This window comes from Pezoporus occidentalis, unplaced genomic scaffold (genome assembly GCF_034315485.1).
Source record: "Pezoporus occidentalis ecotype Australia unplaced genomic scaffold, CSIRO_AGI_Poc_V1 ctg152, whole genome shotgun sequence".
Classification (NCBI taxonomy): domain Eukaryota; kingdom Metazoa; phylum Chordata; class Aves; order Psittaciformes; family Psittacidae; genus Pezoporus; species Pezoporus occidentalis.
In genome coordinates, this window is record NW_026913339.1 from 1085738 (window position 1) to 1229916 (window position 144179).

General features: G+C 38.0%; 3 long non-coding RNA genes across 6 annotated transcripts in view; all 3 read left to right on the top strand.

Annotated features, from left to right (window-relative positions):
* The window catches only part of LOC134159861 (uncharacterized), a 6287-nt gene extending 5272 nt beyond the window's left edge, over nt 1-1015 (top strand). The window contains exon 4 of the long non-coding RNA XR_009963331.1: nt 142-1015. This is a non-coding gene — a long non-coding RNA (uncharacterized LOC134159861). The remainder of the gene's footprint in view (nt 1-141) is intronic.
* Nucleotides 1016-1756: 741 nt separating this feature from the next.
* On the top strand, nt 1757-9431 carry LOC134159883 (uncharacterized). Of its 3 annotated transcripts, none has more exons than XR_009963341.1 (4): nt 1757-1913; nt 4211-4347; nt 5603-5732; nt 5853-9431. It is a non-coding gene; the product is annotated as an uncharacterized LOC134159883 (long non-coding RNA). The 3 variants fall into 3 exon arrangements; XR_009963343.1 differs by having other exon boundaries at nt 4211-4304; XR_009963342.1 differs by having other exon boundaries at nt 4211-4295.
* Nucleotides 9432-36554: 27123 nt separating this feature from the next.
* LOC134159862 (uncharacterized) lies at nt 36555-103584 on the top strand. 2 transcript variants are annotated; one of them, XR_009963332.1, is made up of 8 exons: nt 36555-37010; nt 54413-54549; nt 80575-80778; nt 83052-83237; nt 98836-98932; nt 99388-99479; nt 102210-102369; nt 102460-103584. It is a non-coding gene; the product is annotated as an uncharacterized LOC134159862 (long non-coding RNA). The 2 variants fall into 2 exon arrangements; XR_009963333.1 differs by lacking the exons at nt 36555-37010; nt 54413-54549; nt 80575-80778 and adding an exon at nt 81575-81685.
* Nucleotides 103585-144179: the final 40595 nt, after the last annotated feature.

Sequence of the window (144179 nt, forward strand, 5' to 3'; positions counted from 1 at the left end):
CACACAGAAATCCATTTAAAATTGTAACCTTCCTTCTACAAATTGAGTCATATGAAACTGTAGTTGATCATAATATTGCTTCATTATTGATAAATTTATTTTCTCTGAGGAGACAAAATATGTTGTTTTTTTTTTTTGCAGGTGAAGTATATTCATCTGCTAGAAGCTGCAAAATGGGTCAGCCCAACTGGAAAGAAGTAATGTACTGCTTTGTATCTTAAATTCATTTTAATTATTAGGTTAAAAAAATGAAGTAACAGACATCGACCTTGAGCATACAGTGGCCAGTTAAAACCTATTGAAGAAACAACCCCCCGCTCCCCAAAACCTTGTAATATAATCCAATTAATCAGTGAAGAAAATCCCGACCATGCAAATTGCTTCATTCCCCCTTGGAAAGTCAAGGGCCTTGCTGTGTGACGTATTTCATAATCCATCAAGCCACTGCTTTGTCTTCAGTGTCCTGCTTTGGCTGTACTATGTTATTAATAGGAAAATAAAAGAAATATTTTATTGAATTACAATAATCTGTTGAAAGAAATTCTTCCTACCTGGCTAATGGATACCTACTTGGGTCCTCTCTTGAAAGATACTCTTGATAATCTGGGCCAAAAAGAACAGTCCCACTGAAGTTCATGGCTCCTATGATATCCTGTGACATTCAGCTCTTTAAACTAGATTTGTGTAATAAAAGTAAGTGTTTCTTTTCAGGAGGCTAAAAATTCATTACTACATTAAAAAAAAAAAAAGCTTTTTGTGTGTGTGGTGAGAAAAAATAGCCACTCGGAATTACTCTTTACTGTGTCTGTTTGTTGATTTATTTACATTATTTTTACATAAGGAAACCCTAACTTAAGAGGCTCCTTATGAGCTGTGAGGTCTTGGGTAGAAAGAGGTAAAGCTGTAATGTCCTGTGTTCTGTGCAGTTTGCTTTTTGCCATTCTATATGCCTTCTGGTCAGGGCAGGTCAGTTTTCTAATTGTAGGGTGAGAAGTCATGAATGCAGCATAAGACATAAGGAGTGGGAATAAAGAAGTCAAAACCTGTTAGTATGCCTTTCTAAATCAGTGATTTCAAATTGGATTTGAAATGCTCAGTACATTATTGTATCAACTGGTCTCACACAAAAGTGTCGGAGAGAATACAGAAAAATCTGAGCATGAAAACATTTATAGAAGGATAAATCAAAAAAGGCTGAAATTTCTTGTCTTCAAGAAAATGATTTTGATAGTTTTTGTAAGCCTTTTATTTCATAATAACAAAATACTTAATAAAACAGTAAGGTCATAAATAGAAAATACTTGAAAAAGTTCTTCCAGAGGGCTGCTGTGGTGTAGTATTGAAAAGAAATCAAATGAATAAAATGTGATGTAGTGGGGGATAGTTAACAGCTTTTCAACTTTTGAAGAGGGATACATAGTTCTAATTTACTCTGAATTTCAGACTATTTTTTTGTCAAGTTCTTTATCAAATGGTCTTAAGAAAAAAGCAGAAAGTGTACCTAGATGACTTTATATACAAGGCTGAACAGAATGAAACTTTAAAGCATAGAAGAAGTACATATGTGGGAAGTGTTGTGGTAGAGGTGAATGCAAAGATGATTGCTGCAGAGGGGATAAGCAGGGACTAGCTCTTCATCATCTTCCAAAGAACCAGGGGAATCCAGTGTAATTATGAGCCAGTAGGCTTAGATGGGGGAAGGAGAAGGGAGGAAACTTAAGTATTTTTGTTTTTTCCCCTCAACTACAGAATTTAACTTGTGAAAGGCATCTCTACCAATTTCAGAAGGTCAAAAGTGCAAACTTATTTGAGACTCGAAAATCAACAACTGGCTAATGAGTAGCTATCAGTGACAACGGTGTGGACATGGACGCAACCTGTGACTTGGGAGATATTATCATCATGTATTAACGGTCGGTATTTTGCACATTCTTCGATGCTAGCAGCTATTGAGATGGGCTACATATTAGATGCACTAATGTTCTGATCTGTGGTTGCATTTTCTCAATTTCTGATTTGTATATGGCTGTATCTACAGAAATCCTTACTTCAATCTGCTTTGCAGAGCTTAAGAAAAATCAAAATATCACTTGCTGTATCCCCAACAAGATATTCTGCATAAACTATAGGTTGATGTGTGGTTCATTGATACCTGTTTTCTACTTGATAAAGGTGCATTGCAACACCAAGACCAAAAGTTGGGTGGGTATAATAATATTAACAATCGTTCTTGCTCTGAAAAATACTTTAGGGTGATGAGGAGGAATGTTTTGAAAAGTTAGCTTTCTGTATCTTAAAGGGCACTTACATTAAAGTTTCTAGTGGTGATTACACTCCCATTACATTCTGCCTGACTAGTGTTGATTGCATTATTAAGTGATGATTGAACTTCTGGAATTGTTATAATGTATGTACTGTTGGTGCATGACGTGGTGGAAAGCAGTGTCCTTCTACCTCCCAGGTCAGGACTGAGCAAATAAATGCACTGTGCAGTTTTGAGTAAATACTTGCATTCTGTTCATGAATCTATGTCTCTGCAATTTATTTAAAGATAAACACCTCTGGTTGCTTCCAACACTTTGCCTCTTCTCTTCAAAATTATTTGGCAAAAGAATGCTTTCTCTTCTCTGGCAAGTGGTGCTCACCAACCTATACAGCCTGTCATTTTCTGAGAGCCCAGCTAGGATGGAAGCCTGTCATTTAGGGGCCTCCTGGACATTTGGGCTACAAATGAAAGAAAGGTCCAGTTTATTCGCATTGTATTTTATTTTAAACTAACAATTTGTTGCCTCATTTAAATAAAATACTTATTAAATTATTTTAAAAGGTATTTATTTAAATGTAAAATGTAAAAATGTTACTAAGGCAGTTCATACATAGATTCAAGTACAACAGTCTGAAAAAGTACATGTTATAAAGCGAAAGTATTATCTAGTGTAGAAACAGTAAATAAAAAATAATTCTTTGCATATGGATCTGACCCTTCAGTAAAATATACCCTATTGTAAAATGTTGTTGAATTTATACTTTTGAAGAATCTAAAAGCTTAAGGAGTCACCTTTTGGGTACACATAGCAAATAATACAGTTGTCTGCCACATATTACTTCAGTTTGGCAGCAAAGCCAAAGATTATGGGCTTGTCTACTTGTATCAGCAGAAACTAAAGCTAACAGTGAATTTTAAGCCCATTCTTGTATTTCATTGGCTTCTGAACTGAAAGTGAAACATATGCCTGTGTGGTTTGCTGAGTAGTGGTGAACCCAAGGATGCTTGAATGCTTTTGTGCCTTTAGGCCTAAATTGAGAAGTGTATCTGGAATGTAGGATGTTTCAAGCAGAGTCAAATATGTTGCTGGTTTGACAGATCTGAAATTCAACTTGTTTTTAGCATAGCAGTGTGGTTTTGTTGGGGCGGTCTACTTTGACTTGTAGAGTTTTATGCTTGCGTAAAGACTCTCTTTTATGCTTCTCCTTTTAAAAAGAAAAGCAAACAGATTTAAAGAAAACCCACACCCCAAAACTGAAAAAAGAAAGGACAGCTCTTGCATAACTCTTAATGGAAGCACTGTGCTTTGTTCCAAGGTTTAAAAGGAAAATTGAAACAAAAGGAAGACCAGTTAATAGAATGTAGGATGTTTAGGTAAGATGAAGTCAATTTTCATCTATGATGAAAATACGCACTGTCTAGCAAGCATAGTCTGAAGAAGACATAATAACTAATAACTTATCTGCACCTGGGTTATTAGGATAAATCTGCAGATAGATACGTGTATAATGGAAGCTTCAAAAGCTGCAAACATGATGTGATAAATGATTCAAAGTACAACACATTAGCTTAGATTTTAATGTTTCTAGAATGAATGAAACAATACATCTATATGCCACAGCCATATTATCATAAACGTATTTGCCAAAATATAAGACGTAAATTGTACGTAAATTTAGTAACTTGTGATGGTATGCTTGGATGCATCTTTGTGATTAAATGTGAGCAATTGGTCCTTTAAGGTAAAGGTCTTTGTATGTCTGATTAATCAGATTGAAATGACAGGGCGGACAGCTCATGCCATGCCTAGTTATCAGAATGATTGATTTTAGTCGATGCTGCTGGATGAAAAAATATCTGTTAATAACTACAGCTGCAAAACTCCTGATGTCACTGATAGCACAAATCACTTCTCACGTTCTGTATTATCTGGCTCATTTGCAGATACAGAGCATACAAACTGATCCATTGGAATGAAAAATTATAACATACAGATTTATGCAAGAAGGATGACTGCAAAGTGCGTTGCGTGAGTAGTGTAAGAAGCTGAAAATTGCTGCTGTTGTAGCTGTCATAGACACGTTATTCTTTGGTATGTGTGGAGTTTTTGCTGTCAGGCTTTTATCCTGTAGATTGTTTGTGCTGTACCTCTCTTCCTGCTTAAAATAGAAAATCAGTCACTGAACCTGGATGCTATTAAGTATTCTTAGAATAGTTCTTAACTAACTAACTTGGTTGATTTGCTCTTTCTGATGAGAGAACATTTAGTTGTTTACTACAGGCTCTGGACAAACATGTTGTTCCGAAATCAACAAATGAGATTATAAATTGCATTGCATCAACAGAATTGTTTACTGTAGGTATATTCCTTGCCATATAATATTTATCTGTTTAGGTGGTATATCTTTATTTTGAGAGATCTGGAGCTTATCTTCATCAAACATTGTGTCTTATCTGCATTTTGCAGTTATTAACAGGGAATGTGGGTGTCTTATGGACCTCAGAGGAGGAGGGGGACAACAGATAATCTTACGTGTCTGGTAGGATTTGCTTTTCTTGCATTCTGTCTGTTTACTACTGTGTGTAAGAGTCTGCCCTTCCCATTTGTATGGCTTCCTTTTCTCCCCCTTCCCATTTGTTCAAGGTGCTTAGCACCCAAAGGTAGAATAAGCCATTTTTTTATTATTATTAATTTTTTTCCTAGCCTCTCATATCCATAAATGGCAGAATAAACACAGGTCTGAGAGAAGTGCAAATCCTTTTACATCAGTGTTAACTGGTTCTTCCCCTTCCCCACTAATTCACCCTTTGTTGTTCTAAATCCAGCCTCTTACCCAGCCTTTCTCTACTAGCCTTTTATCTGCCATTCCCCACTGGCCTAAACCAACATATTTCATATACCTCCAAACACAAAAATGCAGGTTCTTATAGTCCCCTGCCACTGCAGAATTCACAAATGCATCCATTTTCAGGAAGCACATACAGTGGTGATCTGAAATGCTGGGGTTCTTGCTTTCTTGGAATGATAAAATTGCCCTTTCCTCTTTCAAGCTTCTCCCTTCTGCTTTGTAGGCAAGTTCTTCAACTCAAAAATGTTTATCTAAAGAACCCCAGACTTGTTGAATACATATGTTAGTTCTTCATGCTGCTGTTTAGTTATGGCTGGTATTCTGCAGAAGACCCTAGTGTGGTCACACTGTGGTCACATAAGTCTCAACATCTTATGGATATAAATGATAAGGAAAAAAACATTAACTTACAAGAAAGCAGAAATGATTCTTGCTTAGTAGGATATTAAAGCATTACTGTCATTATTATTTGTTCTTATTTCTCCAGAGGACCTCGGACTTGATTATGATTCCATTATGGTAAGCACCTCTATCAATCACAGGGAGATCAAGTCGTTGCCTAAAGATGTGCATATAAAGATACCCCATACAGCAGCATGCCCTGAAGGAGCTTAATGGTAATTTCATAGGTGCCAAATATATTGAGTTCAGGTAGACTGGTATGTTTCTGAAGTCTGATGTATTTCAAGATTAAAACTTCTATTTACTTATTTTAATTATTCCTGTTATTCTTCCAGGAATAGCTGTGATGTAGAAACGAGAGACTTGCCTGTCTTTCAGAGCTGCAACCTTCTGAACTTCAGATATTGCCCTTCTATATGTTGAGAAGGGATGTGTGAGAATTCTGTGTTAGATGCCTTCATACAAGAAACGGAAAACTGGGGATGAATCCTTGCCACTACTTTACTTTACTTAGGAATTTACAGATGAATCATCCCTTAATCTAAAAGTAATGACATAGTTAGATAATAAACTTTTGCTATTCAGAATGGACCCAGTTACCCTCTAAACGGCTAATTAGTTTGAAATGCTGCTGGCCACAGATACCTACAATTTACATTCCCTTGCTTTCCTTTCTTACAAATAATGAACATTTCACTAAACTTCAAACACGCTTTTGTCTTCTGTTCAAGCAAAAGAAAAAGAGCTGAATTTAAGCATGCTCGTGTGTGAGGGGTGCTCCTGAGTTCAGCGTTTGATTTGTTTGCAGTGAGAACTAAGAAGATATGTTTAAAATACTGCTGGTTGTACTTATGTGTGAGAAGAATCCCAGCCATGAAAGAATCTAAAGGAGGAGGAGACAGGAGTTTTTTGCTTCACTCTTTTACTAACATCAGTAAGCTATTGATTTGGCCATAAGATTGAGTGAAGATGCACCACCTAAGGAATTTTAGATAGAAGGTCACAGTTTAACACTCAGTGCAGGGCATACTTATGCATCTGTTCCATTTCACAGGGCATCCGCTCCATTTCCAGGCAGAGCTGCAGGACTCTTCATGTATAAATAAATAACCTGGTGTAAGACAGATTATGTTCCTCGGATATCAATCACTGGTAAATATTGTGTTTCTACTCATGAAGTAAGAATAGTAAATGGAAACTCATGAAGATTTCAGGTTGCCATTATATTTACAGTCCTGGGCTCACTGCTGAGAATTATTGGATGTCTTTGCCTCTGAATATGGGCTGAAAGCTTCAGTGGGATACTCATTCCTTGCTTGCCTCTCAGACTTTCAAATCAACATTAATCTTGGTTCTTATAACCCTACTTCTGAATCACTGTAAATAATGCAAAAAGCTACCAGATCTTTGCCAGTTAGGCTCAAGTAAAAAACAAACCCCCAAACACAACCTTTCCTGATTCTTTATCTGGCAAATGGTTTGGGCCAAAGTGAGTATTGTGTGAGTATTGTGAGTATTGTGTGATTACAGGGACTGATTGCACTGGGGGAAAAAGGGAGAAAATATGACAAGAAAAGCTTTGGAGTGCCTTCTAGTAGATGCATGATGGAAGGACAATCGTTTCATTCCCCTTCCTTCTAGCTGGCCATTACCTCTTTTTCTGTCAGCAGTCAGACATCCCCTATTTTCAGCCGCAAGTAACACATCTCTGTATGTGCTGATGTCAAGAGACAAGGTTGGTTCAACCCGGGAATATTGCCATCTTTCTGTGGCAGTGACTCCAGTTTCTTCACAGTCTGTGTGCTTCCCTCACCAGCCCCTCTTCTCCACTGACTGAAACAGAGGTGAGAGATTGTTTACAACATTCAGGAACTCTGTATTGGAGACTGTTGGTATTTTGAAAGAAACCACAGTTGGGTGTTCTGAGCCTAAACTCTGATATTTTCCAATATAGATACAGCTGCTGTTTCATTGCTTATGAATTTTGGCATATTAAAAAAAAATTCCAGTCATGTTTCAATCTTTTTTCTTATTATATTCCATTCTGTTTATTTTTAGAGGAGAAAAATATAGTCAGAATATATACATTCTTTGTTTTTCCTTGTTCAGTATATCAACAGCTTAGACTGTCATCGTTTTTAATAAACGGTCAGAATAAGAAGGAACTCAAAGCTTGCTAAGTGCTTGTTTTTTTTTAATCATTGTGGTAATAGGGATGCATTTAGGTAGATAGGTGTGGATATTTGTTAACCTTTTCCTTCTTGACATAACTGCTCTTATTTTAGGGTTAGATCTTTTTGTTCTGTAGCATCCTCATTTAATAATGAAAAGACGCTCACAAACAAAAGTAGCCCAGCCATGGAATGGTATCAGCAGAGCCAAAACCATCTCAGCCAAAATGGCAGCCAAGGGGTATGCAGCACTTCATTAATCTGGTTTGGTCCAGGTACCCTGGAAGTAGGCCTAAGGAAAATCATTGCAACTTGGCATAGCTAGCTTTATCCTTCATGAGCTTTAATGTGGAACAGATGTATGTTAAGCGATGATTATTTTCGACTTGAGTACAAGGAGTATGATATTTTTTAAGTCCTCCTTTTAATTCCATTTTGACTTACAGCCACCAAAAATTTGATTTCAGTTTGTCTCTTCCTGACAAGAATTTGTGTTTTCTGCAGTAATGTTCTACTCCATACAGCATCACAGTTAGCACACCACAGGCTTCATGATGGTAGGCCTCCTGAATATTCTGACAAGATTGCTTCAGGTGACACTATTAGTTCCTATTACAGAGTAAATTTCCAGATAAGGAGAGATTTGTCTTACCACAAAAATATACAGCATTTTCAAATGTAGAAATTGGAAGCTTATTTTTGCTACTTGTATGAAACAGTCACCTAGGAGAAAGCCATTTATAAACTGGGAGAGGGAGGTAGAGACTTTTTAGAGGTATTTTCAGCCAATTTTGATTCTCTTTAATTATCTTAGGTATTCTCAAGCATTTTTTTTCCAGTGGATTCATATTTCAGCCAGTATTTCTGACAATCTATTTTATGCTTCATTGACCACTAGGTTTGAAATTCTAGCCCATATTGGCACAGTAGTGCCAAGTTTGTAGTGATAAATGGATAACTTTTTTATTTTAAATAGGTATCTGTTATTTAATTTGTGGTCTCTAATTTTTTTTTTTTTTTCAGTTCATTAGTTCTGCTATTTTTCTGTCTAGGAAAAAGTGATCAAAAGAGACAGAGGGATCAAGGTGGAATATTGCTTTAGACTTGTTCATACAAAATAAAATCAGAAGAAATGGATTGTCCAAGGAAGTGTAAATGTAATCATATCATGTGCTCATTTTTCTCTAACAATGAATTTGCTGAATTTATTTATTTATTTTTTTACTGAGAAATGAAAGATCATATTTTTCATGCTGATAGTTTTTTCTCTACCAAGATTGCTACTCTTCAGAACCTATTTAAAATGTGCAACCCGTAATTCATAATTGGGTAGTATGCTTGCTAATGCCATTTTCATAAATTTCTTGAATTTCAACAGAATGTTAGTTTTGCTAAATTATAACCTCCTCTACTAAAAGCGGTAACACCTCCTATCATTGTTTAAATGTGCTGTACTATGCAATTATAAAGAGGAGGAAGCTGAAGAGGAGATTAAACACTGAGGAAATGCTTCTATTTTAGTATATTCTCTGTTGTTCTTTATCCATTTTACAGTAAACCGCATTTCCTCATAAACAGGCCTTGAATCTAAAGAGTTAGTCAGACTTCTACAGAAGTTTACTTTTTATATTGCTCGTGTAAGGTTTTCCTGTTCTTGGTTTTTAAAATCTTACAGAACCTTTTTTTTTTTTTTTTCATTTTCCTCACCCTAAACCTCTCCTCATATCCTCATTTCAAAACTGAAATATTTGAATAAATTCTAACAAACAAGCAAACAATCTTCTTACACTTTCCTGCAAAAAAAAAAAGTCTTTCAGGCAGCAACTGAGTAACGTCAATTCACTGTGTAAAATCTGTCTGGCTGATCAGTAGATACTTCAGGTGTATACTAAATCTTAGATAAGGAAATCTCTATAGTCTATGCATACAAAGTGATGTCACTTCCTTGAATAGGAGTTTGAAGTCTTCCAAGGACAATTTTTAAAGAAAAAAAAAATTAAAAAATGATGAGAAACTTGTTAGCTGACTGTCTTGTCATGTGGCTGCTTTAGCTACTACAGCCTGGATTTTTAAAATCTTCATATTACTGTAATTATATTTTATACCTAAATTATGATTCATATTATTATCTTTCTTCAGATTTTTTTGAAATATTCTTATGTTTTCCTATGCTGTAATAGCTGTGAGAGACTGCCTTCTATATAGGCTGCAATTAAATAAAGAGGACAGAATGAGATTACAGTATGTCAAGAGGGCAAAGAAGGGAATTGCCTACCTGAGGCCAATGAATAGCTTGAGAACGCCGAACAGTATTATGTTATATCTAAAGGCAATGCAGAAAATTAGCCAATCCTTAAAGTAGCAATAAAGTGCTTTCTTCTGAAACTGATAAGTGACATTTTGAAGGCATAATGTGATGAGGAATAGGATTAATTTTGCTTTCTCTTATTTACTTGGGTCTGTGACTTGTATGCACTTGTGTGTCACGTTTCCCTGTGTATATTTTGTGTTGTAAACTATTCAAGTTTTTGTGTGTATCAAGCCTACTTGTGTTTATTTTCACAAGGAAAAGCCATTTGGCTTGTGTCTTATTTTCAATTTTTCCAGGAGCCCATGGTAGTGAGTCACAGAATCATAGAATATCCTGAGTTGGAAGGGACTCAAGGATCATAGAGTCCAACTCCTCACACCTAAAACCTAAAAGTTAAAGTTTAACCATATATACATATTTAGATATAAAATATACTCTTTTATACATAAGAATATTTTAAATATAAGAATATTGTCCAAACACTTCTTGAACACTGATAGACCGGGGGCCATGACCACTTTCCTGGGGAGGTTGTTCAAGTGCTTGACCACCCTTTTAGTAAATAACATTTTCCTAATCAATCATAGAATCCCAGTTTGGAAGGGACCTCAAGGATCATGGTAGAAGCATGATCTAGATAAGATGTCACAGCATACTGTCCAGCTGAATCTTAGAAGTGTTAAGTACTGAGAATCCACCACTTACCAGGGGAGATTATTTCAGTGGGTGATTGTTCTTATTGTGAAAAACTTTCCTCTTGTGTCCAGTCTGAATCTCTCCGAGACTAAGTTAACCCCTTGTCTTTTCTGTGTGACTCCTTGAAAAAAAGTGCTCTTATTTTTTGGTTATATTTAAGATTCTTTTCACAGTGGTTTAAAAAATCTGATTGTTTCTAGAAATGCTAAACTGTTACATATTGTAGTACAAACACATCTTTTGGTTAAGGAAAGATGAAATGTTTCAACTGGCACGTATTTATGCGCATATGTGCTTGTGCATACAATATGTATATATACACATATTCATGTGTGCATGTATACAATATATGTATGCATTTAATATATAGCATGTATATATACATTCATATATGTAAAATGCAGCTTTATGCATATAATACTTACATAATGAATAAATTGTAATACTGTCATAATGACCTGTGATAATAAAAATATGCAAAAATTTGATTGAAGATTCCAGAATGCCCAGGTGAATTTTTGTCTGTAAAATTCTGGTGGGAAAGCTACCATTTTACTATTTTCTTTATTGTTACAATTTCAGTAAGGCAGTTTTCCATTAAAAGGAAAAGTAAGTGAAAAATAAAAGTAATTTAACACAAAACCTTCTCTTCAGGATTTTTTGATAGGGTTTACTGTTGGATTTCAGCAAGCCTGTGCATTTTAGGAGATGTTGGTTTGTATTGCAAGGTGGGCTCATTGTGCTTTCTAATGTAAGCTCTTGAAATCATAAAATACTTCTAATACTGTTTAGATTTATCATTATCCCACTCCTACTTTTGACTGAATTTGGCCAACAAATTAAAAATCCACTACACCTAGATAAAAAGTGTGATCTCAATAAGCCTAATTTCTTCAGAAATCAGGCCAAAGCAGTGTTAAAAGAAGACAAAAAGATAAAGTGCTCATAAATAAGGAAATGCAGAAATGTATTTAGTAATCAAATCTGGTTTTTAAAGAGAACTAAGGATTTTTCTTGGGCTGGGAGCAGGGATTGATTACTGGCTGATCTCATCTATAATTTGTCAGTCTTAATTTATTTTGATACCTGTGATTTTGTAACATAAGCAATGACACTTTGAAACAAAATTCTCCTCCTCTTTCTCTTTTTCTCGCAGATTTTGTTTAAAGTGTGTTGAAAGAAAGGAGTTGGAAGGAAGGGAGATTGGCCAAATTTGTATCTGTTGTAAGAAAAGTCAGATTTGGGAGAGGAAGGGCAAGAAAGAACTTCCAATGTTTTAGCATGCACTAGAATATTAATAGACAATTATCACAATTAAATAACCTGGTTTCTGAGTAATGTGCTAGTTTTCAAAACCAAAGTATTCCTTGTTGTTTCTTACTTGAGAGATATAAACCAAATTACTAAAACAGAGAAATGCCAAAGCACATCTTTTATTTATCATGCCATATCCATCCATTTCTCTTTTCTCTATTGAAAATGTAGTCTGGTTTGAGATTTTAAATTGTTAATTTTGTACTCTTTTTATTTGAATGTTCTTTATTTTCATGTGCAGTCAAAGAAGCAGGAGTATAAGCTTCCATGCTGTGCGTATAAATAACTCCTCTAGCAACTGGCAAGAATTAAAACATGACATTAGCTGCAATAGCTGCATTAGCTGGAATGGTTTACCCATGATACATTAGCTAATAAACTTGTATCTATTTAAGAAAGGCCTAATTATGATACTTTTGTTACATAGACTAAACCACATTGTTTGTTACAAGAATGCCTACATAAAAAATGAATAGAACATAATTTTTTATCATTTCATTCAAATGAGATGACTTAAAGGTAATTTCTACATTTTAGACATTTAGTTTCATGGCATTCCCTAGCAATTCCCTGACTATAATTGCTTGAATGTTTGCCATTATTAAGATTAGATCAGTTATAAATATTTTATTAGGAGAAAAGATATTCTTTCAGGTGCTTTTCAGTGTCTTTATGCCTGTAATTCTGTGCATCTGCATACAAATAAAAATGATGCTCAATTAGCATATTGCTCTCCTACCGCATCCTTCTGTTTTGGGTGAGTCAGTCTTCAAACACCCTGAAGATTGTTTCAATTTTGCTTCCAAAGTCAGCTAGGTAAATTTTAGAAGGACTCCCTTCCGTCTCCCTGCCACTGCCATCTCAGCAGCCTTTGAAGCCAACTTATGGCTGTTCTTAGGCATCTGAAGGTCTGTCCTCTACCATTTGTAATATGGTTTGTGTCTGGCAATGGGAGGGACAGGTCCTGCAACCCCTTTGTTTTATCAGGCAGCGACCTGGAGACCACTTTGATATACGTGCTGTGTTGGTTTCTTTTGTAATGAAAACCTGGAGTGTTATGATGTCAAAATGATACTGTGGAATTTTGAGGGGCTGTGAGTTGGAGATGCTTTTGCTCAGCACCCTGAATCACCTTTAGAACTGTATCACTGTTGATAGCTTTGGTTTTCCTTCCTAAGGAGGACAAGGTTTGTACCATCTTAGTCCCATAGGAGAAAGGCAGATGAGTCTGCCTAGATCAAGCAAGTGAAGGGGAAAGCAGACAGAAAAAACCCAACCCAATTTAATTTTTTACAGACTGGTATGGCAGGATTGCTACAAACAAAAGTATTGTAATTTTTAGACACAGTTTAAGTTAGTTTAAGAAAAAGAAAATTGAACCTCCTGAAGAAATGAGACATATTCTGTGTGGGTTTTTTCCCCCTTCATCTTCTTTGCCTTGTGTATCACCTGCTGCTGACGCATTAGACCCACATATGTGACTACTGCTATCATTTTTATGACTGGAGCAGAAGTTCCCAAAGTTTCCTTTTCAGGGGCCCATGACATGTATCTGGGCTGTGATTCACCTGCGGTTTGACTACCCAGTAGGTTAGTGACCCCATTTGTAAGTACACTCTGTCTTTCAGCACACGGACCTGAACTGAGGAACTGCTGATGTGGACCATGCACAGGAGATGGACATGAGTAGCAGCAGCCTGGTGTGAAGGTTCCTGGAGAATGGTTGCAGTTTTACAAAGAAATAGCACACCTCAAAAGTTATGCTTGGTGAGATTACTCTGCTGCGTGCTTTAGGGCTATTCTTCACTGTAGAAGTTTAATAAGCTCGAAGAAAGCATGATGTCTGCTCTGTAGCCTGCCTGCTCCATTTATTCTCTTGCTCCATATATTCTCTGTGTATAGGTTCTGTTGTGATCATACATTAAGCAAATTTCTTTCAATGACTTAAAACAGAAATAACACTAGTAGCTAAAGAGAGGAGAATAGTATTTAACAGAACCATTTAAAACTGTTTAACAAAATGGAAATAAACATTTTTTTTTAGAATACTGTTAGGTCTATCCTCTGTTTTCCACAAAGTTTTGTGAATCTATATATTCTTTCAAGTCTGTTTTTGTTGACAGGCAATATTGTTCTTCATTTGGAAGTTCGATTTGCTTTCTGTGAGAGTTTTTGATATATAGTGGAAATGCAGCTATAACTTAAGCTTGAAAAATCCCACCCTCTAAGCGCATGTAGGTGAAGATGCTGTAAATCATGGGGATATTCCTTTATATAAAGCTCTTTTCTTGCTTTGGAGAGAACCCATGCTGGTGGAAAAAGGAAAAACAAACAAACATGAGAAGCTTTTTATTAGGTTGGATCGCTGAAACCTGCCTTGGAATTTGCAATTTTTCAATGACCACAAAACTTAGGCATAGAGATGTTAGCGTCCCTGAATGTTTCATTACCTCTGTGATAACCTTAAAAGCTGTGTGATGCACACACTACCCCATGGGTGCTGGGGCAGCAGCATTTCTGTTAACAACTGAAATAATAAAGCCTAAAAATACTCCTTATGTAAAACATGGGATCCTTATGCTGTTGAAGTAGCTTTAGCTGTATATTTTGCAACAACCTGTTAAATTTTACTATCATGTGGAGTCCCCTTAGTTGTCTATATTAAGGCAAGCAGTGGTCCCCATTCAATACATAGAAGGCTATTATTAAGTTGTATATGTACGAAGGGTGCCTTTGCTTTTTTCATTCTGAGTGTTTTATGGAAAGCAAGAATTGGAAGGAAAGAATAGGCTGGCAATCCTTTCTTGCTGTTTAATGAAAAACCATTGCAAAGTCAACAGTATGACATAATTTATTTCCTTTCAGCATATACAAAAGAAATACGAAGTGGCTTACAATACCATAATTTTACTATTTACTTCCTTTTTTTTCTCTGCATGATAAACACAGTATTTCTTAGGTAAGAAGACCATTTCTCTTCTTTGGGCACCCTGTAAAAATAATAAAAGCAATTAGTTCCTTGGGCACTGGTACTAATTAAATCTCTTCTACTGATTTGGTCTTGTGGTTAATTTTACTTTGCAGCCTTGGAAAGATGCAAACACTGATTGAAAGTTTTCATAGGCTTTGTGCCTGAGCTGTTTCCTGTGGTGTCTTCTCTGGTGCATGTGGTTGTGCCACAGCCTGTCCCTCTTTACACACCAGAAGTCTCTTTTGACAATGCCTGTGGGAAGAGTGTGTTTAACCTCTCCACCCTCGAGTTAAATTTCAGCAAAACTAACAGTTCAGAAAGTGATTAATGAGGGTGGTAAGCAGGCTGACAGAGCAGATAGTATTGACTGCATAAACCTGGTTAGCTATGTTAAAAAATCCCATAAAAATTAAATGTAACCTCTAATGTTTCTTTATCATGTGGTATAGGAAGTGAAAATCACTCAAAATAAGTTATAGTTCCAAGGAAAATGTTTGCCATTATAAGTGTGATATAAATACGTAGGTAGGCTGGCTTTACTGCTGCCTATTTCTAAGTCATTGTAGTGCCCTGGATTGTCTGTACTGTAATGATTCATAAACGATTTCTTGTAATAAATGAGCAAAATCCTGGTGGAAATTTAAATTGATAGTATAGATTGTTTTAAAAGGATTTATTTCTTTTAGTGGTACAGTGAAACTAAAGCAAGAACAGAAGTCTCCCCCTTTTCTCCTTCTAATTCTTTTGGAAAGAGCACTGTATTCAACTTTCTCATTTTAAATGGCATGATGATGCAGGTGTTTTCTCTCTGGTTGCAATCCCCATCTTAATTTTTAGAAAAACTGGGGAAATGTCTGGGTTTATATGTTGTTTGAGCTGGAAGTTGGAGGTTGGCAGTCTCATCTATGGTGTTGCTTTTCTGCATCACGGAAGAGAAACAAGTAAAATTGGGAGAGCTCATGACTTTTGAGATGGATTTACTAATAAAAATAATTATTTTTTTTACACTCTGAAGTCAGGAAATTAAAAGATGCATGTTCTTATGGCTACACTAGCTCAGTTGCTTAACAATAATAGATTATTTTTATTTTATATATATATATATTTTTTTTTTAGATTTCTAATACTTATTGTATTACCGTTTGGTTTTCTCTGCATGAAAGAAATTCCCTTTCTTGCAAGGTGTACTTTGCCTTCTGTACACTGTTGATAGCTAAATGGTACTAATGATTAAAGGATGGGATGTACAGCTTGGCTAGGTTCAATTAGTAGAAGTAGGTTATAATTTCCTGAGTCTTGATTGTTGATGATATTGATGTTACCTTAATTTTAACTGTGTATATATTTTGAAATGTAAATATAAACCAGCATATCTGAAAAGACAATCAAGTGTGAGGGAAATGTGCTAGACTTTGTATCCCTCCAACACAAAGTACAAAAAGCAGGGGAAGAAGCAGCTAAGTGATTTGATGTCCTGTGCTTCACTCAGGTCTGTATCTCAGTCTTATCTGCCTCCCTTCTGTCACACACAACTCACCTATCTTTAACCCTCTATGCAAGTCTTATCACTCAGAATTATTATTTGCCAACATAATCGAAATTGTAGAACTGAAGTTTGTAAGTTAGAACTGGCACATAGTTTAACTGTGTGTATTTCTGCTCATGAGCTGTGCTGGCTAGTGGAAGCCAGACAGTGAGATCTTTTAGCCAGGCTTTTTAAGGCGCTTCTCTGAATTTTTCTGCACTTCCGAGGACTGAAGAGGGATCCTCAGCATTGAGTGTGCTGCCCTCTGCTGCTGCGTCTCCTTCTCGTTGTAGCCTCTGTTCACGGCGAACATCCCTCGCCCGGGCCAGGAGCCCCTTTGCAAGGCCAGGGCTGGTGGAGATGAGGTCAAGCCAGGACCAGTGGCTGAGGATCTGCAAGGCACAGGTGTACCTACAGCACAGCACGGGAAAGGGCCAAGGGCTGGAGCTTAAACAGCTCCTGAGCTGAGGGGCAGAGGCAGGTTACTGGCAGCTCTTCTCCCAGCAGCTGATCCAAGGTTGGCTAGAAGCACCTTTGCTGGAGCTGGCCTTGAGCACAGGCAGCTAAAGCCCAGGACAGGTGGGGGGAAAGGCTGCGGAGTGCCCCTGGGTCTCCCTCAGGGCTCTGATATAATCTATCTCAATAGAGAAAGTGTATCTATGTAAGTAGAGTTTAATGGCAGTCTTTGCCTTCCCTGCGGAGAAATGGTGTGAGAATGGGACCAGGATACATGGAATTGCCACAAGTTGGAAAAGGTCCCAGAGCATTTGGACTCTATTGGCCACCTTTGAAATGTATACGGTGAGACTTTCTATCATCAGCAGAGCAAGCCTGGATGTAAGCATTGCAGATCTGATGGCAATTCTGATCTTAGTGACTAAGGCTGTCAGGGGAGAGGGAGGAGGTGATGCCTTGTGTGGGATACTAGAAGCTAGAGGTGAAAGAAGAACTTAGTTGGAGAAAAGTCAACTTCTGAGAATGCCTTAAGATTCTCGTGTCTTGTAATAGACTTGTAACTCTAAAACTTCTGCTTGGATTTCAGAAGAAAGCCTTCCATCCAAGTTTTTGACCTTTTTGCTGCTCCCTGAAATAGTAAATTTTCCCTTCTTGTCATAGCTGCGAAGGCTAACAATAGCTAATCAATGAGGAAGAGATCTGCACTTGATGATTTTTGTTAAACAATGCAAGAAAAAAAGGAACTGAAAGTCAGTTTCTCCTGTGTTTTCATTGGAAAAAGAATAGCAAATAGACTGTGATGTAACATTATTAATATTGCTTATGGAAGAGGATATATTTCAACAAAGTAATTCCAGAGAATCAAAGAATATCGGCTAATTGAAGGTCAAGCAGATAAAAAATGTACCGTTGGGACTCTTTTTGTCCCTTGTGTTCATCAGGTGGATGGTTACTTTTGGTTTTTCTCAATACTATGAGGTGATGCCTTTTATTTCCTACAACTTAGTTAAAGACAGTGAATTTCCCTTTTTAGAGCTACTTTTTTTCAGCAAGAAAACAGACAAATATTAGAAAAGGACAGGTCTTAGAACTCTTATTTGAGTATCTTTCAGGCTCTGAGGAGGACCCCTGCAGTGTTGTATTCAGAGACATTTATTCACTGTCTTTTTATTCTTTTCTCAAAGACCTAAATTTCAGTTGTCAAAACTTTCTCCTTTCAGATATAGCAATGGGAAATTTTAAAGCCAAGGGAATAACCTTTGGCTTGAATTTAAGTGCATGTCTCTAGGGATTATAAACTCAAATCGACTACTTTCTGACCCAACAGATTCTGCAGGTTATACAATATAATTTAGAAATTCTTTTCAGAGGCAGCCTTGGCCGATCTGCCACCACACACATGCTGAGTAAGGGGAAAGAAGAAACCTCAGTACTTCAGACAGAAAGTTGCAGCTCAGTGTGTTGACATTCCCTTGCATTAATACCTCTCTTTCACCCTACGTCAGTAAGCATGTCTGTTGCAACTGGTGCTCATTTTCATCTTTCTTGTACGCTGAGTTACTTATAAATATCTTGGCTTCATGGTAAACACTTTAGCTACAATTTTCCTTCCTTTGCTTTGGCTGGTGTGCTTTAGATTTCTTAGTTTTCCATGTGAAAAGAGGAGGTCATGGGAAAAACAGAGACAAGTCATCCCAAACTGATGCTGCATGACTATTTTGTTGGCTGTGAGTACTCTGAGGAGCTGTGACATTAGGGGTGTATGTTGTGTATATATCTCTGTACAATATAGGTATATGTATATAGTCCTGGTTGTGTCCTGCATGCACACACACACACACACGCACCCATAGTCTTATCTGGGGGAGGCCTTCTTAATTCATTTGATGCAACTTTTCTCCCACACAAGAGGTTTCTGAAACCACGGCCATTCATGAAGATCATTAAATACTAAGGAATGCAGAGACCAGTGTCCTTCTAGGTATTTATCATCATTTTAGTTTTAACAATGTTGTGTATACATTGTATTCACCTCAGGAGAAGGACTTCTGTAGCATTGGCTGGTGTTGAATACCAGATGGAATGTGGCCTTCAGAGGTGGTGTGCTCCTGTTCCTCAGAAAGCTAGTGTTCTGGAAGAAGCTTTTCCCAGCCTTCAAGCTGGAGTGAGACAGCAGTCATGCAATACTTCCAAGGACTGGAATACTGTGAGGAGCACATGTTAAAATGCTTATGGGAATAACACATAAATGTCATTTGCTGAAAGCAGTTAATCAGTTCTTTTAACATATGCTGGAAAGGAGCAGGTAAAATAGCAGTTCAGCCCATCATGGACAACACAACAATGATTTACTATTTTAACAAACAAGAGAACTAATCCTATCCAAGTCTTCCCCTGCATCACACTGTGCAGTGTTGTTTGTTTTTGTTTTATTTTTATCCAGCATACACATTACAAAGTAACAGAAACAAAAAAAAAGCCCAACACAAACCCTCAAGGTCAGTCAGTCCAAGCAAAGGCAAGCAATACAAGCACATTTTTATACCTAAACAGAAAAGGAGTGGGCAAGCTCTTTCTCATTGTGCCAAGTGGCAGTGTGGCTATAATTTAATGCATTTGAAATTAAGTCTGTCTCTTCAGCTGAACATTTTTACTAGATCTGCAGAACAGACTGACAGACAGTGTGAGCAGATGCTTCTGGTTGGGTTGGGCATAGGAGATAAGTTTCTTTTCACTGGCTTTTCAGTCCAAGATCATCCTTTTAATCTTTGCACAGGGCAGCAGCAGCAGCAAGCTTTAGGTGATTTCTGAGTGAGGTGTTGGACCAAATGAATCTACTGGTGTATCATTGTAGGGAGCCTGTAAAGGCAGCTTCTGTTTAAAGATCTCTGCTTACTGCAGAATTGAAGAACAATTATGACTCTATATGACTTTAATCCCACTCTCTTTCTTTCCATCTCCTCATAGCCCCTTAAAAATGTTTCAAGGATTCTTTTAAATTTTTCACCCAGTACGACACATGGTCCTTTTGGGATTTACAGCATATGAAATCAATACCTTGTTTCATATGTAGTACAAAGGAAAAGAGATTGTGGTTTAATTTTGTTTGTTTGTTTGTTTCTTTGTTGTTTTTTTTTGGGGGGTTGGTTGGTTGGGGTTTTTTGGTTTTTTTGGTTTTTTTTTCAGTAAAAGAAGTGGTAGTAGCCTTTTTTTGCCTCCTGCAGCCTCATGTGTGGGTGTTTCCTGGACAGTTCTAGTGGTAGGAAGCTTGGTCAATAGTCAAGTCATAAAGTCCCAGATCCCTGTTCTGATCACACAAGCAAGCCCTGACTGTGACAATCTTTTCCTGAAGAATATGGAAAATATATCTTGCAACCAGCCATTTATGAACTGGCATCAATCTTACTTCAATATATACCAATAAACAAGCACCTCCGGAATCACGAGACACAGTACAACCAAAAATATGTTTGGAATTATAGCTAAGTGTCGTTGACTGAAAATATTAGAGATGTGATTTATTATTGTTGATGTGTAAAGCTTACACTTTAAAACAGGAAATAATCTACAATCTCTGAAAAGTGGTTATGCATACTTAAAATAAATTGAATTTGATGGAAAGGACCAAGGAGTTAAAGAAGAAACAAAAGTGTAGTTTAAAAATGTCCTTCTTGGTAGTTATCTATGTGAATGATTTTAATTTGTTCCTCTTTTTTTTTCCCTTTTTTTTTTCTTCTTTTTTTTCTAGAAGTTTTGTCATCTGGATTTTTAGTTCTTCCTGCTTCTTTCATATCTCAGCTGCTTTTTCAGCAAGAGTTTATGGCCTGAGAGCCAATTGCCTTTTTCTTCAATTATGGAAGCTGAAGGCAACTTTGCTCTAAGTACTTAACTGAAGAAGGACCACGCATGCTTTTTTGTTCCTGCCTAGCCTGCCAAGAGTATGGTGCACTGCGTAGAAGGGACAGCAGCTTCTTTGGTGATTTCATTTAACTAGCATCCTGGAGCAAGGGGGGAGCCAATAAGGAGATTATAGTACTCTGTCCCTTATTTAGGAAGGATTGTGATGGCCTAGTCTAGATTAAGAGGAGCACTCTTCAGTTTTCCTTTTACAGTGACAAAAAAGATGGAGAGGTTTTGGTTGGTTTTGTTTCTTTTGTTTTGAGGTTTTGTTTTGTTTTGGTTTGTTGGTTTTTTTGTTTGTTTTTTTTTTTTTTAAGAAGGATATTTAACATCTTCTGTATCACTTTTTCTGTTCCTTACAAAAAGGGGAAAGGATTTTTATTCACAAAGAAATCCCCTGTTTTCATCACTAAACGGTATTTTTCTCATTAATTTATTTTGAAAGAAATATATGTATGGTCACTGCAAGCTGATTGCTTGGCCTTTTGTATGCCATCTCTGTGAATCAGACAAAACATAGGTTTGAACAACAGTTACCGCTATTCGAATTCTAGTCTTTGTTTGCCCTTGTTTAATGTATTTGCCCAATGTGATATCTGAGTTACTGTTTTATAGAAGTCGTGTCTATAAATAAAATGACACTATGGTGATAAAATTTTTAAGCAGGGAAGTATGTTTGAATTGCTCTTACAGCATTTGTGCTAAAAAGACAATCAGACGCTGAAGTTCTACCCTGAGATACTTGCTAAAGTGGTAGTGGGATTGAGTCTGGCTCTGACTTTTCAGAACATGCAGATCTTATGATTGAGTCGTGAAGGGTGAACTGTCATCTATCAAAGCTTAATTATTGTATAAGTTCATCTTTCAACTGTTCTCCTCTGATCTTCCCATACCAAAAGTCAGATATGTCTTGTGATGCATTTTATTGTCCCAGGAACAAATCCAGTGACGCCAAAGGAAGCTGTTGTTGCAGTTTAGTGACAGAATACAAAAAAGGAATGTGGTGATTATGTTATGAATATTGGTTATAAATTATGTTGTCTCATGTAAACACTTGGGGCTTGTGTTGTCTTTTTCTTCCTATTGCATCATTTTTTCACAATACTGGAAGCTTGGCCATGTGCAGAGATTTTCTTATCTAAGGATACCAGCTGTTTACTGGAGGTTGAAACTAGTTATTCCTTTCTCAATCAATGTCTGTCACAAGGAGACGAAAATGTGCGTATGACTTGATTTGTTTTCGTAATGATGAATGTACTTTAGTTAGGAAATTGATTATAAAAATAGAAACAAGGCTTTGAAAAGCAATTTGAGGATACGGTGTAGATCTGTTATGATCATTTTAAGGCTAATGAGTATATTTCACATAGTTAATCTTTTCAGTGTTTAGCAACAATGTTAATGTGGGAAGCCAGTGTTGAGAATAGGATGCATGCTTTGCTGATATACACCCAAATTATATGCTAACTATTTAATGCATTATTTCCATGGAATGAGTACATAGAATGCAAATGTAAAGCCGAGACATTAATCTTTTTCAAAATACACAAATATCAGCATAGAAGTGCGCTAATCTCATGCTGTCTTTGAACAACGTTGAGAGAAGATTTTGAATCATTACTAGCTTAGAGGCATGAGCAACACTTTCAGAGTTGGGTTCTGTCAGGTTCAGGCTACCCTTGAACCATGTTTCAAATCCCAGCCTTGAAAGATCACAAAGTCTAACCCAAAAGAAATGTTCCTTGTACCAAGGGAATACTGCCTTAGACTGACTAAAATGGGGAATGGACTCTGTGTCATGCTATTCCTTCCAGTGGTCAGTGTTGCTCTGCATGAACTCTGGCCAAACTAAGGGGTTGTCCTCTGTGTAACTGTGAAAGAGCATTCTACCTCCTGATAGCAATTATCTATTTGATGTTTGTTTTACAAACTCTATGAATATTGCCTAGGCAGGCCAGTTACTTCAAATTCCTTCAAGCCTTTGATTATGTTTTCAGTACCCTGCTGCCTTCTTTGATAGTCCTTCCACCAAATGAGGTAACAGAGCAGGTGTCATTAAAAAAAAAAAAAGTATATGGGAAAGTAAAATTATCTTGGTCTTAAGTGATGTTAATTTGCCTTCTAGCATGCTAGAATTTTAAACTTTTAAGTTCTCTTGGTTCAGTCTGGCTTTTATGCAATCTCATCTGTGGTTATTTTGCTCTCCTGATAAAATGTAAGAGGGAGGCAAGGGAGACAGTGACAGCAGCCCTGAGGAGGTGGCAAGTAAATCTTAGCATGATTCTTGCTTTCTGTGATTTGATTTAATCAAAATCAGTATGGAAATGCCTATATTTTCACTTTGAGCTTTATTACCAGCCCATGGAAAACTTTGCCATTTCATCTCTTTAGTTCACCTGGCATTTAATAAATGTGGCAACAACTCAACAAAGAAGGCATAATAAATGTGCCTTTCCATATCTTTAGTAGAAGATAGTGTAGATTATTAAAAGTTCAAATTTTCTTTAGAAGAAAACCCAGACAGCTGCTTCTTTATTCTAAATTCTAAGTATGTGCAAATATATACCACTTTACTTGGCTGAGAAGAACAATGAAATGTTGCTAGATTCTTTGCAGGTTAAAGTCTATTTCCTTTCAAGAAGATCCCAGTGTAATCTCAACTTTCAGGGCACTGTTCTGAGATACTTGGATGCACGCTGTGCAGCTTGGGCATGTAAGACCTGAGATGCCTTGAGGGTTTTTTTTGTTTTATTGTTTGTTTCCAATTCTAGCAGTCCTGTTTTGACAGGCTGAGCGTAAGACTTCCTTGGTTGATGGGAGATGGGGGTGGCTGAAGATAATGTCAGGGGTGATGTGTTCATATTTTCTTACAAGTCTTATGTGTGATGTTGCCTCCAAAACATGTTGGAGAATTTAGATAATCTCACTATGTTTGCTTTTGCATGCAAGTAGGGATCTGGTTATGTGTAAAAGAACTTAAACAGAGTTGTCATACTAACATGTAAATCTTTTCTTTCCAGCACAGCACCACTGTGGGTGTGTTTGTTATATAAATTGCCACAATGGAGTATATTTCAAATCCTTCAGCCCAAAGGCCATCTGTCATTGAAAGTGGCACATTCACCTGCTCATTTCTTCTGCATCAGTTTGTGCGCTGGACAGGGTACATCCAGATGAAGTTAACAGTAGCAACTCTTCATACAGCTGAGTTTGGAAAGACTTCGTAAATAAGTCACTCTTCAGTTGGGAGCAAACACCACAAATAGATCGCTCTTTCTATCCAAGAGAGCACCAAGCACTTTCTTTTTTCTTCAGAAAAGAGCAAACTACTTCCCTAAGGGATATTTTTCTACTCGGTGGAATACAGCATCACCTCCATGGTCACTTCTCTACTGTGTCTGATCTGCAGGTAACCACAGAACTCTAATAATCAAATTGTCATCAAATCCTTGGACAGATCTAGACAGAATTCAGTGTTTTTATAATTATCAATATTTATGTCTCCCAGTTTCCCTTCCACCTTTGTATTTCCTTGAACTCTAAGGAAGTGGAAGTAAGCAGGGCATGTCATTGACTTCTCTTAATGTTATTTGTCTGGAGTGTTTTTTGGCTTGAGAATATGTTCACATTTCTGTATTTGTCTAATTTTTCCTTGTTCCGTGTTTAATACAAACTGTTTAAGTTGTTGAAGGAGGAACTTGACAGTGTGGATGTGTGCTGACAACTTGCTCAAAGAATTCCAGCTATGGGTCAGAGATTTTTCTTTCTAATCAATGACAATGTACATAACCTTTCTGTCTACTCTAAATGTTCTTGTATGTAAAATGAGGTTTTACTTGCCTGCCTCACAGGCACGTTGAAGCTTAATTAGTGTAGGTAATAAATGCTAAGTATTATTTTAAAAGATCTAGTGTATCCTAAAATTATCAAGTTTTATCTTAATTCACAGCGTATGGGGTAAGGCTCAGTATTGATTGCCTTAGATTTTCACAAAGCTTCTCCTGAATGTAATAAGGGATTTAACAAAATAAAAACACTTATGATTTATCTTAAGGAAAATGCTAACTTGTACTTGGATAAAACTAGCAGAGCTTTGCACATTATCAGTGTTCCTGATTAACATAGTCTTTGAAATGCAAATGTTGTACAGGTCTTCTCCTTCTGAAGAATATATGCTTGTTATTATATTAACATATGTAAAATGTTTTTCTTCAGATATTTTCTTCAGTTATTTTTTTCAGGCTCCAGTATAAAGGCAAAATATCATTTAAAAACACACTCATTTGGCTTGCTTGCAACATTTCATAAGTAAAGACAAATTACACAGTAAAAATGCATTACATTTTTCTAGGGTGGGAGGACAGAGTAAAATGTTGGGGTTTTGGGGTGCCTGGTTTTATGCCTCATCATATTTAATCAGATGGGTATCAATCATGAAAGGCTCTATGTTTGAGATCCCTTTCTCAGCATTCCTTGGAAGGTGAGCACTGCATTTCTTTGTTTTGTCTTCTTGTTTCAGACCCATGGCAAATAGATCACATTTTTTAAAAATCAGAGGTACTGTTGGAAAATTCCATCAATAAAATGAAAAGATGCAGCATAGAAACAATGAGCAATGTGTTCTGCAAAGTTTACAGAACTCTATGAGGAGCTTTCTTGGCACCAGAAACTACAGATACTTCATCTATACTTACTGTAAAGTTAGCTCTGTGTGTATATGTGTTGAATGTGATTTTCCTTTTTTAAATGCTATTGTTCTTGTACTTCTTCTTGAGGCCACTTCTTGCTATTATGGTATATAATTAAAATTTACTTTAGTCAGGGATTCCAAGCAAGTTCCTCCCATGGATTCTTCCGATCTAAAGGTTGGTCCTAAGCTCCAAGATGATGTGGTTGAAAGTGTCATTCTTTTGCTGCAGTGTAAGCTTCTTTGGTAGTGTTAAAAAGTCTTCGTAGGTATCTTGTCAAGACTGTGATTTTCCCAGGAGCTAAGAATCATCTTAAATCATAAATAAGCTCTGCTTTCACTGGTAAGAACATTTTTGCCCTTGTCTGTGTAAATACACAGCAATATATAAAAAAACAATAAAATAAAAGAAACCCCATTTTTCTCCAGACATTCTTCTCAGCCATGAAAAAGGGCAGAGGACCAAATAACATCATAGGTGTGGATCATATTGCTGGATGACCTTTTAGAAAATTCTCAGGTATTAAGGCAAGGGTTTAATGTGTGTATTCTTGCTGATGTGCCAAAGTTGGTTGTTGTTGGTTTTAATGTGTATATTGTAGTAACTACAGATAGTTGCATTCACAGCTGTAGCAGATGCATGTATAGAAGTAGTCATGCATAAGCACACTCCCGTCTAATGTGCAAATAGATACTGATAACGTGTAGATAACGTGCAAATAGTTGTCTTCTAGCAAAAATTTGCAATGTTTGAAAGCAGCCTTTTTACAAAGAATGGATAAAACGTGTTTGAGGATTTTCTGTGTACACAGTTATGTCTCCCCATGTATTTGAAGGGAAAAATCTCTGTGCAAATTTTCTACTGGGCTGGCATAGGCAGTTAGTTATCTCCTCAGTTAAGAGCTGGCACTCTTCTGGATGCATCTGATGCTTTCATTCATTAAGGAAGATTCCCAGCAAACAGTTTCATATCTGCATATTTTAGCAAGTTGGGATGTCACTGAAAACAAATCATCGAGGAACTTCTGTATTCTCTAACACTGGCCCAAGTAAAATTAGTGTTCAGCTGTCCTTTAGGAGCTTAGAACTAGCTCCCAGTGCACCTTCTGTTTTGGTAATTTCTTTTCTTGTTAGGAAGCAAGTGACTTCTTATATTCCACGTACTGTATAAGAGAAATATCTTTGTGATGTTAGAGATAGTCTAAAAAGCTGCCTTTTTTCCCCCAAATACATGTATCAAGATCTCAGTGGGGACGTTTGTTTTTTCTGTCTCAGGAAATGCCTGATACCCTATATAGGGAATTCCTAATGCTGCATTAAGTGCCTATCTTTGATACTGGCTGGTAGAAAATAGACTTCTGAATTCTAGCTCTGGTGGGTAAGTAAGTCAAGAGTTCATGACACAATGAAATGGGAGGAAGATGCATTGGGGGAAGTTCAGATTGCACATTAGGAAAAGGTTCTTCAATGAGAGGGTGGTTGATCACTGGAACAGCCTCCCCAGAGAAGTGGTCACAGCACTAAGCCTTAGTATTGTTAGAGTTCAAGGAGCATCTGCATGACACTGTTAGTCATATGGTTTAGTTACAGGTAGTCTAGTGAATTGGACTTGATGATCCTTATGGGTCCCTTCCAATCTGAGATATGCTGTCATGCAATGATTTAAGAGAGCAGAGGTTTTGGCTGATGGAACTATGACTGTAATTTTTAAAACATTTTGTATGTCACATCTCATGGTAGGTTGCAGATTTTCAGTCTTTGAAAAAGCACACTTGGTGGGGGGACAGGACAGTCTTGGACAGTCTGAGAAAGTAGCAGGTTTTTTCCCAGGAAGCAAAAATTAAGAAAACATTAGGTGAAAGAAATAAAGGATGTTTCTTTTGTTTCTTAAAGTAGAATATGGTCCCTCACTATGTGTCCAGGAATGACACTGACAAAGTACTTTTCATTTCTTTTTGTGGGGTAGTTTGCAAGGTGATACAGGGAAACTCAGAATGATATATTCTGTTTCTTTGGTACCTAATCTGTTCTCTCCTTTCCTTACCTGCTAGTCTGGAGGATGAAGAGAAACAGTCTCCTTGCTGAAGAATTGTTGAGGAAGGAGAATTCTCTTTGGATTTTTTTTTTTTTAAAACTATTTATTTTAATGAATAACTGTGAGATCTAAAAGTATTAGCCTCTCTGCCTAAGCTGAAAGACAAACAGTGTCTGCGTGAGGTCTGCCTGCACAGTGTGTGTGTGGGAAGGACTGGCACACTCTGAGCTTGACCTGTTTTTCTTATTTGATGAAGAGAATGAGTGAATGTCCTGGATGCCCATCAGCTGCATGACTGAAGAATCATTTATACTGAAAGAGATTTAACTAAAAGCATATAGCAACAAATATTCACTTCCTTTAGTTAGCACATTCCTGCTGTATTGAAGAGTTTTCTCCAAGGAGAGTCTATGCAGAGCTGTGTGTAAAGGAGCATGAAGTTCTTTTTTAACTTAGACTGTTAGTCAACTCTTCATTTCAAATGCCCTGTTTAGTCTCTAATGGTAAAAAAAAAAATACTTAGTTTGTGTTTTCTTTCTAGAAAAATAATTTCCCGAGGGTTCCTTGCTTAGAGAAAGGCAGTGGATAAATTCAACAGTTTTATGCGATCCCCAGAAAGTCAGTTGCCTTGTGAATCTCGCAGAAACCGTTAGAACATCTTGTATATGTAAAGTTTGGAAAGAAAGTCCTATGAGAACATCATTTAGTGTTTCTAGGTAGGATGAAACTGGCTTCAATGATTTTTGTATTGTAAAGGATTTCTCATCCTTACTCTTCTAAGACAAAACCTTTTCATATGTTTTTATTGATGAGTTATTTTTAGACAACCACAATGTTTTCTCCTTGTGGCATAGAAATTCTTTTAAAGTAATTCAGGTTTTGTATGTGTGCATGCAGGTTTTTAAAATAACTATAATGTTTAAAAAAGGGAATGTGAAAAGTCATAATTCGATTGGAAAGTCAGGGTTCTAATCACTCGTGTTTAGCATGGGTTATTATTTTTATTACCAGCGCATGAAAAATCTGCACAAAGAAAATATTTATCATCGTAAGTCAAATGACATTGATTACTTGAATGTAGTGCTTAACTGGCTGATTAAATGACCCTTGAGATTGTTGTGGTGGAAAACAGGTATGAAGAATAGGTCCAGATTCTGTCAGGTTTGCTACGACTGGTAGTTTGGTGGCTGCTTACCAAGGGGTAACAGGACCTTCAGGACCTTTGCTAGCCCACCCTCTTGTCCCAGGGAAGCATCAGCTGTACCTGCATCTTTCCCAAAACTGCGGCATCTGTCCTTATTTTGGCCAGGACCACTTGCGGAATATGTCAGCAATCAACGTAATCTTAATAACTGTCTGCTTTTTATTTTCAATCTCTATTGGTAATTGATTTACATTTAGTTCTTCACTTAAACCATGCTGCAAGCTCTTTCTTTCAATAAACTTTATCAACGGTAATATTAGCATACTTTATGCTCGCAGGCAGTGCCTGTTTAGTAGATGTGAATGCCTAACAATTGATTTTAATACCCCAACAGCAAAAGTCAGTTATATAATTCCCCTCACAAATAGATGACAATAAAATAGGAAGTTTGATAGTTTCCTGTAGACAATCTGTTTAGAAATAAAAAAATTCATTGTTCTAAATACATCCAAAAGAATGTTGTCTGATTTTCTCTTTTTTTCTAAATTATCTGTTTAATTGTACTGTATTCTCTAGGTTTTAAAAATACTTGTCCTTGTGAATTTTGCATTGTTTGCCAATTTTTTATGAAAATAACGAATCTTGTTATTTTTATAGTCACCTGGAAAACTTCCAGCTCGAAGATTTTTTTATTTTATTTTTTTTTATACTTTTGTCACTACATGATATCAATTCAGTATTTTTAGTAACTTAGACCATTTCTGACTTACAAGAATAGAAACTTTCATGAGACTGGAACAACTGGCTAGGGTTAACCATGCACCCACTTTCCCTTAGGCTGGATGAAAGAAGCATAAGGAAATACTGTGCTTGCGTTCTGCAATCCAAAGACTACATTTTTAAAGGCATGATTACTGAATAGAAGTGTTTACTTAGCTGAGTTCTGCTTTGTTAAGGATACAACTGTCTCATTTGTTTAGCAAAGGGTTAAATAGAAACTAATCCTTTAGGCTTACTTTGAAAGGTGGTTATCTTTCCAGCAGGAGAGAGCATTGTTTGTTTTGCCAGACACTGTAATTGTTCCTTAAGCCATCAGGCTCTCTAAAAGAATAAACTTATTAGAAAGAGGAAAAATATCATTGGCATAAGCATTGTCTTTAAAAGGTTCCAAAAAAAAAAAAAAAATGGAAGTGCTTTCATTTATGTGTAACTAGCATAGGCATTTTGCATGATGTAAGCTCTATTAAAGCTTTTTGTGTGACGAGTGTTCTAATAGAAGTATCATAGGTTATGGGAAACAGAACAGTAGTATGTTTGCCTCAAGTTAATTACATTTATTCAGATGAAATACTACTGTACTCTTCAGGACAAGCAGAGAGATTACCAAAACCTATTTTAGCCAGCATTTATCTGTTTCAATTATTTTTGACAGTGTGTGTTGCATGTGTGCTTTAGCTACAGTGCCTTTATATCGACAGTTGGTAGCACAAGCCTTTTAAAGCACAAAGGGTAGCAGTACTTCAGCCAATCTGTGATAAAAGGGAAAAAATGAAATCACTATGGAAACTGCAGGAAGAATCTAAAAGCTTTCTTTATAAAGTAAACGTCTGATGTTTGTGACTGCGGGGGCAAAAAATTCATAAATCTGTACGATGCTATCATTTCTGATTTGTTATCGCAGCAAATGCCAAGTCTAAGCAGTCTGACCTTAGCCTTATTAAGTGCTTTCTTTTCAGATACAGTTGTTATTCGACAATAGAGAGACTGTAGTGCTGCAAGGGGGAAAACTAATATATTTAAAATGCGTGTGTGTGTCTGTGCGTGCCTGTGTGTGTGTATATATATAACTATCCATCTTCTTTTCCCTGTGAAGCTTATGGAGTTGGGAGCACTGAATGTGGGAACTCAGGGACTACTATTCTGAGCACAATTGAGAAAACTATGTTTCGTCCCATTGCATGCGTCTGTCTTTGATCTCAAATTGAAAATCTCTGAGCCTCTTCCTCCAATCCAAAAGCAAATAAATACTGAGAGAAAGAAACCTCTCCTCTCAGCACATAGGGCCTCCGCGACTGAAAAATGAAGGTGGCTGTAGGAGCTCTCTGATGAACCTGTTTGGACAACAGACAGCAAAAAATACCTGCCTCAGCGGAGCAGTTTAAGAACACTGCAGAGATCCTCAGACAGTACAGAATATCTTGGCTCACACAGGCCACTCTCTTTATCTCAAAACAATACCAGCCAAGCTCCTCTGTACCTACAACTGAAGAGCTGCAGGAACAGGAAGACAGTAACTAATACAGCTTTTAAATTTCAATCTCCTTGTTTTATTAAAAAAAAAAAAAACAAAACAAAAACTAAACAGAAAAAAAAAACAGAAAAAAACCCTAACAAAACACCAAAAAGAAAAAAGACATGCGTTCTAAGCAAGATAAAGTATCTGGTAAGTATTCTTATTGCATTCGGTTGCTTTAGCTTGAAAATTATTTTTACTCATAACTCTCTGCTGTGAACAAGATTAGGGCTTGAATGAGAGTGGTTTTTTGTGAAGTTTTTTAGTTGTGGAAAAATGCAATACCTATTTTTGCACTTCCAATTTTGATAGCTTTTGGGTTTCTTTGTTTTGTTGTTGTGCTGTAGTTAGTGTATAAGCTTTGCAAGTCTGGTGTTCCAGCATGCTATAAAGAGCACTGTTTTTCTTAGACTTTTTGAATACAAACATGTCTGGTGATAATACATACTATTGTATACAAAATAACAGGCTTTTGTACAGCAGTTTTAAAATATACTGATAATGACCCAAACCAGGCAAGAACTTTCTAAGTGTTTCAAGCTCTCAAAACATTGTGAATATTTTAACTTTTATGGATCAAGTTTATGTATAAAGGTTTAATCTATTACAGTGACAGGATGAAATTATTTGTCTTTAAGTGTGAGAGATGAGAAGAGTTCTTGATTATATTCACATTTCATGGAGAATTCTACTATATTGTGTGCTTATGTTAGTAACAGTAAGGATTTCAGGTTAACTGTAGAAAAATACAGTTCTTGCAAAAGCAGGTCAGTCAGCAATAAATATAAATCCTAAAGAAGGTATAGTTTGGCATATTGGCTTCATTGCAGTTTTTTATATGTATAATGAAACCCAATTATCTGTGGAGAAAATTTGACTTTGTGGAATGGAATTAAATTGCTTTTTAAAGGCTTTTTCTTAAACAGCCCTAGCTGGAGGGAAGTCCAATAACATTTTTAGCTCTGAATTGTAACGACTTTGCACATTAATAAATCATGTTGTGTTCTGACTTCTATCAAAAGATTCCAAAGAAGAAAACTATCCATGGCAGGTTGAAGCTGCAGGGGAAGTCCTGACTGGTTTTTCTTCACCCAGCTACTTACGGCTTTTTGAAACCAGCAATTCCTGTGGATCAGTGCTTAAAGAGGTAGGTCCAAATCCATATAATCCTATGAAAACAATTGGTAAATATAAATTCATGCTAACAAGTGAATTGTCAAACTGGAATATCTGTAATGTAGTCTGGCTACTTAAACCAATGTTCTTAAAGAACCAAGGGGAAAAATTCTATTAATGTTCATCACATTTAGGGGGGTGGGGGTGTTGTTTTGAGGGGTTGGGATATTTTTGTGGGTTTCCTTTGTTTGCTTTAATAAGGTAATACCTTGTTCTCTTTATCCTATTTAACTCTTGTCTTGATATGGAACTGGGTACAAGATTAATTTAGGAAGTAAACTTTTTCAAAAGAGATGGTTTAATTTCTCAACAATGTGAGAATATGCCTGTTGCTGTAATTCATGTACTACCAGTACTAGCAGCTAGCTAGGTAAGTTTCTGGGCTTAGTGTTGAATGGAGGGAGGTTTTGTACAGTATGTATTTGGGATTCAGAATCTGAAGTCTTACAAAAGAAAAGCGTTTATTTGAACACTGGTTTGTCTGCTGCTGTTAGCGCTAAAGTAATCAGGGAAGGGGGAGAGTGGGAAAAGATACTGTCAACTTCTAATTTTTCCTAAAAGATCATGTATCAAAAGTATAATCTGTAAGAGGAACATGAACTGGTGAAATGTACCTCTGGGGCTGGTTTCCTATGTTATTATGGAGAGTGTTTGTAATTATCTTGCTGAGTTGTAATCCCTGACATTTGCTTTCACAAAGCATCTAGTGAAGAATGCAATACCCTAATTATCTTTCTGTGAAAGAGTTGTGGGGGAAGACAGGGAGGGGGAGGAATTGCACTCTTTAGCACAGCATTTTAAAGAAAAGCTATTTCATTAATAAAAATTTTGGGAAAACTAAGGATACCTTATCAACTGTAATTCCTTATTGGCTTACATTACAGTGTACAAACGTAGTTGGGCATATGTTAGTTGTAAGTTTTTTTCTAAACTACATGCTGGACTTTCCTACATCCTAATCAAAACAGGCACTGGCTCCAGTCTAAATATTTTTATACCTTTAGCTTTGGTATCTTATGTTTTTCAGTATTTTCTGAGATACAGGAAGTCTAGTTATCACATTTTAAACAAATATATTCTGTTTGAAAGCAACAACAAAAAAAAAAGCCCAGTGCTTTCTCAAATGATGATTTACAGTAGCTTTTATATTAAGGAAATGAAGATCAAGAATAACAGTGAGTTAAAATTGAATTACAGCTCATGAAGATCCCCTTATGTTATATTCTTTTATATAGGGAAGTAGCCATAAACAATGTGAAGTTTTAAAACTGATTTTTAATCGCAGGAGAGCTCACTTTTTATGGATAGGTTTGTCCACAAACTGAGGCAAAAGGTTAATTGAGGTTGCATACTTGAATACATTATGTGCTTTTCACCTCTGTAACACAGTTGCTGGAACGCTGTGCTTTTCTTATATCTGAATAAGTTTTAAATACAAAGGTATTTACTAAGGAATCATTAAAATGGGATCTCCAAAGGAAACTGGATACGTGATACCAGTATGTGGCTTTGTTCACCAAAGTGGGGCTGTGTGGGTTACCTGAAAGAAATGATTCCAGCAGTCTGTTCTCAAGCAGATTTCTCAGATGCAGGATTGTTATACAGGACATACCTGGCTTTCTTTATGCTCTCCTTTTGGTAAATCAATTCAAACTGTTCAAATATCACATGGTACATGAGACTACTTATCCAATGCTTTGCCCATAATGCCTGCTTTTATTAGATGAGCTGTACAATTTTCATATATTAAAAAAAAAGAAAGTAAAAAATCCTTGCTTTTCTTCCCCCTTAAGCAGCTCTGTTTTCCTTCTCTCTCTGTGCTTCTGTGTTTTTGTTGTGAAACCCCCCCAAACCAACCATTAGAACCAATAGACAAACATCACCCTTTACATAAATCCCATCATTTGTACTTTATAACAAGGCATCTTATTACCAGTGACTTGGGGTAGACTTGTCAGGGAAGAATGGCCATCTTCCTGCTCAAAGGTGACCTCCAGAGAGCGCAGAAAGTCTTTGGGCAGAATACTTCCCTCTTGTCTCAAAACTTGAAGAGAGTTGTTTCCCTCACAGACACAGCCTGGGTTTCTTTCTGTAAAAGCAGGGAGGGTGTTTGAGGCAGAAGTCATGCCTTCTTAGCAAGCGTTGACTTCTCTGACTTCCCACGAGCTGCCATGCTCTGACATGAGCTCGCCGCAGAAAGTTTTCCTTCCTTTTCATTCTTGCATAAACTGATGTTTTTTAATGCTGCGTTGTTTTTGAATGACGTGTGTGTTCGTGTAGCTACCAAATCGGCAGCTGATGAAGATGTAGCAGGTGTTGGAAGATGTACGGGAGGCTCAGTTCAGGGTGAAATATCCCAGGGTATTACACTGAGGAAGGCCTAACCAGTCATTTTTGAAATAGAATATGACTGTGCTCAGGAACCTGTCACGTGGTCCTTGGTGGGACCTCAGACCATTCTTTTCACAGCACAGTATCCCTGGTCTCCATTTTGCAGTGGTATTTGTGTGCTGGGTAGGGTATACATTACCAGGCAGGAAAACGTGTACTCCACAGCCTTTTGGTGATACAGCTTCATGGCCACATTGTCATTTGCAAGGGGCTCGTACAGCTCTTTTTCACTCTACACTAACTCAGGGGATCTGCCTGGTATATATTTCCCCAGCAATTTTTAACTCAGTTTAGTGACAACAGTTTGCTCAAAACAGAAGGGAACAGGTGCAGAATGCTTTAGATTTTGTAATAAATTATTTTTTTAATATATGAAAACTATTAATTGTAAATATATTTATGATTGAAAGTTGTTTGGGTTTTTTCCCTACATGATGCCAGGCATTTACATAAGCTAAAAAGTACAGTCCTATGGATATCTCTGTCTTTAAGAGCTGGTATTCCATTTGACATGAATGAGATACTCTGGAATTAGACAGGACCAGTGCTGAATGCAGTGTCCTGGTTCTTTAAAACGCATTGGGTAGTCTAGAGGTATTCTGCCACACAGGGTGAGTTACACTGAATAACCCTTATTTCCTTTCCTGCTTGTCTGCTTGTTTTCTTGTTGGACTGGAAGAATTTTGAAAGGCACTGGATGCTTGGCATTTTTTGTATGAGTGTAATTAAATTGTCAAACATGCAGAAAAGGTTGCTTTGAAACACTATAAAGTGACCATTGGCAAGTTTCAAAATAACTGACATGCGGAGTTTTTAACATGTCGTTTTGAAGTTGCTGATAAAGTGATTATTTATGGAATGGGTAGGGAGGCTTCTCTGAATTGATAGGTTCTGCCAGGTTAAAATACTGGTTTTGATGTTATGTCTTTGATTTAGCAGTCTGAACTGTTTTTAAAAACCCTACATTTTATAAATCTAATTTTACTGCCATGTGAAATATTTTCTGGTAATCTTCAACTTTTACAGCTTAAAATTCCCTTAGAACAATCCAACCCACCCACCCTAAGGCAAGTACACCCATACACATACGCATCTTTCTGCAACCTGCTTGAGATGAAGTTAAGATTGGCTTAAATAGAAGGAGAAAAGTGTTTTAAAGCTGAAGTCTTACATATAGGCTGAGCTTATACAATACTTATACAGAATGCAGAATCATTAGCTTTTCATATAATAACGCATTGCTTCCTGAAAGTCCAACACAGAGTGTAAATGTGAGGATATTTTGTCAAACAGCTTCATTGACTGTGTCTTTCTGAATAAATTCTTAAGCTCCATGTCATATAAAATAAAAACACCCACCTTTTTGTGCAAGTAAAATCTCCTCATTGAAATATAAAACTGCTGCAAGACTGAAATGAGTATCTGCTGCTTCTTATGGCAGATAATTGGCTATCTACTTGCTCTAGCACAATTTTCTGTTGGAGACACTAACTCCATTTCCAGTCACTGCTGAGAACTGATGGAAAAACTGCTGAAGCATTTGCACTAAATTGCTCTGTTTCTTAATACCTAGAATATTTGAGCAAAGATGCATGTTATATATTCAAACTGTTTTATTTCTCCATGTATTACGAGAATTCAAAGGAAGGCAGAGCAAGAATTATTTACCTTAGAGAATTGGAATCCTGTTTTACTGCTGAAGTCTTGTTGCTGTGTTGTCCAACAGCAGACTAGATGAGATTTCAAAATTAAAATCAATACTCCTAAATTTGCATAGGATTACTGCCTATGTACGTGAAACCTAAAACATTTTTCTTAGCACAACCAGAACAATTTACTGATTTTTTTATTATTTTTTTTTTCCCCTGCCCTCCCTCTCCAGGGCGAAAGAAGATCTGTGTTAAAAGTAAAGTGCTAGCAGATAAAGAGTTAAACTGAAGGCAGGCTCACTGGTTTGTTGAGATCTGTCAGAGTCTGAGTGGCTGACTACATATCTGTCTCAGGAACAATAGCTACCTGTATTCTGCACGGACTGTTGGGCAGGCACTAGCAATATGGAGAAGGTCTGCCTCTCTTAGAGGCTTTTCAGTGGGAATCCCTAATGACAGCCCTACTTCTCATTGGGAGGGGGGAGGACTCTTGTCTACTTCGTTGATGAGGGACAGAGCTTTGATCATTTTCATTCAGCCTTGACTTGGCCTGAGGTTTAGGTTCCCAGTCCTGAAGTCAGCAGGCTCTCTTCTCACACATGCACGCACACACATTCACACACACCCCTTTGCTGGTCTGTGCAGGCAGATTAGTGTCACGGCTGTAACTGAGGCACAGAGCAATAAACATAGCAGAACCAATCTCCATGGTGGCAAGAGGGGGCACTGGAGGTGACAACAATGGAGAAGGATCTTTCTTCTGACAAGTTTTAGGTAAGAGAGAATATTTATACCCTCAGCCAAGTATTTTATAGCCTTCTAAATAAGTTGGAAATTGTTAGGTTGCAAACGTGCCTTGTTATAGAAATATTTGAGTTTACTGCTGTATCCAGGCTGTTACTAGCTTTTACAACCTGTAATTGCTGTGCTTTGTGTTACGAGAATGTTTGCAGAAAGCAGGCAGGGTTTTTCCATGGAAGTACTAGCTACTATAGTTACCTTCTTAAAAATACAATGTTTCTAACATTTGCATTTTTAAAATTAACCATGAAGCTTCATTTTGCCTATGTTAAAATTATGCTTAGGTATAGTAAATATCCATATCTGGTAAAATGTTGTGTAGCTGATAGCATACATGCAATATTAAAACAGTGCTCCCTCAACCCTAATTCGTAATTATTTTTACACCCTTAACTGCATTGGGGTCAGAGAGTTTTAAAAATTAATGAGGTTCCCTGCTGAGTTCAAATAGTATAATCTACATGAGTTGTTTCTGCAGAGGGCTGAAATTACTTCTGCGTATTTTTAATTAGGTTTAGAAATTTTGCTTAAATATATTGCTTTCAAACACTTTCTTTTAAATGTCAGTTTATGCAACCTGCAGTAAGAAAGGAACAATGATCCATTTATAATAATGACAAATTGAGTGAGAGAAATACAGGACATACAGTGACAATACAACACAAACATTTGCTGGATGCGTTTTTTTATTTCTTATGTTAGACCTGTGTTAGATTGCTGAAGCTGTGATCAGCTTCACCTGCTTACAAATAAATACTACTCTAGGGAAAGGAAAAACAACAATACTTAATGCTTTGTGTAAGATTGGAGTAATAGGTTACCGATGTGTTTGGAACATTAAGAAGAATTGGTGGAGCACTTGAAAATATATATAAAAAGAGAATAGCAGCAGTGTGAAAAGAGGCAGTAAAAATGAAATAACGTGCTATCCTTTTTCCTGGAAGCGCGAGACAGATAGTATCATCAGTGCTCCTGGAAAGTAGAATTTGCTGAATATCTCAAATGGAAGGACTAGGAAGAAAGGGGGAGGGAGATGTTTACTATGAGATTTCCATATTGAAATGATGACAAAGTTTCATACCACAAGATTTAAAACATTGTTTATTATTTATTCTAATCTACAGTGCATTATGTTTAAATGGTAAGCGTTTTAAAGCTGAATGTAATGTAATCAGCACTAAGGACGCGCCTACCATTTGCAAGACGGACTCTGAGCTTCCTGTGATATATTGTTATGTAAATATGGTGCAGCAAGGAAAAGCAGCACTATGGAGATTCAATTTACTTTGAAAGTTGTTCATTATGGAAGGGATGAATGTTATTTATTGGATGTGAATCAAAGGCTAGAAATGACTTTTTCACTGTGAAGTCTATTGTGATGGGTGCAGCGTGATCTAATCTTTTTAATTTTGGCTTTCACACCAGTGGAGATGAAAAGAGATCTGAGCTCATTTATTGGTTGCTAAGTCTTACTGGAGGCCTAAGTACCATTCTTGGTTGCTATGGCCAATCTGACCTCAATCTATGAAGTTTTAGAGACTTAAGCAATCCCTTTTTTATTTAGGAGCATGTACCTTGATTTATGTCCAAAATTGTGCCCGAATGTCTTTGTCTACAAGTGATAAATGGTGGTGTACAATTCATCAGTTCTTACAAGTAAACACTGCTGTCCCACTAAAAATATGTTTTGTTCTGAGTTAATGGTATGGAACAAGCCAGTCTCCACAAACAGCTATCTTTTATTGTAGAGAGCCACTGAAACTTGGAGCAAAGTGAAGGAAATTGGCATTCATCTTCACTGCCATTAGCATTTCATTTGTGCTCTCTGGTGATGAGACTGTATGTCAATTGACAATGAAAGGCCAGCATTGTGTTTCCTTGCTTGAATATATAATTGATCAATTATGAATTTATTTATTCTGTAGAGATAGTAAAAAGTCAGGATTTCTTACGCAGTTTGCCTTCATTATTACTAACTGTAAAAGTATTTGCAGCCAAATAAACTGTGGCTTGGCTGTAGGAAATTCCCGGTTTCTCAGGCAAGTTCCTTGTATTCAAGTCATATCACATATTTTTTATTACCAGGCATGTACTACTTGTGTGGTTCTTAATGGTGCTTAGTCTCTCATGTATATTAGAATTTCATTCAGAAGGAGCTGTTCTAAGAGGTAATTGGGAATACAGAATGGTTTTTATAATATGAGCAGTAATAATTTTGTTGCATTGAAATTGCTGGGAGTCACTCAGGCTGTACCTACACCAAGCACATGTAATACTGAATACACAATAGCACAAGCAAAATCTTTTCCTGGTTTCTTTGCTGCTTTTGTTTTATTTTAGTTTTGTTTTGTTTTTAAATAGACTAATAATAAATAAAACTATATGGAGCTGGATGTTAATATGGCTTCTACTAAACTGGCTAACATAGATTTACCAGTCCATAGAGGCAAAAGTCATCAATTGTTGATCTTAGGACTTGATAGTATAACAAACGTATTGTTCAAAACCCCAAATTCTTGCTTTTAAAAAAGGTAAGGAATAGGTTGCTGTAATAGAGTTCAGTATAGCTAAGCACATGCGGAGCAAAAATAATTCTTCATTGTATGCATGCTTAAGCTAGTGTCCTAGAAATAAAAGCAGTATTTCCTGAAGCCTGTTTTTTTCTTAGCTTATTTTTATTAATAGGCTATGGTGAGATATTTTAATTGAGCCCATTGAGACAATTTTTAGTCTACCTCAGGTGAATCTTTAAAATTTGGTTCAATAGTGGTAACAGATTTTCCCAGTATACTCTGTAGATGGTAATTGCTACTGGAATAAATTCTCAAGGAGATGGAATTTACAAAGGTTTCTGGAACCACTGAGCTGCTTTTCAGCATCGGATTGATAGCAAAATTTGCAGAGGCAGTTCTTTGGGGTTACTTCACAATAGTGCGACTGCTTCAGGGCTTTTTATTAGTAGCTTTTGCTAAAACTGGTTTGAAATGCTAGTTACAGAACTAACCTGAATGTTCTTCTTGTGCAGGTGCTTTGTAATAGTCCATGCTCATCTACTGGCTGCTTTATACAATAAGAAACTGTTAAACCAGTTCTGCACACTTGGAAGCAGATCTTTTGATTTTCTCTTTCTTTTCTTTTTTTTTTTTTTTTTTAATTTAAGCACTACCAAAGAAAAATACCTTTTTTTAAAAAAAAAAAAGTTTATGAAAGAGAAATATCTTAGAAAAACTTGTAAAAATACTAATGAGTAGTAATTTGTTGTGAGTGTGATGGTATTTCAGTGTTAACTATTTGTTTCTACAAATGTAAGGAGAATAATAGCTAATTCTTTAATCTGATGAAAATTTTAATTGGGTAGCACAATGATTAAAGTTTTATTGAAGGGTGTATATCTTTGGTCTTTTTCACACCTGCATTTAAGTTAACTGGTTTCTGCATGCACAGACAGAAACTGCTTCAGGTGTAAGGGTTTATAGGAACAGGACACAAAGTATGCCCTTGTTCTTGTTATATTTTAGTCTTCTATAAGGCAAGTGTGATAACTGACATTCCCACTTCAGAGCTCAGAAAGTGTACTTAAGAGAATGCAAATAGAGTATCTCTGTAGTTCAGTAGTGCAACAGTGTTGATTAACTGGCAAAAATGTCACCAGCACCTAGGTGGAGTACCAAAGTGAGAAAGAAACATCACTGCATTTTTTGGGAGTCCCTTCAGCTTATTAATCAGGTTTCCTTCACTGATATTGCAATTTTAAGTTTTGTAGCAGACTTTATGAAACTTAATATTAGTGAGATCCATCAAATTGCACATTGTTGCAGCAAAATAGGAAGTATTTATAAGCTTATTTTAATCAGTGGTCATCTGTAAATAAAGTTAATCATTATTCTTTATTGTAAGCCGCTGCCTTATTGGCTAATTTATAGTCCAGGTTTTGAAATAAGGGTATAACAGTGGAGGAACCTGCACAATTTTGCATGTAATCTTGACAATAACATGTACAGATTTTTTAATATATATTCACTGTGGAATTCTCTAACATTATCAACCAATAGTATCTTTTGGAAGAGAAGTAGAAGAATAGATCATATTATAATGTACCAATCGGTGCATAATCATAAATCTTAGAGGATTTCCCCCCCCCCCCTTGTGTTTTTCATGAGATGTTTGCATGTTCTCTTATATGTGTCCACCTGTGACATGTAAAACCAATTCCCTTAACTTTTTGAATTTTGGATGAAGCCAAAACTGTGTATGTATTTTTGGAAGGTACATTTAGTTTTGACTAAGGTCTTTGTTACACTGTACCAGGTTACAGTAGGTCATACACCAGTAAAACAGCATGGAGGAATTATAAACTAAAGAATTTGTTATTTGCCTTTGAGTTCTCTCGCAGCTTTGGCACAGATCACATGCTGGGGACACCAGAGATGAGATAGTTCCCAGATGAGATCTGGCTTACCCAGCTTACTCTTCCCTCTGGCTGGAAGTGGCAAGCAAGGTATGAGTGGTTCACTGGGGAAAAAGCCTGTGGCTCTTGTTCCTTTCGCCTGGGACAGCTGAGTCACCCACCTGAGCACATGCTGGGGCAATCTCTCCGTCTCTCACAAGTGAACACCATGTATTTGTCTCTACCAGTGTCACTGTTTGTCATCAGACATGCATTTATATTTACCTAAGTGATCTAAGGCTACTAATGTGTTCTTACGCTCAATTTCCTGGTATAATTTGCCATACCTCAGAGTCTATCTGTGGGACTTTTCTTGTTCTCTCTCTTGAGATATCATTTTGACTAAAGTCTCATGGAGGGTGGAAGGAGGGTCTGACTCAGGTGGTTTTTATTTTACCTGCAGAGGAAGACTTTAAGTTTGATGCTGAACAGTAATAGCACAAACACTTTTAACATCTGATGATTGATCCAGGTATCATCAGTGTGCCATCACTCCTCTCAATTGGATGCCTTTCCATCTTTGATACTGTCTGTATATATCACTCTGCAGTCTAAAGATGCTTGAGAAAAGAGTAATTTGGATTAAATAACCTGTTACTCAGTAGCAGTCTTCCTGTACACTTAATGAGATAGGGGCCCTATCAAAAAGACAAAAAAGGTAGTTGTATGATTAAATGTAGCATCATGAGGTCCAATTCTGAATTCATCATGCAATTTTGATGCTTCTCCTGCTGTTTATTTGATAATTTTGCACCCTCTATCATAATCTTTAAGATTAATTTCTCTGTGTTTATGTGTGTATAATTTGTGCATGGTCAGTTTACAGTTTGTGAGAAATACGGCTTTGCATAGCATCCATTTTGTTGAAGTGGCAACCAGAATACACCCTCAAGATTACCTGAATTTTTTTCCCCTGTATTGTTTTATTTGCTGTAAATCAATAGATTCTGCCAGAGCCCAGCTCAGCGAGAGCAGTCTGCTTTGTCTCTCTCTATCAATTTCATCATCTTCAATCATCCTGATGATACTATTGACCAATTATATAAAATATTTTCATTCCCCAAACAGGGGGTGATGTATTGTTCTCTTTGCAAAATGCAAGGAAGAAGTAGTTACCATCCCTTCAGCTGGAGATCTTTTGGGGCAGCTGCTCGGTAATGATCTGCTTGACTCTGCTTGAATTGCGGGGTAAGCTGCCTTACACTAAACTAAATACCTCTCCAAAGGGTGTGTACACAGATGATTATGGTGGATCACTTGATGCATGGTCACCTGCTTAGCAGCATAACGGTTGAGTGCATGAAGGAGCGAGTAAGAGCCTTTGAAGAGTTCAGGTGACCTGGGGCCAGCAATGCCACTGAAAGCGCCTGTCCTGCCCCCTCTTTGTTGTAGAAATGACTTCTAAAGCTTTACTGATCAACTGAAAACTAATCTTTCTTTTCTTCTCCTGGTAGGGTTAGTTTTCAGACAGATCAATCACCTGATCCAACTGTCTGCATGGCTGATCATGCCCTGGTGTCAGCACCAGGCAGTGGCTGTAATGCAGTGTGAGGCTGGCGAGGGCAGGTCAGCCCTTTCAGCAGGGGCAGTCCTGGGGCTCCAGCAGGAGCTAAACCAGTGTTTGTGGAAAAGCAGCTCTGGCACACCATACCACCATCCCTCTCGATTTTTTTGCTTTCTGGAGAAAAGACATGCACCTCAGTGATTTTGAGTCTCAAATAGCACTGTGATTAGGATGCTTTTCTTCGCTGCACTTGATTCTTAAAAGGGATCTGGTACGGTGTTTCTTGCTCCAGACCGTCAGTGTCATTTCTTTCAAAAAAACACATTTGAATCCATCTGTAGGTCACTCAATTTGACAAAGGTTTTACTCCCTTAAACCTGAATGAGAATGGAGATCCTCTTGAATTGCAGATGCAATTCTCAATGCTCTCAGTGTGCCATCCTCTGATTAAACCGCAAGTGCACTACTAAACCTGAGAAGTTACATTTTCCAGAGGTGTCTCTTACCTCTGCAGGTTTTTCTCTAGCCCATCAAGGTATTTCCTTTAGCTTCTTTTGCTTTTATTCAGTCTGCTGTTATTGATTACATGGCTTCTAGCCCTCTCGTTTAAAGAGGTAGGAGAAGTTTGCTCTTTCATTTCTTGCTAGTAATTCCTCGAGCACTTCTACAGCATTATGTTTATCTTCTATAGCAGCTGTCATCTTCCTCTGGCCCTGCGGCATCAGAAAATGGTGGCAGCGTATTCATTGCTGATGTCATTGACTTGAATCTGAAGAAATCCATTTTTGTAGTGTTATTCTCATATTTTGGCATTAAATTGTGATTTTTTTCTACATCAACTATACTATATAGGCAGCAGTATGATCTTTACAAATAACTTGTGTAGCAATCTTATTTTCATTGCATATATTCTTAAAAATAGTAATTCCTGTTATTATGACAAGGCCTTTGCATCTGGGGATGGAGAACTGAGGCCTCCAAAACTTTTAGTTGCCCATCAGCTGGAAACTAGATTAGAAAAATTGACTCATTGTTGGAAACTGAACCGGTCTTCATTTTGCTGTTTAGCGCTGTAGCACTATCCTTGTTTTCCATCACTGATGAAATATGGCAAATTGAAAGAGAGTGAGTGTGATTGGAGAAATTGTAAGTTTCTCTGTCAAGTGAAACGATCAGCTCAGCGTGTCTTAGTAGGGTTGTTGCATTGACCCTACCATCCTATAATAGGAATGTTGATTTGAGCAGACTCTGTTCTTCTTTCTATGATGAGAATCCAAATGCACACTTAACATCCAGTGAAATGCACACAGACATTAAAAAAAAAAAAAAAAAAATCCATAATACTGACTATTATTGCCCAATAAATTATACCTTTGAAAACTTTTATTGAAAAAGAAATTATTTATTAGTAGGTTAAAGGACACAATTTTAGAAAATTGCTTTCTGGGAAAAGGAACTATTAAGTGGTTTGGACACAAAATTTTGCCAACATAAATAAATGTGTACTGATATTGTAGAAAATAATAGTCTCCCTGAGAAGTAACTTGCGATCACTGCTGTGTTCAGCATGTTGCTTCAAAACTGTTGTCGCAAAAACCTGACATTTTTCCTTTCAGTTCATCGCCTTCTATGTCCATGAAATTCACTTAAAAACTAATAATTGTCCATATACATCCTTTATATTTAGAAATCCTTCATAACTCTAGATGTAATAAAAGCCAATTATGCAAATGTATTCTTGCACCGTGGTACATGTTTGGATTGTTGGTTTGCTTTAGCATTTCATTAAAAACAATAAGAGTATAGTCACATATTCACGTGACTTGTATATTCACATATTCATGTGTTATTCATGTTTATAGTGTAATCTGTAGACCTACCAACACCCACCAAAACTCCAAATCTGTTGTGTAATGCATGGTTTGATTTTTCAGTAAGTTCATGTTTCATGTAGAGGTTGAGGCTTCAATACATTGGAAAAATAATTTCTGTTGCTTCTGGATTGCCAAGATATCTGACACACAGTTGGAACATCTCTTGAACAGAAACTGTCTGCAGGGCCTAATAGGTACAAAGGGGAAAATAATATTCAGGTATTATTGCAGTAGTTCTCAGACATGTAACGACAGTCCACCTTTCTTTGGATTTCCACAGGAAAAAAAAAAGAGATTGACACTAGAAAGAGCATTCTCCTTCCTAAATGAACTAATTGAAGTAGACAAATACCATGGACAAAAGGCTTTCCAAGTGTGTCTTTCTACAGTAAAGTTGTTATTACAACGCACTTCTGAATATTCATACTGTCCGCTATGTTTATCTAAGAAGCAGGGAAAAAGGAGTAAGAATTGGAAAAGTCCCCTGATTAGCAGCCAGGTAACTTTCATTGTGCTGATTACATAGATTGACATCCCTCCGCTTCACTGATTTTCCAGCCCTTGTGGGTTTATGAAGACTGAGGTGTGTTCTTCATCCCAGTCCATGTATGCCTCTGTCCGGGAGTGGTGGAAGAAAGGGAAGCAGCTGGGATTTGGTTCAGCCGTTTGCCCAAGTCTGTGCGATATGGTAGAGATGACTTCTATGTTTCATATATGTGGTTTGCACACAATGGGAGGCCAGCAACATGGACCTTAGCACTGAAGCAGTGCTGCCATTATCTTCTGCTGGCTTGTCTGGCCAGGTTTGGCATTAACTGAATCTGAAGACCTCAGGATAGTGAGGCAGGCGATGCTGCTGCGAGGTTTCCATGGATACCAAAGTGGGAGATGAGAAGCAACTAATAAGAGCTCAACTCAGCCAGCTCCTGGATGGTGATTTAAAAATACGGACTTTTAAAAATAACCCTTTACCTTATTTCCCTGCACCTAATCTTTGTTTCTGAAGAAAGGGATCAGAAAGGCAGTGTGATGCTAGCAGCAATGAATGAGAGCTCTCACTCACTGCTTTCATCTGTTGGCTGTCATGCAAGAGCTGTAAATAGCAGTTTACTAAAACTGGCTGCAGGCTTATAAAGTGTGTAGTAATTGCAATTTTGGACTAGAAGAAAATGTGAAACACATTTTAAAGGTGTACTTCCACTCTTGTTTTCATCCTTGTGAATGCAGTGACTTCAGGGATGGCACAAAGGCACTTTCCAAACCATAAACTTACACTAGATACTAACTCTAGTAGAATGTATGTGTATTTTACTGCATGCAACATACTGTTTGGTATTATGAAGAAGTTTATTAAGTATCAGTGAAAAAGTGAATTCTTTGTCAGTCCTCTGTTAAATTGCTTCGATTTTTTTTTTCCGAAAATTGTTTAGGAGCTAGAAAATGAGAATTGTATCATTTTCTTATATATATATGTACGTATATATATACATACATATATATATAAAACTGAAAATGGTACCACAGGCCATAGCTGGTGTTAAGGCTGAATTTAGTGCATTCAGTCTCATGCTGAATTGATTTTTGCAGTTGTTATTTTAATATGACTCTTGGATGCTTGTATTAACCTTTAGAAGACAGTCTTAAACTCCTGCACTTCACCCTCACTAAAGGAGTACTTCCAGAATTTTAAAGCAAGACAATCTGCTTGTGTAGATAAGTAGAGGCAAAGTGGCTAGTTAAGTAGAGAGAGAAAAGTTGCTTTGCTGGAAAAGGCCATGTGCACCAAGGAGGAGAGGCCAGGGGAATGGGGGGAGAAGAAGAGCAGAGGACGGGGGCATTTAAGCCATTTTCTCTGTGCAATTAGTAAACATTTTTTTCTAAAATTTCCCTTGGAAAATTCAGTTATCTTTAGAAAAAAATTACTAAAACTGAAGCTCCACTATAGCGTAAACCATATAGGAAAACCATAGAGGAATTTTAATTCACCTCTGAATGCAAATCATTGCAGGTTGTGCAAGTTTCTGTTACATAGCCATTTCAATTTTTCTCAGACTTTTTGGGGGAGCATCGAGAGGAAAGGGAATAGGGAAGGACTATCTAAGGCTTATTGTAATTAATAGCCATTTAAGCATGAGCAATTTTCAGCATCTTAGTATTTTCTGCAGTAAAGAAGAAAGTGGTTACTATCTGCCATGAATTTTATTTTTCCCTTTGATGTACTCTGCATTCCTCCTGGTGATTCTAATATACTTAACAGTTGTGCTTGCAGAGTTGCAGATGTAACGCATGCTGATTTGTCCTCCCAGAGGCATGGTAGCTTTGACATGCAATTTTTGAAAAACTGTATTTGTCACTGTTGAAATGCTTCTAAGACTATAAACATCATTAGCTCTTAAAAAAAAAAACCCAAACCACATCAATTGCTATAGCTTGCTGTGTCTGTGCATATACACAGGTATATGTGTAGAATATTCGTAAAACATTGAGTGTTGCCGTGGTGTAGATACCATAATTTGTAAAAGCACATTTCAGTAGGTTTTTACTGCTGCAAAATAATCACTTTATTCACAATAGCTGTCTTCCTTAGCACTGTGCTGAAAGGACTTGCCTTTTTGAGTACATTAGAGATGCCAGGATAAAAGTAGGGTTATAGTGCTGGCAGTAATGGGAAGCAGGTCATTTTCCAGGGACAGTCAATGAAATTTAGCCTTGTAAGTATGGGAGATCCCCTTGGAACATGATCAAGGCACTTAAGCACTTATTAATTTTTACAGCAAATCATAAGCTTTCCTGGATTGCCTTTTAAATCTGCTACCAAGTGACAGCAGTGGAAATGCTGCCAGAAGGGTTGGTAGACATACTATCCATTTGTGGAAAATAAGTGAGACTGTATGTAAGTCTGGGTGTTTTCAGGGTAGCACCCACCACCACAGGCTCTGAATATGATTTATTAAAATATTATTTTTTCTTCTTGTTAACTAGCCCCGCTGGCACAATTTAAGCTTAAATATAATATTTAATGATGTTTAATAATATTTAGACTAGTCCAGCTGGCATGAGTCACACTAAGTTAAAAAAACGATAACAGTTTTCATGTAACTTGCTTAGCTCCTAGTGCGATATGTCCTAACACGTCTGTAGAAATGGAATAGTGTTAACTTATGTTAGTACTATTGCAGGGCACTTTCAGGGTGTGGGAGCAAATGTTACCATTTTCTCTAAATGTTTCTTTTGGAAGAAAGAGTTAGGAAAAAATTTACAGCCTTGGTTCTACTGCTGTGTAGCATTGTTTTTTTTTAATCCCTCCTTATGAGGTTTCCCTCTATTGCTCTAACAATTTCATTGTTCTTCAGGAATGTTGCCTTCATGAGAGATAGTGCCCATGGGGGTGAGAAACAGAGAGAAAAGAGGGCTTTTAAGTAACTTGAGTTAATCCCATTCGTCCTTCAAATGATTGCTGTTTCAAAGGGGCTATCTACCCTGTGACTATATGGTAGCCACCTATAACAATCTGCAACTCTGTAGAGTTTGTTTCAGGCTGAGGTCAGGTTTGTACAGCTTTTATTAAAGAATCACTGGCACTACAGGTGGAACCTGTTAGAAGGTCTGTTTCTTTTTTTTTTTTTTTTCCACTATACGGAATTATGTCTTTAAATGTTTTTTTATCTTTTAGGTTTAAAACATAACTTGCAGTGACAGGGAGGATGGTTTCTTGCCTTAAGAAATGTCACTAACTGAAGCTGCTTTCTACTATTCAATCATTTTTTTCCCTTCTTAATGTCATCTCATTAAAACCATCGTATCTTCCATGTCTCACTAAGTGATTTACTGAATCTGGTGAAATACAGACAAATATGTTTCTTCGGCCATTGGTTCAGTCAAAGAAGTTTGGCTACCATCAGCTCTCTCTAAAGAAATTATGCCTTCTTTTCATCATCCCCTGTCAATTTCCTTTTCATTCATTTTATTCTTACTGGCAGGGCTCCTGGTAAATGAATTTCACCTTTGAGAGGTTTTTTATGACTTCTGATCTAGACCCTGAGCCTCCAGCTTTCTTGGGCCTGTATCTAAAGTGGCAGTTTTGGGCAGATTAAGCGTATGCTAAAATAAAGAAATCAGTAAGCAGGTTAGACAGCTTTCCATGGTTGTTTTAATGATCACAAATACTGTAGCTAATTTAGATACAGCCATTACTAGTTATAGCTGCCAGCTCAGGAAGAGAGGTACTGACCAAAATGACAGAGTTGACTGATGGAGCAGTCATGAGTCTCCTGGCAGGAGTGTGCCAGCGGAAGAGAGGGAATTTCTTTGAAGAGGAAATTTACTGCTGTGTTCACAACAGGCTGAACAGGTTGAAGTAAGAATTAAGGGAAGAAAAAAAGAGAAGTCTCTCTCTTATAGTACAACCAGTTCAGAGGTGGCTCTTTCCACCAGGATGTGTGAGGAGAAGGTGACCAGAGAATGGCTAATGAATGTCTCTTCTGGCTGCACAGGAAAAGCAAGTTTTACAACTCCAGTAGTGTGAAGCTGGGTTGTGGAACTCAGTGCCATAAGAAATTAAGGTGAACAAAGTTATAAATGAGTTAAAAATGGAATTAGAGAGGTTCATGGAAGAAGGTGAAGGTTTCCATGGCAGCTATTAAACATAACTGTCCAAGATGGAGTCTGCTCATTCAAATTAACTTTAAATCCGTGATTTAACAGAAAGTGGGAGGAGTGTGCCCTAGTTTTAGACTCTTCTTTAACTGCCTCTGAGCCATGGTCAAAGACAGCATTCAGGATAATGGCAGGACTATTCCTGCAAGTTGGGGACCTTGGATTGTTTTCTCCAGAAATAGGAGATACACATTTCAGTGCATATTTCTATAGTTTTTAAAAGTTGCACTGAATGTTGCTTCTTATATTATATTATTCAGGCTCCTGTCTGTTTTAGGTAAGGAGATAATTCACAGATGTTCATTAGGAACTCACAGTGATCAGGGAGGTTGGATCTTTTACTGGAGTCCTCTAGTCTTCGAGCAGCTGTGCAAGTCTTGGGTAGGAATTATGTATTTATTGTTGCACACTCAACTTACAGAATGGATCCAAGTGATGCTTCAGTTTTGTATTTCTGGAAACTTCATGCTGCAGTGTTCTCTACTACTTTTCTGATGTCAAAATGATATCATAAGCAGCTTCAGTATGTGGCAGACAAGACAGATTTTTGCGTCACACACATAACTGCGTATCAGACAAGATAGACTGAATAGATTCTTCCTCTCTCTCCTTGATAACGATGATGTTTGGGGGGTTTTCTGTTGCATTCTTTTTTTTCTTTTTGATTTCATACTGGTACAGATAGAGGAATTTGGTTGAATACAGTCTTATTTAGATTTTGATTTCAGGTAATTAGGGAAGAAAAAAATACCAGAAATTACTTCTTACACAAATTCTTTTTATCTGTACCGTATTGATAAACGGCAGGCTCAGGCGTTTTTTTGGAATCAGTATGTTGGCGTGTACTTGAGGCTTATATTCCAGGTTTATGTCAGTATGTTGATTATTTCTGAAAAAAATTTGGCTGGTACATAGTGAATTATACTGTTGAGTTCTTCAGGATTGAAACAAACATTTACAAATACATCACAGTCCTTTTTCCACTGTTCTTTCATTTTTCTATTCTCTGTTTCTGGAAGGAGTAGTAACATAAGACTGGGGAGCTGGTGTGGATGGGATGGAATTTCTGGGAGAGAGATTAATTTCAGTATTGAAAGCAGATAACTATTTGATTTTACTTTAGATTATTAAAATTCTACTTGGGTTTCAAATCCTAGTGTATTTAGTAAAGAAAAAAAGCTAATGTCATTAGCATTTTCATTTATGGATAATTCTGGTTTGCGTTGTCCTTTCCCATGAGTAGTTTTAATATTGGTGCTATCTATTCCAGGACAAGAGAAAGCAAAGATTGCTTTTGGGTTTAGGGTTGGGAATTTACTTGAGCATGAATCCCCGAAGAGCAGAACCACTTGAGTTCTGTTTAGCACTACCTTAATTGGTTGAAATGTTTCAGGAGATAGATATTGTATAAAATATCTTCCATCATTTAGAAATGCATGTGAGATTATTTTAAGAGTATGAATTGTAAGAATTACCTCAGTTACTAGTTCACAATTTTTGAACTGTGGAAAAAAAATGCATAAGCTTTGGGATGAACGTTAGTTCTCTTTATAACTAACTGCAGTATTTTGAGATATGTACATAATTATTACTATATCTATACAGCATAACAACATTTCAGTGGAATTACTCTGGCTGTATACCTCTTTAGCAGGATATATGCCTTGATCCTGAACTCTTGGAAAATATTTTCTGGTTATATTAATAAGTACAGCAATACAGATTGTTAAAGCCCAGGGAAGCCGGTGTTTTACCTTTATTGCAAATCTGGTTTGCAAGTGAGTGCATATGATGACATGTACATCCTTTCCCTTCTAGACTTCCAGAAATCAACAAAAACTGTAATTAAATTTTGCTATTATAATCCACATTTTATATCTGTTTGAAGAGCAAAATCTAAATGAGTGAAGTCTGCAGATTCATAAGGTATAGGCTTATATTTCAGATTTGGTTCCTGAAAATATGTGCTTTTCCTGGAATAAGTTCCGAGAGGGTGTGCATTGGTCAGAAATAGGCACAAGTTCCCAAGCTCTAAAGATCTTAGTATTTCATAGCTCTTCCCATCTGGATTTCAGCCTAATTTGACACATATATTGTAGTTGACCTCAGACAGAATAATTCAGATGTTTGAACCTCTTAGATGTGTAGCCAAAAGCGAATTGTCTTCTTGCATGTATTTTTAAACATCTGCAAGCTGAGCTGGGAAGTAAAATGCAAATTCTAGGACTTGAAGATACCTGTGAGGTTATGAAAATCCCTTTGGGACTGTGGGGAATCCTGGGGCTTACGAACATGCTTTTTTCAGGCATGCTGTATTTAGAAATTTAGTATTTGCTTTCATTTCTCTTAACTGAAGTACAAATGACAATAGAAGTAGTTCATCAATAATTTAATAGTAAAGATAATATCTTTTGTTGAACCTTTTAATGCATATTCCATGAGGGCTAGAGGAATCATTTCCTGCAGTTTGTATTTCTGCTATGTTTGGATATAAGAATCATTTATTGTTCATGTATGCCCAAAAAGATTAATATTGTAGCCAGTTAATACCAGCGGAACTGTTTCTGTCAGTAGCTCTCTTTTACTCAGGTAAGTGCCAATATATAGACAAATGAGGTTTCCAGTATATGCAGAGGAACTCCCATGCCTTTTAGTTAGGAATAGGAAGGGGCTAACTTCCCAGCTCATAATCATATGATCATGTGGGGTTTAGGTGGGGAGTTTTGAGTTAGCACTTTCAAACTGTTGGCTAATATAATGATGTGTTCATTGTTTTAGCTTGATTACATGTTGCATATATATGTAAATGCCCTACTTCAGTTGTTCAGTAACTTTTGCTTGAGATAACGCATTCTCTGACCATGTTTCTCTAAAAGCAGTGTGGGAAAGCCTGCATTTCAGTAGGATGTCATACATCCACCAGTTGACCTTTGAGGGAGAATGGTATTTAAGCATTGATTTTTGAAATACTTACATTGTCTGTAACCACGGGTTTGATTCCAAGAAGGGATTGTTTGGTCCTTCACCACTATAAAGCCTATAGCATGGGCTCTGCTGAGGTGGTGATGTTTTTTTTTCTGTGGAGGTTGTTCTCTCAGCTACAAAAACACCATTGCTTTTTCTGTAATGGTAAGTTCTTGCTTTTAGCCAAACTCCTGTTCAGTCATAGGTTCATAATTTGGACCAACCCTCTTCTACCAGCCATCCTGAACAAAGTTGCTTTTCAGTGGTTGATGAAATGACTTGGTGCAGTGATGCACAAGCTAGTCACAAAGTCTTTGAAAAGTTGCAATCTGTTTTCAGGATCATTGTGAGCATTGACTAGAACAGTAAAAGATCTCTTGTGGTAAGGAAATTGGTGTGAGCCACAATGTTTTAGATGACTTTGCATCATGTGCTGTGATGCAACTAGAGTAGGTTCAAAACTTTCCTTACACTTGCTTAGCTCCAGTCTTGTAAAGTCCTTTGCTGTAAAAGCTGTTGTTTTGTGAAAGTGAACAAACCACACAGGCCCCTGCAAGTTTGTGAGTTGATATGGCATCCCCATACAGGATCTGCTGCCAGTACGAATCTGCAGACAAGACCAAACATCCTATCAGCTCTCCACAGCAATCCCTTTTCTTCTGAAGATCTTGTTTTGAAAAATAGACAAATATGTTAGTCTGGGATATTAAGTTTTCTTGGCTTTGATTTTTATCAGGAGAGTGGAGTGCATTGCTTGAGGAAGCAGTAGAAATTTCCATGTTTTGTATAATATTGGGGTCCTGTTTGTCTCCTCATCCTCAGCAATGAGGCATGCAGGAACTACTTCTTTGACTAGTCCCCTCATTGATCTTATTTCACTAAACAATATCTCATATCCTGGCAGTGATAACTGAGTGTGGTATCTTTTTCAGTCAATGGATGTGAGGAGCTGTGGTTATGATCTATTTCCCATCTGTGCCATGGGAATTAGCGGTCTTTCTCCCATGTGCCTCAGTAAAATGTTGGCCTTGAGCTTCAAAAACTTGAGGTGGAGAAAAAACAGAGAAATAACTTAGCTCCATTCCATAAAGCAAAATACCCAGCAAAAAGATCCAGATGGGAATCTGAGCATTAAAACCACCGTGTTTAGGAGTGGTGATTTGGTACCTCAGCAACCAGGAGTAGGAAGTGGCCTTAGCTGGTGTAATTTCAACTGAAGATGATAAGACTGTAGTATTTTTCTGAACCAGAAGAAATGTGTTAGAGAACGCCCTCAAATCCTTTTTTTATTAATCTTTTAAAATCCTGGTTTGAAAGGTGCCAGTGACTTTCAGGGATGCATACTGTCTGGGAAAGCAAAGGTCCTCTGAGACTGGCAGTTTTGTGGTGATGAGCTGAGAAACAGCTGCCTGAGCAGTGTTTCAGGAGAATGAAAACAAGGAGGGAGATCTGCTACAGCTTGTTTGCAGAGAACATCGGTGTGCTGTGGTTTTCCGAGGTTTTCTTCCCTTGTAATTGTGACACTTTTGATTAACTCTGAAGTTTTCGGTGGTGTCTCATTGCGAGATAAACTGAAGTGTAGAGCCTGTTAAAGACCTACTTCAGCTATTAAGTGAAGCTTAATCTGTAATGAGCTTGAAAGGAAAACGTTTCTTGGAAAAAAAAAATATAATTAATCAGGGGCTATCAAGTCAAGCTTTTATGTGAGTCTAAGTGTATTTGGCAGTGTGGCTGTTTTTGTGAGTTTATTTCTGTCATGTCTTAAACACTACACTTGTCACAAAGCAACTCCAACTGTGTCATTTCAAACTAGGATGTCACCTGTATTGTAGAAAACAACCTTTGTACTTCGTGCTTTTCAGGCCTTGCTGACAGAGCAGTAAAGCTACCACAAATCATCTTTCTCTCACCTTGTGCTTTCACTTCACAGATGCTGGGGGCTCGCTGAGCCGTCACTGACCCTCTGCAGCAAGACTGTGCCGAGCAGGAGGGCTGCAGTGAGCCTCTTCCTGCATCCTGCAGGAGCCTGGCACTGAGCGTGGCAAAACTCTCTGGGGGGTAACACAGGTGGGTGAAAAATGGGAGGGACATGTCTCCTTATTGATTTTGCATTAATGTTTGACACATAGAGTAGGGATAATATTCCAATTACCCTCAAGACACTCACCATTATACAAAATAAATGTCAGCGCTTGCCCTCCGTAGTGCACGCAGCCTTCTAACGCACGCACTTAATTTGAAGATTTCAGAATTTTAGTTTGTCCATTCCTTTCTCTTGGCAAAGTACAATTAATTAGTATGTCCTCAAATAATAATTAAAATGTAATCTCAGGGCTTTTTTTTCTGCTCCTTGCTGTTTTTGGGAGCGTTAGAGCAAGAATAAATGTCCAGGCTTGTCAACAAGGTTAAATGCTTAGGTCGGATCCGTCCTGTTTTCTCCTGTTCTCTGCTGCACTTCTCCTCGCATCTCTTAGCCTTTCTGTTGAGTTCTTAGTAAAGGACCAGTTTCGGAGAGTCAGTACTGGACAATGCTGATGCTGAGCATAGATTAATTTCTGATAAATCATGAGTCAGTGATTGGACAAAACATGACTCTCGGGCCTCAGATTTGGAGATATAGTTCTTATTTGTTTTTTTTAAAACAATTCCTATATTTTTCTCAAATTTGTTTTCTAAGCTACTAAGATTGCACTTGGGTGCAAGCTTTTGTAATTTTATTGCCTGTGAATGGTGCAGGTTTCATAGCTAGAGACTGAAATCACTTTTTAGTCCAACAAAGGTGCACAGAAAAAAAGAGAGAAAGATACTTTCGCATTCTACTTTGTCAGAGTAGGAAGGTTGTAGTGTGGGAACTCTCTGAGATTTGCAGAGAAAAGTTTTGTTCTTTTTTTCAGTCTTCTGCTGAGAATAGCGACTGTAAATGTCATTGTGGAGAACACCATCCACTGACACATGGGGAGAAATAGCTAATTAACATATTTTTTTGCCTAGAGAAATAATCTGAATAATGTGAAATAATTTGATAGTGGCTATTCTGAACCCAAAAGGCAGGACTGGAAATGACCAGGGTGTGAGCTTTCTATGGTGATTGAAATCACCCAGACAAGCGGGACCTGTGCAACTCATGCATGTAGATAGTATCTTCTGGGATGAGAACTTGATTTTTCATTGTATATTTTCTGGAGCTGTTTCTGCCTTTCAGTGGTCTTTAATTTCTTATAGACTAAAAAAAATAAAAAATAAAAAATAAAGGTATAAATTATCTTAGGAAGAAACTGTAGAGATACCAAATCAGCTGCTTGAAATAAATAAATTCTTTTTAGGAAACACAGAAATACTCACTTGTTTACTTAAACAGCAGCTGCTTTGTGGTCTCTGTGCCTAGTCTTGGGCAGGTAATATATTCAAGGCTTAAAGAACAAAGAGGTGTAAGCTTCATCTCTTCTCCTTTTATTCTTTTGAATTACTATACAGTAATGTATGTAAGTGGCTTCTTTTGCTCCCTTAATAACTACCTACTTTCCTTGCTGTGTTTTCTTGCATAGGATCACAGATGACTACATATCTACTTCAGTGATATCAGAAATGGACTAGATAATGTTAGATTTCTATAATGAGATATCTCCAAAGTATGTAAAAAAAAAAGGGGGGGGGGGGGGGGGAGAAGAGAAAGATTACAATTTTTATGCTTGAAGAAATATAATACTGATTACAAACTAGGGCAGTGGAGAGGTATTGCTTAAAACTGTGTTAGTATTTCATATCTTAATTTTAAAATGGTACCACAACACATTGCACAAAAAAAAAAAAAATAAAGGAAATAAAAATTGACTTTTTGCTGTGTACCATTTTCAGTGTTCTTTGATTCATAAATATTTTAATTTCTTCCCTAGTAATCTGCCAAATCTAGAAACACATTCCATTATTCACAGTAAGTTGCTGAGCTTGATTTTAACTGGATATTACATTAAAAGTATTATTTATTTTTTTACTGACAATATGCTGGTGTGAATTGTAAACCAAGTTAATTGAATTACATTTTTCTATTACTTACTCTGTCAAACACATAAACTTTTTTCAATAGGATAGAAAATGTATTTTAACTTTCAGTAAGAAAGACAGACTCTTGCCCATTTTTTACTTAATGACACTTTTTTATTCAAATATTTTTTAAGAAAAGAAAATGAAGATTATTTAATGTTTTGGGTTTTTTTTTCACCAAGGACAACAACACTGAGAAGAGCAGAAACTTCATGAGGAGTACATTTCTCTGTTCTTAGGAGATGCAAATACCATTTGTTTTATCATGTTAACAAAGTTCTCATGTTGTGGAATATAGTCTGTTTATAGGTTCTGGTACAAAAAATTATTTTGAGATGCAGTTAAAGAAGTAAGCCTGTAATAGTTTATTATGTGAATTCCCATTGCTCGTTCCTATTGTGTGGGTAATGACTGGGGCCGAGAGTGAAATGAAATTCCCCACTGGGTAGATATACACCCATTTATTACTGCTTCTCTGGGTACCGAGTTATAGACTATATAGACTATATATACTATAGATACTGAGAACCTCCATAAGTTCTTAGCCTTTGACTCTGGATGAGTGAGGTCATTCCATGACATAAATCGCCTCCAAAGAAAAGCTCCTCTTCAGAAAGAGTTGTTGAAAGACTGTGGCCACATTATTAATAAAAAGCAGAGGTAACACAGAATCCCTGATGTCTCAGGATGATGTGGTGAGACTTTGACTTGTCCCACAGGAAGCGGTTTTATTTTACTTATTTTCTTCCAACAAGTTTTGGATTTACTGTGTTGCCACAGGCAGCTGCAATGCTTTCAGGTATTGAGTACAAAATGGAAATAGCAACTCTACAGTTGATAAGTTGTTGGAAATGTTTAGTGCCACAGCATGGCAAACCTACTTGGAATGTGTTATCTCTAACATACATTTCTACTTTGTAGTACATCTGCTCAGGCTTCCTGGGCAGCTTTAACTAGTAAGGAATAACGTGCAGGCATGCTCATGCTCTGGTAATGTCACAGTGCTGGCTATACATTATGGGGAAATACTGAGGGCAAGTGTCAAATGAGGATAATATTGCTTCAGTGAAAAAAGTCACTGTTGCTAATCGCTAGTGACAGACTTTGAATTGGTGAAGGGTATATAGTCAGGGGCTCATTGTTTCATTAATGACCAATGACATAATTCAGTAATGTCATTTAAAATTAATACTTAATAAGAAATCACCTATTCTTAACACATAATAACATCCCTATTATTCCAATGATACAGATTCCATGGTCAGCATCCCAGCCTTGGGGACACTAGCTAGAAAGTTTGGCTGGTAATGTATAACAAGAGCCAGAGGAGCAAAGCCACCTAACCTGTGTGAGATATGAGGAGCAAGGGAATCCCTCTGATCTGTTAGATCCCTATTGCTCACAGTTCACTGTCACTGTCTCTTTCAAAAGGAACCACTTATCTTCATAATACATTGCACTTCTTTATATTTCTTTCTTAACGGACGTAAATTTTTTCAGGTGTATGAAAACATGATGTTTATTTTTGTGACCCCTGGTTTTGAATAGCAACTAAGAATGTTTATGTGAAATGTCCAACAACCTACTAAATACGTAGCTAATGAAACAATAATCTTTACAAACAATATGTATTGGATAGGTGATGAAATGATGTAAAGGTAAGTCACACCACAAAAAGTGCAAAATTTAAGTCAATGAGGTTTGGGGTCTTTTAATTTGTTCAAGTGGCTTTAAGTTAGGCAGATACATATTTTTATTGTCCATTTGAGAGCTTTATTAGGAAAAACTGCTGAGGCACAGTTGTAGTTTAAAACCAGTAGCACTCAGCAAGTGTTAAGTGCAGCAGGCAAGTGTATTTGTGTATTTTGGCAAAGAAGAGGATAACTTCCTTCTTCATTGTTAACTTATGGAAGTTAACAGTGTGTTTACAGTTGCATATCATACTTTAGTTAGTCTGTGGCTTTCATGCAAGTCCAAAGAAAGTCAACCAGGAGGATCAGCATTCCAGAAAAATGGAAAAAAAAAGACCACAATTTGCAAGAATTATTCTGTTGAAGAAAAGATAAAAGGTTTAGAATCAAGTACATGAAAGGTTGCTGCAAAGAGGAAAATAATAAACTGTCCTCTTTGTCTGTGGGGAGCAGCACAAGAATAATAATGCACTTAAATTGTAGTGAGGGAGATTTAAATTAGACATTAGGGAAAACTTTATAAATGTAAGGTTGGTGAAGGACAGCAGGTGATTTATTAGAGATGCTGCAGCATCCCTGGTGTCAATTTTGGGAATGAGTTAGGGAAACATCTGGAAGACCCAGGTTATTGATCCTTGTTGGGAGCAGAGGGGTGGTGAGATGGCTCCTGACATCCCTACCCTCCCTGCCTTGCCCAGCTTTTTTAATATGCAATGAGGTTAGAAGCTCTGAACTGCTTTGTTACCCTGGACTGTTTTATGATTCTATGACTTATTTTACCCTTGTTAGGGTATAAGATAAAGTTTTAATATACTTTTCACTGGCAAGTTTCCATAGCTTTCTTTTCCCAAGACAGGTGTTGAGAGAATAGTCAAATCCAAACAAGATTTGGATGCAGTATGTCTATTTAACACTATTTAAACCCTGGTTTTCTGTAATTTGTCAGTAGTCTTTGTTCATAACTTGTAAACAAAGTATTTTTTTCTAATAATTTGAGACAAAATTCACATATTGTTATTGTGTAAAATTGAACATCAGAAATTTATGGCTTAAGTTCTGTTTAAGGGAGATTTGCTGAAATTAACTAAAATGGTGATTGCAAAGTGTCCCTTTTTTATATGTATATAGAAGCATAAACAAAGTCCCTTTTATTTGGAGTCTACATGGCATTACATCCTTTTCCACATTGATTTAAACTTTTGTTCTCCAGAAAAGGTGTTATTTACAGTAAAATCCTACGGTATTCAAAGTAATATAATGTGTCTGGTCACAGCTGATGAAGACATTGTTTTCTAGAATAGATGGTAAAGTTCATTGGAGCATTAAAAGAGGGTATTCTTGGTATCTCATATGCAGATACAGTCTAGACACTTGAATAATCAGCAGTCATTAGAATGTCTGCCTGTAAGAATACCAGTGTTGATGGTGAGAAAATGCTCATCCTCTTTTTTCCCTGTTTTTCTTAGCATCTGACCTTTCATGCTTAGATACTAATTTGCCCTAGTTGTAATTTGTCTTTTTATTTCTTCTTTTTGTTTCAATTCAAGAGCTGTAACAGGAAAATAGTATTGAAGCCCTACTGATGTGTTTTCATTGAATAATAACAGAAGTTAACTGACTGATATGCAGTCCTAATTAGTTTTATTTACAGCATTGGAGATTAGAAAAGCACTTTCTAAAATAAATCAAACCATTGTTTTCACAACTGCTTATTCCAGTGTGCTTTTAGATTTGGAAAAAGATCAATGCAAGTTCTATCAATATTTTTTAATTAGGAAAAAATTTAATTGTGATCTCAGACTTCAAATAGATACATGGTCTTTCTGAGTACTAAAATGGTGGCATAGGTGGCTCCTGCTTCTCTTAAGTCTCTTCTTTGAAAAGCACAATTAAAAGTGTGTTTTTGTTGCTATGTCCACCACATATTAGTTCTGCAGGAGTTTTAAAGGGAGAATTTGCTTTCTGTCCAACAAGATGGGTCTGAAGTGCGACACATGAGAGAAAATATATTCTAGTGGGTTTTTAATAGATTTAGAAAAAAATACTGTTTGTCTTACAGAAACAAGTAAAGGGCCTCCTGTGACACATAAGATTTTGTAAGCACACTGAACTGGCAATCAGCTAATCTCTAGTGTCAGAACGATATCAGTAATTGGATCCCCTATGAAACAGCAGGAGTCAGTGGTGGGTGGATTGTTTCTTTGCAGTACAATGCAGGCAGCTGAGTTCTCTGTGCTCAGCTGTGAGGTTGTGGGAGCATGATTGCCACAGTACCAGGAGAATTGAGGCAGGTTTTTAATTACTGCTTTATTGAATTATTTGGTGTTATTTCTTGCAAGTGCACAGTGAAGCACCATGTGAGAATACTAATTTCTATTCAGTTAATCATGGGTGGTGTCACTTCCGCTGCATGCTTGTAGCCTGCTTGTGTCTTAGTTTTGTATTATTCATGAGAGATACCACTTTTACATTTCTATGGTTAACATAGGTAAATTTTTGAATCAGAAATAACATTATTAATGTGCTTGTGATACTATGATTGAAAGTCACAGGAGAGATTTCAGCTTTACAGGGTACCTCCATGGGAATGCCTTGTTGTTTGAGAACAAAACCAACCCAAAATGTAGAAGGCAGAAATAAGAAAGGATTTTATTTTCTGTTGTTTGTAATACATAGACCTGTTTTGACTCAACTAATTATCAGAAGTCCTAGTTCTGCTGTGATTATTTTCACCAAGAGCAATAACTCCTACCAGACATATCCTGATATTTTGAAAGAGTGGTTTAAATATGTGTATGTATGGGGTTTTGCATCTATTTGATGTTTAAGTTAATTTTGCAGACAGCCATAGATGTAAGATGCTCTTTCTCTTTTAACTGCCTCAGTCCATACTTCTGCAAAATAGTACAGCATATTTTTCAAGCCATTTAGGTCCCTAAAAGGCTAACTTTGTAATCACTAAAGTGCCAAATAAAGCCAAGCCTTTGAAATTGTATAAACAAATGGTTATTATCATATAATGTATTTAGCATGACTTGAACAATAATTTCAAGCTTTTGAAGTTGATTTTTTTCTCCCCAGGTATGACATAATTTCCCCTCCCCCATCAACTGCAACTGTTATTGGTGCTTGAATGAGCCAAAATACTTGGAATCTGTTTTTCTATCTTGTGCTAAGCATGGAAGACCTCAAAGTTAGTCCCTATTCCATTAAGCAGAATTGGAAATGGAGAATATCTCTGGGGGGAATATATATAGGTGGGAAATAGGGAATATATAGGCAGGGGAATACATAGAAGGAGCATTTTAAAATGGGGTTTACTTATAATTGATGCTTATGTGTTCTACATGCATACTCTTTTAATAACTTTTTAAGAAATTATTGTATTTTTAGTGTTTATCCTCATTCTCAGTGTCACTTGATTTGTTACTTTGCAGATCAGAACCAAGCAAATGGAGGGAGAACAGTGCTGTTCAGCCTTCTCAGCCATTTGCCATTGCTCTATGCTCTGTAACTACAGTAAACTGCTGTTTCATGCAGTTAAAGCAGGATTAAAACTGGCTTTATAAAGAGATCAAGGAAGGATGGTTTAAAGCCAGTAAGTTTTAATAACATTTCAGAGAAAGAAAAACTTTGATCTAACTGGGCATAGAAAAGCAGGGAGTTTCTTCAAGACATCATTGCAAAGAGGAATCACCAATTTTTGTAGTACTTATTCAGCTACTCAGCCCTATTATTTGTCCTTCGTTTTGTAAAGTATATCTTTTATCTTTGAACTTACTTGCTTTTCTTCCAAGAACTGTTTCACAGAAGTTACTTCATTAAATGAAAGTATTTACTATTGGTGAGCTCAAATCAGTTTTGTCTTTTCTGTCCTAATCTAGCTAAATAATGATAATAATAATTATAATAATAATTAAAAAAGAAGGTGTATTGGCCTAATTTGATTGTCTAATGAATGCTACAGAGAAGTGAAGTCTCCTCTTGCAGAGTTCTTAAATGTCTGACCATGACTCTACCCTAGCTTTCCTGGGGTGTTAGCCCTGGGGCATTCATTCAGAAATTGGTTTGGGGTTTTTCCTCTTTCTGTTCAAAGCTGCTGTTCTGGTCGACACGCACACTGTTATGTTTTGGGATTTTTTTTTTACGTTGTTTCCAAACCTCCACTTCCTGCCATAATTTCCCCAGTCTTAAAATTTTTTCTCCCCTACGTTAAGCGAGTTTTCTGTGAGAAGGCATTATGTGCAGGATTTAGCTGCAGACACTTTTCACTACTCTAAATGAGTACTGCTTTTCCAGCTTATTTTGGCAGATAGAGCAAAGTGATAAGATCGCTACGTGGGAAAGTTGGGCAAATACATCAGTGCTGTACTTGGCACTGATATTTTTCCAAATGCCCCATTTTCTTGGTTATCTTTTTTATATTCCACATAGTCCCAGTCTTACAGTTTCAGAGTCTTAATGAGATCCCAGCTTGTTGGTTAGCACTTCTCTGTAGATATTTTTTCAACCACATTATAGAAAGGGTAGTTTCCTTCTCTTTATTTTCTTTATGTGAGAAATGCCATATAGGTTTTACTTTACTTTGCCCAAATACACATCTTTTCACCTGCTGTTCCAGTGGCTTGGTGTGCAGTGAGACAGCTTCTTGGTTCTTAGTGCTGGGTTGCTCTGACAGGCTGTGTTGACTAATTGGTCTCTGCCATTTTCTTGATCTTTACCTCCTTTTTCTTGCTTTCCTAGTTAGAGCAGAGCCTCGCTGAGAACAACCCACAGGAAAGCGCTCTCCTTGAGTTTCTGACAACCACCTTGTCTCTTGCTTGGTGCTATTATTAACAAAGCAAAAGCAAAAGTCCTCATGTGGGCTTCCTGAGAGTAGTGAGGAGTCAAACTGTGAATTAAACATCTTTTGCCTACATGTCAGCTAAGAAACAGCTGAGTGATGTTCGAGGCACAGATTGATAGGCTTTTTAAGGTCACCAGAAACTAACTTTTAAGGTTTTGTTGCTGTTTCTTTTAAAGGAAATAAAAAAGGAATAATATGATGTCATATTTAATAAGGTAATAGTCCTGACAACTGACTCACAAGGCAGGCATTTTAGAAGTACCCTACTCCATTCTCACACACTGTATATAATTTATAGAATCCTTCTTTTTTTTCAGATTAAGTCCATATAGAAATGGATAGCATTATCTGTGTTCAAAAAAAATGAAAGAAATTAATGCTGTGATTGAATCTTGTATTTACCTGCTTCACTTGAATTTTAATTCAGTTCAGAAATTAGAGAGAAGCTTTCTATTCACAGTGTTGCATGTCATTATTTTAAAAACATTTTCTGGTGAATTGATGCCACTGTAGAGCAGAACAGGCAACTTTTTACTGTGAAATTCAAGTTGGGATTTTTCAACAGATGCAGAGAGAATACTTTGTGCATTCAGATTTAAAGTTCCACTTTAAAAAAGTGTACTGAGGAGAATACAGGAATTTACAATGACAGCATCCAAACTGTCTTGATTCTGCCCAATCAAAATGCCCACAATATGACTGTGTTTTAAAGATTTCAGTATTTGTGATGCTAAAAAATAAATAGCAATTCTCTTTTTTCTGCATATTTTCTTTTTCCTTAAGACAGACAAATGATCCAAAGTTAAAACTTAGCTAGTTGAACCAAGGCATCATATATGCAGCAAACAGACAACTTTTGGGACCCGTTGACTTCAAATCTCTTAGCTGAATAGACAACACCAAATGAAAAGTGTGAGCACACTTTGTGGGGGGAAACAAAGCAGATTTATGACAACTTGTTCTTCGCTAGAGCTTGCTGCCTTTAGTTGCTCATAGCTGTGGATACATGTGACCACCTTTTCTTTGCCATTATTGTGTAAGCAGCTTTAAGGTAATACTCCTCACAAAAAAACAGAACAGAAATGGATCCTAAATGAGGAAAGCCGTTCAAAGAGTTTTCTCAAAACTAAATCATCTATGCAAACTACCTATCGTTTTTGGAAACAAAGGTAAGATTTCTAGTGTGAGGTGTCCCTGCCCATGGCAGGGGGATTGGACTAGATGATCTTAAGGGCCTTTCCAACCCAAACCATTCTATGATGCTATGATTTTGAGAAGGAATTAGAAGATTGCTTATATTTGGTATGGGTTTTTACTCAATACTGTATGAACCCTTGTTTGCTAATTAGTTAGATTCATTTGCAAATACGAAGAGAGGGGAATGAGATGATTCAGAAGAAAAATCTGTATGGTTAAAACCTTCTATTACATAATAGGACTCAAAATCCAAACGCCACTAGTAGATATTCAGTAGTTAACAGTTATTATTTGGTCAATAGCAAAATGAGAAATCAAGATGACACTGACTTGGTATTTTTGAAAAACTCTTTTCAATCTGAAGCAAAATGTGTTTCCTGATGCTAATGGACATTGTAGGTGCACGGGGAATGACGCTGGAGGTGTTTTGTAAGTTGTCCCTTATTTCATGATCATGACTTGTACTTGAGCTAGATGAGGCCAGATGTTAGATGGAAAGTCCTCTTGTTTTGCTAGCATTTTAATATTTTTTAGCCTTTCTTCCTGTGGTGTTTATGCTGGTGTGCAGTTTCTATTAATGTCAGTGGATGTAGGATCATGACATTATTTCATAATTTTACTGAGTTTTATTGGAAAATATGTTCATATAGACCCTAAAAATGCTTAATCTTTCAGAGGAGACAGACCGCAATAAGATTTTGTTTTGAGAATGAGGAAGTAAAGTCAATCATAATTCCTATAGGTGGTATTTGCATTAATAGCAAGTGGTAGAGATGTTTTCATGGTTTAGTTCTCACATGATGACTAGGGAGAATAGTAAAGAAGGAAAGCACTTTTTTGTCAGTGCTTTTACTCATTAGTCTCTTCTATGAGTACAACCGAATTTCTGGTTGGTCATACGGAAATTACTGAAAAACATCTGTGAAATGAAGAAAAAAAACTTTTGCAAATTTACCATATTCAGTAATAGCTCATCTAATTTTAATATATGCTGTGGGTTCAAATTTATGTCCCTTTGTCAGTAAGCTAGTCCGAAAGAGTTTAATTGGGAAGTACCTTTTACCCTTTTTCTCAGTGGGATTGTGCTTTCAAACCTATTCAAATTCATCATCAGTCTTGTACAAATTATCTTAGAAAGCCCAAGAAAAAATCAATGGGAATATTTCCCTCAGGGTCCACCATACTGATTACAATATATCCATACTTAATACTAAGTTTATGCTTGTATCTTCAGAACTGATCGTGAAATAGATTCAATGTGTACATTCATATGGAGCCAATGATTTTCCAAGTGCTTCCAGTGCTGATAAATTTGTAACGACTTGCGTTTACACTAAACTGTGCTTTGCATTTCTGGCAAAAATACATATGTAAGTTCCAGGGCATACCATGAGTCTTCATTTTCTCACCACATGTGCAAATCTTGACAGTGTACATTGGAACATGTCCCACTTTGAACTAGCTCTGCTAACATTCTGTCAACTTCTGTAATAACCTTTTAACTTTCTTAGGGTGAATTACAAATGTTTGCACTCATGCAAAGCATAAATATTAATGTTGGCATTGTCATGTAACAGTGACTTGCCGTTCCCACCGGCTGCATGATCCTGTAATGTACAATAGCAGCTGGAACTCAGCTGTGAAATGAAACCCATACAGTTGGCTTTTGGGGACCCCTGTGTTAGTGTTGACAAATTTCTATGGAGTGCGACATCCTGTTTGATTGTTAGGTTAGAGGTTTATGTGTTTGGGTTCTGTCTTGTTTAAAGAATGCAAAACTTGTACAAATAGTGTTTGTGTTTACCTTCTAGTAGGCTTTCAAAATTGTCAGTGCTAATGTTTTGATAGAAGTTTGTTTTCCTTTTATTGTTTAGCTTAACTTTTGCTATGGTGGAAACACAACCTGAATTCTGTCAGACTGAAGGCTAAATTCTTTTACAGATGAGGACAAAACTGCATTAAGTTCCCTATTTTTGGAGAACTTCAGTAATGTTAATAATCCTTCACTTCCTACAGCAAATTTCTGATGTCTACGGAGTTCTTCAGTGTTAGCACCACTGCTGTCAGAAAGAAGGCATCTAAGTAGTGGCAGGGGAGACGTCTAATTTACTACTGGTATTTTTAAACCCATGACAGAATGGTAAAGGCAGTAGGAGGTACAGAGTTTCCGCAGTGTCCACCTTATCACAAACTTCCGTTGCCTGGTCTTATTTCAGTTTTACAGGCAAGGAGGTGTTAAATTTTGTCCCTTCTGTTCTGCTATGTATGAATATGGGCCTTTGACTGTTCAGGAGCTATGTAAAATTACTGACATCTTTATCATCTCTTCCTTTTGCCCAAGAACGTTATTTTACGTGTGATGAAAACACTGTTCCTCTTCCTCAAGCAACTATGACACACCAGCCTTGTTTGCTCAGACTCTGGAATTAGAGCATGATTGTTTTACCATGAGCAATCACTAGTTGCCTTCTTAAGTGTTTTAAGACATGTTTGCTGCTTTGTGACCTGGTGGGTACTTTAGGTTATAAAATTCATGCTGTCAGAACCTGCTGGGAGCCACAGGCAAGTCACTGAAAAGGGTGCCCCATTTATATCCTACCCAGAATTACAGGGATTTCTTAGAAAGAATGGAGTTTGGAAAGTGGTAGCCTTACAACAGAAGTCCAAAATTGGGTTCCCTGTGCTTCTTGGGCAAAAGGAAGGGATACTAAAGATGGCCAGCATAATGCATCTGCAGTCATAGTTGCCGGTGCTCTCCTGGAAGGATGGAAAGCTTCAGCTTGCTTGCTGTGGATGTGGGGTTTATCGAGCCCTGCAACCTAAAAGCATTGTTTATTAAACCAATCAAACAAGGGAATTAAACAGATTATAGGATTATCATAGAGCAAATGAAAGACAGAAAGCACATAATTGGAAGGAGGAGTGTTTTGACAGCTTCTGCAGATGGCAGCAGACAGAAGGGAGGATTGCATTCCTGAAGTGTAACTTTTTATTAATAAGGTTCAAATAATTCTAGCAGCTCTTTTGAGAGAAGTTTATTTGTCATGAATAGTATGAATGGATGTCTTTCTAGATATTGGTTATGGCAGTTTTACTTGTTTTTTGTTTTTTGTTTTTTTTTTTTCTTTTCAGAACACTTTCTGAACAATGCCATTGTGCAGATTGGGTGCTAATTTTTGAAGCACAGCTCTGATTTGTTTTTGTAATGCTATGTGTTCTCCAGAAGGATCAGGAGCTCAGCATTGCCTCAGAGGCTAAGCACTATTTTATCACTCAGCAGTGTTTTCACATTCAGTGTCATGTTTGAAGCAAAATATTTAAATGGAATATTATTTCAGAATACTGATTTTTCCAAAAACATATATAAAGATAAAAATAATACAGTGAAGAATTTATTTTTTTACATGCTTTTGGCTTTTGCTTTTTAAAAACCAGAAGGATTTCCTTAGGGATTTGCTTGTCTAAATCTATTTTCTCTCCAGCATATGAAATGACAGGCTATACAAAATGCCCAAATACTAATTTTTGTGGCATGTCTGTATATTCATCTGTCAACCTTCAGTGAATTTTCTGGTTTTCTATTAGCTTGTCCCAAACTGCTGGCAAGCTAAATTTCTCTAACAGGCATCAATTCACTGCATTAAATGCCTGTTCTGCCCTGCAAGACGTATTGATTATTTTTTTTCTCAGCAAAGTGACAAATACCATTTTCATGACAATAATAGAGATTGATTACGATTTTATGGAACAGAGAAGGAGCCGATATTGCTGAAAGAACCTTGGGGCTCATAAAAGATTGAAAAAAAATCGTTTGAATTAATAAAGAAATTAATGAATTCATCTGTTGCTGATGAAGCTGAAGCATTTCTGATATAATGGAAAGTACAGTAAATGCATGATCATTGGTGAAGTGAGGCAAGTTTAAATGTATTTATAACATCTGGTGTCTGAAATTACTTGGAGGAATGATAGTAATCCATTTTGAAGAACTCGACTGAACTTTTTAAGTCTTTAAGATAAATTTTTCAATGGATTTAGGTATGCGTGATCACGTATTAGTGAATATCTGCAGGGCTGACTTGATCAGTGGAAGCTGAATATGAAAGACTGAGGAGATATTGTTAGGTTTTGTGTAGGGGCATTTATTTTTAACCTGAAAGGAAATAAATTTCTTTAGGGGTTTTTTGTTAATTTTCATTTTCATCACGTTACATCTTTTGCTATAGATACAAACTGTAGGTCAAACACCTTTATGTTTGTTCTCACACTTCGTTTACTCTTTAAATGAAGCTGGAAAGATAGTTAGATTTTGATACGAGACTGAATATTTGAATTTGAACACAAGGTTAGGTAATTTATGACATTGTATCAAAGCAAATGATAACAACTGAATTCATGCTGTGTGCAATAGCATTTACAATTTGTATGGGTTTTTATATATTGTTTTATCCTGAAACAACACATAATCTGTTGATGGAGACTTTCATATAGGCAGGGGTTTGTGTGTGTGATATGGCTGTAAAATTCACCTTTCTCATTCAGTTACTTTATATAATTTTTAATACTTTTTTAACTTAGAAAAATAGATTTTCCTGATTGATGTATGGTTGAAAAACGAAGGTTAGGGTATGATGATGTAAGACTTTCAAGCAAACTGGAAGGAAGGACAGCAAATTAAAAAGATTACACTGATACCTATAGTCCCTGATGTGACACTGTATTTTGTATTTATTCTCTGATACATTCTCTATCAAAAAATACGAAGAACAATATTTTTTAGTCTAGGAAAAGAAATCTGTCAAAAGAGACAAGCCAGAGTAGTACGCAAAACCAATTTGTCTGTCGCACATGTGACATGTCAGTATGACTTTGAAAATTTTAGTCCTGCCTCCCTAAAAAAAAAGTTGTAAATAATCACAGTTCTTATTCAGTGTCATGCCAAAAAAAAACAACCCCAAAACCACCACCACCAACAACAAGAAAAAAAAAAACACAAAAACCCCCATAACTGGTTTGAGGGCAAATACAAAGAATAAATGTTTCAGAATTAGGTGTGAGGGCATTCTTTTTGTTTTGTTTAGCGTACTTACAAGTATGTTCAGATTTCTTTTTTCCCTTGAAATCGCAGGCGAACTATAAAGCTTAAAAAGAATTTTTGTTGTGATTTTTTTCTTGAAAGAATGAGAGAATGTATTGTATTCTTTCCTCTGTATCTATATGCATATATGCTGGAAAAAAAGTAGGACAACAGATAATGAGAGCTGAGGATGCAGTATTCAAATAAAAAGTGAAAGAAATAAAAAAACCCCACACATTCCGCTGGAACTTGCTTAGAGCTTAATGGCTGAAGTAACAGCAGAGGCAATTTCTGTATGTGACTTATGAGCTTCTGAACTGTTCACATACTGCTCTAAAATTTTCTACTGTATACTTGGAGCGCAAAAGTTACTTCAAAAGTATATCTAAAACCATCCAGCTGTATTGAAAGGAAAAGAAAGTAAAACAATGCCCTCGTTATAAAAAAAAAAAGTAAGAGTGGTTATGACCTTTTAAATGACAGCTGTAGTAGCAAAAATACTGGGAAAACAGGTTGAAATGTTTCATAGTGGTAGCTCTCTCAAGAAATGTACTTGAAATGTCGCTATGAAAATGGTTGTGATTTGATCTGAAGTCATTTGGATTTTCCCATGGGTACTAAAATTTTAGTAATAGTGTAGCTACCAGGTTACTTGGAAGACCAGTTAGTTCAGTCTCTGCTTACATGTGTAATGTGAATTTTGCAGGATGTCCACCTGGGATTTACAGGAGTCCTGGTATCATTCACTATTGGCTGTAAGTTGTAAAATGTTGGTCTTCCTCTTGACTGATTTACAGTGTGCTAACAAGCATGTTTATGCCCCAAGAGGTCAAGTAATTGGCATTGTTAAAGATTTAGGAGCAATCCTAGTTCTCCATTAGGTTTTCCTCTTCCTGAAAAGAGAACTCCCTCCAGGTGGGATTGAGAGGCTGCAGTTAGAGGAGCCACCTGCGCATCCTTAGAGCAGCCATAGTGCTGCATGAGCATGCATGCTTTCCCACTAGTGTCTCCTTTGGTCCACAGGCAGGTGGAATAGCACTTGAGGGGCACCACCACCATTCAGCCCTTTAGGACCCAAATTAGTTTTATATAGAGGCAGTGGAGAAGTCTTAGGGCAGTGCACCCCAAAGGAGCTGCAGTGGGAAAGGACCAAGGACACCCCATGTCCTGCTGCATACCTCAACCTTTGTTCTTAGACCGTGGTGAACATGGGCTCTATGTTGAACTCCCTGCAGTACTAACTGGGTGGCCTTCCGCTGTGTACTTTAGCATCTCATTTAGGCTACATCTATGGTGGAGCTGTCTGAAAGTGTGTAATATATTCAATAATGCGTTTCATTACTGTTTTCCAGTACAGAATGCTAAGTTCAGAGGAGTTCCATCAGCAATCAGTGTATTCATAACGGTTCTGTGCTTCTACACCATTTTGTGAAGCAGTAAAGTTCAGCGGCCATAAAATGGTGTCAGAAAATAAAAGTTAAAATGCGCTCTGTGACTTTTTGCTGACACAGAAAATGAGCCTGTTTTGTTTATAGCAAAGTAATTCTATTTGACTGTGCAAGGCTAGGCAAATGTTTCAAAAAGTTATTTTAAATACTACCCACAGCTTGAATATATGCGCTCAGGAAGCAATATATTACCAATGAAACAGCACATAAACTTCCTCATAGGAATACTTGCTGAATTTTGTTTTACTGTTCTCATTTTGGCTTGGCACGCTGAAAGAAACACTGTGGAAATTCTGCTTAAAACTGTGTTATACAAATTCATATTTGCAACTAATTTTGGAAATGTAATGAGAGATTTGAAAATGCTTGTTTCTTTAATTTTTACTTCTAAATATAAATTAATTTTAAATCATTAAAATGGAATGTAATGCTAGCACATGATTGATGATTTAAATTATCATTGCATTTGCTAATTTTTTAATATCCTGTTTTCATAGTGAAATCTTTAAGTATTTAGCCAGATTAGGGGCTGTGGGATGAAGCCCTGCTTTCATGCAGTAGGTGAAGGACTCTTAAATCAGTCTCTGGAGTTATTTAACAGTTACCAATTACTGCTGCATTGTAAACAATCAAAGTGCTTGTATCTGCAGGCAGTAGATAACCTGAAAATCAAATATATCAGCTCTGCCTAGATCCTTGAAGAGATTGTCCTGTCAACTAAAACAAGAATAAAAGGTGTGATTGTAAATAACATTCATGGGACAAGCAGGTTAGGAACAATCATTTAAAAAATAAATAAAAAGCCACCTGTAGGAGGTGATTGACGTTAATTGAACATGTAGCAAAAAGCAAAGCCTTAAGAAATTTTCACACATGTATACGTTCAACTGGCTTTGCTCCCTGATTGTTTTAAGTTATGGTTTGCCATCCTCTGATTTGAGGGTTTTCTTTGTCTGTTCCTTGCAAGAAGGTGTAGCATAAAACACTGATCCTTTTGGAGGTTTTAGGAACCTCTGCAATTTGGCTCCTTTCAGGAATGGAGTGACTGCTAGCACTACATTTTCCTTATGCAAGGGTTGTGTTTATGGCTAAGTGCAGACCTTATAGTATGAGAATTCATTGAATTAATTCAATTGAATAATGGTTCTTACCTGTTATTCACAGGTTTTTTTCTAGTTTTGTTTCTCATTAACGATGATAATGAGAGAAAAGAAGCTAATCATTACCTAGACTTTTTGATTGTTGAAATATCTCCATCTAATGAGTAGACGAGAAAAATGAAGATTTATGTATAACATTATATAAAATGCCACCAGTATTAGGAATAATATAAATTTTAGTGACTGTCAGACTTATTTAATCCCGCAGCACTGAAGTCGTTAGAGCTTTGACCATTTATCATAAATTCTGGATTACAAAGGGATTCCAAACCAGTAATACTGTGACAGATTTTCGGTTAGAATCCTAGGCTGACCCTGCTATATATGGATGATTGTGTCTATAATTTAAGTACGTGCTAAGCTTTTTTTCTTTTATTTCCAAGGGAGGAGAATATGTTTCTTTATAGCCATTTCTGATGGCAATATTTAGTAAATAAACTAAATGGAAGGGCAAGAGCAAATCTGTTAGCTGCTGTTTTCTTGTATCGACTCTTTTCTTTTTTTCTCTTAAAGATAGCTATTTAGTCCATTAGTGGATTTCTTTCCCCTTCCAGGCTGGCTTCCTGTAGGTTTCAACTGTGGAGTAGCAGGTGTACAGTTCCAAAGTGTCTTTACAAGTGGCTCAGCAGGGCTTCCTGTGCCGTACATTCACTGGAGACAGCTCATCTGTTTAATCCTTATGTTTTAGTCAACCTTTCTTATTATGCGGACAGGGCTCCCATGCTCAGCTGGATTTTGACTCTCAGAACGAATTGATGGAGCTCTTTGATCTTTGCTGTGTATTGCATCTGTTTCATCTTTCATCTTAATGCATGATCTTCCTAACTCCTAGCTAGCACTTTATTTATTTTATTTTTCTTACTTGAATCCATCAATTTTACTTTGTTCTTTTTGTCATGCCTTTTTATGTGCAGTGAACTTGATTGCATAGCTTTAAGATAATGATAATTAAGTAGGTACGGGTATTTAAAAACACAGGCAAAGACCCAGGGAGCTATGGTTGTATAGGGTGTGCATTTTGCATTTTAGAGCCTTGATCAGAATCCTTAAATGGGATTCATGTGATTCTGTACAAACTTGCAGATTATTACACCTGGTATTTGTGATAAATAGAAGAAATACCAAAGAATCATAGGATGTGACAGTATATACTTTTGGAGTAGCCTGCTACTGGCTGTTGACACCTGAACTACAGCAGCATTGAGCAGTATTCTGCAGAACTGGTATAATGCAATACTTCTTTTGAGGTGTAGCACCTCAACGGCCTAACACATGACCATGTATTCAAGTTCATCCTTCTAAATTCCTGTTCAAAATTAAGCAGCTCTTTAGGAACCATTAAGCAGTTCTGTTTTCTCTTAACTGGGGGTTTTGATTTAAAGACATTATAAGTTCCATGTTCTAGCTCAGTTAAATGGTGAGTTATGTTTAGGTTTTGGGTTTTCTGCACCCCTCCAAATTTAAATACGACAAAAAGCAAGGGGTTATTTTTCAAATGAAACCACCAAAGGAACAATTTTGATTATACTTTTTAGTTTAAATTAGCATTATCAATAGAGCACTTTGTAATGTTGTATTTGATTCCTGCACTTACACAGTAGAGTTTAAATTCCCTTCTAAAAAAGACTTAAATCAGTGTTCAGTTTTAGGTGAGAGTAGCAATTTTTCTAGCGATCGTTAATGCTAGCGTAGCAAGAGCATTTTCAAGTGAGCAAAGAGCTTTTGGTCTGCAACAGCTAAAATTTTAAGGAGTCTTGGCTCATAAGAGGTTTGATATATTTCACTGGAAGTCAGCATTTTACATGCATGGCGTACTCATAGCTATTTCCTATTTTGCTCCATAAACTGGTTGTATTTTTGTCTTAGAAACACTTTGGAATACGCAATATCTGGACATTGAAATTTTTGGTGTGTTTTTTTTGTTCTTTCGCAGGAGAGGGCTCCTTATGCAGAACTTCCACCTCCCTATTTGGTGTGATGAAGCCTGGGTCAGCTGACTGTTACATGATAGGCAACTGTCCATTTACAATTAGAGACAGGTTGTTCAGCAGTGCTTCATCAAATGCATATGATCCATGCAGTCACATTACATCAGACTCTTCTAATGTCTTTGTGCAAATACCACCTTTATAAAATAGAAAAAAAAATCCCATAAACCACTAATTTTTGGAAAACAGTAACTTTTTTTTTTTTTTGAACTTGATAGGTGTTATTTAGAAGGAGCATAGCATGATGCAGAGCGCACTTGAAGATATGAATGATTTGAGTAGCCTTTGGCAGCTTTGAAAGCTTCAGTGGCATATAACACAGCTGTGTATTCCTAACTGCAAGACTTTGCAACAGGTGCATTTTGAAAGTGAGCTCGCAAAATTACTTATGTTAGGCTTGGTTTCACTGTGGCATAGGTAGATACTGCTGTTTCTAATAATTTATGTAATAAAAGAGTGAAAGGACCTCAGTCTTATAGGATACAATTATACCTGCTGCTGCTGGAAAAAAAGAAAAACCCAAAAGGTTTGATTATTTTTGCATGGTACAATAAATCTTCCCTCCAAAAAAAAACCCCACACAAATAAACAAATGAAAAAAAACCACAACGCACCCAAACCTCCAAAGTGCTCTTCTGTTCCTGTTAGACTTTCTTTGTTTAGGTATTGCTTGACATGACTCTAAAAAAGCTTGCTGTCCTCTGATACTGAGAATAAGAGATAACAGCCATTGATGTAGAGTCCAGGTTTAGAATATATAAGAAAGAACTTCAGATTCTGGTTTTAATTTGCCTTTGGAGCTATTGCCTTTTAACTGCTCTGAAATTAATCAGGTGTAAAGTATTATCTGTCAGGAAATTAACTAATTGTGTTGAAAGAAGCTCATTAAGTCAATCTAGAAAACTATTAAAATCCTGAATGCCTATGTTGGACAGTTTCACAGTTTGAGACCTACCCTTGGAGAATGCAGACTCAAAATGTAACTGCATTAACTCTTAATTTTTATTTTAAAATTAATTATAAACAGATTATTTTAGTGTTTTGAGTTGTTGGATTGTAATTTTCTGTCAGTTGGGTGTTTTAGCTTATGTCACTTTGATTGGATCATTGCAGATACCACAATTCTAATGGGTAGTGTGCCAGAGTTTTTCTGACACATTATCAGTGTTTCCCAGGCTTTCATTCTGAAAATGGATTCTTTTAGTAGGCTACTTCAGCTGTAAGTGTATCTTTTGTTTTATGGGAAAAATATAAAATGATGCATTAAAATAAGTACCCTGCAATCTAAAGAGGTTGTTTTCCTCTAACACAGCAGTATGTTTTCTCAGTGTATTTTGTGTTCATTGTCTCCAGAATAAGCATTTATTTAATTCAGTTGTTTCATTCTGTGTGTCTGCCAGTGTCAATTTAGTGCAGGTGGGAACTTTTGCATAGGAGAAGCCTTAAGGCTTTGTAAGGCTTTTTAATCACAAAATTGGGAATTAATTTCTGCCCATGAGTTTCTTGTAAAATAATGCAAACCCTGTCTTTAGGGAACAGCTACAGCCATCTCCTGGATCCATGGTGCTCAGATGTCTCACTTGACCTAGTGAGGTGCCCTCTCAGAAGGTGCTTTACGTATGAAAATATCTTTCCATTAAGAGAATGCAAGTTTTTTATTGTCTCTTTACCTAATGATACAACAAAACTTCCTAATACAGAAGTGTTAGTAGTCTGAGTGTGAATGGCCCTTGCCTTTTTTCTTTTTTCTGAAATTAAATTAAAATATAATTATTTTTGTGGATTTCATCTCAGTTTTAGTGTCTTATTCGTGTGAGCCTTCCTGTTTTACAGATATGTTCCCAGTTATTTAACTGTGCGCTCTTGGTACTGATTTTTGTTATTCTGCGACACAGGAGAACTGTACTGAAATCATGTCTAATGTGTTGCATTAAGCCATCCTGTTATTTCATATACTAAGTAAACTTCTATGAGAGGGCAGATGTTGGGAGCAAGGGACAAAATAGCTATAAATTAGTATACAAGGAAAAAAAAAAATAGCTCTGTGCTTGCCCTTACATGTTTTTCCTGGACAGCTGCTACTGGACACTGTTAAAGGCAGGATGCTGGTATTTGAACCAGCATCATTTTAAAATGTGGTACGTCTGACTATTAGTGCAGGAGGCAGGATAACAAAATATTGGTGCAAGGAAAAGGGAGTGGCAAGGGAAAGAATTCAGTTTTCAGTCTCACCTGCAGCTAGTCATGGCAGTCCTTTAGTTCACATGTACTGATGTTATAGCAGGGTACGACTGGACCTCTTCATTTTGATGCAGGTGGAGGAATTGTCTGCTCCCTTTTTTCTTTCTTGGTCTGTTCATAGAGTTATAAGCACAAGTGTTTTTCTTGCAGTGCATTAATATTTCACCTTTATTCATTCTGTGCTAATGATTGAAATAACACTGTGGCCTCTTCAGATCTTCCTTGTGGCTCTTCCCCCTCAAGAGTTACACGTGACCTTTGCAGGCATGGTTTTACGATATGAAACTTCATGGTTTCATAGCTATGCGTGCAGTTTATATACATGCAGTTTATGAGTCAGGCTAACTCTTGATTTGCACTACTAAAAAAATAAAATTAAAAAAGTAAAAGATCCATGACTATTTTTGATGCGTATGATGTGACAAAATGAGAAATTATACCATAAGCTCTCTGTAACTACATATGGTCTTTCTGGGAGTGTGGGGGGAATCAATGAGTGAGAGGGTCAGTGTGTCACCGAGCCTTTGAAGCTCCTCATTTCAGTAACAGGTTCACTCCAGAAGGATGTTGCCTCTCAGACCCAATCTCTGCCACATGTCTTCCCCTAAACCTGCCGACTGGCATATGTGCACCATCCTCCATTGGCTTCATGCCCTAGTGTTGCTCCTTTCCTTCCCCTAGTTTGTGTGTTGTAGCACAGTCAAACATGTAAGCTCCTTATTAATTGGCAGCCATTGAACATTAAAAGTTAATTTAAAAGCCCACTGGATTACATTGTGAACAGTATTCCTTTCATTACATTTCCCATTATTTAAAATGTATAATTTACATATATTACCACTTAATTTCACTTAATTTTTTGTAATGAGGTGCTGAATGGAAGATTTTCAGGATTTAGGAGAGTACAAATGAAAGGTTTATTAGAGAGGCATTTTTAAGGTTAAGCCTATGAATAGGTATACATAACCGAAACTAAATATGTTTCTGTCAGTCTGGGGTTGTAAAATGGTATTGTGCAACTGTATCTCTAAAACATGCAAAATGGTTTAGAATATTATTTTCTTTCTTGCTTTAGGTCATAGATCCTATTCTTTTCTGTGCTTCCTTCTAGGAAGTTATTGGAAGGTTTTATGGTGGCAATTTTCTGTGTTCTGAAAATGCAGTAAACACTGTGGAAATCCTGCAGTCGTCTTTACTAGAATAAACCTTTCCTTTGAGCCTAGACCAAAATTATTATGGTTGTACTTCTGGATTTTTTGTTTGTTTTTTGTTTGTTTAACTGCATGTGCTTTAGGTTAACCATGGCCTATCCTTTGCTTTACCTCCCTCCCCTTAAGGAAATTTTTCTTTTTCTTCACCCTGAGTCTGCTTTACCACTCACTTTCCTTTTCTCTTCCTATACCAACTGCATTGTCTAGTTGCTTCCATGGAGGTCTTTGTATACTATCCTTTTGTATTCCTTTTGATACGTTTCCTTTTCTCTGAACCTCTTGTTGTATATATGATTTGGTATTCTCATCTTTTTGTCTCAATGGAGGGGAAAAAAAGGTAAAAAATGACTGCATTTTCAACAGGTTTGAGGAAGGTGAGGGCCAAACTACTCAGGGAAGCTGTCCCGCCCTCCTGAAAGAATTACATATGTAATTCATGTAATTTGGATCATCTAATAACTTTTGCTGTTTATGTTGCTTTGCTTTAGTGAGTTCATAGATTAATAGAATAATTCAGGTTGACCTCAGAAGGTCATGTAGTCCAACCTCCTGCTCCAAGCAGGGTTAAAACTGAATTCCGACCAGTTTTGTAGCTTCCATGACAGCTAGTAGAGCAGTACACCCAGTGAACAAGTTGTTCCACCAGTGTCAAACTCTGGAAATGAGTATGGTAATTCATTCTCAGCAGATCCCTGTCATGCTGTCCTTCATCCTAGTGATGACAAAGGAAAGCATAGATGACCGACCTAGTTTCTTTGTTTTTAATAGCTGAAGGTAGGATGAAATGAATTCCATGTTTTTCCACAGCAAACCCTGAAGTAATGAAGGAGTGTGAGTGAGAGGAAAACCCAATGTGTTTATTGAAAATGGGCAAATATAAGTACTGCTGGGAGACCAAATTCGATCCCTCTTTCATGCTACTCTTAAGTAACTGTCAATCTGGACCTGTCAGAGAAAATCCTGTTTGTTTTCCAGTTCCACTGGCTCAGATCTGTTCTGACAGCTTAGAAACCCAGTCATGTCTACGCTGGTGCCTGACTGGAGACATTGCTATGGATAGCCTTATATATCTGATGTGTTTTGTACACCTTCCAGAAAAACAAATCAGTTGTTACGGCAGCCGTCTATGTTTATGTCCTTCCCAAGTCCCTCATTCATTCGCTACACTCAGTTATTTCCTCTTGCCTTAAAACTCTGTGCTAGGATCAAGACTACTTCTTCATATTTAAAGGCTGTCTAGAGAAAGCAAGATCTGATTCAAGTACAGCAATAGAAATAAGAAGGAGTAATGCACAAAGGGCTTCTTTAACTTCTGATTAAAATGAAGTGAATTTGTCATTTTTGTTCGGTTAGGACTGAGCTTTCTAACAACATCTGTCATTGCATTGGTGACAATGTGATGTGGAGGTATTTGAGCTAAACCTCAACTTGTTAACAAATTTGTGTACAGGTCGCAGTGCAGAACTGGCGCAGTCTTCAGTATCTGCCTGAGAAGCTGGGTGAATGCTTCATCAGTCATCCAGAATGACTGGAGTGATGACATTACGTTTGAGCATGTAATTTATTTTCCTGCTCTCATCCTTTCCAACAAATACCAGAAAGCAATTAGTTGTGTTTCGACCAATACTGAACACCGTAACAATTCCTGTATTTGGCCTTGTAAACTTTCCAAATTAGATAGATACATAAAATAAAAGTTTGACTTCTGAAAGGGAAGGCTCTGGCAACATTGTTTTCAAGGGAATGAGGTCAGGGTATAATTGCTACTCCCACAAGCTTGTGTTTTCGAACTGTCACTATTTTCTGTTTGTATTTCAAGAACATGTGAAAATTTTATCTGAATTGTATGTGGAAACTGGAGAAAAAAATTATTGATGTCAATGGATTTACTTAAGGATAATTTTATGCTGCAAAGTCCAGAACATCTTCTTGTTAGACATTGAGAATGTATTGCTGGATACCACCTTTAATGTTAAGGTGAAATAAACAAGATCGTTGTCTGGTTTTGGAAAAGCAGCCTTCGGTCCAAGTGCCAGGGCATGCAGTGTACCATTAATCCAAAAGTGGTCATAACATCTTTTTTGCATGCCCTTATAAATTTGTGTTAGTTGACTAATGTACTGTGCTCTAATTAGTTAAATAGAATTCTCAGCAGGCACTTTGAAATGTACCAAACCGGGGGTTTTTGGTACCAGAAAGCATTATTGTGATGGCTTTTATTCTATTGTAACCTTTGTTTCTACTTTATATGAACTACCTTTCACTACTTTGGAATGTATTTGGTTTGTAAAAAAAAAGGTCTTACAGCAAGAACGCACTATTGTCTGATGCTGCTGTAAATGAAAAGCCCAAGCATGTTATTGTTTTCTAAAGCAATGCTGAAGTTCAGTATCAGCTCAAATTTTGTTAGGATGCTTTTATATTTTGGGCTTCTAATGTATTTGCATGTTTAACCTTCTCAAAGTGTAGGCTTCACTACTGGGGATTTATAGACGATCAGACTAGTTGAGAGGAAGATGTATCCAAAGAAGCCTTTAATGGTAGCTAACTGCTTCTGTGGGCCCAATTAAGACTATCCAACTGTGAAACACAGTCCCCCGAGTAACGATGCATTCAGCTTGCCTGTTTTTTTTGAGGTGGGGGGAAGGAGGCCTGGAATAAGGGAATATCTGGTGCAGCTGTGAAGGAAAAAATATTTTAGAGTTCTTTTAGGGAAAACAACACAAACAACAACAAAAAAACACCCTTAATCCAAACTAAAACAAAAAAAAAAAAAAAGAAGAAACCCTCAAACTTTTGGTATGCAGTATTAATAAAGGTTGAAGTCAACTTTACATATGCACCACATTCTAGACTTGATGCTGTAGTAGCTGTGCTTGAGATGTGGACATGTTGTTGGTCCAAAATCAATCTTGTCACTCCTCAGAAGGCAACGAGAGATAATAAGTACTATTCACCTGATTGCTTTCCTGTTCTGAGACAGCTGGTGATGCTTGTCTTCCTGATAACCAGGAGTTTCAGATCTAAGGCAGGGATAAAGAAAAGCTGGGAGCTTGCTGAATCTAAATTTGACAGTCGATGGCTGTGTAGAGGGTCAGGAGGGATAGAATCTGTGACACATATAAGAAAGGAACAAAATTTATCTGCTCTGGTTGCAATGATTAGATGTCTTTTTGTCTGGCTTCCTTACAGTGGATGATTGATTGTACCCGCCAGCTGGCTAATATCATAATTAACAAAGTTGCTACCATGTCTGAGAAGTTTAATCGAAAAAATTGCCGGCAGTATGATGCCATTGTCACAGAGATCACAAGCACTGCAGTGTCAACTTTTGTACTGATGGAGCCGCAGGACTATGTAGATGTGCTGAGAAGTCGTTCACTGGGATCACTAAAGGTATGTTTCTTTCCCCTTACATTTCTTCTCTGTTTGTTCTTTTGAAAAATACAGTAGATAGTCCTTTGATGGTACCTTTCATTTCAGGGTACCGTGTGAAGCTATTCTGTATTTTACAGCAGTTGCAATAGCAATCTAGGATATGTTTTATCAATGCATCAAAAGCTGAATAATCAAACCCATAGTTCAGTGCTACTCACCCTGTCTAAATGGTCTTTGCTTCCTTGCCAGATGCTTTTCACAAAATATATGGACACAGTAGCTTTCATAGCTAATTTCCTCAGTTGGAGGAACTAAAAATGCTGTTGACAGTCTATATTCAAGGAACTCATAGTTCAGTTCAGGTTTATGTTTTGTGATCTTTTCATTCATTAATTGAAGTTAGAATGTAATTTGAAAGGCAAAAAATCCCCCTGGGGAAATTCCCATATTTTTGCGTTCATAATTCAGTGTTAAAATATCTTGCTAACATATTTGCTTTTGCATGTACATATCTCTGTGTGTGTGTGTGTGTTTGTGTGTGTGAAAAGAGAGCAATGTCGGTGGCGTTAGCTGGAGAGCCACTTCGCAGCACCTTTGTAAAATGAGAATCTCGCTTATTCCTCTTGTACGTTTACGTAGTTTTCCAAGTTAAAAATTATTCTGCTGAGCTCTTCTTCTCTGCTATTGTATTTTTACATGTGTGCGTGTGTGTGCTGCGTGGTAGTTCAGTTATGCTCTGGAGTATGTGTTGAAAATGCCAGCCTGACATATTGCTAATGAGTGTGCATATTGACAGTGACGGGGGCGTGTGTCTGTCTGTGTGCCATATATTAAAACAAAAAGAGGGGAGAGACGGAGACAGAGAGAGACAGAGAGACAGAGAAGGAAATATTGGGATGGGAAAGAACAGTTTATTTACATTACGGTATGTCAAAATGTTATTATGGCTAAAAAATTAATTTTAAATAGACATGAGATGGAATATGACAGTTCCTTCTCTCTCTCATAGGAGCTAATATAGCTATGGTAGGAGAATAAGGGAGACCCATTTATTTTGGTGGTACTATTATTTCTCTGCCCAAGTAATTTTGACTTTTTGGTGTCAGTTTCTAAAATTTGGGAAGTGAATTGTTTGCATTGTGTTTCAGTTCTGTAACGAGCTTTCCTGAGTTTTCTGTTGCTCCTCCGTATCTTTACAGGTAAAATAGTTCTGAGCATTTAGGTGGAATTGTTAGAGTAGACTTGTAAAGGAATGTATTGCTATATAACTAACATAGGTGATTATTTCAAACCAATATATTTTGGGGATGAGCTATTTTCTATTTTACAGTTTTCTGTTTAGAGTTAAATGATTTTCTAGTTTTGAGCTGATATTATTGCAATGGCAATTTGCAACTAATACTAACTTGATTTTTTCAGAGATATTTTGCGGTTCTCAGTCAATTTAGTGGCAGATAATTTTTTTTAATTACTAGATGAAGTTGGGAATACCAACTAAAATAATTTTTCTTTATTACTTTCTTTGTTAATGGTCTATGCCTCAAAAGAGTTTTCTGGTTTGTGAGGAAATACTTTTTTCCAGGCCAGTAAGATATTCCTGTATCATGGTTATTCCTATCATCAGAAATGGATTCTAGGTTTTAACTTATCCTTATAAATCTACTGCTTTTCAAGAGCTGCTAAGCAAAATTAAAAATCTATGTTTTGTTTTGAATAGAAAATGCTGTGAACTGTTGCAAAATAGATTAGTATTGTGATTACAGACAATGGGGAAGATTAAGTTACTAAAACAGTATATTGTTGTTCTAAACTAAACCCTGTAATATTTTGTGTAATTGAGACTTTGTGCATTGTTAGAACTCGGTTGGAGTATCAAACGGTTGTGAGGATTAGAGCAGACAACTAAAGCAATGTCACAGTAGATGTGGCTGGTTTTTAACAGGATTATCTTCTGAGATGTGTAGAAATGAGCTCTTATAATAGTTTCAGAGGAATTAATAATTTTAGTAAAATGTTAATAGCAAATGTGCTAATGTAAGGAGTTAGAAGATTAGTGATGCATTCTTTTGCATGGAAATAAGAATATAATAAATGTCCTGCAGGTGACTGAAGCTACTGCAATTTTATTGGAGATTAAAGTTTGATTGACCTTTGCTGAGGTGATTAACCCTTCTGAAATTAAAAGCCAGTGGTAAATTATTCTGTCCAATTTAAATGCAAACACAGAACAGTATGCTGTGTCATTCGAGTGTAAGGGGAAAAAAATGTTTTAATTTTCCTTTTGCACTCAGCAAGATGTGATTGCAGACGGCGCACAACTGGGCTCTGGTAGAACTGGCCAGTAGCAACAGCCTTTGCTCTGCTCGTCACCACCGGAGCAGCTGTGCCATGGGAACACAGAATTTGGGAGCAGCTGCCTGCGATGAGTCCTCACATGCAGGAATGTCAGCAGGAATGCACGGAAGCCCATCAGCAAGGTAAGCAGTGAAAGTCACTGTGAATGTGTTTTATCTGCTAGTGTGGACCTTGAGCCGGCTGATATGTGCATGAGCGGGCAGCGTAGCACAGGTGAGGATTCCTACCCAGCCTCGCAAGGCAGCTCGTCAGAGTGGGGTTGCTTACCTGTGTGCGCCATTGCAGAATGAGAAGTAAAGCTGCATGTATGTTGCTCTTTGTGTGTTTTTATCTTCTCCCTAACCCTTAAAAAGTCAGATTTACAAGCTTGCAGAGCTGCACTTTCTGACGGAGCACTTCCTCAGGAGCAGGCTATGTGCAGGTGTGAAAATCACTGCTCTGCTTAAATGGTGTGATTCCAGCCCTTCCTACTAAATGTGCACAAATGGCTTCTTAGGTTGGAGCTGGTATGTTCTGCTGGATGGATAGGATCAGGACATGATCTTAGCAGTTGACTAAAGCTAGTGGGATTACTCACATGTGGAAAGTCACACAGATGGTCTGAGTCGCTGTGGCTACACTAATGAATGGCTTTTGAACACCTAGAAAGTTAATTCCTCATAGATCTAATAATCCTGCTTCATGTTACAGTTGGTATCTGTGTGTGCAAACTTTATTACTTAATATTAAATTGAAAAGACCTCAGTGATAACGCTTGCTGCATTTTTTTTATGAATCTTTCATTAAAAGTTGAACATTTAGAAATTCCTCCCAGAGTGTCTGCCTTGCTCTGTATTTTTTTTTAGGAAACGAATGTCAAGGCAGTGGTTTGTTTTGTAATGAATTACACTTAATTTTCCCAGAGTAAAGATCAGTGTGTTGCTATAAAACAGTGTACTGTCTAAAAGCAGTTCTGGAGGATTATAGTGACTTTCTGAGGGCTTAACTTTACACTGACTAGTAGAACCATTATAATTGGATCCATTTTAAATTCATGTGTTCTTGTTGCTTTGGATAAGGACTGTTTGAATGAGTTTGTTCAAAGTCTTGCACCAAAATAGTGGTAAATTAGAAGCAGTTTGATAACTTGAGATTGATTCAGTTTGCATAAACAAGCCCTTGAAGCATCAGTGCTTCATTTTTTTTTCCTCCCCTTCCTCTCCCTTAGTCCACACCTCTCTGACCACCTGAGAAGAGTTAAATTGGCTCTTTGAAGGCTTTTTCTTGTATGCCAGCAGCAGTAGTGCTGGGAATTGGGCGGAAGGGCTACTGCAACTGTTTGGCCTTAAGTGGACTTTCTGCCTAGTAAAATTTCCTATTCTTTCCTGCAGCTGCAAAGCATTAAAATGATAATGAATGTGCTATCTGCATTCCATATTCAGTTTTGCTCCTCACTTTTCATCAAGGAAGACTTCATATTGCATCTGCCAAGGTAGGGAAGTCCAAGGAATTGCAGTTCAGAAATTAAGGACCCTGAGGTAGCAGCTCACTTCTGTCTCGTCTTTTCATTTACACTTTAAACAGCCTTCAGAGAGATGGGCTGCTGCTTCTGGGACCCAGTGAGGAAAGTGAGGAATAGATAAAAGCTAAAGTTGTCGTGGAGTGACCTAAATGGAACAGCTGGCAAAAGTATAGAGGAGATCCTCCAGGGTACTGAATTATACCTTCAGGCTTGGATTAGTAGGATGTTTAACAAAGAGATCCATTTGCCAAAAGGATCTCTGCCTGGCTTTTAATTATGGAACTAGCACTTCCTTCAACATTTGTAAATTACTGAGCTTTTTTTCCTCTTGTAAGGTGTAGGGTAGCGATTGCTGGCTTTGGGCTCTTGCTTCTGCTTTTCTCAAACAAAAATTTTTGCATGCTCTTGATTTAACCCTATGAAAACTGGGGACATGAAACATTTCAACTGTTATTATGTTATGAATATCGAGATATATGATCTATAGACAAAATATATAGTAACTTTACGTATCTGTTTCTTTGCTTATAATCCTGCTTTCTAGTATTTGAAGTAGGATGAAACTTTTCTTTAAATTGAGGAAAACAGTATTTATAGGATTTTTTTAGTCATATGTATCCACTGTGTTTTAGTTAACAATAGTAGGTATGTAGCACCCAACTTTTTTAATTTTAGTAGCTAGATATCTCCATCCCTTTGCATAATTTACAGTAGAGCAATGCAGGAGAAGGAAAAGAGTGGGGCTGCATATGTGAGAAATTCTTTTGGAACTAGCCAGATTTCATAGAATTTTTTTTTTTTTTTAGGTATCCATTATGTCTGTTTTCACCTAATGCTGCCATGCATTTATTAAACCTCGATACCAAAAAAAAAAAAAATCCAAATTGCAGGAAATAGCAATGCTGCGGCATGATAGAAAGTTTTCAAATGAGTGGCACATCAGGACAATCCATGGTGAAGTAATAATGTAAGCTGTATATGTGTTCAGTGAAGAGATGCTCCTAAATGTGTTTGTTTATATTTACCAGTGTAGTCAGGCAGAAGAGATGGAGCAACGTAGTAAAGTATTTCTGGAAAGTCTGTTGGAATACTTACTGTATCTGACTACTTGAAGCTAAAAAATACTAACAAACAGGTGGGTGGCAGGGGGGGAGGCTAGAATGTTGTCACAGTACTCACTTCCTACAGAGTATAACATCTAAAATAAACACTGTTAGTCATTACAACTTCTGTTTTGCTCTTTTGAAAAAGCATTTGCTAAACAGGGCAAGTTCTTTCAGAGATGGGCCACATAAGTTTGTTTTGATGATATTCACTGTTTGTTGATGTTGATAACTCTTGAGAGACTGGACAGCTGCTTACTGATTTGTATGACGCATAGGTGAGTGTTTCTTTCTTGAAACATTAAAATGGAAAAAAGGTGGAGTTACAACATTGTTTCCCATTGCCCCCAGTGAGGATGGCATAGGGATCTGCATATAGTTTCAAGTTGGCCTGATAATTGTTTAGAAGTTATCTTGTTCAGCATTCTAACATTTCACTACATTAGCAGTTATCGTGATTATTGAAAACAATTCAAGATTTTATTCCTTCCACAATCTTTATTTTTCTTCTGAATGCTCTGTCAATATTCTCTACATGTTCTACTGTGCCAATAGCCAAATTAGACGTTAATAAACTTTTAACTGAAGTATATGTTAAGCATATTTCATAATAGAACAAGTCACGCTTTTCTATATAGAGAAAACTTTCTGAATAGTGATACATGCATTGTACTGCATATGATTGCAAACCACACTGCAATTTTTATAGCTATATAGGGTTAGACCTTAAAGCTGTAAAGAATTTTTTTTTTTCAAACTGAAGTTTTTAGCAAAAGCTACATATTCCATGGTGAGAATCTGCACATGATTAAAATGTGTTGTATATCCCTCCCCAAAATTTACTCTGCAATCAAGGCACAAGATGCATGCTGACTAGTCTGAGTAAATGTATTATAGTCTGAGTAAATGTATTATAGTCTGAATAAATGCATTATACTACTATTATACTACTTCATTCATCTCTTTTTTTCCTGTTGGGGGGTGGAGGAAGGAGGAGGGAGAGGAGGGAGTTTAAAGCAGGCAAATATGACAGATTCATTTTAGGCTTCTGTTAAAAATCAGTAATTGCCTAGGCATTTTTTCTTTTTTTATCATAGAAGATTATCTGCAACTTGATAATTGCATTTTTTTGTCCATCAGACTGGTGTAGTTTTCTGAAAGAGTGCATAACAGAGAACTGAGTTTGAATAACTTGAATAGCTGCATATGAAAACTCTTGGAGTCTAATGTTACAATGACTACTCCTTTTCAACAGAAATGAAAATTCTGTTATGAATATACAGTTTCTTACACTGCTTTAATGTGGCTTTTGTAGTTTTTGGAGGGTTTCAAATTCTAGTTTGGGAGTGAGGGAAAGAGGAAGAAAGGATGTGAAACTTGTAGTTCTTCTGGTAAAACGTTGAAAGGCAAGGCAGAATGTTTTTGAAGTATTTACTACTTTACATTCTTGAAATGGGTGGTGGGAGAAATTTCTAGAAGCTTGTCTTTAAACTAAAATATGCCTTCTTTGAAGAAGTTAAATTGAAAATGAAGTGAGGGCATTTTCGTTTGAAATTGCATGACTGGAAATGAGAATGCGTTGGGCCATTACGTTCAACAGTTCAAAAATTGCTTGAGGAAACATTAACTTTTAAAGTCCTGTTTGAATAATCACTAAATCTTTGGTCAGAAATGAATCCAGTCTTCCATGTAGAAACACTGAGGAAAACATTTATATGAAAAAACATAGTCCAATTTCTGAAAATACAGACCAATTAGTGAGATTTAATTTAGATATTTGTCACTGAGTATGCATCACGTGCATCTTAGAACTGATTTACCATTATTTCCTTGTCTTATTTGGAAAAAGAGACTCCTACTTATTGAAATATTACTGAAGAATCTAGCTTTCCCCACAAATTACACACTTTTTGCATAAATGTGCCTAATTACCTGAATTCAGTTTTGATTAGCAGTGTTAATTGATGCAGCTGTGGATGGGCTCTGTTTACCTAAATTACCATGTGCAAACAGCAATACGTCTGAAAGTGAATATGCTAAACTGAAAATACTAATTAGCTAAGACAGATTGTTATTCAAGTCACATCTCAGAGCTTTTTAATGAAAGCCTGAATGTGTCAGGGCTTTATGATATTCAGACAGAAATGTCTATATTACATATGAATTCTAAATTTAATTCATGGGAACAGATGGGATGTCGGCCGGGGTTCTTCGCTATCACTTCCAGTATTAATGTGAATATTTTACTCTTCTGGAGACATTTTTCTGTGTATGTGAGAGAGAGGAGGGAGGAACTAATTGTGTGCATTGACAATGTGCCAGCCAAGAACATCTAACTCTATTTTTGACCGACATATTTGCAAATTATAGCCACCTACTTTCCCAGACTGAAGATAAACTATTTTGCATATTTGATAAAGATAGTAAGTGTAATAAAACCAAATAAAAGAAAAGTTAAACAGATCTCAGTAACAAAGATATCTTTTATAACAACGGAGATTTTTCCTTTTGCAACAATAATAAAAATATGTCAGTTTTTGATATGAGAGGAGGATTGGGCTTCGCATTTCAAATTGTTGTGGAAAAGCTTTTAATTACATTAAACTTTGTTGTGAAATACGAATGCAGATTATTTTCTCAATATTATTATTTTTCAATTTTATTAAGAACAGTACAGGTTTAGGTATTCAGATAATGCACTTAATCCCTCTTATTAATTCTGTTGGACACAGAACTGTAAATAAGTTTGAAAGTAGTATATAAGTACATCCATTGACTTAAGTGTTCTTAATATAGATCAGCAGCTGTACTGCATATGCCCAGTCTTCAATCCATTTATTCTTAGTTTTGCTTCAGAGCCTGAATGTTCAGAGGTCAGCTCCCATGTGAAACTCAGTAATTCCATCAGAAGCTTTTCCCGCAATGTCTTGTCAAAATGCAAAGTAAGGATTATAAGTACTATGCCTAACTATTTGTACCAATATAATAGTTACAGTCATAATGTTTTAATTTTCATACTTGGACAGTTCCAACATAAATGTTCTCAAGATATCTGTAATGTAGGTAGCTATGGTTATAGTTGTAATAAGTATCAGATCTTTTGACCTAATTTGGTCAGAATCTGTCTTCTTCTGTCTGTTGCAATGGGAGAACTGACTGTTATTCCACAGTTATGGTGAACATAGTGAAGAGAATTTTGCTTGGTTACTTAATTTTGGGAGCACTATGATCCCTTTTCAAAAGGTTCAATAGCTCTGTTTTTGTGTAAGCTGACACGTAGAGCTGATCATATTTTCTGCAAGTAATTATCTAAGCTCCCGAGCTTTATACGTGAATCCTTGTCATGGCCTCTTGTACTTCATTGGTGTAGGCTTTACAGATGGAGCATATGCATAAATAAATCAGCCACACATAACCACATTGTTCAGCTGGCAATTAACTCAGGCTAAAGAGGAGAACAGTAGTGGTGCGAGTCAGTTTTGGACCACACTGATAAAAGAATCACTTTGTTCTTATTACAGTTGAAATATATAAGTGATCCTCTATAATGAACTGTCTCTTCAGTCCAGACATCTGACCTAGAAAAGAGCTTTTATCCCAAATAAATCATATTTATCAGGAGTTCTGAGTCATAAAATGTGATACTAGACCATTTAATGACAAGTATTTCACCACTCTCAATAAAGCTTGACTTCCTTATGCAAGGTGCAGCTGAAAGAGTAAATGAGAAGCATTACCTTCTGGAGCACAGAAGGGGGAAGAGGGGGACACATAAATCCAAACAAGTTTTGAGATGGAACTTGAAAAACTCCTGAAAAGTTCCATCTAATGATCACTTTAACAGGTAAAATATTGAAATAAATTAGACTGGTAGTCTAAAGGAAGAACAGATTATTTAAAAGGATCTACTGAGGACTTTTTTCCAAAGAAAGTAAGGTAGCAGCTTCCACATAAAGGTTTTGAGAAAGCCAACGCTTGATGCAGAAAGTCTCTCCAAACTTTGACCTTTACTCAACCATCATTTGAGAGCAGAATCACTGAGAGTGCAGTATTTGCTTTGAGCCTTCAGAACAGGAGTTAAGGCCAGAATCTTAATGGCAGCAACAGCAGATAAACAATTTAAGAGAACATACAGAACCTAAATGATATTTCTACCTTTCTGTAACCTTTAATTCAGCTGGTTGATCAGCTGCTACTCAGGGCATCTATATGATACAGCTGCAGAAGTTGGCTTAGCATTACAGTGGGATCTTGTTTCTGTCCAAGAAATTAAAGGTGTGTATGGTATCTTAGAATCACAGAATCATAGAATAATTAGGGTTGGAAAGGACCTTTAGATCATCTAGTTCCAACACCCCTGCCATGGGGAGGGACACCTTACTAAATCATATCACACAAGGCCTCGTCCAACCTGGTCTTGAACACTGCCAGGGATGGAGCATTCACAACCTCCCTGGGCAACCTATTCTAGTGCCTCACCACGCTACCAGGAAAGAGTTTCCTCCTTATATCCAATCTAAACTTCCCCTGTTTAAGTTTTAACCCATTACCCCTTGTCCTATCACTACAGTTTCTAATGAAGAGTCCGTCTCCAGCATCCCTATAGGCCCCCTTCAGATACTGGAAGGCTGCTATGAGGTCTCCATGCAGCCTTCTCTTCTCCAGGCTGAACAGCCCCAACTTCCTCAGCCTGTCTTCATACGGGAGGTGCTCCAGTCCCCTGATCATCGTCGTGGCCCTTCTCTGGACTTGTTCCAACAGTTCCATGTCCTTTTGATGTTGAGGACACCAGAACTGCACACAATACTCCAGGTGAGGTCTCACAAGAGCAGAGTAGAGGGGCAGGATCACCTCCTTCAACCTGCTGGTCACGCTGCTTTTGATGCAGCCCAGGATACGGTTGGCTTTCTGGGCTGCAAGCGCATACACTGCCGGCTCATGTTCATTTTCTCATCAACCAACACCCCCAAGTCCTTCTCCACACGACTGCTCTGAATCTCTTCCCTGCCCAACCTGTAGCTGTGCCTGGGATTGCTCCGACCCAGGTGTAGGACCTTGCACTTGGCATGGTTAAACTTCATGAGGTTGGCATCAGCCCACCTCACAAGTGTGTCAAGGTCCCTCTGGATGGCATTCCTTCCCTCCAGGGTATCAACCGAACCACACAGCTTGGTGTTATCAGCAAACTTGCTGAGGGCACACTCAATCCCACTGTCCATGTCAGCGATGAAGATGTTAAACAAGACTGGTCCCAACACCGATCCCTGAGGGACGCCACTCGTTACTGGTCTCCATGTGGACATTGAGCCATTGACCACAGCTCATCCCCTCTGTTGTGATGTTTCCACTGGATTCAAGGTTTCTGCTGTTGTGAACTCAGTGCACTGTTTCTGATCTTCAAAGCAATTAATGTGTCAGTATTGGCTCTATTGGCTACCTCTTCAACTTGCCAAGGTACTACTCAAAGCAAGGAGCATGCTATTGCTGTACTGGGAAATCTCTTTGTAGACTGCAAATCAAAAAGCATCCTCTGCTTTTATAAATAATAATTGACATTTTTCATATCTATCTTAATTCAGTATGATGGAATTTTGAGGTCTGGTCTGCCTGTGTTCTGAAGTACTTTTTTTGTTATAAGTTTACAGGAACACCTTGCATTCACTTGCAGGAAAGCACGTACAATTCAGTTATTCACTTGATTTTTTTTTTTTTTTTTAAGTCACTTTTAGTCTACTTCTGTTATACAATTTCTTGTGCTTCCATCACATCAAAACTGAGAACAAAAAATTTCTTCTTTTTCTCATTACTGGTTTTTGCTGCGTCTACTTTTAAATTAAATTTCCTAAAGTTTTCTCTGTTCTTTAATACAGACAACATCATTCTGTGACATAATTTCTATGCATGAATTACAGTACAATCTTTTTATCTAAAATTACTTTCAACTGTATAAAATCACGTGAGATAGTAAGAGAAGTAAAACTGGGGTAAGTCAGTACAATATTCTCTGTCAGAGGAGATATATTCTGGTTTTTGTGTGGTGGTCCATGTCTGTGCAGGAGGAATGTTCAGAAAGGAAGACTCAGTTAGGTAAATAAATTTCCTTCTTAGTTTACTCTATTAGCTCCTTTGTCAATCACACTTGAAAGTTCTAGTCTTCTTTTAGTCCTTGCATAGCTCCACTCTGACTACATTCTCCTTCATTTTTATTATGTATTTCATAGTCCTTCATTTATTACTTTATTACATTTATTATTATTTCCTCCATCTGCACTGGACATTGAGGATTAAATCAATGCTGCTGGAATCTTCTCTTCTAGCAAATACTCCGTGTGCGTGTGAGCGTGAGTATGCACGTGTATGAACCTATGATATACATACTTTGGGCCAGTTTGTATTTCAGACAGAACTTTCATGAAATGAATAAACCTCAACATGAGACAGTAAATTTTCTTATGTTAGATTGTCTATTAATGAACTATTACAGGTGTCAATTTTCAGTTGTGCAATTTGAGAAGTAGAATAAGCAGTATCCATATTTGCGTTTAGTTTGATTCTTTCCAGTGTGTATGTGCTGACTGATGCCTCTGTGGTAGTTTTGAACCAATCTGTGTGTGGCATTTTTATGTTGCCCTAAACATAGGACATTTCATTTGGGTGTTATAAGTTACATGACTTTTGAATAATGCCTTTTCTAAGCCTGCAAACTCTCAGAAGGAAAATTACATGAGCAGATAAAAATATGCCTAAGTGCATTTAGACTAGCGAATAAGCCTGCGTAAAAAGTTGTGTTTTGCATAGTATAGTGAGTGTGTTTCTATTTGCATTTGGTATATTCATGTGTGTGCAGGTACACATGAACAGTCCATCAAAATGTCTGCAAAGATCACATGGAGATTTTTAAGATCTCATCACCTCACTCTTCTTTTTCTTGCCAATTCCACTTTGAGTCACCGTCATTCCAAAATTTGGAGCATTTTTTCAACATTTCCCATTTTCTTTTTCCACATATCCTGCAAAAAAAAAGTTATTTTTCTTTTAGATGAAAATTTTCTGTATGCTTCTTAGTCTCTAGAGTAGTATCAGAATATTTTTATATTAATTTTGGTTTTGAGTGTGAGAATTGTACTTTTGGAAAGAAGGAAGGAGGCTCAGCCAAATTCCCAGTAGAACAAAATATTTCCTTTCAAGCACATGAGTTCTCGGATATGAAAAAGAAAATTTTGATACCATCATTACCTTTTTTCTGTTAGATTGTATAGTTTTAATTTTTTTTTGCCATGATTATCCTTTTCCTTTTGGATCTGCACAGCTTGAGTCTGCCTTCAACCATGTCAGTGTGTTGTAAGATGTTATGCATGATCTTAATTATTTCCCCATTTCCTCATTATAGTACAAACTTTGATTCCTTACTTGAACAATATATATCTCTGTAAGTGCTCTTTCATCTCTTTTTAAAAAAAAGATGTGTCTCCATGCATGTGTGGAGGAGGGATAAAAAGAAGTTTTTAGGAAAGTCACTTGGTTTCTCTTTCATTTCCAACTTCTATTTCATCTGGATCAGCTGTGAGGCCTCTGAGAGACCAAAGTGAAGAATGTGATGGGTTCTAGTCTGTATTGTGGTGTTGTTCTCCTAGCTGCGGGCTCCTGGTACAACTTCAATACAAAAAATATAACAGTGCTTTTGTACAAGCTACATGTCATGGAGGAGAACCATAAATATCAACAGTACTATTTTAATGGTTGTGCTTGTGTGTCAGTGACATACACTGTAAAGTGAACAAATAATGGAATGTCACTGTCATGGGCAGCTAAAATATAATCAAAACATGATAGTTTTTAAGTTTTTCAGGGCAACAGTTATATCGACTGTTGCTTGTACAGTACAAAGACCATTCATTCTGGGCCTTACTTGTCATATAAATATTAAATATTTATAGGTGTATACATATTTATATACACATATTACATAACTGAAAGGTTGGTTTTGCTTGACAAAAAAGGGAATCCAACAAAAAGAAAATGCATATTACTCCTTTCTAGCTTTGGTGTGGCTGGGGAGGGGTCAGTGTTCTGTCACATCAGAAAGTGAAAAGTGGTTCACCAAACCTATGTTAAACAAATGATTGAACTCCTGAATTAACAGTATAGACATTAAGGAAAGCCTGACCTTAACCACCTCTTACCGTGGCTACTATGTCTAAATTATTTTAAAACTGAATTTTTGCAGTAGAACCCACAGAGAGTGAACTTCACTCAGTCAGAGGCCTAAAAAAGACACGCATCTTTTCGCAAAACAAATTTGAAAAAGAAATCTGTGGTGTTTGTACTGCATCATATAAACTTTACTTTGTTTGATGAGATGATGAACAGCATGAGAAGAACTTGGCTGCATCTCCATTATACTTTTGTAGGGCAGCCAAGCATTTCACTCACCCATATGTTCTGGGTTCCAAAATAAGTTATCACAGAATCATAGAACAGTTAGGGTTGGAAAGGACCTTAAGATCATCTTGTTCCAACCCCCCTGCCATGGGGAGGGGCACCTCATACTAAACCATGTCACTCAAGACTCTGTCCAACCTGGCCTTGAACACTGCCAGGGATGGAGCATTCACAACCTCCCTGGGCAACCCATTCTAGTGCCTCACCACTCTCACACTGAAGAACTTCTTCCTTATATCCAATCTAAAATTTCCCTGTTTAAGTTTTAACCCATTACACCTTGTCCTATCACTAGTCTCTGATGAAGAGTCCCTCTCTGGAATCCTTGCAGGCCCCTTCAGATACTGGAAGGCTGCTATGAGGTCTCCACGCAGCCTTCTCTTCTCCAGGCTGAACAGCCCCAACTTTCTCAGCCTGTCTTCATACGGGAGGTGCTCCAGTCCCCTGATCATCCTCGTGGCCTCCTCTTCTCCACCCAACCTGTAGCTGTGCTTGGGATTGCCCTGACCCCGATGTAGGACCATGCAGTTGGCTTGGTTGAACTTCATAAGGTTGGCATCAGCCCACCTCACAAGCGTGTTGAGGTCCGTCTGGATGGCATTCCTTCCCTCCAGCATACCAACCGAACCACACAGCTTGGTGTCATTGGCACATTTGCTGAGGGTGCACTCAATCCCACTGTCCATGTCACCAACAAAGATGTTGAACAGTATCGGTCCCAACATCGAACCCTGAGGGACACCACTCCTTACTGGTCTCCAGCCAGACATTGAGCCATTGACCACAACTGTTTGTGTGCGGCCATCCAGCCAATTCCTCATCCACTAAGTGGTCCATCCATTAAATTGCAGTCTCTCCAGCTTAGAGACAAGGATGTCATGCAGGACAGTGCAAGCTTTGCACAAGTTCAGGTAGATGATGTCAGCTGCTTTGCCCCTACCCATCAGTTATGCAGCCCCATCATAGAAGACCACCAGATTGGTCAGGCAGGATTTCCCCTTAGTGAAGCCATGCTGGCTGTCACCAAGCACCTTGTTGATTTTCATGTGCCTTAGCATGCCTTCCAGGAGAATCTGCTCCAAGATTTTGCCAGGCACAGAGATGAGACTGACTGGTCTGTAATTCTCCGGGTCATCTATTTTCCCCTTCTTGAAAATGGGGGTTATATTTCCGTTTTTCCACTCATTGGGAACTTCATCTGACTGCCATGTTTTTTTTCAAATATGCTGGGCCGTGTTCTAGCAATTTCATTCACCATTTTCTTTGGGATACATAGATGGATTTCATCATGTCCCATGGACTTGTGCACATTCAGGTTCCTAAGATGGCCTTGAACCTGATCCTCTCCTACAATGAGCCGAAGGGCTTCCTTCTCACAGTCCTTGCATCGGCCTTCCAAGACTTGGGTGGCATGGCTAGACCTCTGAAGTTCTAATAACAAAAAACTAATGTGCAAAAACAAGGATTCTATTTTGTTATGTAATTATTTGTTGTGTGTACAACTTGGAGAAGATTCAGCAGTTCACCGAAGAAAGATTCTTTCTGGCCACTGAAAATGACTGCCGATTAGAAAGATATATTCACTTTTTTTCTCAGAAAGACAGAAAAATTCATGTGTTAGCAGCTGTTGATGATGCAAATATTCAGGTTCGCATTCTCCATGTGATCAATCAACATTGAATTACTGGTTGAAATGCTGAGAGAAAAAATTGGTTATAAATTCTTTCTGTACCTATACATGGTTTTAGACATCCTTCATTAGAGACTTTAATTACAAGAAAAGATTTTCTCTTTCTGCCCACTAAACATGCATAAAATCTTATCAGTTTCTGCTGCAGCACATACAGTATTTTAATTGCATTTCATTGTTCCCAAACCTAATTTGTTGGAAGTTAATTTTAATGATACTGGAGCTGGGAGCTGAATCTGTGTTTGCATGAGAGAATTTGGTAAGATGGATTTTTATGCATAGTAAATCCACAAGTTGGGTCTTATGTCTTTAAGAAGGTGTAATTTATTTTAAGAATGAGTGGGTATTTATTTAAGACATAAACATTATATCTAGTAAGTGTACTACAGCCTTTTTTGAGTGCTTTAATTCTTCTGTATAACACAAAATTGGCAGGCTGAAATTATGCACATGAGAGAGTGGCTTTTAAGACAGAGCAAATTGTTAGTAAATATTTAACTGACACAGAATCATAGAATCATTTAGGTTGGAAAAGACCTTTAGGGAAACTGAACAGATCTATTCTGTAGAATGCAAAATGGACTTTGTTGCCTCAGTGTGATGTAGGAAGCTGGAATGTTTTCTGTGCTTTCTTCCTATATTAAGCTTTAAAAAAAAATAAAATCTTGAAGACACACTTTCAATTCTTTAAGTAGTCTTTGAATCCTGGCTGATTTGAGAGAAGGGACAATATGTAAGATCATGCAGCATCACTTCCAAGAATAAATAGATAAAATGTCCCATGCCACTCTTAAGAAATGGTCAGCAGGGAAGAACAGAACTGCCAAAAGGCAGAATCCCTTTTCCCACAGAAACTACAGCTGTTGAATCTAAAGCCCAGCCAACAAGTCCTTGCTGGAGTTACTTGGGCCCTTCAGACAGTGGATTCAATTAATAGTGCAGAAGTGCTGTCACTCTTGCTATTCTTCCTTTCTACATCTGGTATGGTGAATCAAGATTTAAGTTACTTGTTTCTTAATGCTTGTTGCTCTTGAGGAGATAGGAAAAAAAAGGGAGGAAACAAAATAAGTGAGGGTCTCACAAAGATAGAATTAGGTGGCATCACATTACTGTGTTGCAAACGACATCAAAATATGTTGGAGGAATATCCATTGGAAATTGAGCCTCTGAAAAGAATTTTTTTTTTTTTTTCTTGACCGTTCCGTATTTTAATGATGAATAAGGGTTTGTGGGTTTTTTGGTAAAAAGCCTCACAGGGTTCATGAGGGGGATGACAGAACTTAATTTCTCTGTCACTCCTGTTGTTAAAAAGTTAGAGGAGTAAAAATCACAATATTGTCATGTTGCTGCAGAAACCAGAAAGTTCCTCTGTAGTTACACATCTGTGATCTTAAAAAGTCTAAATTCCTATTCTGTTTCAGCATCATCCTGAAGCTGACAGTGAGAGTGTGATAAAAAGAAAGAGTAGTAGAGGCTAAATCATTATAAATCTAGTATGGGATTACCTCTCCCCAGTCCCCTTTCCATATTTCTGTATAAATAGGTGCACATGTCCTTTTTCAAAAGCTTCCTAAATTGTTGAAGAAAGTATTGCATTTAAATGGTCCATGTGTCTTTTCTATTCAGGAACAATCCCATTTCAATTTAAAGTATTAGCTTCCATTAGAGGAACAGTTCCCATGCTTTTTGTTCCTCACTGCAGCTAAGCCGTTTTGATTTCCTTTCAGAGTTACAAAGTTCTGGAGGAGTGAATATATATGTGACTCTTCCACTGCAATTTCTTGTTACTCTAGGAATATATAGAGCTTTGAGGGAGGGAACATGACCATATGGAAATGGCTTTCTTATCCAAGTGGAAACAGTTTTAGTCAGCGTTCAGGTGGGCTCCATAAACATAATACAGTAGAGGAGCTTATAGAGCTGTACTTTAATGACCATTAAAATTGCATTTGCAGTGAATTCAGAACCAGGATACAGTGAATACTGATGATTTGTATTACGAATGGAAGACAAATGTCTTCTGAGCAAAAGAAAATCTAATGTTAATTAAACTTTTGTCGGGGTTGGGGTGGGTAATTCTGCTTTTGTGTTGTTAAATCTCCTTTGATTTTAATTGCATGGCAGAAAAATTGACTGTAAGTGTAATGTTAGCAAATGTTCATATTTGATTATGAGCATCTGTGTATGCTATGTCAACGAATTTAATGCTTTTAATTGGGGTGGCTTTGCCTTTTTTTTTTTTCTTCTTTTTTTCCCTCCAGTTCAGCCACACTGATAACAAAGGTTGTACTATCAGTGTGTTCAAGGTCATTCTTATAATCTGTTCAGTGAGAGCTGCTCCCCTTTAGGTGAAAAGAAAAATCAACTGAGCTTACCTAAAATTGACTAGGAAATCCTATTACACTTACTGAATTTCAGTTATATATTTCAGATTCACATGGAATTCGATGAACGCTCAGATTAAATATGAAAAACTGTAGCAAGTTTCCAATGATATGCACAGGTTCTTTTCCCCCTTTTGTGGCTGATTTAGAGAAACAAGGCACATTCTTTTCAGAGATGGCAAAGGATAAACTCAAATGATTAATATTAAAACATACCTAACACTGTGGTATGTTTAGAACTGGAAACAAAGGTAGGATATGTCTTATCCATCTGTCTTGCCTCCCTGTGCATCTCTCTGTCTCTCTAGAGCAAGTCAATAAAAATTATTAGAGCTGGCATCTCACAAACGTGCACCCTTAAACCATGAAGCAATAATACTGTGAGGGAAATTTTTTTCTGACCTTTTCAAATTACATCCAACTGTCTAGGGAATTTCTCAGTGACTAGGGGTAATAAGGTTCAATCCATTTTGCTGGTTGGCTTCAAATTTAGCTCCTCAGAAGCCCTAACTTATCTATTCTTTTTATCTTGGCCTTGGCGTCTATTCAGTACAGTAATCCATGCATCTAATCTTTTTTTCTTTTTTTCTCCCTTCTCAGGTTTAGCTGGGGGATCACATTGTGAAATGTGCAGCCATGAAAGGCCTTCCATTTACTGCACCCTTCAAAACGAAATATTAGCATGGGAGCTAAGCTGGTATGTTGCCTTTGAGAGGCTCTTGTTGAATTTAATTAGCTTTTACATTTCATCTCCATCTCGCATCTCGGCTTTCACTATTGTATGTGATTTAGGCTTCAGTGACTTTCATTATTTAAAAGTTTTCCAACTTAGCTGTGCCACCTTAGAATACCAAGGGGGAAATAAAGTTTCAAGTTCATTGTCTTAAATTGACTTCTGTTTAGTTTTTGTGATGCGAGCTCAGAAACAATAGAGACACAACCTTCCAGCAAGTTAGTGAATCATTCGAGTGAGAAAGGCAAACAAGTATTTGTGCATGGCTTGTTTCTTGCTGTACTCCATGAAGTAAAACTGGAAATGGATAAAGGATATTTTTAGCAAAATATTTACTAGAGTATTTTGATGGCAAATATTTTATATCTAGGAGAAAGTGCTTTCTTTTCAACTCATTTGGATATCTGTTTTCATTTTAGTGACTTATGCAGGGTATGTTGGAGTAGTGACTTCAAGTTACGGTTCACAAGTAACTTCAGGACAGCATGAGGAGAGCTGTCAATAAGAAATGGTAAGCTCTTGGCTTTTAACTTATTCCCCATGTGGTTAGGACCTAGAGATTTGTTTCATTTCAGGTAAGGGAAGGTCACAAAATTGGCTTTTGCTGCTGTTTCTTCCCCTGAGTTTTAAGTCTGTGTTTAGTTATATCTGATGTGCTGTTGAATGACCTGCAGAATATTGAAAGTGAACGCATATCAAAAAGCACCTGTAAAACATTTGCTTTTAATCATGCAAGAAATATAGTTGAAGACATATGCAGCTAGCTTATGTATAATCACATGACAAAGCAGTAGCTACAAAGAGATTTGGTAAGGACAGGTGGTGGTTTTTTTTCATTTTCGTTTCGATTCTCCCCTCCAAAGTGTAGGGGAACATGGTCAGATGGATTAAGCACAGAACTGGGAGTTTATAGATATTGTCCCTGTATGTAAATGGACCCCTAGTAGGCCTATAATGTTTGTTGAGTTTCTTAATCATTTTCCATCATAACCTTGGCTTCAGCAAAAAACTGTCTGTTCTCAGAAGAGGATGAGCACAGGGTGCAGTCTATTTCATTGTCTTGAACTGATTCAGCTGAAATAAAGTAGGTTCATTTTAAGTCATAATGTATCAATATCATTGATATTAGCCGTGTTAAAAGTGGGATACTCAGTAATCTCAAAGACAGTCATATGTTGAGTATATCTTTAATTCTGAAATTAATTCAAGGAAAACAGAATCCCACATTGGCAAGCCTTCTTCTTGTTTCTTTAGTGTCCTTACTGTCACATCATGAAAAGAAGTGTTGCTAAATGGACTGCTCCAGATATATTTTTAGGCAAGCAGGAATAAGCATTTCAAAATTATTTTATGAGTTTAGTACAAAAGATAACTATATTGGCAATGGGCTAAATGTTGTTGGAGATAATATGAAAGGATGTATACAAACACACAACTTGTCACTAAATTAAAGTATAGTCAATTAAATGAATATTTGTGCGGATATGTTGATTTACTTTCACATTGTGGAAGCTCAACTGATATATGTAGAAGTTATTCCTTAGAAGAACAGTTTTGCTGCTCTTAATTCTACATGAATTAGTCTTCTCCTGGCACTCCAGCATTCAGGTTGGCCTCCAGATGTGGAGACCAGCAACCCAAAAGGGTCCATAGTTTGCCAGGTGTATCAGAGGACTAAAATGCCTCATGGAAGAAGCCAGTTTTAGCATCTGAAAGCAATGACACTGGTTTTGACTGTATGTATATTTCTTCTTACAGTAGGTGCTTGAAAAATGTATAATAAATACACCTCATAATATTTCAGGCAGAAATACATAGGGATGGGATTATTTTGAATTACAATGGTGGCAGTGTGAGTTTTTTTCCACTGGGCAAGTTCTTGTTTCCAGGACTCTTTCTAATTTGTAATCCTGAATGCTGGACAGAAGCAGTTCCATCGACAGTTCTTTCTACCATACTGATGATTTTCAGCTCATAAGTGTTGAAAGCAAATTTGAAATAAGAAGGAGAAAGGATTTTTTTTTCCTTCCTATTTATTTACATTCTGTTTATCACAGTATATGTTGCATAAAAGGAACTCTGTGGTGATATCTGTGTTTACATTTCATTTATTGAAGTGGTTGTTTACCAGTAGTTACAAGCTGTGGACAACAATTGAGCTAAATCTGTTGTCCCCTTGGAATGTAGTTGAATAGTTTTTCCTTTGCCAAAGCCAAGCTTCCTGGATCACTGAAGATCCTGAAACCTCAGAACTCTATTCTGGTTTTTGGTATTACTGGAGAAAATCAATCTCTTCTTTGCAAACTAAGCAATTCTTGAAAGTAATGGATTAAAAAAAAAATAATAATAAAAATTAAATGCAACTATTTTTCAAATAAAACATACTACATTATGTTTTATAGTAGGAAAAGTAACAATAGAAGTCCTTATGTCTGTGGTTTAATGTCTGGTTTTATAGCTTTGTTTTCTATTCTGTCATTTATGATCTTTATTAATTAAAAGTCCATCAAAAGGAAAACAAAATGGGTGCCAGGGATAGGTAAATGAAAAACTGTGTTTCAGCTTTGCTCTTTTTCCTCAGTTCTTAAAAAATACCTAGTTTAACAAATCTTTATGAGGGGAACGTTCTGTTGATTGAGTCAAAGTAACTTCTGTCCATGCATTAGTGGTGTTAAAATGGGAGATTGCATTGTGCACATCAAAGGGATTGTGTGAATGCTATTGATACACCATTCTTTATTGTTCTGTGTTATTTATATTTTCATCATTAATCTATAAAGCCTTAATAATTAGCTCTCTAATTTCCCAGGAAAAGTACGTTAATTTATTGAACTGACTGAAGAAAAAAAAAACAAAAAACCCAACAACAACAAAAAAAAGAAGCTGATCAATCTGGCATTGTAAGTTAATAGAATAGAACAAAGCGAGGTCGTAATTAGTTGAGAAAAGGACTTTCCTTGTTCATTCCAGTTTATAATAAAAAGTCCCTTGCTAAAGTGACTTAGAAAATAATGCATTCAGACTGGGCAGAATTACTGCCTAGCAGATTCTATTTATCTGTAGCTTAAAAAGCAGCTGCGTTTTTGTAAAAAGCAATGAATGTGGCAGTCCTACTTAAAGGTAGAAGAAAAAGAACACCCCTTGTTTTGTAATAAGGGGATTTTCAATTTAAAAAAGAGAGAGAAAGCCTGTTGTGTGAAGTATGGTTATTACATTCACTGTATTCTATCTCACCCACCAGGAGGCTAATAACGAAGGAGTCAGTGAAGGAGACCAATGCCATGAGGGTTATCTCGCAGCCCCAGATGCTGGATAAGTTGAAGGAGGCAGAATCACTTTTGGATGACATTCAGGAAGGCCTTGAATGATTATTTGGCAAAGAAAAGACTATTCTTTCCAAGGTAAACAGCCCATTTCATGTCTGCTGTCAGTGTTGGTTTAAAATACATTTATATAGGTACTTCTAAAGTTAATTTTTTATCATTTTTCAGGATTTTTCTCCGGATGCAACAGCGATCTCTCAGGAATCCTTTCTGAGATAAAGGATCCACTCCAAGTCCAACCACACCTAAGGAAATGCTTTGAAGGAATTGCCAAGCTCACTTTTAATCACGAGAAAGAAATTACCCACATGGAGTCAGCAGAAAATGAAAAAGTAGAGCTCGTGCTGCGAATAATTCCAGCAAGTGCCAAGGGGCTAGTTGAGAAATGGCTTCATGAGGTGAATATCTTTAGCTCTTACTTAGGGTTTAGTTACTGTATAATCATTTTCTCTTTTAGGAGCAATGAATATCATAAGCGTATTTCCTAACTAAATGGCTCTGTGAATATTTGTCAAGATGTTGACAGATTTCAGCCTTATTGTTGTTATTTATTGCAACTAATTTAGCATCTGCAAACCTGCAGAAATTAATTCTAATAAAAAGCTCTTAGAATCAGGTTGTCAACAGAAGTGGGTCTGTGTCTGAAACCATATATGTGAATATATGTTTGAGTCTACATGTATGTGTTTTTGTGCTTTTATGGTGTAATGTCTGCAGTTCAGGAGGATAACATTTAAAAAATCAGAGACATGTAAAATTTTAAATGCCTCCCACCCTGCTGAAAGTGTGTCCCATTGTCCTGGAGGGGTTTAATTTCCCATCATTTTAACAAAAGGGAAGAGAAATTATGTCATTGATACCACCCTAACCTTTCCCCTTTGGATCTCTCATCCGAATTCATTGGTTTCAGTATGAAATTAGTTTGGTGACCTTCTTTTTGTTTGCTTTGTTTAACCTTCCTCTGCCAGTAGATGGGAAAGGGCCCTTCCCTACTTTATTTTTCTGGGCCAAACCCCTATTTCCCTTCCCATGTGCTTCCTTTTCTCCTGAGGCAGGATCAGCCCCAGGAGCACCACTTCCCCTTCGTCCGCTGTTGTGGGTGCTGATTGTGTTCTCAGCGGCTTGTCCCTGGGTGCCCCCTGCACAAAGGCAAGTGGCAGGGATCAGCACACAGCTCTAGTGGGAGAGGGAAGGGGGAGCTGGGAACCGCTATTTTATACCCTGCCAATTCAGCAGAAGCTGGGAGGAGTCCCTGGGCAGCAAAACCCAGAGCAGGTGGTGGGTCAAAAGGGTTTGCCCTGGTATGTATTGTGTTTCTCCTGGCTGGGTGAGCAAAGCCCTCTTGTGAATCCCTTTCCCACCTAACAGGGCTGCATGGCAGCAACGTGCATGGCAGCTTCAGACTGAGCCTTTTAAGAATGGACTGCATGCAGTTTAAAATGGTCCATCTGCAGCATCATTCAGGGTAGGAAAGGGAAGAAAATAGGGCAGGGTTTAGGAGAGGCGAAACACTCCTGGCCTGTTCTTCATGTCAAGACACTAGCTTGGTTATTGGACTAATTTCCAGTGCAAAGTTGTCTTCCTAGCCAGACCAAACCAACCCCCCAAAAAACCACACAACCAAGGAGCTGCAGTGGGTAAGTGGCAGTCCTGAGGAGCACAGAAAAAGCACAAATTCTCAGTACACCAAGCCTGCAATATACTTTTTAGTTTGTCTTTTTCCCACAAATGAAGCAGGGCTGGGGAAATTGAGCAGCTGTGTTTATTTTAATGCATTTCATTTAACCCTCTCCTGAAAACAAATTGGAAGGTTTGGGAGTGCATTAATCTGGACCCGATTAGTGTCTCTTTCACCCTCAAAAGTGCAACCTGAGATTAATGAATATAAACTAGAGTTTCATATGCAGTCTTTAAATCATTTGCATGTCTTATGCATGATAATTGAATTTATTTATGCACTTCCTCTCATTTAATGATTTTTCGCTCTTTTCTCTGCTATCAACATTATAGTATGCAAGAAATAGGATTTGGTAGGCAAGAAAGGATAGCAGTATATAAATCAAACCTGAGTTAATTTTTAGTTCTAGTGTCAAAAGAGTAGATTGGAATTAATATTGGTGCTATTACAGTGGGGTTATATGGCTGGGAAAATGTAAAATACTTCTGGTAAAACGGAGACTTTAAGAGTCATTTCTGATGCAGCTAAGTTTGCTTGCAAGTGTGCAAGCAAAATTATTTTCTAATGGCAGTTAAATTTATTATATTGACTTTTCAATGACCCTAGAGACTTGTGTTTCAACTTGGCCAATTAGTAGTAATAAGATGAATAGTAATTACATTAATAAATAACTGTTTTCAGACCAGGACCTCAGTATCATAGTCTGGCTTAGAAAATAAGGATATATTATCATTTGTCTCATTTGGTCTTTCATCATGAGAAAGATGGACTTTGGAGCTATAGTAAATTTATTGTAGCCAAGAAGGTAGAAGTCCCAGTAATGAGTGAGTTGTGATAGCTAGCAGCTCTGTGGAAGTAGCTGTTTCAGTGCCATAAGCAGGGAATTTTGCTTTGTTTCTCTAATTAAGTTCAGATGCCTTAAAGATGTCCTAGGGATGGAGTCTAAATTTTTTAGAATGCATGCAAGGAGGCTACTAAGGAAAATAGGTTTAAAAAGATGCTGGTAGTGGTGCTTTCATAGCTTTAATCTATACCAGTTTCTTTTGTGTCTCGTCTTTCCTTATGTGTTGAAAGATGTATGTGGAAGTGATATTTTTATGTGGTGTCCTGTCTTTTATCAGTGGATTAAATGGTTGTCTTGTGATTGTTTCTTGATTCTCGTAGGTAGGAATGTGTTTAAAGGCTAAAGCTCTGTTAATTTGTGATGTAACCATTTCAGTGTCTTTCTTGTCATTGAAATGTAGTTTAAAATGTTCAGTAATGTAGCATGAAATCATTAGTTAGTTTTGGAATGGTGGTGAAATCATGTGAAGAAAATAAGTATTGCATCTGATCAAGATAAATTCACTCTAGTGTTTTATGGCTTTTTATTCCTATGTGATAGTAATAAAGTCTCATGTAGGGATGGAAGCCATGAAATACATTGTGAAAAATCATCAACTCAGATGGGGCCATCAGGATAGCATGCTGTAGTTGTAGAGTTATTGAGAATGATTGGAAGATGATTTAGTATGTCACTACGTTGACTACCATGGTTTTGCGTTTTGTTTCTTCATCTTTCACCCATGTAGTTTGATGAGAGGAAATCAGTTTGTAACAAGCCGATCCATCCCTACATCAGTGTTCAGTGTTTAAATTGTCCATGCATCTTTCATTTTCTGCCAAAGATAACACTGTATATGAAACACTAAGCTAAGAATTTGATATAGCTAATAAACACATGCCGAAATGAATACAAAGAAAAGCCAATGAATTTCTAAATGTTTGAAAATTAAGAAGGAATCAAAACAAGGTCTACACTGTTAGCAAGTGTTCCAGGTTCTGTACTTCCATGTTCAAGAGCATCTGAGAGATGATCTGAGGATTAAAAAAATAATTCTTTTCCCTGCTTACATGTCTTCCTGAAAGTGCATGATATTTTCTCTCTCTGGAACTGAGATAAAGGCTGACATTGTTGTGAGCAGAACACAGTTCCTGACAAGTTCCTTACAGTGCTGCCATTTCCCATATTGCCTTACTGCTCCATCTGGTTTGCTCTGGGGTACCGCTTTATTTTGGGAATATTTTGGGGAATGTTATTTATTATGTATTCCTTCTCTGAAGCATATGTTAATAAAACATTATTGATTTTTTTCTTTTGGTACTTTGACTCTGTTTTTATTTCTCTCAGGTGTGAAATTTTCTCTGCTAAAAAGTACTTTCTCATAATTGTAACTAAGGATATCTTCTGGTGAAAATCCCCAACAATAATTAGGCAGGAAGTATATTTCATATTTTATTATAAATTAAAATTTCTGGTTAAATCAAATAGCACACAGAGAATGTAACCTTGATTAAATTTACAGTTGCTGTGTGGCAGTTATTTCACTCTTACTTGGGCTTACAAAGATCATAGATGCCAGTTTGCTCCAATGCTGCCATGTGAAGAAAAATTTATAAAAAACTGTAAAACAAGTTTACCTTCAGACTCCTATTAAAAGGCAAAATATTTCTTCCTTATGTTTTAACAGAGTTGCTTCAGAGAGTATCCAGTGTGTACTGTCAAGAGAATGCACTGGGCTTACTTTTCAACTGTGTATTCAGCTAAGATAAAAATTGTCTTCATGTTTTCAATATATACTTTGGTGATTACTATTCAGAGACCTGGAACAAAGTTCTTTAAATAGTTTCACATGGGCTTCTGTACTCTTTTTCTCAATTTCTCCCAGTTTAATGATCACTTGCAGTCAAAATATATTGTTGTCACTCCTAAATAATATGCAATTAATCTTTACTGCAGACTACACTTTGGAAAGTAATCTACAAGTCCCACCTGTACAGTGTATTTTCAGTACTGTATTTATCTCCAAATTAATTTCAGAGCCAAATATTCTCCAAGTTGATGTACTTCTTTTAAATGTCAAGCCAAATGGTTGAATATGGAATCTTAAAGGAAAGTGGAGCTTTTTTCCTGTATGTCAGTATCAAGTTGGAAGGGTTCTACTGACCAAAACTTAAGTTCTCTGAGCAGTACCAACCCATTAATCTTTCTAGATTACTTCCTTTACATTGCATTGTTTTCAGTAAATTTACACAACTGTGACTGGAACTTGTTAAATAACTTAATTGGTAATAGTTGAGGAGAATCAAGCTCATTCTCCTGTAGTAGTTCTGGTTCTGCAGTGGCCAAGGGAAGCTTAGAAGTACTGTGCATTTTAGCAGAAACTACTCTGAAAATACAATGTGCATTTTCTGAATTTGATGATGCTGGTTTTAAACCTGGTATAAATGGGTTGAGGCACTTTGCTTTATTAGCATGGCATAAACTTCACTGTGCAAATGATTGCTTCCACCTTGGCTGGTGGTTAGGATTAAAGGAAGGAATTCAAAATTGAGTTTCAAAGGGTAGGCTCTATCACTGAGGCCACTGTCACACCTGCATTTTTTGTGTGGGACATCTAATATTACAAACCAGTGTAGTATGTTCACTTAGGGAGATACATACTTTCTATGATCCTAATGAGATTTGGCCAGTAAAGGAAAATTTATCCCACCCCTCACTCCCATTAAGTTATATGGAGTGCCTACTTTACCTTTTGGTCATTGGCATGGGCTTACTCTGCCTGTGTTTCTAGGGTGAGGTGCTGAAAAGGCAAAATTTGGCTACACTGCTTTGTGTCCACTGAGAGCAAACCTTTTTCCTTGGAGCATGAGCAGGATGAGTTCATGTCTGCCATAACAAAGCCTGTCAGCATACCTATAGGAGCTTTCATCTTGCCAACTTTATTTCTCCTGTTTGCTTAATGAAATATAGGATACAAGTAAAGATTTCAGCATGGGGTTTGGAAACTGCCTAAATCTGGTTTTCCAAATAAAAGTTCCAAAGCTGTTCTCTGAAGTGTATGGAGAGAAATGCCAGCCAGGGAAGTTAGAATCCTCTGAAATAACACTGGAGGTAAACACAACCTTTTAATGGAGGCATTGGAATGGCCTAACAGCGCTGTTGCACTTTGATACCTTATTCATGTGTGTCTGCTGATGTAACTCCACTGACTTCACTTCACAAGCTACTCCAAGTGCCATGAGTGTTCGACGCAGGAGTTAGTAAACAATGACCTGTCCTGGGGTGGTCACACCTTAAACACATTTTTGATTTTCTGATGTGTTTTTCTTTTCTTACTGGAGAAGAAAATATCACTATGGGATTATTTTTTTTTTGTTGTTTTCTAGTAGTAGTTTTCCATAGAGGTTATAGACACCTTCTTTAGTCTGTTCTTTCCTGAAAAAGTCGTCATTTCTACCCTATTATTTTTCTTTCCCTCTGCTCCCAGGGTGGTGCTGATCTGTTTATTTCCTTTTTTTCTCTGAGCAAGGAATATGCTTTCTTATAAATCCTGCAACATGACATCAGAAATACCTCTTTGAATTATGTGTTATAAGAACATGACAATCAAGTTTTAAGTGACACCTTGCTGCGATGGCAAAGAAAGTATTTTTCTTGTCAGTGTCAATTTGAGTAAAAGGTGTGTGCATGTATTTTCGAAACATAGTCACTTATCAGAAAAAAAACAAGGTCTTGTCACAGAGATGAAATGTTAAAGTTACCACTTTGCTTAACATTTTGTAAATGTCCATATTGTATGTGTTCTTTATTTATTAACAGCCTGAGTCAAGAGCAAGACAATATGCTACTTATGCCTTCAAAATACTGTCTTAGGTACTGTACATACCAGCATTCAGGAGATGAAATCTCAGATCCAAGCAAGTCTCTCTAGGACAATGCAAACAGCTTGAGTGTCACATGTGAAAGGGTACAAATGTCTTAAAACAAGCATAATGTGTTTTCCAAGGCCAGGAATATAAAATCAAGGGCAGGTGTTTTCTGCTAGAGCTAGTGCTTTAAAGCAGTCTTCAAGAGTAGCATCATGGAGAATAAATTACAGCAATTCAATCTGGATGTAAGAATGGCTTTGTTAACTGTTGGGAGGGGCACACTACGGGAGGAAGAAGAAAGGTTTGTAAGAGCTGTATAAATATACAATTGGAAAGGCTGTTTCTGGAAACTGGCACTAATCTATACTCCTAGCACTATCATTGTCTTGCTGATGTGAGCGTCAGCTGATTTTTCATCCGCACCCCTGTGCCTGGGTTTTGAAAAATATATACCGTGTTATGAGACTAAGAAGTTGAGGTGCTGTTTCAGTTTGTGGTGTTAGGGATGGAAGGATCTATTCAGGAAGACTGAAGATTTTCCGATAAAGTTTCTCAATGTTTGAATTCCTCAGATTGGTTTAACAGTTGCCTTGTCAACCTGGTGCTTTACTACCCTTTACAATATTTGATATATGTTCTAATTGTTGTGTTTGGGGTTTTTATTTCATTATACATTCTACAATGAGGAAGATGTCTCCTTGGTTCTTTTTCCCTGGGAGCACTTGTGTTTCTGAAGGACTTTGGAAGAGGAGGTGTGAAGAGATGCCCTGGTTTGACAAAATATGGAGACTAGCAGCGCTCAGAGTTGATACAAATTTGGTGCTTACTCTTTGGCCAAAATTATTGAATTTTCTGCAGAATTTTCCGTGAATGCAGCTCCGAGTCATGCTGAAGAACTCTTCACTTACAGCCCATTTTAGTACATTTCTGTAAGATACTTTTACTATCTTCATTGTAGCCTTTGTTCATAGGAAATGAGACTATACCAGGAAACAAGACATGGGGAGCAGGGAGAGGTATGTAGGCAGTGGAGATGGGGAGCCAAAGAAAGGATCAGTGGGTTAGGGAAAGCTGCATGACTCTGGATTCATTCCAGCTCTCCTTTGCACAGAAGCTTTTGTGAAACTCACTGTGGCTTCTGAAAGGAAGGTCCCTATTCATTTGGCCACTGAAGGAGATCATGCTAATAGGCTCCAGGATCACAAAGACACTCACCACCTGCTGTCGTGAGTGCAGGTCAGGCTTTGTTTGCTGTGCTGAATGCTTTATTTCTTTAAAAACAGAAGTGTAGGTATATATTTTATAGATTTTATGATTCTTTCATATCAACATTTCAATTTTTGAAACATAAGAAAAACAGATATCATCCATATTTTACAAGTAGACAGACATGTCTCTTGCCACTGACACAAGGTAGAATTCAGAAGAAATTCCTTAAAATCTGTATGCAAATGTGTAGATAATAAACCCAAATCCAAAATAGTTTGATTTAAAATTAAGGCTTATTAAATTTAAGCTGAACTTCATCATTTTCCTTGAACAGTAATGAATTATTTTGGCAGACAATACTAGTTTTCTCAAGTTTTCTGAACTAACATATTGCAGCTAAACACCCATTGAACTTTTTACTTTAATAAAAAGATTATATTTAACTTCACATTAACAAAATGGATCTGTAATTTTATTTGGCTTGTTAGAAGGAAAAATCTTTTCTAAAGAGTCTGTCAAATTCGTGCTTTGAAAGAGATATAGTCTGTAATGTAAAAAAAGTTCAGTGTAGACTGTTTCACTTTTCCAGAATTTAATTCTTGATAATCCAGGATTCTCAAGAGTGTTAAACTCTGTCCTGAAATAAATCACCAATTTGAAATGTAAACATCGTAAAGAATCTGTATTTTAAATTACGGGAGTTTTGCTATTGGTGTCAGAGGCATGTAATGAGTCTTGTATATGAATCAACAGATAGTGTCTTCCTTTTCCTACCCATTTTAAGAAATCAATTTCTTAGTGTGTTGAGATAATAGGAACTTTTTGGAGGATATAGTGTGATAAAAATTAAATTAAAGCAGTGCTTGAAGCAACAAATGTAAACATCTCCTGACGGATTGCATGCTGTATCCCAATAAAAGCACAGCTGCAAATAATTTGAAAACTAAATTGTATTTTTATATCAACATGGTTAGACAAAAATGACTTATTAAGTAATTGATATTGTGACATAAGCTTTATGCAGTAGCTGAGTTACTTGGCACAGCTAAAACTTCAAACTACCTTGGGAATTTACCACATTCTTTAATTTTCTGATTGATTAAATGGATTATTTGACATTTTGGCAGAGCTTTGAAATCATGGCATAACAAAGACTCCTTTCATTGCTCATTATTTGCTCTCTTCAGGCTTAGCACAGATTCTTTGAAATGAAAGGTTTAAGGTGCTTCTTTCCTTGGTAATTTTTGTTCCAGTTCACGTTTTCACTAGCAGTGTCACATTTCCAACTTAAATTCCCCTACTGTTTAAATGCAGTTCCTTATAATGACAGTATAACCTATGGAGATATTTAATCCTGAAAAACACTTTTACATGCCTCACAACACTGTGACTAAAGAATTCAGCATGACTAGTTTGGTATCAGAGAAGCTCTTAACCCTTACACCACTGGCATTGTCTGGAGTGCAGGAAGCTGGGCAAAATGGATTGTGTCTTTGTTCCTTTTGTGATGATGTTCAGTTTTCTGCTGCCTGGGTGGAAGCAGACAACATCATGCAGGAATTTTGGGGCACAGTTCAGAGATAGCCAGGTAGGTTGGAGGTCATTTTCCATCATCAGCTTGACACCAGTGAGCACATGCATTGCCTGCCTGCGCTTTAATTATTAATGAGCTGTAGCTGGGCAAAAAAATCCTACTTTCAATGTAACTGCATAGCCCTTTCTTGAAAAACAGCACATGAGGGTACCTAGAGGTATTATAACCTGTTCGGTATCACTCTGCTTCTCAAACACAGATTTGGTGGAGTTAGGTAGAAATAGACAGATGAAGTGAGACCTTCAGTGTTTTGTACTCATACATTTTAATATCAGAAATCCTTGGCAGTGCTGGGTAAGAGACTTCTGATTTCAAACCCATGTCTTTTCTAGTACTATGAATAAAATTCAGTCAAATTGCTCTGGCAGTTGCCCTCAGCAATACTGTGTGTTCTCCTTCACAGCTGTGAACAGCAGTCTCAGGCTACACAAGCATGAAGACATGGTTGCAATAATTCCATCGCTGTGGCAAGATTTCTATTCCAAAAAATCCCTTCCATGTGCTCCATCAGTAATGGAGCATAGCTCTCTGGGCTGCATAGAGTAAAATACATGGCCTTCTGTGAACTGCAAACATGCTTTCTGAGCCATGGTGTGTTCATGAGCAGTTGGGAATCTACAGTCTACTTGATATTCTCTAAATAAAACTTTCCTTGCAAGTCACCACTTGCTATGTTCCATCTCTTGTGCTGTTCAATACAAATACCTTTGACTAGGGAAAACTGTGGGGTCCAAGCTTTACAAAGGTGAAGATGTGATTCTTTCATTTTCTCATTTCCAAGAGAAGAGGAAATGCTATGGTCCTGTTCAGCTTCCAGGCATCTACAAATGTGTATCAAAGGTATTAAGTTCTGCCATGTGTCTAAGAATCCAAGCTGGTTTCAAGTCATTATGACTGGTTCAGAGGTGATGCTCTTCCCTGTCACACTTCTCTTCCTGAGAGTGGGAGCAGGATCGTGGTAATTGGCAAGCTTTTTCTGAGGTTAAAGATCAAATTGAAAATTGTATGGTAGCCAAGTCTGTCCTGACATTGACAATTTTTGTAACTGAAGAAAAGCCAGTGTTTCTGATCCTCCTTTATTACAACTCAGTTTCGATGCTAAGGATGAAAAGCACTGCATTAGCCTATATATGATTATGGTTTTATTCATCTGAAGTAGTGATTCTTGAAGCCAAAGCTGTGCAGTGCCTTATATTATAATATATTGCTTTTAATTGCAACTGTCTTGTTCAGGCTGCAAAAGAAGTTTAGTTTCAGCATTGTCGTGCTAATTTGAGGTGAGGATATAACCTTTCCAACACTATTAATGAGCTATGTTTGGCTCATGTGATAGAATTTGTGGTTTAAAAACTTAGGAAGTAACAGGCACAAAGTCAAAGAAGAAAGCAAAGCTTCCCAATTCTGTGTTTAGGAATGTAAGAGCCCATAGATCTCAAAAGAAGGGAGATGCAAACTTTCACATGCATTTTGACAAAGTCTTCAGTTACACATTAATTGTATGTCCCTGTCTTCATAACAAACCTGGTGGAAACTGGCACTCAGATCCTCATCTAAAAAGACAGTTATTGTTTCACCTGAAGTGGAACTTCAGTTGGAAATACTGAGGAATTCTCACTCCAGATATACCGCCTCAGATATCTCATGAGAGTTAAGGGCTCTTAGGCAAAGTCTTGAGTATCCCATTAACTCATCAGCTGGATAAGAAAATATAAACACCACCAGTTTCCCCTCTGAGGTGTGATGTTTTGAGAAGTCAGAAGGGTTTAGGTTATCTAGAGTACTTTTAACAGTTGTGCAGCTGAGGTTGGAACATCTCCGAAGGAAACAGCTAGTGCATGAAATTTAGGATCTGGTAGGTTCCCAGGGCCAGAAAAATAATGGTATATCTGTGCCTGATTGCTGACAAGCTATGTAAACATGAAGTGAGATTTGTGGGTTAAAAATGTGATTGTGCAACTTATAAATGACAAGGGAGCCTGTGGATAAAATATTGAGTATAACTTCATGTGCTCTGATGGTTAAGGTTTTAGACATGCTTGAATATGGCTGAGGTAGTGGCAGAGGGGATGTTTGTAGTGTTCTAATTGTCCATGTGTATGCTTTTAGTCCGCTGCATATGGGAGGAAGTATGACTTTGCACTTAAAACAAACCCCATCCCATCTTAATCACTTTAGTTTGCATTTGCTGAGGGCTGGCAGCAGTTACAGCAGCTCAGCTGATGTGTGGGACTGAACCTGGGGCCACAGTAATCAAGTGCATGCATGAATATTGCATATGCAGCAGGTTCCAACTGTGACAAAGTCATTACTGACTTAATTTAAAATGAAAGATACCAACCCTCCTTGAAGGTTTTACATTTTACCTATAACGAGAAGATACAGCAGTTGTATTTAGTGTAAGGCTATTTAAACCATGGCTCTAGCGCTAAAATCATCCCATTTAGGTCACATCTGTATCTGAGGTGCCTCAGCTCTAGGAAGAGCAAAACCCTAAGGTTTCATTGCTGTCAGACCAGTGGCATGTGTATGGTCAACCACCTGTGCAAACCCCTTCCTAAAGTACCAGTCCAAGGTAACGCCACCTTGTTGTTAGTTTTACTTCCCACTTTATTCTCTTATCACTGTATTAGCATAAAGTTGTCTACCACCATGCACATGGATTATAGTAGCATGTAAAGTTGCTGAAGAAAGGCTCTGATTTTAAACCCATATATCTGTGCTGGTATGAAATCTTGTTTGAATGTGCCATGGGTCAATTTTCTTCAGTTGCAACCCTGTGTTTTAGGCCTAAGATTTACCTAGACTGGTTTGGTAAAAATTTCAGTTCTTTTTGTATACTTTATATTGCAATGTCTATCTCTAGTCAGCTGAGTGTAGAAATGCATCCTATGTAACAAAAGTACAGCCTCAGAATGAACTGACCTCAGCATTCTATTTTAAATAAAAGCTCAGATTTTCTTTTAAAATGGCTATAGCTTTTGCGTTTTATTTTGCATTGTGGATATATTTAAGTGTAAAAGCTCGATGGGTTAGTTCTACCCAGTGTAAGTGGTAGTTAATGAAACCTTTTATTAGTAAAGTTTAGATAATTACCTGGGTAGAGACAAATAATTCAGTAATTTGAAATGATTTATTATGTGTATAATGACACTTTACTCTCTTTAAGTGCAGCTTAATATGTTAATTACAGACATTGAGGGGACTTGCAAAAAGTTGTTTTAGTGATCATGTACTGTTAATTCTCCTGGGACACTGCTTTTTTTTGGAACAGCACCTGCAGACAGATTCAAATGTCAAGCCAACAAGCAACACTGGATTTAAAGATTAAAAAAAAACAAAAACCGAAAAACCAAAAAACCAAACCCACCCCCGACATTCTTGGTGTTGGGATGTTATTTTGGTTTGCTTTTTTTTTTTTTTAATTCTTGTAATGTTAAGGGCATTTCATTTCTTCTGAGAATGATTCTCTACTTGGAATCAGGGTAGAAACTTTCTAGAGCACTTGTCAGGACTTTGTCATGCTGGTATGAAGGTACACCAAGCCATTTGATCCTATCTTTTCCTGTGACAGTTGCTGTAAGCTGCTATTTTTCAGGTCCTCCTCTCTATAGCTACCTACCAAAGGTAACAGATCTCTTAATTTTGAAGGTCAATAATGTTAATATGTACCGCTGCTTTAGTTTCTGATAGCATCTTTTTCATTGATACCTGAGGTGATGCCTTTTGCAAATGCAGAATACAGCAGTCTTGCAAGGACTTGTCCACTGAGAGCAATATTGTACATATGATCCTGGGCTAAGTGTCAGAACGCTGTCCGCTGTGACATTGAACAGTGCTGTCTGACAAAAATATTGAGCTGTTGGAATGAAGAGGTTTGGTGGGTTTTCTGGTTTGGTTTTGTTTGTTTATCTGTTCATTTGTTTTGTTTCTTTTGGGTTGTTTTTTTGTGTTCTGGGGGAATGCTGATGATTTGGTAGATTTAGTTTTAGGTTGGTTTTTTGTTTTGTTTTGTTTTGCTTGTGGGTTGTTTGTGGGTTTGTAGGGTGGGGTTTTGTGTTTTTATCTTTTTTTGACAAATCCCCTATTAACAAAAGGCAAAATTTCCTGAAAACTTGACTCATTCCTGATGTTCTGCTGGAAATGGCACAGTTAGAAGGTTTGTCATCTCTTGGGAGCTTGGCTGTACTGCAGCTGCTATGGTCCTTGTTGTCATGTGGTGGTTGAGTACGAGCTTCATGTGAGGACACTAGGAGCTCCATGTCATCCCAGGATCTCAGGATCTCAAACCTTTTCTGTGAACTTGGGAGTGGGGCTGTCTGGCCACGCTGTTGTAGACACCTCTGAGACCTCCCTTGGGGCTTGATGGTGAGTTGTTGCTGGACAAGGGGAAGTAAGTCTTGAAGTGTGTGTGAACTTATACGCTAAGTGTGGTTCTATTCCATGCAAATGTGAAACAGAGTAATGCCAAAACAATGACAGTTAGTATTCATCATTTGTGCAACCTGTGTTCCAGACAATTCTCCTGAAGAGTTATTTGTCAACAGTGGTGTGTCCTGCCATGTCGTATTTTCACCCACATGTACTGTGTAAGTTTGAATGGAGGCAGAGGGAGGAAATAGTGCAATGATATTGAAGCTGCAGTAACATATTCACATATTGAAGCTGCAGTCACGCACACCAGAAGTTCAGCTGTTGAGATTGCCACTGAAGTCCTGTTGTCCCTGCAAATCCCACTGATCTCTTTTTAGAGCAAGTTAAAGCAGTAGTTTAGATTATCCATATGCCCACCTGACCTTAAATTTGGTAGGAGAATAGGTGCATTTGAGTTGAGTAGGCATCTTCTTTCTTTTACACACAAATTCTTTTTTGCATTCAGTATATGCAGACCTATTATGTAGCTGGCTGGAAGACATGGAGGCATTCATCCCACTTGAGAAAACATGCTTTTTGCTTTATCGTATTATCATAGCATAGTCTGGTCCCAGGTTTCACTTTGGTGGAAATTCCAGCTCCTCTGGATAAAAAATACAAGCTTCTGAAAAGTGCTGTATGTTTTATAACTTCAGAAAAGTCTAATACATTTTGTTTTTTACACAATTATAAGCAATATTTAGTTTAGTATAGCATAGCAAAGTTGAGGAAATTCCAGATAGCACAGGGGAGGTAGTGACATTAGAAGATGTTTTGAAAGATGCAGCAAGAAAATCAGGTCCCATGAAGCAGTAGCATGAAGAATATGCCTGTAATTTATGCAGTAAATATGTAGCTCTTCATTCAGTGGCATTCAAAGTGTGCTAAAATGAGAATGAATACTGTACTTACATTATTAGAAAACCTTAGTAAGTCTGTATGTAATGGTTCATTCAGGATTATCCCATGCATGTGGATATTTATCGTTCTATTACTGCACCTAATACACCAAAGAGATGTATATCTTATTAAGCTAAGACAAACTTTAATAGCTGATACTTTAAGGCAATAAATCAAGGGAGTCTTTCTAGACAAGCATAAAAGTTCAGATATTATAATATGTACAGCAACAATATTGATCCTTCAAACTGATGCCAGGTGGGAACAGCTACGGAAAAGCAGGAAATGCACAAAGGGGTGGAAATTGTGACAGGTTTCCAAATCTCGCTTACAGGGATTCTCCAAATCTATTGGCTACAGTAGCTAAAAGAGGGTATAAATGTGGTATTAATTGGCAGTGTGAATTCCTAAATCAAATCCATCAAATTTCTGTTGGTTTGAGAAAGGATCTGCCTAACACCAAATGAAGAAAATAGTGAAATACCATTTCTAATGTGTTTCTCTCAGTACAAGATCTTGCTCATGGGAATACGCTGAGCATGGTGACATGGGAGCGAGCAGCAGAGGTTGTCCAAAGGACAATTTTCTCTTAGATTCTGTTTCCCTGTGGTTCGCTTGCTGGTTTTCCCCCACTTCTGTTGAGAGTTCATGAGGATGCCCTCAGCAGGGGGATTTGGATACAAAGCATAGAAATAAGGAATAAGTAAGGAATAAGGATTGCCATGTAGTTATACCACAGCAGATTCCAACATCAAAGGTGAAACTTATTCAAGAGCTATGTGTAGAACTACAGAAGGAAAAAAACTCTTAGAAATAAAAACTTGGAATCCAAAATATTTGCAGCAACATAGGATTATGTGTTTGGGCACCTACTGTAATAGCACACTGCATTATTGAACTGTGCTATTTTCTCATGACTCTCTTAGGCAATAGCAACGAAGGTTAGATTAAAAAAAAAAAAAAAAAGCTTCTTTCAGCCACTTTTCATCTCAAGGCCTCACTTTGTGTCTCCTGTTTTTACAGTCTCCTCTTCCCTTGCAGATGCTTTCAAATCAGGGACAACTTGGAGGAGATTGCTGAAAGCAGTAAAAAGTACACAGTCAAATGAAAACTCTAAAGAGAGTGTTGTTTTGGAAAATATTATTCTCCTTGAAAGCCTCTCTGGAAGCAAAATTAGATTTCTTTAAAAAACATTTTTGAGCAACAGCAACACCAAAAATTACCTTTTTCTCTTGTGTTTGCCAAATTACCTTCAGGCAGTCAGCTAAACAGAAAAAGAATTTTTTTACTGAAAGCTCAGGAAAGGAGCTGCTTGTTGGCCAATTTACCCATAAAGCTATTAGTTCCTCTGACCTTGGAGAAGAAAATTGGAAATACATGATATCCGAGGACCATTTCGGCTTTTACTACATGGAAGCTTAATTTGATTCATATTGTGAGAATTTGTATCAACCACAACTTTCAGCCAAGTGTCTCACTGACTGTGACATGTGCATTAAAATATTTTGAAAAGGAAACAATGTGATAGGAAGTTGTTCTTGTGATAGGCAGCTGCAGGGTTATTCCTTCTCTGCATTGCATGAGGCACAGTAGTGCCCTTAGGGCTCCAAGAGCTATAAAATAATCTCTTACAGAGCACTTCCTTTGCATCATCCTGATAAGAATTTCTGCTATGACAGCTTCTTTTTCTTGGTAACTTTTACAACCAAATATTTGTGCAGTGAATGTAATTTTTTCCACTGGTCCTGTATTTTTATAGTTGGAGTAGACAAAAAAGCCGGTGGCTTAGTTGGTTAACACCTTCTTTAAATGTTATTATTGAACTTGTCTGTAATTTTTGCTCTTCCACTATCCATGTTGGAAATTCAGTAGCTGTTTCTTTTTCTAAGACATTCCCTCCCTCCTCCCCTTGTTATCATGGGATAGTGTGGCTGTTTTGGTGCTTATTACAGTCAAGTCCAAGGGAAAGGCTAATAAAAGCAAAGCAGGTTTGCCATAGCTACACAACATTATCCAGTCCCATCTTCAAACCAGTCCTTCTCACAGGGTCAGTGCACAGACTAAGATTTGCAAATGAAGACAGCAGTGTGAACAGTGTGCTGATCTCACTCCCCTGCCACCATCCTTGCAGAATAGAAAAGCAGAACTGCACATGGAGAGATGCTGTTTCTCATCTGTTTGCTCTTCTTTTTGCCTACAAGTTGCTGAGAAATCCCAGGTCTTTATTACAGTTGTCCCATTGTCTGATCTTGCTTCTTTGCATCTCATCCACATCATGATATTTCTCTGCTTTGTGATATTGGATTAAACTGATCCAGACATTATTCAGCACTATTCTGATAAAACTAGAAGTAGAACCTAGGTTCTAGTGTGACAGGTTTGAGCTAACTATTCTTTCCAAGTAAAAGCACTGAATTTCTGTGTTTATTTCATAGGATCATCTATTCTATGATTCTGTGATCACAGGATGGTTTGGGTTGGAAGGGACATTGAAGATTATCTAATTCCAACCTCACCAGCATGGGCAGGGCCACCTTCCACTGGACCAGGCTGCTCAAAGCTCTGTCCAACCTGGCCTTGAACACTGCCAGGGATGGGGCAGCCACAGCTTCTCTGGGCAACCTGTTCCAGTGCCTCAGCACCCTCACAGTGAAGTTTTCCCTAATCTAATCTACCCTTTCCCAGTTTAAAGCCATTCCCCCTTGTCCTATCATTACATGCTCTTGTAAAAAGTCCCTCTCTAGATTTCTTATAGTCACCCTTTAGGTACTGGAAGACTGTTATTAGGTCTCCCCTGAGCCTTCTCTTCTCCAGGCTGAACAACCCCACTCCCTCAGCCTGTCTTCGTAGGAGAGGCGATCCAGAGAGTCCTCTGAGCATCTTTGTGGCCCTCCTCTGGACTCACTTGAGCAGGCCCATATCCTTCTTATGTCCCAGAGCTGGATGCAGTACTATAGGTGAAGTCTCATGAGAGAAGGAGGAGAATCACCTTCTTTGATCTGCTGATCACATTCATTTTGACACAGCCCAGCATATGGCTGGCTTTCTAGACTGCAAGTCCTCACTGCCAGGCATGTTGAGCTTCTCGTCTACCAACACCCCCCAAGTCCTTCTCCTCAGGGCTGCTCTTAATTCAGTCTCTGCCCATCCTGTATTTGTGATTGGGATTGCCCTGACCCAGGTGTGGGATCTTCATGAGGTTTGCACTGGCCCACCTCTCAAGCCTGTCCAGGTCCTTCTGGGTCCCATCCCTTCCCTCCAGTGTGTCAACAGCACCACACAGCTTATTGGCAAACTTGCTGAGAGCACACACAATCCCACTGTCCATGTTGCTGACAAAGATGCTAAAGAGCTCTTGTCCCAGTGCCAACACCTGAGGGACACCATGTGTCACTGATCTCTACTCGGACTTTGAGCCTTTGACCGCAACACTTAGAGTGCAACCATTCATTTCTTTTTCCTGGTGGTCACTGAGCAACAGTGTTCTCTGAAAACTTCCCTGGTTCTCAGCTGATCAACAGCTTGGGCTTTAGGCACTACTTTAGAGAGTGTGTCCTGGGAAGGTGGCCTAGGCACAGGGACACTTTTTCCCTGAGCTTAGCTGCAGAGGTACCTGCTGTTGCAGACTACAGTTTGGGAAGGAGGTAATAAAGCGCTTCCCATATATATGTGAGTAAATCTCTTCCCCAACTTACTTGTGACATTATTTCATTTTGGTACCTTCCTCCGTGAAAGTACCCCAGTAACTCACAAACAGAATAACTCCTAGCGCCAGGCACTGTGCTTTTTGTCAACCAGGCTTCCTTGCTTCACCAAAAACCCTCATACTTTCTGAATGTATTAGGTTGGGTAGGAGGTAGATGTTTGGGGATTTTGTAGTTTCAAGCTGGAAAAATTTGAAGTAACTTGGGATTTCCCAAACATGATGCAGGGACTAATCCTTCTGAGAGACACAAGGAGTGTGATGAAAGCACTGTGTTGGCTTTCTGTAAAAAATCCCAAAAGATAATAATTGCCTACCCTAAGAAATACTTCCCAGAGGAAGTTAGCCATATGGTGCTGTTCTTACAAACACACCTTAAAAATAATGTAATGAACAGGAATTTTACCGGAAAAAGATTACAGACTCAAACATAGTATTGGTTTGGCCCTCTGCTGCAGAAATATAGATGAGATTTAAAAACCACAGTAATTTATGAGCTCTACTTAGAACGCATAAAGTGATATCTTGGATACAGAATTGTTTCATTCCTGATGTGATTTAGAAGATTAAACTGTCATATTTTAGCATGGATAGATGGCCATCATTGTTATAATTAATCATGTACAATAAATTCCATTACTTAGAAGCTACTTCATATAAAAGCTGAAAATAGTCTTTATATAATGCAAAATTAAGTAGCCTTATAATTGTATTTTCCAGATATATTTTGATTTTTTTCATATGCAGAGTCTATGTACTTTACAAAATAATCCAATATCCTAAATGCATACTGCAAAACAATGCAGTAATGGAGTGTTTGCTAATGGCTTCAATTTAAGGACAGCCTGTCTGATAGCTGAGATGTTACTAAAACAGTGTGTTAATGATTTGAAAATTACTATCAAAATTGTGTTCAGTCTACAATGGGCTGCAGACATAATTTTGCTAATAAATACCCAAGTCAATCCTGATTTTCAAGCTTGTAGCATAATTACTATGAGTGTAGAAATCAGAGAGGTCTAAATCATGCTGTTCTGCTCACACCTTCAGCCTCTTTGGTGGTACTGCTCATCTGAGTAAAGAGGGCAGGCACACCCTTACTGGACAGGAATGAATTAATCACTCATAACTGACTGATCAAATCGCTTAATTGTTCATGTTCCTTAAAATTCTTTCCCCTGAAATTTGCTCTCTATATTATCCTCAATATAAGTTTGTATGTAGATATGTAGAATTTTAATATGTGGCTAAGATAGGGGTCCGTTCCTATCTGTAACTAACTGTAAAAGCATTCTGCGTGTACTGGTATCCCTATCACCTTTTCACATGTTGTTTAGGTGTTGTTTAGGTGTTGTTTAATCAAGCACAAGGTAGACCTGAGTTCAGTTTCTTCTCTGCCTGTATGGCACTAACGTTGAATCTTCCGGCTTCTAAGAAAATGCTCTGAAATGTCCAAGCCAATTACAGAAGGTCAATTGTAGCTCCTCATGGAAGAGATTGTGTCAGTTTGACTGGTGGCTCAGAGCATCTTCTTGGTTTCTGGCCTCTACTATAAGCTGCTTATGTAGTTTACCTTAAATAGGAAGAGAATAAAGTACATTAAATAGACATTGGGACAGAAACTGAAACATAAGTCATTGTTTCTAGCGAGCCAGTCTCAGCATGGTACCACCCCAGAGGAGCCTTCAGTTTGGCAATTAGCCTGTAAGAAGAGGCCTGTGTCATTGTGCCCTCTGATGAAGCCTGAGCGTGAGATTAGGTTAGAGCTGGACTGCCTTACCAATACTGAGATATTTCTGGAAGTTGCCAAAGGCAAAATTCTGCAATCCCAGAGCAAGTTGTTTGGGTTGTTATAGTACTATTTCACAGCTGGATCAACAGTTTATAAATCAGAATTTGGGTGTTATGCGTGAAAAATCTCTGGGGTTTGTAGTCCAAAGCTTTTGAACAACCTCCCATTTCAGTGCTGATAAAATTCCTGCCTGTGTTCTTAAAAAAAAGCTGGCACAGTAAATTATATTTTTTTTATCTGTTTTTTGAATTCAGAAACAGAATGAAAACCTGTATACAGCTACTTGTAAAGTGCAACACTTAGTATCATAGAATCAGCTAGGTTAGAAATGACCTTGGAGATCAGGTCCAACCATTACCCCATGACTGCCAAGGCCACCACTAAACCATGTCACGAACCATGTCATCTACATGTTTTTTTAATACTTCCAGGGACATTGACTCCACCACTGCCCTGAGCAGCCTGTTCCAATTCCTGACCACCCTCTTGGTGAAGAAATTGTTCCTAATATCCAATATAATCTAAACCTCCTTTGACACAGCTTAAGGCTGTTACCTCTTGTCCTATCACTTGGGAGAAGAGACCGACCCTCATCTCACTACAACCTCCTTTCAGGTAGTTGTAGAGAGCAAAAAACTCCCCCCTGAGCCTTCTCTTCTCCAGACTAAACAACCCCAGTTCCCTCAGCTGTTTCTCATCAGACTCGTGCTCCAGACTCTTCACCAGCAAAGTTGCCCTTCTCTGGACCCACTCTAGCACCTCAATATCTCTCTTGTAATGAGGGTCCCAGAACTGAACATATCATTCGAGGTGCAGCCTCACCAGTGCTGAGTACAGGGGGATGATTGTTGCCCTGGCCCTGCTGGCCACACCAGTGCTGATGCCCTTAGATGCTCTTGGCCTTCTTGGCTGCCTGGGCACAAGCTGGCTCATGTTCAGCTGCCTGTCAACCAACCCCCCCAGGTCCTTTTCTGCCACGCAGCTTTCCACATGCTCTTCCCCAAGCCTGTTGCATTGCATGGGGTTGTTGTGACTCAAGTGCAGGACCCATCACTCTGCATTGTTGAACCTCAGGCCATTGGCCACAGCCCATTGACCAAGCCTGCCTGTCCAGATCCCTCTGCAGAACCTCCCTATCATCCAGCAGATCAACACTCCCACCCAGCTTGGTGTCGTCCGCAGATTTACTGAGGGTGCACTTGATCCCCTCATCCAGATCATCAGTGAAGATATTAAGCAATACTGGCCCTAACACCAAGCCCTGAGGGATACCACTAGCGATCATTTGCCAACTAGACATGATACCATTTACCACCACTTTTTCAGCTTGGCCATCCATCCAGTTTCCAACACAGTGAAGAGTACACCTATCCAGGCCATGAACAGCCAATTTCTCCAGCAGAATGCTGTGGGAGACAGTATCAAATGCTTTACTTGAGTCTAAGTAGACAGTCCCCACAGCCTTTCCCTCATCAACTAGGTGGTTACCTTTTCATAGAAGGAGATCAGGTTGGTCAAGCAGGACCTGCCCTTCATGAACCCATGCCGACTGGGCCTGATCCCTCTGTTTTCCCACACATGCTTTATGATCTCACTTAGGATCATCTGCTCCATGACCTTCCCTGGCACTGAGGTCAGGCTGACAGGCCTGTAGTTCCCAGAGTCTTCCTTCCTGCCCTTTTTGTAGAGAGGCACCACATTGGCCAATCTCCAGTTCTCTGGGGCCTGACAACTAGACCAGGACTGCTGATAGATGATAGAGAGTGGCTTAACAAGCTCCTCTGACAGCACTCTAGGGTGGAATCTATCTGTCCCTATAGACTTGTGTACATCTGAGTTGAGCAGGAGGTTGCTAACCATTTCTTCCTGGATTAAGGAGACTTCCAATTCAGTGCCTATTAAAGGCTGAGGCAAAGGTGACCTTAATTACCTCAATCTTCTCCTCATCCTCAGTCACAAGGTTTCCCCTAGAATTCAGTAGATGATGTTCTCCTTGGACCTCCTTTTTTTGCTAATATGTTTGGAAAAGTCCTTTTTATTACCTTTTATGGCAGTGGCCAGATTTAGTTCCATCTGTGCCTTCAACTTTCTAACTTTCTCTCTACGTAACCTAACAACATCCTTGTACTTTTCATGGGGTGAAACTTAAAACTGAAAACATGAAAACCAGTTTGCCCTCCAGTTTTCTGGCAAGGCAGGATTGTGTGTTTTTTGTGCTCCACACGGCCAGGTGAGGCAGCAAACCAGCTAACCCACTGTTGTGTTGACTCCCTTGCTGAAAAGTGGTGGCTGAGGCCTCCTAAGATGCTTGATTAGGATAAGCTCTTTATGAACATACAGTCAGTGGTGTGTGCTGGCACAGCCTGGGAGGTAAGCTGGAAGGATGCCAAGAAAGGCAGATGTGGCTTTACAGGAGCAGATGAAGGCAGAGCAGCATGGTGTACCTGCCTTGGTGGTGCAAATTCCTTACTACTGACCAGACGAGAGTTAAGAGGCTCCTGGCAGTCTCAAAGTTGTGCAGCTGCAAGCTGGGCAGAGCAGTGGTAAAAGGCTGTATCCAGCTGTAGGTCACAGAGAGAAAAGCAAGGCTAAGCAAGGAACATGGGAGGCTTAATTCACTTGGCTGCTTCCCTTCCCATTGCAGCTGTTGTACTTCAGGTTATTTACCAGGCCTCAATTCTTTCTTTATTTGTTATTGTTGACTGCAGTTAGCTTGCTTTGGGGTTGAAAGGAGCTAAGAGTCAATTATGTGTCAGGGTGCTTCTGAATGTCTTAAGTGCGGTAGATGGCTGCATCCCCTACTGCTCACATCTAATGAGGCAAGGCAAAGAGCTACTGGCCTCTGGTCTGGTGTGGGCCCATGGAAATGCTCCAAAGAGCCAAACAAAAGCAAATGGGAAGGGGGAGGACCATGTCTGTGAGGGTTTGCAGGGCACCTACTTTTATGCTACTGTTAGTTCTGCCTCTCTGCTTGCCCTGGAACTTCCCCTTTCCGTGCAGGGCAGGGATGCTGCTGTATGCCACATGTTCAGTGCCACCTAATCAGGTGGACTGTCTTCTGGTGGCTTCAAGGTATTGGGAAGCTAAGTGTAATGAGCAACGAGTGGAATGCCGGGCTGTAGGGTGGTACAATGTCAGAGCTCCAGCTAGTGCTCATGGTGTCTGGCATTGCTCACTACCTGCTTATTTGCTAGGTTGTATCTTGCATCTGCTCACAAATGCTTGTGCTAAAGCAATAGTCATTACTGACATATACTTTACAGCATCAGATATCTCACCTCTGCTTCTAGTCCCCAATCTCTTGGATTTAGCCTAGAGAGTTCACTTTGCTGTTCACCTCTTTTCACTCCTCTGCCTTGTGTCTTACTTAATTATCTGTAGATAAAGCCACACTTGATGCCTTATCAACTAGAAAGACTGAATTAATCAGCTTTGTTAGGCAAAGGTTATAGCAAGGGGTTGACCATCCTATCCATCTGTTCACTCATCTCCTGAAGAGTAACCATAGCAGAACTCTTAAAAATCCTGTTAATGGATTATAGGTCAATAGCCTAGACACTCCAATAGCACTGCAAGGAACTATGGACAAAATGTCTGGGATTAATGGATTTTCTGAAGGAAGACTTTTATAAGGTCTTTTACGGATGTTTCCCTCTCAAATGCTAATATGTTCTGCAAGTGGAAAGAAAATGGCTTTTTACCACCGTATTCCCTTGATGTGGCTAGGCAAAGCAAGGAGGTACCTAAAACTATGTAAAATGCATTGACTTGATCAATTCTTATGTAAAGTTCAAGGAGAAAACTTTGGCCTTTTGCCTTCAGAAGTAATCGTCCAAGTCACAGAATTATCTCATCTTGACGCATGAGGAGTCACATGCATTGAAATTCAAAGGTTCACCCAAGTTACTACTGGTGATCAAATTGGCAAAATGTACTGGGGAAGCACTAGACAATTCACTGTGCAGCATACATTGCTGAGGCAAATCCAATCTCCCTCAAAGTCCTACTTTTAGAAAGGTGTTATACAAGTAGGCTAAGAAATTATGTCAACTTCTTTATCCTTTTATTATGGAAACTTTCATTCGGAGGAACATTGTACCCTATTCAAATGTTAGGGCTCTAAATACTGTGTTTGTGTTTAGTTTGCAGTAAGCACAGCTGTGCGACAGGGTGACCATTTGTCTCTGTTTTTTTTTTCCTTGACAGCTAGACTTAACATCTCAGATTGCTGCAGCCTACACTCATACCCAGAATAGGGCACAAAGGGTGCAGAAATGCTTATTGAGTCTTTTGTCTCTTATGTCCATTAATGCACAGCAGTGAAGAAAACAAAATGATTAAACATAGGACATTGAAGATTTATGCCACTGATGGAAATTTGCTGCTATTATCTCTCACACTATAATATCATTTAAGGTTTGCACCATTCCCCATTACTATTCTGCAAGAAGGATGGGATCTGCAAAGTCTGAGGACAAGTGGGACTTGGTCCCAAATAAATACACAACCCACATCTTTTCTGGAAGAATCGGTAATGACAGGTGTTTAAGTTATTATGTGTTTTTTTTCTGTCTCAGGGTTTTTTCTTTTGGGGGGGTATCAAGATTTCTGATTATAAGCAGAGCAAATTTGACTGTTCACTAGGTCTGCTAGCTCCCTGAGTCCTCTCTCTCTGTGCTTCTTCGGGCTTGCACAAAAGGCTTCATTGTTATGTCATGCTCTTCAGTCTCTCAGGATGAAGGTCTGGGCTCTTATAGAGAATTTTTTCCTTGCTGAGGCATACCCCAGAGAAAGGTGATGTTAAGATCCCCTCCTCTCACAAGGCTTGGGCTCTATGAGGAACTAGTCTCCTCAGGTTGCTGAGGTTCCTTCTGCCACCTGCAGAAAAACAGAGTTTACAAAAGAATCCTCTCCCCATCCCTCAGAAGCAGAGAGTTCAAGAGGAGCCCGGGATGTTGGCCAAGAAATGCCAGCTCATCTTCCTCACCCTGAAGCAGGGACCACTGAAAGGGGAGCACTGGAGAACTGATTTATACTTTTTATTATTTTTCAGGAGTAACCCTGAAAGACAGCAAACGGAGCTAGAATCAGGCTGAGAAAGTGTTGACAAATGTCTGAAGTGGCAAAGGTCCTTCTTGATAGCACCAGTAGTCTTAGCAAAACCAGGCCAGGAACCATCTCTCAGCATCATGCTCTCAAAGGTGCTTCTGGAGGTGTCTAACCCAGGAACTGACCAAGACTGCTGAGATCTAGCTTTGAAGTGTGAAAACCTCTCAGCATAAGGTCATTGGGCTGTGCATTGGACAGAACACAAACAAGGAACTGTACAGTGATGACAGGTTGTGCTTACTTGTCACCCTAGCTTAAATGACTGCCCAGCCAGATAGGCACTTAATTCTCTTTATGTCACATGTTACTTTAAAAAAAAAATCAACTTGCAGATATTTGGACATCTTTATGAAGGTCAAGATTTGCACACAAATTGTCTCACTAAATATCACAAATTCTTTTCTGCCTTCTCATTCCTGGGAAAGTACATGCAAATCCTAGATAGGTATTGTCTAAACAGTTCTGCGTAAATCTTCTTTGACCAATTCCCTAAAAGTTGTGCCAGCAAAAGGCTTTGTTTGGTCAAGATTTTGTTTTTAATCTGGATCCACTGATCTGAATTGATGTTTCTTTTTGCTGCTTTCACATCTTTGCTGTTGTCTGTCACACATTTCATCTGGAAGCATATGAGTAACAGTTTGGCTGGAGAGCAGGACGAAAAGAGAAACTGGCTTGTAACTATAATTGACACAGTAAGAATTCAGGCCAAATCCCTTTCACAGTCCTGCTGTAGTCAGTGTGAGTGGTTGTGTGAATAAGACAAACAGGATTTAGCTCTTGCTGCAGTCCCAGCCACCTTTTCTCATTTGGAGAGAGAGAGAGAAAACCACCATAAAATTAAATAGGTATCATACTCCTCGCATTCTTAGTGTAACTATTTTAACTGGAATGCCTCATAAACAGATAAAGGTACTTCTGAGCTTTGGGTTGATCATTTTTTAAATGACCATTTAGGGCTGGATTGTGGTTTTACATTTTCACCTTGGAGCTTTTAAGGGCTGTTTGGGACATTAAGTGCTAACATATCAAAGCCTAAACTGAAAGGCAATGTTGCTTGCGGTCATACAGCCCAGTGAAATAATATCGTTTTGCTGCTGTTAATAGGTAAATACTTCCATTTGTGGAAGGAAAATGGTGATTCAAAAACATTTGATGCCCCAAACCTCTCACAGCAGCTGGATATTTTACATTGGTTTCTATAATATTCTTATGATAACATTCCTATCCCGCAGGGTTCTGCTTGAATATCAGAGCACTCATCTTTTTTAAGTTTTGCATAATGTGAGATATTAAAATTAAGGCTGGTGTTTACTGTTCAGTTCTTACACACATATTCGACATTCACAGCTAGATATTATTTCCCCTGGAAATGCTTTCTGTCCCTGCCAGTTACTGAATGCAATCAGATAGCTTTGCATGGGCCAGCATACCAATTAAGTACCATGCCTGGGATATGCGCTGTTCCCTCCATCAGAAGCTCAATGTTTCATCAGCAAGCGAGCTGTGTATATTGATAAGGAGAAAGCCTGACTCCACAACGGAGGCAGAATCTATTTCTTGAAAATGCTTTCAGCTGGCGGTTTGAGGAGGAAAGGAGAAAGGGGGCAGGTGACACATGAAATGGCTAGAAAAATGAAGCAGGAGGAAAGATTAATGGAACTGGGATCAGAAAAATATTCAATTAGAACTTGCAGGCCTGTTCACATTATTCTGTGTTACTGTACATCTTGTCATTATCCAAATCTGTTGCTAAACTGTTGGCATTTGTCTTCATTATGCAGTAAAATGGCATAATGAATAGGTTACAAATATGATGGAGGAAATGCCCTGGAATTATCACAATGCCTGAGAATGGAAAACGCCTTAATTTAAATTATTGGTGTGTGGCATCTGCCAAGTGCACAGACAGATGTGAAGAGTGGAACGTGATTTTGTTCTGATGCTGCCTTCAAAGTTTCTATTTCATTTCAAAGGGGTTTTCAGGCTGAATTCTTCCTTGAAAGCCAATGTCAGATATGTGATACAACAGAGAGCAGCATTTGACGTACTTCTTAGCTGCGAGGAACTGCGCAGACTGATACCTTAGGTCTGGTTTTGGAGCCTTCTGCAAGTAGCACTCCTCCACATTTCAGGTGGAGAGCTGGTTAATGTATAGATTATGACTTTTAACAATGAAATGAAATAGGAGTTCGGGAAAAAGCTACTCTCTCACCCTAGCTAATTAGGCATAATTTAGTCTTCAAAATTGCACTGATCCATGCAGATGTGTTACCTTTCAAGCTCAGTTTTACATTTGACTGATTATTATCTTCTAGAAAGACATTTTCAGGGTATTTAAACCTAACATTTGCCCTACTTTAAAACTGCAAGTCTGAAAATCAGTACAACTACATAATAAGGAATTTTATATTAGGATCAGGATATGAATGAATATTTCACTAAAAGTTCAAATAAAATCTTGAATAATATTAAAGTACTGTATCAGTATCCAAATCTAGAGCATAGCCTCCCCTTTCCTAGATGTGCATTAACTTTAATAGAGGTTCCTAATGACTGCAAAGACTGCCCACCCCATCTGAAGTCCAAGCTTCCAAACTCATTAGAAAGTGTGTATCATAAAAATAAGGTGTACTTTATAGAAAGAAATTGAGAAGTCACACGGTCATCCAGCGAGTGTGCAAACCTGGATCTGGAGGAATTCTGTCAGCTTACACCTCTGCTAGAGATTTTTTGTGTGATCTTCATCAAGTCTTGCTAGGTGTCTGGTCTTAATTTCCCCATCTGGAGAACAGGCACAAGGAGGGATGGAAGAAGGAAGGGCTGAAAGGACTGTCCTAGCAGGAATTTCTCTGACTAAGTTGAAGTCTGTGGGACACTCAGCAGTTAGAGCAGTGAGATTGTTGGAAACAATCTATTAAATCCTTTGCTTCCATTTTAGAAGACCGTCAAGCACTGCTGCAGTTCATGGCACTGCATGCAGATGCTGCAATACATGAGAAGATGCTTTCTACCTTGTGTGTGAAAAGTGAAGCACTCTGATGGAGATTTGTACAGATGTTCTTACTAAATTCCTTATCTTGCGTTGATATCTTGATCTTGATTTACATGTCTTAATTATTTAGAAATCAGATCTAGTATTTGGTTGAGATTTCACTGTATACGAGCATTTATTTTATATTGCATTAGATTTAATGATACAGAGTTATCTTTCCTTCACTGGGAATGATAGCTGTATTTTAAACATATAATCTGCTGAAGCTGATAGGATTGCATCTGTCATTCAGAGGATAGTGCTCGTCTTGAACTTCATAAATTCTTGGATGTGATGTCTCATTGTTAAACTGCATTTTTGGAACCAGATGGCTCAAAAAATTAATAGATAATACCAAATCCCTCACCTTCCAGTCACTGTCAGGTCAAATCTAGCCCTGGTTCAGAGTAACCAAAAGTTGCTTCTGTCTGACAGGATTTTTGCGGCTTAGAGGTTTCCAAGTGGACAAGGTTCTACAACAGAAAATAATAACAAAAATCACCTGCACAAATAGAAGGTTGCAGCAGAGAGAAAATGGATAGGCACTGAAGCAGAGTAGCTTCTCTGAGTGTTGGATATGTGCGAACAGAATAGAGGCTACACCTGTTTCTGGAGATGCTGTCCTGGGTTCAGCAGTAGCAGTCATTTTTCCCCTTCTTGGTAGCTGGTGCAGTGCAGTGTTTTGACTTTCAGCTCGGGAACAGAGCTGATAACAAGAATGTTTTGGTTTGGCCAAGGACTTTGTGAGCCTCATGCTCTGCCAGGGAGGAGGGGGAGCCAGGAGGAAGCAGAGACAGGACACCTGACCCAAACTGACCAAAGAGGTATTCCATACCACAGCACGTCATGCCCAGGATGTAACTGGGAGTTAGCCGGAAGGGCTGGGAGACTGCGGGGTTGGAGGAGGTATCGGTCAGAGCTTGGTCGGGCTGGGGGGGGCGAGTTATCAGTTGGCTGGTGGTGAGATGATGTATTCTCTTCCCTTGTTATTTCCTTTATCATTATTATCATTGGTGGTAGCAGTAGTGATTTGTGTTATACCTTAGTTACTAAACTGTTCTTATCTCAACCCGTGGGAGTTGCATTCTTTTTGATTCTCCTCTCCGTCCCTCCGAGAGCAGGGGGAGGGCAAGAAAAGGGGGGGAAGTGAGCGAATGAGTTACCTGACTGGGTTTAAACCACGACAGTTCTTTTTGGCGCCCAACGTGGGGCTCGAAGGGTTGAGATAACAACAGATCTGACCAGATTAATAGTCACTCGTCACAATGCTGATTTATTGGCTCTCAGAGTTGTTTTGCTTGATCTCACAGCTTCAGAATGTTGTAACTTACGTAGAGCCGGTATTTGCTGTGATAGTGTTTATCAAGTGCGGGGCTTGGGCTAAGGTTCTTGTCTCTCTGTGCTTTATGGCAATGGCTTGTAATACGGGCGGGCTCCAGCAGCAGGGCGGGACGGACGTGGCCGTGGACTTGTACCTGGCCGTCCGGCTGCTCTTCACCGTCCTGGCCCTCACCCTACTCTCCATCTTCATGAGGCTGCGGGGAGCCGAGGGGGAGCGGCCCCGGGAGCCGGCGGCAGCCGAACCGGCCGGGGAGAGCGGCCCCGGGGACCAAGCGGCGGCGGGAGCGGGGCCGGAGGCCGCGAGGGGACGGCTGCGGGTGGAGGAGGTCGGGGCGGTCGAGGAGCAGAAGGAAGGGGCTGCCGAGCAGCGGGAGAAGGCGGCGGAGGAGCCGAGCCCCGCGGAAGAGCCGAGCCCCGCGGAAGAGCCGAGCCCCGCGACTGCCGAGAGCGTTTCCCGGAAGCCGCCCGCCGAGCCCCAGGAGGATGCAGGAGACCACGCAGCATTTCCCAGCAAGGCAGAGGAGGAAGAGCTGGACTCAGGAAAAGAGAAGCTGGCGGTGGGAGAGCCGGCAAGCACAGCAGCTACACCAGCCCCAGTGACAAGCACAGCAGCTACACCAGCCCCAGTGACAAGTACAGCAGCATCAACTGAGAGTTCTGAAGGTTTTGAATGGCCTTTGGGTATCCTTGGGACCTGCCTGCTGATTGCAATGGGGATCAGCATGTTGTCACACACACAGACTGTGTTCTACCCACAACCATTTTGTCTGTTCTCAAAAGTTAAGCAGAGTCAGGTTTGGGTCTTGTCTGGGGTTAGACAACAATATAGGGGGACCAAGAGGTTTTCTCCAAGGCTGGACAGTGATGAGTGGCAGGGTGTGTGGGACAGTATGGGCAAGTATCTAGTCCACTGGGCCCCTCCAGTGCTTTGGAAGCATTGGAGATGGAAGGCAGCTGTATGGAGTCCCCAGCAGCAAGCTGCAGAAACTGCTTAAGGGGACAGTGAATTATTTTAAGCCTGGTAGGCCCATGGCACTTCAGGCCATCAGAGCAGAGATGCAACACAGAGATGGACTCATGATCGAGGGGTGGACTTAGCAATGGACACTATTGCCCAGTTTATTCACGAGTGTGAACACTGCACACAGTCTCTCCTGCTCTGGAAGACTGTTACAAGAGATGGAGCCTGACATCATGGACCAGATGGACGCAGCAGCTTTATAGGGACTGGTCCATGCACTAAGTTAAGAGTGCACCGAGATAAGAGTGATGGTATATTGAAAATGTGGGATCTGAGCATGACGTGAATGGTATGGAATAAGGGGTGGATAATGTCCTGGGTTCAGCAGTAGCAGTCATTTTTCCCCTTCTTGGTAGCTGGTGCAGTGCAGTGTTTTGACTTTCAGCTCGGGAACAGAGCTGATAACAAGAATGTTTTGGTTTGGCCAAGGACTTTGTGAGCCTCATGCTCTGCCAGGGAGGAGGGGGAGCCAGGAGGAAGCAGAGACAGGACACCTGACCCAAACTGACCAAAGAGGTATTCCATACCACAGCACGTCATGCCCAGGATGTAACTGGGAGTTAGCCGGAAGGGCTGGGAGACTGCGGGGTTGGAGGAGGTATTGGTCAGAGCTCGGTCGGGCTGGGGGGGCGAGTTATCAGTTGGCTGGTGGTGAGATGATGTATTCTCTTCCCTTGTTATTTCCTTTATCATTATTATCATTGGTGGTAGCAGTAGTGATTTGTGTTATACCTTAGTTACTAAACTGTTCTTATCTCAACCCGTGGGAGTTGCATTCTTTTTGATTCTCCTCTCCGTCCCTCCGAGAGCAGGGGGAGGGCAAGAAAAGGGGGGGAAGTGAGCGAATGAGTTACCTGACTGGGTTTAAACCACGACAGATGCCTAAAATGTCTACATTCTGCTGCACCACTTTGGTGCATCAGTGCCTGACAGTAAGATCCTGTAACTTCTTTCATGAGTTATAAATTCAGCTAAGCACTGTGCTGGTTTTGGCTGGGTAGAGTTAATTTTCTACATAGTAACTAGTATGGGCTCCGTTTTGGATTTCTGCTGGAAACAGTATTGGTAATACAGGGATGGTTTTGTTATTTCTGAGCAGTGCTCACACAGAGTCAAGGCCTTTTCTGCCTCTCACACCACCCCACCAGGGAGTAGGTGCACAACGAACTGGGAGGGAACACAGCTGGGAAAGCTGACACCAGCTGAACAAAGGGATATTCTTCCATACCACATGGCGTCATGCTCAGCAGTATAAAGCTGGGGGGAGAAAAAGGAAAGAGGGAATGTTTAGAGTGATGGTGTTTATCTTCACAGGTAAAGTGATGGAGCCCAGCTTTCCTGGAGATGGCTGAACACCTGCCTGCTGATGGGAAATGGTGAATGAATTCCTTGCTTTGCTTTGCTTTGATTGCTTTACCTATTAAACAGTCTTTATCTTAACCCACAAGTTTTCTCACTTTTACTCTTCCGATTCCCTCCCCCATCCCATGGGGGAAAGAGTGAGCAAGTGGATGTATGGTGCTTAGTTGCCAGCTGGAGTTAAACCACAACAAATGCGCATAAGATGAAATGCTATAATGTTTTCCCTCCCTTTGAAATAAAGTGCTGATCTTTACAGCTTACAAGCTAGCTCCCTGATGAACAAATAGTTCATCACAGAAACCTTGTAATGTCAACAGTGTAGGAAAATATTTATAATAATAGGGGGATGCCAAGACTAAAAGAAGCAGGTTGATCTCCATGGTTTTTTAATCATTATTTCTTAGCATGGCATGACTGCTACAAAAAGGAAAGAATATTCCCCATTTTTCAGATAGGGCCAGAGGGGACAATCTATCATTGATAGGAATTAGATGTATATTTACAAGAGGGATGTATGGTATAAGATCTAAAACAATGATTCTGACTACTTAGCATTAATGTCAGGGGGAAAATTGATACAGTAATTTATGTGGTAGCCTGAAACATGAGAAGCCCATGTCCTTTTGCTGCTTTTTCCCAGGAAGTCTTTTAGTGTCTTTGAACTAGTCCCTGTGCTTTCGCTTCCTTAATGTAGAAGAGGAACAATATCACTCTTCCTCCTAAACACAGCGGCATGAGTTAAGTGCATTCAAGTCTGTGTACAAGTGTCTTGCAGTGACAGCCCTGTCAGGAGCTCTGGCTCGACAGAGCTCCCGTTGAAGCTCTTAGGATAGAAAAGATTAGCAAGCCTGGTTGCATTTGCTTCGCATTAGTATTTTGATTGCTTTTCTTTCTCACACATCCATGTCTATTGTGCGCAGCATGGCTACGATATTCCCAACCTGCAGGCACACCCAGCTGTGACTGCCAGAAATGCCTCAGTATGAGCTGGGGTCACAAGTCTCCTCCAGTGATGAGCAAGGAGCAGGGATGTGTTCCTTGGTGCCTGGTGTTCCTCCTCTGCTGTCTGGAGCAAGAGGCACACAGCAGCCTGGCATAACCAGCAGACAAGAGGCTGCTGCTGAGATGAAGATGAGCGTGGGCAACAGCAGCCTGATCTGCAAGTTCAACTTAGAGTCCCCTCTCAGTGAAAAAGCATGATTTCGATACTGGGCACTACTGGTGGAGTATCAAAGTGGTAAATGTGGCATTAAGTAAAAGTTGCACTCTTTGCAACCGTTTCAGAATAATTTTATACTGATTAATTGAGGAAAATGGCATCTGATATCTGTCAGTGTTCTGAAGGGTCACACATTAGACCCCTAAAAGTAAATGTGTTAATTCATTTTAATTAAAATGTTATCAAGAGGTACTGTTGACCAAGAAGCACATTAACAATAATCTGTGTTAGTAACAAGTGAGTGAGTCAATTTATTGAACTGAACTAAAAAACAAACCTGGTAACAACTAATACTGAGCAAGTATTTGATCTTTCAGCTTTCCTTGATTAGCAGAGGGAGGCATTCCCTAAATATTACAGACTTTTTTCTTCCTCCTTACTACATTGTGGTAACTTTCAGAAACTGTCTCCATGGTACAATCATTATTTGCCCACCAAGCTTAAAAGATCCAACTTGAAAGAAAACATTTATAGAGAGATCAGTTGCCAAGTACCATTATTTCTTCTGTGAACCTTTGTAGAGGATTGACCATTTTCCTTGGAGACCTGGCTGCTCTGCACACATAGGTTAATGCACAAGATTTGAGGGTTGCAATACAGGTTACTTGCAGTGAGAGCTAACGTGGTTGTGCAATTTTACCTTTCAACGTTGAATTCATTAACTTCACTGTGTGATTTCCTGTGAAGTATTTTGCCTGTATACGAGGTCTCAATATGGACATAAAGCTGGCAATGGTGACCTGCTTACTGCTTGTGCCAGGAGCACTGGGAGGTTTGATGTGCTACACGTTGTTCTGCTGTCAACATCAGAAAGGAAAACAGCCCTGCTGCAGCCCTAACCTCTGCCTGACCCATTCTGGGGAGTCACACCTGGCTGCTCCCTGTGGCCTCTCTTTTCTGTGCCTGTACAATGGAGCCAATGGTTATTTAGCCCAAGAAAATTTACAGACTCCCTTCTCACCTTCCTTTTCCTTGGACAAAAAGGCCAAACCCTTTGCTATATGGGCAATAGACATGGAAATGCCTCATCATTCCAGAAACAGACATTATTTCAGAACAAAGTCAAAAAGCATTATACAAATAAAACAAAGGTGACTTATTCCTACATGTCCAAATGACAGTACAAAAGACAGCAGGTTAGTTCTCTTTATGCAGGAAAGAGTTCAAATCTTTGGATTCTTCCTGAATCCACCAGAAGTAACATACATTGGTTTTCTTGGATCCAGGATAGCATACCAGGTCCGGAAGCCCTTCAGATGTCCTTCTAAAAGCTCTGTTTTAACAGTTGTGATCCAAGAAGAAGGAATTTTTATATGAATTCTGCCAACTTCTGTCTGACAGAGCATTTTAGGTGGAAAATGAATCCTGTCAAAAAGGCACTGATGCCTTTTAAGTCCTACTGCGGACAGTAGACACAGCTGTCACTTACTGTTCAGGGGGCATGGCATGTTGAGCAAAACGGAAAGTCAATGAGATTTAGTGTACTTCAGTCTTTCTGAAAACAATATCCACCAACTACTGGTCAAGAAGTTCACCCATAAGTATATTTAGGATAGAAACAGCTGCTACTGAAATGGAAAAGACTGATGCTAAAAGCAATTATAAGGTTTCTTATTTTTTCATATTAAGTGATCAACATCCTTTTTAGAAATCTAGATGTTTATGAAGATAAGCTTTATTATATGTATATCATCTACTCTGCAAATAGAATCTGAAGGATTCTTCTTGCATTTCATTGTGAAACATTTTAGAAGATTTGGCAGGAAATAAGAATTGAAAAACTGATGGAATGACTACAGAGAACTTTAAAATAAAAAATATATTCTGACAACTTAAAAGTAATTGTATTGACACTTATTTCAATTTTTTCTAGTAGAGGAATTGCAGTGAGTAGATATTGGAACTCTTGACAGAATTAATATGATGTAATCTGTTTATGTCTGATCTGCAGTTCATCAACAGGGAAGTTTCTTGGCTCTGCAAGAGTATTTTCATAGCTAAGTATATATATATATATATATTCAGACATTATATATATATTCAGTATTCAAACATTAAATGCTCTGATAAAATAGCATCTAGAAATCTATATTACTTTCTCCACCTGTTGTTTTGTGAGACACTAGTGACTTTTCACTTATTTGCAATGAAGTCTTTTGAAGTTCCTTTATAAAATGTCATGGTTTAGTGGTTTGTAAACTTAACTGTTTAATTATATTTTTGAATAAGTGTTTCTTGGTCACTTGGTCTTGATCACTTTCAGTGGATATCCTGATCCAAGTGAAGCAGTTGACTCATTTCTCACACATGTGCATTTTATTTTTAGGAGCAATGGGTTGTTTCTCGCCTAGGATGCTGGAAGGCCAGCAGCCTAGTGGGCCATTAGCTCTTCTTCAGTCTGTGGGGATGGATGGGGATCCAGCCCAGAGTTAAAACCCTTTAGCTTCACCAGAATAAACAATTGGCATGAACACCCAGCAGTCTTGTTGCAGGCTGATCTCTTATCTTTGCTGCAGTGATGCCTTCTTAACCAGGCTAAATGGTGATAAATTGAAGAGTGAAATAATTTGACTTAGAGGTTGCAGCAGTCTTGGTCCCAGGGGTCACTCCCAGGACAGGACAGAAGTTGGTTTGAACATGTTGCAGATGGTGTTTTCCTCCTACCCTCAAGGAAGGATTCCCTGCATAAGCCTGTCTGGTTATCATTTGGAAATGCAGAATTAGAGTCTACTGAGGATACAGAACATATATTTAATTTTTCTGGATTTTTGTGTGATGACTCAGCTATTATTTAGTAAAAACCCTTAGGAATTAATTAGGCCTGTTGCTGATAATCACCATCTGGAAACAGATTATGGAAATCCTGCAAAATATACTGGGCCTGGGAGAAGTTACAGCCTATGGTAGATTTAGCATTTAAGGGATATATTTTTAAATCTTAATTGTTATTATTACTGCAGGATTAGGAAACTTGGGTGGCTTAGATAGTCATTCAGGATGTAAGTGCTATTGATGGTAAACACAGAAACAGATTTCAAGGTCCAGGCAAAAGTTCTGCTTTTACAGGATATTCTATTCCTTTCTATTTGTAACATAATACAATTTTAATACACTGTTTGGACTTTATAGGATTTTTTTTTCTTAAAACATAAAATAATGGTATCCTAATGCCATCCTAATTAAATAGCAGGATCATAATCAAATGTTTGTTTCTGTCAAGAATGAGGAATGAACCTCTGGATTATTTCTTTTATTATTTTTTAAAGGAGTGAGAAAGCAAACTTCAGAGGATACATGGCCTTCAAAATTGTCTTATCTCAGTGAAGCCCTTAAGTATGCATGGAGGAGGAGATGAGGCCATTGAAAATGAGGACTAACAATAATCAGACTGGTTTACTGGAAGGACTTTAAGACTTTATGATCGTTCTTGTCCCTGACTCCAGGTACAGCATCGCTGCGCTAGCAATGCAGGTCTCCATCTCAGTCCCAAGCACTGATTAAGTAAGTATGGTCATGCACCTGTTTGTACTGCAGCAGCATGCGGCCTAGTCACATGAAGTTTTTTTTGTGTAACCCATAGAGGTGACCAGGCATGTAAAAATATAAAAAAAATAATCTTCATATCTTTTTCTTTTTTTTTTTTTTGTAATGAATGAAAAATTTAGGGTCTCAGCAAGAAGAGGTAATCTGTACATGTTCATTGGAGGCAGGTGTAGCTTTCCACACCCTCCCTGGGGAACTAGACGCCCACTAAACTGTACTGAATAAAAACATCTAATACACATTGACTGCTTTTATTACAGTAAGTTCCTATATCGCTAAGAAAACAACACCCAAAATGATAGTAAAATCATGTGAAATTGTCAACATTCTCCATCATTCTTATGGGTTGTGGCAAGTAAATATGGATTGTTACCATTATGAACTGAAAGTACCATTACCAAAATAACTGGAATTTACTCATTACCTGAAAAAGTGGAGCTATTACAGTCTACTATGATGAGTGTAGCTGGAGGTGTAGACATGTTTTGAATGTACAAAACAGCTTCAAGATAGGGCACCTTGCAAACATACTTCTGAAAACTGCTTCTTTTTCTCTTGGTTTCTCTGGTAATGCTAAAATAATTTGGTTAGAGAGAAGACAAATACTATTCCCTCTTTACTGCTAACCCTTTTCCAAATATCTCATTTTCTCCATATTTGTAGGGGTTTTTTTGTGATTTTCTCACCCTCCTTGTCTTGCACATGGTGCTAGTGGAAGTTACATACTATTTGGTCATAACACTGTCACATTTTAATGAGCTTTCACAGCCTGGTTTGTTGACTACTGAATCTGCAAGAGCAAGGCTTATTTATAATTTACATTTTACAAATCAAGGCTTATTTACAATTGTGGATGTGTATCTATGCTGATGACCTGCAGTGTTTTGGCATGTATCTGGTGTGAATAAGTGCTCTCAGCCTAGCTCCAGACTTCAGTTTCCCATTTGCACTTCTCTGATGTACTTTTGAAGATGGAAGTAGGAATAGCTCCATAGCTCTTCTGGTGCACTGAAGCAACTTCTCTCATTGCTTCAAAGTAGTGAGGAAGAGGCACTTCGGTTTCTGTTCATAAATGTGCCAAACATAAACTTTCCAAATTTTGTGTGCTCTGGCTGACTGAAGGGCTCCTTTTCTGGAAGATCTTCTGTTTTAGCCTGTCCCTTTCAGAATTACTCATTTCTTTTGGCAAAAGTACATTTTAGGACAAAAGAAAATAGAGACTTAAGTGCACACGATACTAGATTGGTAAACCTACCTACCTTTGAGAATGCTCATGAAACTTAATGATGAAACAGAGCATGGGAGTTAAACCATGACCTGAAAGCACAATAAAACCCAAATAAATCTTACACATGCAGCAGAAGCATTTTCTAATGCTTCTGAAATATTATGAATGAAAAAAAGGTACTGAAGAGTATGCTGAATGTTTTTCCCCTTATAACAGAACATATTACATTTATTTGATACAACAATTAGCACAATTTAACTAATTTTCTCTTTTGAATCAAAATTGCTTTGACTGTGCTCTTTAATAAATAGGGTTTTGTTGAATTTGACATTATCTGTCACCAAGGTTAAATAAGGGAAACTCTGCCTACTGGTAATGCAATGGAAAGCTTTAATCTAAAATCAATATTGTTTTAAACACAATTTGCTCTAATTAGATTGAGATGGTAACATAACTGATCTCTCAAGAAGTAAATTAGCTTTCTGTATATATTCAGAAGTTTAGTAAATGTCTCATTAAAAATGGGAACTCACCTCAGATCCAGCAATTTGAGTTGAAAAGCTTCAGTTTGCTCCCGGCTGATGTGGTGATATCAGTAGCAGAGTTTCACAACTGCAAAGAATCAGATTTTTCTCTGATCTATTGTTCATTTATTTATTTATTTATGTGAGTGATTTAGACTTAAATATAATCTGGTGCCAAAGAAAAAGAATATGTCATCACAGTGAAGTTACTGTCAAAGTGTGCTATGTCCTTAATGCCTGTCTAGGCTGAATAAAAATGGTATTTTTTTTTTCTAGTTTATGGTGATTCATAATGATGTGATCTAAAATAATGTTGGTATAGTATGGGCTGTAACTTGTAGCAGTTTATCTGAAACCATATGCCAGAAGACACTGGCTAAGTGAAGAGGATGATGGCAGAAGTTTCTTAGGATATCCATTGTGAATAAAACATTTTTTTCAGTACTGGAAATGCAGTGACAGGTGAAGACATGAATTGTATGGATAAGTGATGATGATGAAATAAAATATGTGCATTCCATAGATGTTTCTGGTGCAGTATCACAGAGATTCCTTTATGTGTAAGCTGCTGAAAAAGAACTATGCAAGCAGCTTCAATACAAGGACACATAGCTCACCAGATTTAATGCTTTTCTGTAGTACGCAGGAAAGTGAGTCATCTTATACAAGCCATTACCTCCTTCACAAGCAAAAAACCCTGTTGGAAGTCCAGCCTAAAACTAAGGACATGATCAGAAACTGTGCTTCAAAAGAGAAGCATGGTTATATTGTCATTTTTACTATAGGTAACCCAGATTTATTAACCAAAATTGTTGACAGACTTACCGATATTGGATCGATTTTAAAGCTTTCTTGTTCAGTTATAACTACTTGGAATAATGCATGGATGTTCTTAGGCCTCCTCTGAAGTACTGAAACAATGCAGACTGGGCACCTTAGAGTCTTTGTGATCTAAGGATAACTTTTTTCAGCCAAATAATTTCTTCTCTGCATGATCAAGTATGGAAGACAATATTAAAAATCATTAGTTTTATACAGATCTAAAAGATGGTGCTCACAGTTGGATATATCTATGTATCAAAGAATCAGTCAATGAAAGAAAAAACAGTTTAAGTTGCTCACAGCATGGGAGAAAGAATATGGCTGAATTTGTTGTCTACAAGTTTTATTTGCATTTGTGATTGAGTTTTGGTGAGAGATGATTGTTGAACCTCAATAATAGGCGCTTGGATAGTTCCACAAATGAACTAAAAATCCTGTCACTTTTATGTATATAACTTGTTGAGTAGATCATAAATGCACCAAGACACTGATCAAAACAAAGCCTTGATGGAGAAAGTGTGCAGAGATTTTCTTGAGATTGTAGTGAACATTGCATCTGAACCTAGTATCTCTTCAATCTGCCTAGGGTCAGAGGTAAAGAATCAATGGAGAATGTGACTCCAAATCTTCTGAGAAATAAGTTGAAAAGGGCAGCAATGAAACCACTTTCAAAATCAAATTACTATAGAGTTTAGAGATACTGATAACCTGCTAATACTCCAGCTACAAAAAAGCAGATAAGCAGTGCCGCTTCCTTCCTGTCTTTTCTTTGCCATCACATAAATAAAGAAGTGTCCTTATCTCACCGGATATTTAAAATGCTTAGACATTCAGGGATAAAACCAGCAACAGTGGTGTCAGTGACACTCATGGTGGCAATCAATTGAGACAAGGCTTTGGCAGGGAAAAAGATTTTGCAGGACACCCAGCTGTGTTTATTCCTGAATGCTCCTCAAACCTTCTTAGGTTAATAAACATTAACATCACTGCATGTTAATATTGCTGCAATGTTCATCTACTTTCACATTATTTTAGTAGCATTCATAGCACAGTCAAATTAAATGATGCCACAGAGGATGTCTGTTAACTCTTTCAGCATTCACTGTACAGCTATGATGGATGAGTCTTCTAAACTGCAGATGGTTCAAACTCTTCTCTGCTGGTGGATTTTGTTGACCTCAAGGACAACTAATCCTCAAATGGAAGTTAGATCTGTAATACACCTTCCTTTGCTATGCCACCTTAGAGATCTAACGTCTGCTCTAGGTATGTTAATATCAGTTGCCAGTGTCACTCCACATCTCTGGGTTCAGCTTCAGCCTCTTTGGCAGACAGCCTTTGTGACCTTGGACATTTACTTAATCTCTCCATATATTACCCTTTTTTCCTCTTTTCTCAGTTTTGATTGTATTGTCTCCAGGGCAGAGGAGCCTGTTGCTTATCACAGCATGAGGGTATTCGGCTACTATTGTTATGCAAAGTTAATTATGAAGTGAAGTTATTAATACTAAATGACTTATACTGGCGGAAGTTGAGCATTAATAACTTTTCCCTCTTTAAAAATGTATTCCCTATCCAGTTGTTTTCATAGCAGTTTAAGGCACAAGGGCATAGATTTGAAGTTGTTGAATAGATCATCACCACCTTTTCAGTCAGCAAAAGCTGCTCTCCTCTTCTAAACATCTTTCCCTGAACTTCTGAAAAGACTTGACCCCTGTTATATATTTGGCTGGCTGCTTTTTGTGCTTCTCTGGACCCGTTTACACAGAGACTGGAAGAAATCTGAAAATAAATGTATTTTTTTAGAGGTGCACACTTGGATAATGATAGAGGAGAGCATCACTGTGTCTGGAGCTTTGCTGGGCGCACTTTTCAGTGCCTGGATTTTCCCTTCATGTCCCTGTTTTCCTTCATTTCTCTATTACACAATAGAATATACTTCTTTGCCATTATTGACAAATGGGATAGCTTTGAATAAAATGTCAGTCTTAATATTTGATGAAGTAAGCGTGCAGGTAAGTGACATTTACTGGGACTCTAGTGCAGTAAAAAATGTAGGAAATGCTACTTCTCAGACCTAGTGATGTTTGCAGTCTACCACTCACTGCCTTATGAACACAAGTGTGAGAAACATTAGTGACGACAAACCATTGCCAGCCAGGGCTTCCTCTGGCATTGAGATACACATAGAAAATAACGTACCCTCTGAGCTGACCCACTTAAAAATTTTCTTCAATTAATGCATCTAGCAAATCTTAACCTTGAATAGCTTTCTGCTGCCAGTACCTGCTGGCTTACCTCACTCACACACATGACCAAGGAAGCAATTTTCTACTTTGCAACTGTAATTCAGCTACATCTTTTTGAAAGTTAGCCACAGTTTTGTCTTGGCTGGCTTTTTGTGTAGTCTGTCTTTCTCCCTCCCTCCTTCCTCCCTTCCTCCCTCCCTCCCTCCTTCCTTCCTTCCTTCCTTCCTCCCTTCCTCCCTCCCTTCCTCCCTTCCTCCCTCCCTTCCTCCCTTCCTCCCTGCCTTCCTCCCTTCCTCTCCCCCTTTCTCTCCTTCCTTCCTCTCCCTTTCTCTTCTTCCTTCCTCTCCCTCTTTCTCTCCTTTCTCTCTTCTTTCTCTTTTACTTTCTCTCCTTTCTCTCTTCTTCTTCTTTTTCTTTCTCTCTCTTTCTCTCTTCCTCTCTCTTTCACTCTTCCTTGCTTG